Source organism: Apteryx rowi, unplaced genomic scaffold (genome assembly GCF_003343035.1).
Source record: "Apteryx rowi isolate R43461 unplaced genomic scaffold, aptRow1 scaffold_212, whole genome shotgun sequence".
NCBI lineage: Eukaryota > Metazoa > Chordata > Aves > Apterygiformes > Apterygidae > Apteryx > Apteryx rowi.
This window is the reverse complement of record NW_020448442.1, coordinates 1,131,469-1,275,647: the sequence shown is the minus strand read 5'-3', so window position 1 is coordinate 1,275,647 and position 144,179 is coordinate 1,131,469. Positions and strand designations below refer to the sequence as shown.

At 40.4% G+C, this 144,179-nt stretch overlaps 2 protein-coding genes across 3 annotated transcripts in view; one reads left to right on the top strand and one right to left on the bottom strand.

Moving 5' to 3' along the window:
- LOC112965354 (TBC1 domain family member 7) overlaps positions 1-14,509 on the top strand; it is a 17,830-nt gene extending 3,321 nt beyond the window's left edge. The window contains exons 4-9 of one of the 2 annotated variants that reach the window (XM_026064263.1): positions 1,962-2,149; positions 4,325-4,462; positions 6,147-6,292; positions 13,030-13,159; positions 13,401-13,528; positions 13,873-13,964. In XM_026064263.1, the coding sequence (XP_025920048.1) occupies positions 1,962-2,149; positions 4,325-4,462; positions 6,147-6,292; positions 13,030-13,159; positions 13,401-13,484 (686 nt within the window). In that variant the 3' untranslated portion in view covers positions 13,485-13,528; positions 13,873-13,964. Of the gene's footprint in view, positions 1-1,961; positions 2,150-4,324; positions 4,463-6,146; positions 6,293-13,029; positions 13,160-13,400; positions 13,529-13,872 lie in introns of both variants that reach the window. The other variant, XM_026064262.1, reaches the window with a different exon arrangement.
- An 11,744-nt stretch (positions 14,510-26,253) lies between these two features.
- Positions 26,254-103,488, bottom strand: PHACTR1 (phosphatase and actin regulator 1). Its single transcript, XM_026064268.1, has 11 exons — positions 103,343-103,488; positions 94,684-94,869; positions 93,439-93,645; positions 83,406-83,736; positions 74,979-75,187; positions 72,433-72,589; positions 47,293-47,348; positions 41,815-41,876; positions 31,864-32,004; positions 28,700-28,776; positions 26,254-26,385 (listed from the first exon to the last, which is right to left on the bottom strand). The coding sequence occupies exons 1-11, from the start codon at positions 103,401-103,403 to the stop codon at positions 26,370-26,372; spliced, it is 1,503 nt and encodes a 500-aa protein (XP_025920053.1). The 5' UTR covers positions 103,404-103,488; the 3' UTR covers positions 26,254-26,369.
- Between the last annotated feature and the right edge of the window lie 40,691 nt (positions 103,489-144,179).

Here is a 144,179-nt window from a genome sequence, read left to right as displayed (position 1 = left end):
TTTTCAAACTTTTTTTTTTTTTTTTTTTTTTTAGGATTTCACATTTTAAAAGCTTGCAGATGGTTTTATTTGAAGTATGCAAAACAGCATGGTGTAATGCATTAATCTGTCATTCTGTGCACTCTTTGGGTGAACATAGGTATAAGGTAGAAGGAATTTATTTATACTGCATTTTAGTGTTAACGCTCATTAGAAAAGCTGGCAGTCAGAATAGCAGTGCAGAGTATCTTTCCCTAAATAATTAGAACAACAGCCCTGCACATTTCTCCTCTAAATAATTTTTAACAAAAAATAAAGTTTAACAAAAGGGATTCTATCCTATCAGCAGTATTATCCCAGAACCATAACAGGTCTTGATGCTGTCCCAGGTTATGTGGTATGTCAGTGATGTCCCTGTTAACTTTCTGTTCAAGTATGACTCATCATGGTGTGCAGGCTGCCCTAAAATGATTTCTAGGCATTTCTCTGTTGTTTAAGCTTCTTTTTTGTCTGCCTAAGGTGGTAGTCTTTATTTAAGCAATTTAGTTGGCAATATGTACGTACATAGTTATGGTGTTGACTCTTTTTGCATCATATCAAAATGGCTTGATCTGCTCCAGCTTTTGCAGTGCGGCCAGGTTTTCAGTGGGCAAATAAAAGATAAGTTTCTGCCTGTTGTGCTTGTTACTAAAACTGAGCAATTTCATGGTTTAACACTTGGCAGCAATAATTTTTTCTTTTAATGAAAAATGAAAGCAGCAGGTAGCCTTTTACAAGGCTGATTTCTGAAGAACGCTTTGTTCTCATCTGTTTCTATGACAGAAATAGTATAGAATAGTATAGAAATAGTACGGAATGCTAGTAATATGGCAGTGGCTTTTTTTTTTTTTTTTTTTTTTTTGCTTTGGTGTCTGTAAGCTCTTCCTTTTGTTGAAGCCAGTGACAGTTTTGTTGTGAATATCAGTGCACACTGAGATTGAGTCTTGAGTGAGGGGAAGTATTGAGTGAAATGTTCAGCATCTTTTCTGGATATCATAAGCAGTTACATTTTCTCTACATCTTTACTTGGATTTAATTTTATTCTTTTTTTTTCTCATAGAAAAGTAGAAAAATGACAGGCATTTGGCATATTTGTGTTGTGCTGAGAAAGTCAAAAACCTTAATTTGCAAAGTATTTGGGCAATATTCTTAAGTTTTAATCTATAATTGATTTAACCGATGTGACTGATTTTCTTCTGAATGTTTTTTTCAGAGGATTAATCTCCGTGATACTATGCAAGGAATGTTCCAGCAGAGATGTAATAATAAATTAAATAGTAAGACTGAGATGTCCAATACCTTTGCATTAGTAAATTGCATGCATATGTTTCCTGGACATCTCATTGGAAATGTAGAATCTGAGAACAGAAACAGCTAAGGTACCTGAAAACTATTATGCATCCACTTTATTTTCAAAATAAAAGGAAGCTAGGCATAAATACACAAGTAGTACTGTGTTTAAAAACTACAGGTAAGTAAAAACCTGTAGTGACAGGTAAGATTCACAATTTAAGAATAAAGTAAATTTGTTGAAGAGGGAAAATAAACTAATTAAATTATTTTCCTTCTATCCCAACAATGACATTTCTTATCAGTGCGTTAACATAATAGATGAAAGAATTAGTGTTCAGTTGCTGAAAACCTCGTAGAAGAGCTTGAGAAACAAAAGTCCAAGGGTAGATTTTTCCTATGCTCAGTTAACATGTTATGTTTGTTTTTATGAATCTAACACTAAAGTGCTTTCTTGGTCCACTGAGTTCTAATGTTGTAGGATTTTTCCTCTTTATTCTTTGACAAAGCTTATACAAGGAATGCAGTGCCACCTGCATTTTTGTAGACTGGAATTGTACTAGGAATTGTATTTAGGCAAACTTCTCAGAAAGGAAGTTGGGTTGCTCTGTTTTTCCTCTTTACTATTTTTCTTTTTCTTTTTGTTTTTTTAGGGATTATTCCTCCTCACCATGAATCTCATACTTTGGTGATGAATTACCGGAGGGAGCAGTACTGGGATATACACCATGCTCTCCGTATAATTCGTTTTATCAATGATTCTACCCCACAGGTAGATGTTTTTCTCCGGATACATCAATTGGAATCAGGAAAGTTGCCTCGAAACTTGGCTTTTCCTTTGGTCAGTTGCCACTTTATTTGTCTTTTAAATAATTTTAAAATAATTTTAATTTTAGGTAGCTTCATACTTAAACCGTTTGAGAAGCTGAGCTGTAAGTTGCCCAACAGGTATACATAGATAAAGTGAGGTGAATGGAAAACGGAGAAGTACTAATATAAAATACGTGATTATAGTCAAAATGTTTTTGTCTTTTTGTTCCCGTGATACTTAGATAAGATTTTATGCCTTAAAATATCTTTTGTGTATTTTTCCTGCTAGGCTTCAAGCCTTTTGTACTCTAGCTTTCACCTTAATTTCTTTATGGCACTGAAATGAAAATGACATAATCTTACTGAAGCTCATAGATTCTTAAATGTCCTGGAGCAAGGATAATTCAGAGCTACTAGAAGCAGCAATTTAATGCAAATTACCTCATATTTTTGAATTATTTGTTTTTAAATCTAGACTTTAATGAACTGACCTTTTTCTGTTAGTCTGACAGATCTAGGCTTCTGTCAAGTACAGCATGTACTTTGTAGTTTACAGTACACTCACATATAGGTAAACAAGTCTATAGTGTGATGATAAGAACAATGTGCAGACCTCATGTGTAAGCATCTATGAAAGAGGAGGTGATGAAAGGAGCCGTGGGACTTCTTGACGTGGGTTTTACTCACCCCTTATTTATTGTTAATTCATCTATGTTAAATCGAACCCTGTTTGCCTTATTGTTCATCTATAATAACTAAATTTGATATAAGAACTTGCATAATATTTTTATTTTGACTAGTGATGGACCATTGCATCCTCTTTTGTGCAATTGACTGTACTAGCTCACAGGCTTGCTTGCTTTTCTAATGAGCTATTTTACTGTTGTAAAGAGTATATCCTGGATAGATAAAGCTATCATGGAAAATCCAGGCATGTTTTTTACTAGAAGACTTCATACACTGTCATTGTCACTGTGAGTTATGCTTGTTTGGCTGCAGAAAGTGCTTGTTTTCCTGTTATGCCAGCCAGTTTTCAGTGCAGTCACTGTCCCCTTAAACTTGGAGACTGCTTGATAGTTATGTAGATGTGTTTCTGTGGAGGCAGAGGGAGGATAAAAATCATGCTGGATTGTTCTAAATGTTTTAAAATGAAATGAAATTTGGTCATTTTAGCAGACTTGCATGACTTGCATGTTTTCTGTGTATGAAAGCAGAGAGCTTAATTAGGGGTATGTGTGCATTGCAGCAGTCTGTGTAACAGCTGAGGCATATCCCAGTGGTATTTAGACTCTCCAGATGTTTTGCTTGAATTGTAATCTGTTCAAAAGCCTGTGATGCTGTAGCTAGCTCCTACTGATGGTTATGTTAGATCAAACTGTAAGTACACATCTAGCTTGTTATCTTGCCTCCTAAAGTAGCCAGTACTGCCCACTTAAGGAAGACTGTAATAAACAGGGCAAATACAGAGCCTTCTCCTTATGTGTCTCCTCAGTTTAAAGACTTCCTGAGCTAGCTGTTGCCTTAAACCTAGTTGGTTTAGAGTTAGCTTGCATGCATCTACACTGTGTGCAGTCATACCAGTAACTGTTGTTTAGGCATGCTGATGCTTGTGGTAGGAAAGTATACCACCTGGTGAAAAGAAGATAGTGTGACTGTCACAAACCTGTAGTATTTTATTGCGAGAATAAGAGAGTATCACTTGGGATCATTATTCATTTGTCTCCAGGAAGATGTTTATCTCAAACCAAATCATTTTCTGTATGTTGAAGCTGGGGATACAGCTCATGGCTACATTTTTTTCCCCGAATAACTGAGGTCCATTGCAAAGGTTTTTGAGGGGCCTAGTTGGCCCTCAGCAAGGAAAAGGATGAAAATATCTGCTGGTATGTAGAATAATAAGTAGTGTGGTGCACAGAAGTAGAAATATTGCTACTTTGTTAGGAGGTAATGTTATCTCTTGTGAGAATACTTGAGAGCTTTGAATCAGAGTTTCTTCAAACTCCAGTTGGATATTTTGATTTAAAAAATAAGACATGTCTTTCTCATTTTGCTTTAACGGGTATCTGTATGAATGTTAGAATGGCTAGTATCTCTCTTTGTGTACATTGATTTAAGTTATTGTTATATTTCTTTTCCATTCTGTTTGTGAAAACAAAATGGAATCAAACAGTCCAATACTTCTGTATTCACTTTTTTGCTTTCCCAGGAACCAGAAGATGAAGTGTTTCTTGCTATTGCTAAAGCAATGGAGGAAATGGTGGAGGATCCTATAGAATGCTACTGGCTTGTTAGTTGCTTTGTGAATCAGCTAAACAGCAAGCACAAAGATTCATTACAACAACTGGTAAGAAATTTTTGTTTGTTTGTTTTTGAGAAGAGAGATAAAGACGGGAAGGAAGAAGTCATGGAAACCATGCTTGTGGAGCATTTTGGAAGTTACAGTGCATAGAGGCTAGTGGAGTGTCAGAGGTGGTACCTCCTGGATTCTGCTTTGCCGACAGTTCTGAGAAAATGGGAGTAGTGCTCTTGCATTGTAATTTGTACTGTGCTGTAAGATACTTTGTCTAGTATAACATTAGAAATTGTTTTTATTTGCTACACTGTAGATTTCAATTAGATCTTACTTTTTTAGATTTAACTGTTTTGTTTAATTTATTTAAACAATTAAAAATGTCACAAGGTTAAGAACATTTTGACTTATTTACACTGCTTTTTAGGATGCATCTCTGGCTTCCATATGCTCATTGGATTGTAATGAGACAAAGCACAATTGTGTCACTTTATAAATGGGGTAGGGTACTTTGCATCTTCAGAAAAATAGTATTTTGAAAATCAAGTTACAGAGTTCTTTCAGCACTGATCATTTAAATGTTCTTATAGACTGTTAATTTTGAATTTCTGTCTTACTGTTTTGTTTTTTTTTTTTTTTAAGAAAATGCATACTTATAAAATCTACTTCATTGTATAAAAGCTTTTGTAATTCTTCAAATACTCTTAAAGGCAAGAAATCTTTTAGTTAGCAGCATCCACTGAGATGAACATACTTGAGGATCTGTGTACTAGCAATCATTGGATGAAAATTCTTTTCAGAGTATTAAGGATATGTCCTTTGTTTGTTATTCCTTTGGAACTAAGAAATATTTTTTTAAACCTGCCTCCTATTGCTGGAGTTGTTACATTCAATTATACCAATTTCTGTAATTCCTTTTAAAGGACAGAGGAGTATTTTTAAAGAAAGAATGTACTGTCATTACAAAGGGAGTGCCAAGTGTCTCCCAAGTGTCTCCCTCTCTAGTTTTATGTTATTGTACCAAATCTCTGGATGTTAGAATATGGACAAAGGAAATGTTTTCCTTTGACAGCTAAAGTAATTAGCTAATTCTCTAATTATGACAAAAAGGATAAAGAAATTCTTAAATTTATGAAAATGTGTGTTGTGTTACATTAGACTTTAAACACACAATAAGAATTGTTCACTTTTGTTTTGAAGCCTTATCTTATGCTGCTCTGTTGGCCTTTCTAAATACTGTGGGTTTTTAAAGAAGAAATCAATGTCCAGCCTTTAATGTATTGCACAGGGATTACTCTGAGAATTGATTTCCTTGGTTTTGCTGCATTGTGTGTAGGTTTTTTTGATGAGTGCTAAGAGGATTAGATTTGTGGTGAATGAAACTCAATTTTACTTGTGATGGTAGCGGTAATTAGTGCAGGTTTAATCTCTGCATTGCCTTAAGCTCTCAAACACCTTGTTGCCAGGGAATTCTGCATATATTAGAAGTCCTGCTAGTGGTCAGCAATTTAGGGAACATAGGAAGTGTTTGTTTAATAAAGTATCTAATTAACTAGTTGCAAAAATCAGCAACACTTGTATCTTGGGTCATGTTTTTTGTTAAAATAATGCAAGATCAGTGTTTTAGCATGTGTTTGTATGTAAATTTAATTTTTTAAATACACTGTTTTACAGTGTGCATTAACTGTGGAGTGTACTCTGATATGAGTCATCTAAAATTTTCCAATTCCTTTCTCAGCCAAAAATTCTGGAGCAGTATTTGAATGTTGAAGATAACAGACTCCTGATGCATCTGAAAGCATGTTCTGCAATGAGCAAACTTCCTTACAATCTTTGGTTTAAAAAGTGTTTTGCAGGCTGTTTACCTGAGTCCAGTTTACAGAGGCAAGTTCTTTTTTTTTCATTTTGGTTTGTATTTGCTTAGTAGCAAATAGTAGTACATTAGTAGTACCAGCTTCTTGTTACCACCAGCAGATGAGCTTCCCTTACTTCATCTGTAAGATTATTGAATTGACTCAAAAGTAATGCTGATTTGGAAATGATAAAATTTGATTCAATTCCACTTGTTACTGATGCAAGATAATCTGTGTGTGATCATTTCTGGTATTGAAATTAAAAAAGGATGGAGTTAAATATAGCAGATGATTCTGTTAAACATTCTGTCCTCTTAGGATTTAAAACTCCAAATTCCCATTTAGGGATAGAGAGCTGAATGTAGTCAGTTTTCAAGCTTTTTAACTGAAATCCTTGCTTAGGGAGTCATTATATGTTGTTATCAGATTTAAAAAGATTTTGGGAATGTTTATTTTAAAAAGTATTAGCAGGCTCAGTATTACAATGTTTATGAAATAGTGCATTATAGCAGGATTCTACAGTTGAAAATAGGCTGTCTGGCTTTTCAAAAAGGAAAATTCTCAGTGCAGGGCCTTTGAAATGATGCTTGTATGATTTCTCTAATTCCACCATCTGAGAACTCCTGGATAATGGAAAATTCAAGCTAGATGAAGAGTATCCTTTCTGCATTGACAAGGGAGTCGCTAATAGCAGAGAAAAGGATGGTTTTGTTTTCAGCCACCCGTTAAAAATTTGAGAAGGAACAAGAAGATTCAGGGGAAGTTTCAGCTGCCTTTTAAAACGTTTTCTTTGCCCTTATGAAAATACAGTGTTTTTATAGAACAAGCTATAAGATTATCAGTCATGCTCTCCAGTCTTGTGGTACAGTGGTCTTTTAGGTTATACATGTTCTAATGCTGGCAAGGAATAGAAACAATAAATTTTTTTGAACCAGAACTGAAGGAGTTGATAGGAGAGCTTTTGATATTACCCTGTGGCACTTAATTGTTATATAGCAAGTTATTCTTGTCAAGCACCTATAAGGCTACAAAATAATCAAGTGTAGGTGTGTAGTGATTGTATATGATGGGCAGTTTTTATCCTTAGTTTTGTGGGTACAGTAACCATGTATAAAATGTTTGTTACATCCTTAAAAGCAATTGAATGACTTACAGTTTGCCTGCACCTCTGTTTCATATTTATATTTAAAGGTTAATTTTAGTACGTAATGATTGATTTTGCTTCATTGTGCTTTCTCTGTATGAAAGTTAATGCAGCTTGTCAGCAGAAGTGAGTGCGTTATATGGGACTTACAAGTTTATTCAAACCTCATTTTCTGTAGGCTTCTATGGTCTGAAATACTCTTTGCAAACTGCTGCACAATGAACCTGTTTGCATGCCTTCTAGGAGATGCACTTTTTTTTTTTTTTTTTTTTTTTTTTAGAGCTTGTGCGACTTAATTTTGATAGTGTGATAGTAGGGCTTATGACTGAGAACTACAGTGGGATGAGAAATTTCCAACAGAGCAGTTTTTCTGTTGGAAGATTCATTTTTGTTGAAATTTCTGTTGAAAATTCAACATTTCTAGGAGCTGTATCAATTTGATAACGTAAAAGGAAAAAAATCTGGATGTGGAATTTTGATTTTCGTATTTCATCTTGTCAGAATCTTTGTTTCTACTTGTATCATTTTGAATCAGTTTATTGAATCAATATAAAATATTTTGTCTAGTCTACTGCTTAACATTCTTGTATACTCTGTTTTACTGTATCGAAATAGAGTGTTTTGGTATATTTTTAATATTAAAAAAATTTTTTTGCATAAAAATGTCAAAATTACTGACTTTTTGTGCCACTGGAAAAAAATTTCAATGTGATGGAACATCAGATGGCACAGCAATCCCACTTCCCAACAGTTCTTACGGGGATATGATAGAAGTACACTCTTCCTTGTCCGTTTAGGTTTCTGAATTATTCAGTTGTAATCATAATGGCTCATTTGCTAAGGAAGTAACATACGTTATGGGCAGCATGTAACAGATGAACTTAATTAATGCTTGGAGATTGTTTGGATTAGTATCTGGAAGCCCGAATGCTTATCTGAAATGTAGCCAAATGGCAGTATTGGAACTGCTGAGAATTAAAAACAGGTCTCCAATTCTCCTGTGAGTTTTACTTTTTTGTTGGTCAAGTGAGAGGTGATTTGAGCTCAGTCTCTTATGATTAAATTTAACTTATGATTTAATACTGCCTTTCTTAGACAGGTTGTTGCCTTGTCTAAATTGTAGTTTTCTCTGCCAGGCAGCTAAATTTAAATCACATCTTTTTTTTTTTTTTTTTTTTCCCTCTAACACGTGCAAGATTTGTGCCAGCTGTGCGAAAGTTTTATCCAATAATGGTGAGATGAAGTATGCATAATATCAATTTTATTCCTGACGTGCATCGTCGTTCAGTACAAATACCATTTTATATCGCACTTCTCCTAGTTGTAATTTAGGTAAAATTTGTGCATCAGTTTAATCTAAATTCATTTGGAAAACTTAGGTAGACCAGTTTTATTCAGAAACATTTCTTTTGACCTTACACAGTGTCTCTGTTTTGTTGGCTCTAATACACTTGGTGTATCATGCAACAAGGTTCTTCAGCAAACTTCTTAAAGCTGTCACATTGGTAAAGTGAGGAGTGTACCAACCGCTCCATTGGCTTGGGAAAAAAATTYCTCAAGGCTCTGTATCCAACCTGGAATATAGACACAGTGCTTCCTGGCATATGGACCTGCCTGTAGCACAGGCTCGCGAGAGACACTCATCTCTGAAAAAGGGAGAGAATTGTATTGCACCTCTTGTTTGTACTCACCATTGCTCTCTCTGCTCGTRTTCTGCCACGGCATCTGTTCAGTAAGCCCCGTGCATGGAGAGCTTTCCAACGGCGCTGCATGGACCCTCGGCCAGAGAGCCCTGCTGTTCGACCACAGTTTCCCGTTTCTGGCTTCAGCTGTGCAGTCAAAATTGCACTTTTGTTGCCAGTGTATTCCAGCCCTGTCACCCCAGATGATCCAGCTACAACAGTAGTAGTGCAGCTTTGTAGTTAAAACTGWGTATAAGCTATGGATTTTTTTATGGCCCAATGTTGCCAGTCATGTATCATGTCCCTGACTAACATTATTTGTAGTTTGCAGTGGAGACTTGGCAGTAGCAGGACTGCAGTCGCTGATGGGGTGGAGCTAGGTTTTTAGCCTCTGGTAATTTGTTTGTGACAAAGTACTCAATAGTTCTCCTGAAATCTTATGACTACATCTCAAAGCTGGCACTGCCTTATGTATTAATGTATGGCTTGTGTAGTTTTATAACTGTGACCTCCACGTCCTGTATGAATTACATCCAGTTGTAAAAATGAGACAGTTGTTAGTAGAATTAACAGAAATATGAAAGATACTTTAAATGTACTGTGGAGTGCGAGGGCATGACTGTGCCTGTGGGCTGCTACTACAAAGAAACTTACACATGGGATCCTTACCCTTGAGTCGGCTGTTTGCCTATGTCTAAGTAATGCAGCTGCTTCCCAACTCTGGGGACCAGAGAGGCACAAGGTCCTAACTCTACATCAGGATGACACTTGTGTGAGTTGCATCATGTCCTCCCATGCCCAGTTACCACTGGGAGGACGCTCGGATGTGTGGCAGAAGAGCAAGCATCCTTGGCCTGGATGATTGGAAGAGCAGAACCAGGGAATAAGGTGGAGTGTGCTTTACCTTGCAGCCTAGGTGCAGCCTTTGTGTGCCAAAGGTGTGAGAGTCATGATAATATTTCAGAAAAAGAGAGAGCAGTAACCTTGTGATGCTTTTTGCTATAGTACTGCACTGTTCTGACGAGGAACCTGAAAAGCTCCCTTGAGAATGCCTTGTCTTCACACACACGCCCACACACAGGCACAAAATACGTAAGGTGTGTTGTCTGCTGAAAAGCTCATTCTCTGAAAGATCAGTGAAAAGTAAATGGCTTCATTTGTGTGATCTTTGGCATGCTGGTTACCTCTTAGCTTCCTATTTCATTATATTTTTCTTTGTATCTGTTACTACTATTTCACTGTTCAAGGAATACCTACAAGAGTGTTCCTGTGGCTAATTGAATACTGTTATATTTCACAGAGAGTAATAGTCACAAAAAAGCTAATAATTAATTTAGTGTGTGCTTTCTTTTTCAGCAGTCCTTGGTAGGGCTGCTAACACAGTTGGTTGACATTTATGTAATAATTTCCCCATCTCTAAGATTATCAAAAGCTTCTAAAAGTTATCTCTGACAGTATGCTTGATCTTAAATGTTTGCCATTATTTAAAAAGTGAAAGTACAATAGAACAGAATCATCTAAATACATGTTTTGTTGAAACTGCTGTGGGCTTTTTCCATTCTATGTAAACTTTTTTTGATGCAGTTAATGCTGCCATTTCTTACTGGGTTTGCTGGTATAGACAAGGTGCTGACTGCTAATCTGTTTATCACTGTCACAGTCATGCCCCTATTGCTGCCACTAGTGGAGTTGTATTGGCAGTAACAATAGTTGGAAATGTTAAGGGGGAAAAAAATGAGTGCAGCAAACACAGCTGGTTAGTGGTAACATAGCATCCACTTTGCTATGTGCCCTCTTCTAAAACTTGTTAGAACCTGGGGATTTAAAAATTATTGCATCCGATTTGCCATCATTAAAATACTTGTTCAGGGATCAGATGAAATAATACAGGAAAACATTAAAATGTTTTCTGAGCATGAAATTTACTGTAATGTAGTGTAATTATGGAGACTTGGAAAGCAAAATAATGAAAGAAAGCTGAGTATCTCTTATTAGGATAAGTAAGTTTGTATTCAAATTAACAAATACGAACTTTAAAAATTCTTTCCTGTTTTTGAGGCCTCTTAGTCTGTGTTGTCGTGGGTAGTTACACTTCTGATGTTCATGAAGCACATGGGGAACTATTTTGGGGGTTTAACCAGATGAGCTTCAAAGGAAAATGTATTAGAAATGAATGGAAATAACTTGTACAATATGGAACAGAAACTGGTATTTCAGTTTTCTCATACCCTTGCTTAAAACATCTAGACCTGACTTCAGCATCAGTATTACATTTACAGTGGTCACTTGTGCTGGAGTGCTTGAATAACAAAGGAAGCAGTAATATTTTCATCTTGGTTTGTTTATTGTTCCTGTCCTTGTGGGAATTATGTTCATTTTTAATTACATTGAGACAGGGAATTAAAAATTAAATTGCAAATGGAAAGAAATTAGCTGCGCCTTTTTTTTTTTTTCCTGTCTGCCCGTGTTGTTTTCTGTTTGTTTATTTTTAAGAATAGTTCTGAGGATTTTGCATATCCTTTTCCTTATTTCTTCATTATATATTTAATTCTGGTCTAAATTTTTTGATGAATGGAGAGGTTATGAAAATACTATCAAAAGAGCTAAGTGAATGAAAGGTTAAGAAACTGACAAAGGAAAGAATAGATTTTTGTCAGTTTAAAAAATGACCATTGTGTAACTGCAGCAACCAGTTCACATTAGGAGATATAAAAGCCTTGTTTAAAGGTGTGATACCTACTCCAACTAAACTGTCAAAGTTCATGTTATGCCTGCCTTGTGTTTTTCTGCCATTCCAGGCTGAAGTGCAAGTTCTTCTAAGAGTGAAGGTCATATAAAAATTAAGCTTTCTTTTGAAGAAACATCCATAGATCCAAGTTTGTAGGTGGGCTGCAGAAGTTTTTCCATTAGTATTATTGTAGTCAGAGAATATGGAAGATAGCATGTGATCTTTGTCCCCCGTGTTTTTATTTGAAAGGAGAAATGCTTTTAAGAGGTGCTCAGAAAGAGCATGAGCAATATTTTTTACAAAGTCTTTCTGACACAGCTCTTAAAATTCAAGAACTAAAAATAATGCAAAATCACAAAGCTGCCATCTGACAGATGGTTTCACCCTGGTTTTGGATAATCTTTCAGCCCAAGTCTGTTCAGTTGGGCCTGAGATGGAGCTACTGGCTGAATGATGATTTCAAATTGTTGCAGGCTGTTTTAGCAGAATGTATTATATCCCTTTTAATATTCACTGAAGTTCTGTTGCTAATCTACTAACTGAGGCCTACTCCTCAGTTTTCATTAAAACCGTCAGGTCCAGGTATGGTTTCATGCAAGTCATTAGGAGTGCTTAGGTAATTCTGAGAGAGACTGTGCACAGTGGAAGGATTAATAGTTGTTCCTTGTGTCTAAGGTAAGCACCATGGATTATATCCTGCTGATATATCATATTTATGTCTCATAGAGTAATGATCAGAAGTATTTAGCCTCTTCAGATGTAGTTATTCAATAACTCATCCATTTGAATTTTCAGCTGCTTAACTGTTTGAAGAGTGTCTTTATTAGGTGTGCAAATAAACCTTGTTTCCCTTTTTGCACTAGGAAAATTCTCACTGTTACCATAATAGAATAGTTATCACAATTCAGGCTATTAAAACAAGATTTGCTTTATGTATTTGAACTTGTAAACCATTCCATTTCTAAACAAGGCTTTTGTGTTAGACATACCAATACTATAGGTATCAATACATTTCTGCTTACCATCAGTCCACTCTGTACAGACTTAGCAATTGATAATGTCTTTTATTTACACTAACCTGAATAGTTCAATACATGGCTGTTATTCAGAAAAATAACTGGGAAAAAGTGATTGTGCGAAGACTATTTTAGCAAATAAATAAGTAGATAAGCAGTTCAGTAATGTTTAGTGATTCTTTTTAATTTTTTTTCTAGAGTTTGGGACAAAGTTATTAGTGGGTCCTGCAAGATTCTTGTTTTTGTTGCTGTGGAGATATTATTAACTTTTAAAATGAAGATAATAGCACTGAATACTGCAGAAAAGATTACACAGTTTTTGGAAAACGTAAGTACTCTTTCATGCTTTGTATTGCCTTTTATGGTTTATAAAAGTAGGTTTTGCCTACTGGAAGGTTTTAGGATTTGGGGAATGTGTTACTGTGTCTACATTTACAAATCTGACTATTTCCTCAGGATACTAAAGGGTTTTTCTAGGAAAGTAAGTTCAGGTGAAGTTGGATTAATTTTTCTTCAAAGCTCCTTACAAGGTTGGTTTCTGTCACCTTTTTTGCTCCTTTCCTGTGCAGGAATCTTCGGGCTGTACACATGGTCTCTGTGTTGATGTAGGATGGGGCTGTGAACCTGACCTTGAACTTTCCTTCTATGGATAATAATGAGCATAGCAGCAGGGTTTTAGGAGACTAATGTAACCTAGGTAAGTTAGGTTAGATATATCTATGGTCATGGATGGCCCATATAAGTTCTGTCAGATGTCAGTTTAGGTATGTGAAGTGCGATCTGCCTGGTGGTTGTCTCATGATTTTTTTAAATAAAAGTTTTGTGTGGGCGAAGGACAATGCTACACCAGCCTAAAACCTGGAGGTAGTATGGAGTGTGTAGGACTGAGTTATGGTGGGATGGTAGGGCAGAGATGGGATTTAGATTGTTTTGTTTTGCATGAAGAGATAAAACTCAAACTGGAACTTTAAAATCTTTTATTTGAAACAAACAGTCCAGGTAAAATACTCTGACAAGACAGCTTGTCCTGATCTTTTATAGATTCCTCAAGATAACACCGATGCCATTGTCAGCAAAGCTGTTGATCTGTGGCGCATGCACTGTGGGACTCCAGCACACTCAGTCTGAAAAACCTCTTYGCTCCTGACAGCTTGGGAAAAGAAGACTTTGGAAAAGTCTCCTTTGACCTTTCAGCCCCCATCCTGGTGTCATGTTCTTCATTTCCTGTTCTCTGTAAAGATGCCATTAAAGCATTTCATGGCATAGTGATCCATGTGTAAATATTCTGCAGTAAATATAGATGAAGATAATCTAGTTGTAGTGTGATCCATATTGTAGTGTGTGTAGTGTAGTGTGATGTCCATATTGTTTCTTTGCAAGCCAGTTACAGTATTATGTTTGCAGAGTGCTTTAAGGCTTTTAGGGAAATAAGTATAACTCTTGAAGCATGGTAAATGGACCTATTAATAATATAAGAATAGTTTTATGTGCCAGCTTACACTTGATATAGCTAGTTACTAACTGGAGGTGTTTTTAAAGTGAATTTACTAAGCAGCTGTTGATCTGCTGGAACTCTGTAGTGAACAAAAAGCATTCTTTTGCTAGAAATGTAAATGTACTTTATTAATACTGTAAATTTTCAGGTAAATGTTTTTGAAGATGCATCATGAGCTTGAGACAGAGAAAAGATTTTACAATGACCAGGTGACATGCTTTTCTGAAGTACTTTAAAACTATTTTCTTCTTATCTGTCCACCAGCTCTCTATAGCTGCGCATTGTTCTTTGTACTCTGTGGAAGTTGAAGATGCTCTGGAAAGATGGATGGATTCAATTCATAGTTTGGTCAAATTAAATACAGTATTTGCAAATGGCAAAAAGAGTTCTCCCTTCTCTTAAGTATGTAGTCAATGCTAAAATTGTAGGCTTTATCAAAGGATGAGTCTTTGGGATGACTGGATGTTTGGACAATGGATGCACTGAAGAATTACTATTTGAAAAAAAAATAGTTACTTCTGTTTCTGAAGTAGGCACCTCAGCCACCTGCAAAACTTGCAACCTTCTGTTATAATGGGAGAATTATTGTGGCCAAGGAGTCCACATCTCACTAGGGTTCTTGATCTGTAATGTTTGTAAGGACTATGTCCTCTTTTAAAATTACGCTTCTTTCTGAAAATGTCTGTCTTTCTGGCTTTACTGTGGTCATGCTAACTAAAAACAGGTTCGTGAGGCCTCTTCATTACTTGCTTTCTGTCAAGCTGGCATTGTGAGCTTTCACTTGCTCTCAGCCTTGCAGCCACGTTCTCAAAGTGTTAATCCAGCAGCAGGGGAGGGGAAAGGTTGGCAGAGTGAGATTTATGGTACCACATAGACTGCCAGAAAAGCCCTGTGACAAAGAGGAGTAGCTGAACTACTATGAATTTGAATTTGTCTGAAATATCAGCTTGATGATGAACTTGCATATTCACATGAATTCTATTTTAAAAAAGTTGTTCTTTGGGTTGTGGAGTAGCTGATGTTGACACATATCTATTCTGTTACCCTTGCTATGTAGAGCCCTGAAGTCTGGCACAAAAGTAGAGTTGACAGGTGGCAGCTGATGATACCATAACCTGCTGTATCTGCTACACTGTATCTGTCAGAGCCCTTTGGCTCCATCCACCAAGGCACTAGGGTTTGGGATGATGTGGTTGCCAGTAGAGTGAATTCTTTAATCCTATTGTAGCCTCAAGAGAGAGACTTCCCCCCCCCCCTAAATTTTATGATCAATCTGCTGTGACACTTGAGACATTCCAGCTGGAGTTATGAAGCAGAATGTCATTTGTGAGAATCCATGCACAAATATATTACTCCAGGCTTTGAGGTTGATTTCCTCACAGCGCTGTTTTGGTACAGAGCGAAAATAGGCAAGCAAAAAAAGAAGTGTTCTTTATCAGTGACCTGGAGGAGATGACAAAGTGGTCGCTCCTAGCATTTGCAGCTGTTGCCAAATGGGGGGGACCAGTTGATACAGGGGGCAGGGCTGCTGCCCAGAGGGACCTAGAGAGGCCTGTGGGAACCTTATGAAATTTGGTAGGTACAAGAGCAAAGCCCTGTGCCTGGGCTGGAGAAGCCCCCACAGCGGCTGTGCAGAAAAGGCCACAGGGTGGTGGCAGCAGCGAGCACAGCAGGAGCCAGCAGCCTGTCCGTGGCAAGGAAGGTCACAGCAAGCAGACCGAGGGAAGAGGTTATCTCCCCTTCTCAGCACTTGTTAGATTGCATCTAAATACTGGGTCCAGTTTTGGGCCCCCCTGTGCAGGAAAGACATCAATAACTTGGGAGTGAGGTCAGGAGAGGGCCATCAGGATGGTGGGATGCTGGAGCACTTGCCCTGTGAGGAGAGACTGCAGGAGCTGGGCTTGTTCAGCCTGGAGAAGAGACAGCCCCCCAGCACCTATGGGGAGGTTATGAAGAAGACGACAGGGCCAGGCTCTTCACGGAGGTGCATGGTGGGAGGATGAGAGGCAAAGGGCATAAGCTGAAATCAAAGGTTCAGCCTGGGTATAAGGAAACCCTTTTTCCCCATGAGGGCAGCCAAGCAGTGGAAGAGGTTGYTCACAGAGGCTGTGCAGTCTCCATCCTTGGAGGTTTTCAAGACCCAGCTGGATAAAGCCTAGAGCAATCTGGTCTGATCCCATAGCTTTCCCTGCTTTGAGTAGGAGGTTGGACTAGAGACCTGCCAATGTSTATTGCACCCTGAATTATCTTATGAACCTATCTTATGCTAAAATGTAACTTCTGTCAAGTGTGAAGACATGCAGTGAAAAGAGTAAATATAATACAGCAATAAATATAATACATTCTATTTCTACACTTTGTGTAGACCAGTGAAGTATATATAAAAATGGGCTGCCTAATTGTGATTTGATTCAAAGAGATGCTTAATGCTAAGTATGCTCATTGCATGTTGGGGGAAATTTCTGCTTGAAAGGGTGTGTTTAGCTTGCACTCAGTGTAGTGCAGACTTCAAACTCTTTAGCTTAAAGTTTTGTTTTAAACAGATTTATCTACTAAAAGGTTGTCTAGGGAAGCTTGGAGTTCAGTTCAGATTGCAAAATCCACCTAAAAACCTGAGTAGTTTATCTATACTGTATTCTGAGATGCTGCTGTTACTGTTCCTGAAATACCTAAYTTACCCAGTTCAGAGAAAGTTTGGTTGTATCTGCTTTGAAAGTCACTGCTATGTCTGCATTATAGCATAGTATCATCCATTTAATTCACTTCAGAAAGTAGCTTGTTCTTCTAGTCTAGGCATGAAAGCTAAGTAAAGAGCATATATATAGCAAAGAGCATATATATTCTGTAAAAAACAGCACTGCATTCTATAACATTCAACAAACACGTTTTTCAAATAATGTTCACCGTCACGGTTTGAGAAATTGCCCATTTGAATTACTTTTTCCATCAGCCTGCACAACTAAACACAAAAAGACAAGTTATGTATCCAGTATTCAAGCCTTTACATTGTAGATTACTTAATTATTAAAGAAAAAACAAAACCCAACAGCCATTCATGACACCGAAGCTGTGTTTGGTAGATGCATTTAGGAAAGGGATCAGTAACTCATTCTGTGAAGAGAGTTCACCAGATCAGGAATCAGAGGTGCCAGTTAGTGTCGTTGCCTCCAGGCATGCCAGCGAGTGGTCCTCCAATCGCAGTTTGACTGAAGGTGTCAAACTTTCTTCTTTTCCTTTTTTTTTAGTTTATAAAAACCTTTCTCTAGCAATAGACAAGTCCCAGAGCTATTCTGACAAGACAAAGATGCACTCTCTCTATGAGCAACAGTAATTTTACATAAACATTTTGGTGTCTGTGGGCTGGATCCTCACATGCTGTTCCATTTAAATGTCAGCTGAAGTTCATCTGCAGCTTTTTCAGTTTGATATACAAAGAAAGAGAAGGAATGTTTCTTTAACTGAACGCATTATTTTTTCTGGGCCAGGCTCATTAGCTATTTGATTTTCCTCCATGCTGAAGGAAGGGAGTTCTCCCGGAGAATAAATGGCTTAGCTCCATTCTTCTTTCACTGATCTGTTAAAAGATATTTGCATATATCTTAATGAATTCATTTCCAACCTGTCACTGTGGATTTATGAGGGATACAGTTCGTGCAGAAAAYTTACTGATATGAATTCCCCAAAGACTGAAATTATGAATCTAGCTGCCTTTATGTTCAGTTAATTTTTGGTGATGTCAGCTCAGCTGGGCATAATGCTCTAGCTCTGAGACCTGCTCCCGGAGAGAGCAGGAGAACAGCAGCTATGGGAACGTTCACTGCCCCCATCACATGCTGAGGAGCAGGATGAGGTCCAGGCAGGTTGGCTTGAAAGTCCAAACTGAGACCACTTGGGAAGCTGTGGTTGGTGCCTCCAATGATGCAATCAACCTGGAGTTTGGTATATGTGGATAAGAGCTGATCTTTGACATCTTAAACTAAAATACCATAATAATTGCAGTGGCCAGGCTACTCATTTTTAGCAGGTAGTCCAAATTTGGTCCCTTAGCTACTATGGACCAGTAGCTCCTCAAACAGATCCCTTTAAAGTTGCACATCGTTGAGCCTCCTGCTGAAATCACTGCTTCCGTAATGCAGGGACAGGGCTGGCATCATTATTTGTGTTCTGCCAGCACTGTGTCGTTGCAAAAAGGCTGTGGTGACAAGTCAGCTGATGGCCATTTTTTTTCTCTTTCTTGAGAAGCTTGAAAGTGAAATTCTTTATTTACATTATTTCTCCTTGATGGGTTGTGTATGTAACTGCTTGCTGCAGGCTTGATCGTTCATRTAGAGCTAACTGCTATTTTTTTCCTGAGACAATAGAAATAACATTGAAGCATTCACTTTGGAGAGTGAATAGCCTCCTCTGCACCCTGCAAAAAAAACTTCACAGGCTTTGGAAATGAGAGAAAATAAGCTTAATTTGGTCCAGTTGTCCCCTCAAGCAGTGCTTTTCCTCCAGAGCAGTTTAGGATGCTGCCACATCTGCCCTCTCTTGTTGCACGCACCAGCTCCTGCCCTGCTGAAGATCAAACATGTGATGGGAAGAAAAATAATGGCAGATGCTAGAGGAGGATGTCTGAAAAATGACGAGTGATCTAAACTCTAATAAGGGCCTTCAGAGTATGGAAAGAAAAGTGGCAGAGTACGGTGAGAAGAGTGGCTGAGATGCAGTAACTCAGAAGTTGATAAACTGAAGTAACAGTGATACAGAGCAGGTTTCTGGGGATTGGGGTGTGTGTGKGGGGGAGTCAGTTTGGTAAATAGTAAATGCCATAGCTTGCAACTGAGGGGGAGAGATCCCTTTACAGTGAATGGGAGCTGCGCAGACCCCTGAGTCTTGGTGGTGCGGTGCCTTGCGGGTCTCCTGTTGCCACCTGGACAGCGCTGCCCTGGAGGAGCACCCATGCTGTGCCCGCATGTGCTGCCCTGCCTCTCTGCTGCTGGGATAGGCAAGCTGGGATCAGGGGATGGGGCATCACAAAAGCCAGGTCAGTGCTTAACTCGCCAAAGTTTCCCAGCTGTGAAATGTCCTTTGTTAGGCAGCCTTTCAGTCTTTTTTTCTTTTTTTTCTCTCAAAAAAGAGTGTGGAGCAAGAGTATGGAGAGAGATGTGGCTGAGATGCAATAACTCAGAGGTTACTAAATTAAAGTGAAGCAGGGATTTCTGGGGCTGGGCGGGGGGGGGAGGCACCTTTCTTCTCGTTCTCACCATAACTGTTTGTCCAGGCCATGGGAGCCTGACAGCAGATCAAATGCGCAGCTCTGGGAGCAGTGGCTGCCAGGCAAGCGTCCTGCCCAGCCAGCTGTGGAGATGGCTGTCTCCAGCCTGGAGAGCCTGATTTAGTCGATGCATGGTGATCCAGCCTCAGCAGTCGGCTTGGCCAAGCCCCTCACCAGGGCCCAGCCCGGGTTTACGACGCCTGCACCACTCAGTCTGGGGGCCGTCAGGTTTGTGTTTCCTGGGTGCCAACTCTCACCGACCTAATCAGGGTCATGGACTGGCTCATCAGACAGAGCAAACAGCAATGAAAACTTCTGGTGAGTGCAGTAGCGCCAGGTGCCTTTTCCTTTTTGGCCAGGTTTTCAAAAGAAACAAGCCTTTTGCAGTTGCTCCATCCCTTTGCCACTCCTGCTGGAAGCTGTAGTTGCCTGAGATGTCTCTATGCCCCCCCTCTCCCCCTGCAGCTACCAGCTCACACGGCTCAGGGGCAGGATGGTCTGCAGACAAGCTGGGCTATGTGGCCTGGGCATGGCCACGCTGCAAGTGGCTATGGGAGGATGCGAGGAAGATGATGGCCATGCAGTGACTGTCTCACCCCACGCTTGCACTTAGCCAGGCATGCCCAAGAAATGCACAGGTGTGTTTGTGCATGTGTGTGCCTGCATACGTGTGTGGGTTTTTTTTTGGGGGGGGAGGGGCACCTCTAGCTTTTACATGCTATACCTGTTGCTAAAAAGGTATGTCTCATCCCTACCTGTCAAGGTTAATGTAGCCATGTATATAGAACTTGGCCACTCACCAAACACAAGCTAAAACATAGCTTATTGTAGCTTATGTCCTATGAACACAGGACATTGCAGGGGAATGACTGCAGGTGAAACTGTGGAAGCAGTCTTTTTTTTTTTTTTTTTTTCTTATTAAACCTACAGTGCTAATGGTTGATGCTGCATCCTTCATGTTTGCCTTCCCATTTCTGTGTGTCAGCAATGGGAGGAGGGTGCGCTCTCTGTCTGGCCTTCCTGTGAGCCTACAGGCACAGGTTTTCTTGAAGCGCTTTCAAGTAGTTTGTATAGGCAGCACAAACGCAATTTCTGAGTTGGTCACCAGGGGCTGCCTTTTTAATRGAGAATTGTTATTTTTCAGCCTGCCTCTCTGTTTCTTGCCTAAAGATGCTGTTAGATTGCAATTTGATTGCTAGTAATTACATGGATGTTACTGGAGACATTTCTCTTTTCTTAGCCCAGTTTTGTGAAACACTTCTGTTTAAAAAAAAAAAAAAAAGAAAGGCTGTTGTACACCCTTGTGTAAGGATTTCTGTGCAAGAGATTGGGCTGTTCTGCCATTTCTTGTACAAATGTGTCCTTTTTAAATGCTTTGCAATGTTGACAACTGTATATGTAATATATGCACATTACCTTATGTGACCAAAGCATGATATGATGCTGAGATGACCACTGTAGCTAGTTGCAGGAGGTGGGGGAATCTTTATTAAAAAAAAACAGGATTATTTATTTTTGACACACCCTCCCCTTCAGTTTGTACCAGGCCTGGCACTGTATGTTGGTCACAGTTTCTCCTGCTGACAGAGGAAGGCAACTGGACCTCCCCCACCCCCGATTGCAAAAAGGAGTCAGTGAAAATCTACCCAAATGGGAACACACAAAAAGAAAAAGCCCAGTAACAAAGTTACAACCATGTTTTGTGTCCTTCAACCATATCAGTCAGGCATGGGCACGCTGCGGCCACGTGCTGTGGCCCTGCGGTGGGGGGCTGCCGGGCAGCAGGAGGRCTGGGACCTTCAGTTACAAACATCTGCTACGGCATCATTCATGGGGACAGAGGGTAATAAAATACACAGGCACGGGAATGATTTTTCTTTTTTTAAAGGAATTTTTTTAAGAAACTGCATACATCAGAGACAAACAATAATTTAAATACCATGCAGTTTCAGTATGTACAAAARCTAGGACATAGAGATCCAGTTTAATTTCTTTCTAGTTATTTACATGGTTTTCATACAGCCATAGTCTGTTAAATTACAATACTGGAAGAGCACGATTGACAGTCACCACACTCACTCCTATATAAAGACAAACTATATACATATACTTGGATATCAAATGGAAAATGCAACTGGTGCTGGAGTACCTGGGACACATGGGAAAGCAGGTAATCTGCACGCCACCTCCTTTGTTTACAGAAGTTGTTCCAAGCTTGAGCAGACTGAACGCCTGGGAAAAAATCTTTTGTCTCCCTTTTGCTTTCCTGATTTTTACTAGCCTAGTCATCTCCCATGGCTATTTATACAAAGTGATTTTATTTGCAGGCACATTAGGGAGCCCCTGTTCACATATCGTATGACTTTGGGTCTCCATCTCACCCGGTTTTCTGCGAGTGCAAGCCTTCACTGGGCATGTTGGAAGTGCTTTCACTCTGTTGCTTTATAGTGTTTCCACTGTACAGATGGCACTGTAGAAATAATGAATGGTGAGTTTGGTGACTGGTCGTGGTGATGAAAAAGTGCTGTGGTTACATGTAAGCCTTGGGCTGAAATATATTCCTGTAATGGGCTCTCTACCTAGTTTCAATGACCATAAATTGGTTTTAAAAAAAAAAGGCTCTAGATTCTTTTTCCCTTTCCTTCTCTTCCAATAATGCCTAGAGCGTGCACTAGAAATTGCCAATATGCAAAAGCCAGCTTGAGCCCTGTCCCAGAGAACATGCAGCCTAAAACGTTTTTCAGCTTGCAAGTGCATAACCAGTGGGGCTTGGGATGGAGAAAGGCCACAGCGCTCACCATCTGCTAGTCCTAAATATGTCGCCAGGTCCCTGTTGCCCACTCCTAGCAAAGGGGTGGGTGGGAGGGAGATGCCACCATCATGTTACCCTCAGCATCACTTTTTGCAATCAAGCAAAACTTTTGCCTATAAGTTCTGCACTTGCTTTTCCAATTCCTTCTTTCTTGCCATTCAGTTTCCACCTCATCTTTCCATAAGCTGAAGAAAAGATGTCACATTATTTGTACATTTTAAGAATGAATAGCACATCAGGATTCAGTAGATATTGGTTATAATCTTTTTCTTCCTTGACTTTGGTACATTATCTCCACTATTAGCCCCGATGATCAGTTATTGGAATAGCAATTTTTGTTCTGTGTTGGTTTCCTATTCTCTAAACCTGATGCAACTTCTTTATTACTACTATTAGTCTCTTTCAAGTATGAATGAGGATGCTTGCTGGAGTCTTCAGCAGGAATGTTATCATCTTTATTTCCTTCACATAGCCCATGTGGGGGGGGGGGGAGAGAAATCTTTTTTTTTTCCCCCCAAGGGACTCACAGCTACTTTGTTATGGTGGAGATGGTTATCACAGATGAGAAATTAAGTTGTAGTGCTCAAAAAATAGATTAAAAAAAAAAGACTAGCGGTTCCCCAGTCTGCTCTCAACTTCCCATGAATGCGAAAAGGAGCTGGGCATGCAAACTGGGGACACACGGCAGTGGTCAGGCACTGAAAGGTTGTTACATCTCCAAAGAATGCCTTGCCAAAGGATAACTTTGCAAAATACCCAAACCCATTGAAGCTATAACTAAATGAAGTGCCAGTTCTGCTCTGTGATGCTTGCCACAGCATTGAACACTTTATATGGCTTCTTTCTCCTCCCCTGTCCCCCTTTTCGGTGATAAGCTTGTAGTTCAGGAGAAATATGGCAGTTCTTCCACTGTGTCCTGGTGTCTGCTTGGACAGGTAGGAGTTAACATCATTAAAAAAAAAAAACAAAAACCAAACATGGCCATGCATAGCTGCCAGGCAGGTGGCACGCGTCCTGAGGTGGCCAGCGGCCAGGAACTGGTGACTCACCAAGAGGCCTGTAGGGACCAGCCTTGGGCCCATCCAGCCGAAGGCCAGGTGGCTGGGGACGTCCTCCTGGCTCACACACAGGACTGGGCTGTCATGTGCCTCAACCACCACACAAGGGGCTTATTTAGGCTACCAGACTGGCAGGCATGGGCACCTCCAGGGTCCATGTCCATGAGGGACAAGTGACGCTGCCCACAGGACCCCAGCGGCGTCAGTACTGACGATGGACTGACAACAGCAGCTTGCTCCTTCTACCTCCTGCTTCATTTTAATCACAAAACCCAAATCTCCCTTGTTCCTCCCACCAGCCTACTGAGTCCTGTGATTTCTGTCTCTCTGGCTCCTGCAGCGGCCTCGCTCCCTGTCACACCGAACCGCAAAGGCTAGTGATGCCATGGCCGGTGTGGCAGCCACACCGGGGACGCGAGGGCTGGCTGCTGCTCAGYGCAGCTATGGCGCGGAGCCTTTTCCTAGCGCAGTGCATGCGGTCAAAAGTCAAGAGCTTCGTTTTCCCTTTTTAAAGCTGTAATGCAGTCTTGTCATGTGTGCATGTGTACTTGAATGAATTTAAAAACACAAACCCCAGCCTTTCAGGAAAATAACCCCCAAAGCAGTGTATTCCTGGCTAATAAGTGCTCTGTCCTTGCTGCACTGAGCTAATAATGTTTCACATTAAAGGCTTCCACTGCTGATGAACTTATATCTAAAGCAGTTGTGAGCTGGTGATACAGGGATCGCTTTGTATGTTTATCTGGAAATCATTACCTGGTCTTGGAAGAATAGCATATCAGAGGCATACTGTCTCAAAATGAGGCACCAGAAACCAGCTGTTTTTTACTTTCTTTTGTAGCACCTTCCATTCTACAACAGCCAAGTGTTGTTTAATAGCTAATACTCCATCGAGTTGTGTGGATGGCCCCAGACGAGAATGAACTGCTTTTGCTCGTCTCCAATGGAGTGCAAATCTGTGAGGTATTGAGTACTGCTAAGCCTAAATGGAGTCAGTAAGCCTCACTTCCAAAGCTGTTTGGGCAAGCCGAATGCAAGAGCAACTCCRTGGGCTATCCACAGGTCCTTTTGCTTTACTCCCACAACTAGAGGAATGAGACCGAGGCCTGAGAAGAGGCAGGAGCGCTTGGCACTATGCAGAATTGGCCACAAAATTCTGACTTGTGAGAGGCCTCTTGGCCCGCAATTTGTAAAGGACAACTTTAGCATGGCATCGGGGGAGGCAGAGAGGGAGCACAGAAGAGTGGACAGATACATGGAAGACAGTGAGAAAGGAAAAAAAAATAATAAAATAATAACAGAAATAACAATACCGTAGTAAAAAACTTTGGCCTCTCTGTTCAAACTTTCAAAGCAAAATAGCTATTATGGAAGAAAAAAGATATCCTGAAGTCATAATCTGGAATTTCTTACAGTAATGTTGCTACAGTGCTTTGGACCATTGATCCAAAACATGGCATAATAGTTTCTTATAAGAGCTGGAAAGGAATCCTAGACAACATTTGCCGGAGTTTGCTGGCATTATACTAGTTAAGGACTTGATTCTGGAAGGTGCTGGCCTAAGTTCAGAAAAGCACTTATATGTGTTCAGCTTCAATTAAGCTTGTGAGACATGTTGTTGAGTTCAGTGAGACTATTTACATGCTTACTTAGTGTTAAGCACACCCTTAAGTTGGCAGGTAAATCAGGCCCAGAGTGACCAGCTCTCTGAGCCCTACTTGGTCAGTTTGTGTGTTAAACCACTGTAATAAAAATAAATTAAAACCGAAACAGAACACCCCTGGATTTCTGTCCTTATGCCTCAGCTGTAGATACCAATGTCAAGTCTCACCATCCGTAACAATGCAACAGACTCCTTTTGTCAGACCAGAAAACACAATCTGTCATGCTGGAATTGAGAAAAAGCATTTTTTTCTCAGTGTGAGTTTAGGATCAGTTCTTTACACACCTGATACAGAGAGGATGAATATCCCTAACTGAGCCCCCAGTTCCTCATGTCATGTACCCCTCTGCAAAGCGGGTGGGAATCCAAGCTTGTTTAACTGCAGGATGTGTGTTGGCCCTCATACAGTCACGAGGCTTGGGCGTAAAACAAACTACGAGCTGAGTGAATGCCATGCAGTGACCATGAAGAGATGGTTTTGCTTGTTGTCAACAGTCCTGCCACTTACTGCTGATGGATTCATAACTGGTGTTAGGAAATTACATTTGAAAGAGATGAAGAATAAACAGTTGCTAGAACTGAACCAGCCTTCAGTAAGGAGTCCTGTTCTTTTAAGGTGATACCTTCTACTTCTTGGAAGCCAAACAGTGCCTAAGAACTAGCCGTAACCTTCTCCAGGGAAAGCAAATGCCTTTCTAGTCAGATGATGTTCACAGATGGGCTGGTCCGTAGGGTAGTTCTGCTCCTCCACCGTCCTCATAAGGTGCTCGCAGACTGAAAGGAGTGTTTGGTGTAAGTGCTTAGCACCATAGCTGCAGGTCCGTCCGAGACTTCACCCAGGCCAGTGATTCCCTGAACACCATCTCAGGGCTCTCTAGAGTTGATGACAGAGGCTCGTCAGGATGAGGGGTGCCTGAAGATGAAATGAATGCACCACCAGCTGGGCTTGAACATGTATGGCAAATCCACATGCCAGGAAATTCTTATACATAGATGCCAAGTCTTGGCATGATTCCCACCAGGGGTATTTTCTGTTATTGAAGCTTGAACCAGCAGGTCTGATGATGCTGCAGTACCCATCACATGTAAATACAATTTTCTTTTTTTTTATATTTATTTGTTACTCTTTTTTAAAAAGGCAGTTCAGAAGATTTACACTGTATGTAACAGGGAAGTGAATAATACCAGCACTTATGGTTCCTTTTAGTTATGTTTTGAAGACGGCATAGTAGCCAGGTAGAGTTGAACTGCTACGGTCTATGAAACCTAAAAGCCAAAAAAAAAGAGAGAAATTGCGTGAAAGAGAGAACATCCTCATGTGCATATTGTATATAAAAAGACCAGATCTAATTGCTACAGTGACAAAATAAGGCAGCTAGATTCCTGCAGTATTGACAGCAGCCATGCAGGCATTGTGGACCCAGAACAGACATTCAAACTTCCTTGGTCCTTGCCAGACTCACAGTTCAGTCATGAGCTGTTTGCACCCAAATCTACCAAAGACACTAAGAAGCTGTGGATCCACCCTATCAGACCCCTGCGTGAGTTATTTCAGGTTAGCTATTCCTTGTTCAGACCACACTATGCCAGATTCCAGGATAATTGTCTGGTTTAGACAAATCTTTTTGCTGCTCAGCTAGAAAATTTTACAAGCAGTTCAAATATGATTATTCCTGAACGTGTGAGTATAAAGAGACAAGTAGGGCTTCCCCTACTGCCACCCTTCTGCATGTACACCATGTGTCAGGAGGCCTCTGCCTGTGTCAGTGGTGCATAGGTGTTTTTTAAGTTTTTCACTTCATCATGAATTAATTAATCCATCCCACTAGAAAAGCAACACTCGCTTTCTTTGCTCAGCTCATGTCACTGCCTAATGACATGAATAGCTCATTACCTTCCTAATGATTTTATAATGGTGATTTATCTAAGTTTGTTTAAGGGAATTGCTCAATTTTGTTTAAGCGTGATTTGTTCAAGTGGCTGTTTCCTGAGGACACTCGTCTAACCAATAAGCCCTGTTGAACTTCAGACAAACCCTTATTCCAATTTCTGTTATACTGGCCATAGCTCTGAGAATGCCTGGCCAAGACCTGAGTGAGTCAAAGCCACTTGATGGCTTTCAAACAGAAAGTGAGTGTACCTCAAAGGGTGACTGCTCACCCCAACACTGGAAGAGAAGCAAAATACTGCCCATAAACCTGCACAAGCCAAACAGCTGGACAGACTTCCTTGAAAACTAAAGCAGTCTTTATTTTTGTGGGATGCTAAGTGTCTCATGGAAGCCAAAGGACCTCAACTCTTTTTAGCAAGACTGCTTTAAAACAGCCTAACACTCTTCCTAAGTTAGTCAGCGATACTCCCCTACTGGAGGATGGACTTCATGAGTCAAATATCCTTCAAAGTGTCAGTCACTGGGGTCAACAGATCAAGGCTCACTGCAACTGTAAAGCTATGTAGCCCACCGAACACCCTAAAGCTTCGTCCAGACCTCACAGCTCAAAGGCAGCTGGCTTGTCTCTAGCAACACTCCAATATTACAAACCCCAATGAAACCATCTTAGCACATGAGAGGAAGTAGAAGGGGGATCATTTCTGCAGGGGAATATATACATAATACATGCAGTTAATGCAATTATTAATTTATATATGTAAAAATCCCCAATACAAATTTAATTTTGCCTTAAGCTTTTCTGTATTTTTCTTAAAAGTATTAACTGCATTTTTTATGAGTACATATCTGATGAATGTAAAAATGCAAGGGCAACTCTAGTTTTGTACAAGATCTCACTCTCTTTTGTCTTGAATACCTAAAATTTGTTTTTAATGTATAACAATGACCATGAGCTAATGTTGCTTTGCAAAGGTCTGACTTCAGCTGAAATTCCAGGAGTTTAGCTCATCTCAGACTTAAAGCCAGAGCAAACTCAGCACAGACTGCGCTTGGGAAAGTGTCCTGACCTCCCAGTGAGCTCAGACCCCATGCCGTCAGAGAGAACAGTTGTTAGTTTGGGGTCTGGGATAATTCAGACCTTACCTTTTTAACCAAAAATGCCTAACAGCATAAAAGATAGTGTCTCTCTTTAGATTGCTGATCTTGCTATTTCACCACTGCATTGCCTATGGCAAGACTTCTTAGAGTACAGTGCTGAGTAATCCATGCATAGCAAGTGCACAGCATGAAATAGCTGTACATTCAGCATGATTTCATTTGCACTCACTCTGCAGTACAGTCACACCTTGCTATGTACTTGTTCTAGAAGGGGAGTTTTTTGTGTCCTTCCTGTCTTTGGACACCAACACTATTTATTGTTGATATGAGAAGAACTGAAACGCAACTAGAACATGATGTTTAAAAAAAAACTAAGAGGAGGTTGCACCTTACTAAAGAGATGGCACATGCCTGCCTGCAGCCATGTAATGGCAGCATGAGTTTGTCTGTGTGAGCTTTTTTTACAGCCTGTGATTCTAAATGTTGTCTAGATCTGGCAGTGTGTTCAGTGGGTGTTTGAGAAATGCTTCTGAGATATTTTGGAAAACAACAGTATTCATTGCTAGTCTTAAAAAATTAATCTCAACTTACCTTGTTAGATGCCTACTTAATTCATGAACTTCCATTTCAGTGCTTTTAAATTCATTAAGCTCTTTTCGAATGGCTGCCTGCAAAGGACAAATAAACTCATAAATGTATAAATGAGCAAGATCAAAGTAAGTTCACTTTGTTCTCCAAACAGTATATTAAAAGTGAAGAAATCTTACATAACATTATCAGAGAGAAAGAAAAGCATATAAAAGGCTTTAAAATGTGAAAAGGAAAAGAGATAAACATGTTCTAAATCACATAAAGGGAAGAGATAAATGCTTCACTGGAATACATCAATTTGAAAATGTATTGTAGACAATACAGATAGAAAACTCAATTCTGGCTTATTATGTAAACACTTTCATGTACAAAATTCAAATTAGCATATGTATGAGGAAAAAAATATGCAGTTGAGGTTCTCGAATGGTGCCTTCTGTTTCAGAGCTGGACTATGAGTAAACTTGGTCTGGATCTCACCAAAGTCTCATATTTGTGATGTCTCCTGCCTTTATGTGAATTTCCTGGGGTGAGATTGTCTAAAATAAGCTGAGCTGCCTTGCCAGCTCACTGGCCGTGGAAGAGGGAGATCTGGCTCCCCTGCCCTTCCCTTTGCCTCTGGCTGTGCCCCTCTGCTCCCCTTCCTTCTGGCTCATTTGTGCCATTTGCTGTACTGTTTCAACTCACTAATCCAGCAGAAAACTAGCCACAAGTGGTTATATTTAGCATCAGCAGGACAGCCAGGTATTTACAGCCTTTGCAGAGGGTGACTTAGAGGGACTCAGCTGCTTGCTGGAGAGGGTGCTGAGCAGAATTGGCCCAAGCCCACGTCAGCCTGACTTTTTTGAGTACTGTGATATTTGTAGCTCACAAGTTGGCCTTGCGGGCAGCGTATGGCAAGCCCAAACRAGGCGGCTGCTATGGCCGAATGCTCCCACAGGTCCAAGGTGTGTGCCAGTGTCTTTCCATGGGATACTGAAAACCTTTACTCCTGGAAGTGGCTGCTCCAGTCAGYGTCACTTGTGTCTGTCAGGAATTTGTCTCCATTAAGGAAATCTAAACTAGTATAAAGAGCACCAGCCCAAAACAGGACTTTTGTAACAGCCACTTATCCAGTCACCAACTACCCTGACAAGCCCTACGTGATAGATTTTGAATGCGAGCTGCAGAAAAGGCCCTTTGTACTCTTTCTATACAACTTGGTTTTTTATTTACTTTAGAAACATCCATCAGGCTCTGCTTCCATCTATCACTGTAGAGAGATGGTTATGCAGCAACTCAAGGGCCTACCTTATGCAGACCAATTTGCTGCTTAAGTGGCTGTGAAGGAGGCCACATGGGCTGCTGACTCCTGCAGCGCCTGCAGTCTATTGCCCCCATGCATCTCTGATCTGTTGGTGAGGTTTAATGCACCCTTTTTATTCCTCTAACAGGCAAACTTGGTAAAGATGAAGTCAGATTGAACCCAATTCCCTACATCCAGCACACAGAGCAAGATTTTAACTGACAAACAGGAAAGCCCATTACTAAAGTCAATTTTTGCAATAAATCTGGTCTGTGCTGACCAATGAAGACAGTTATTGAATCAGGGCTTTGGAAGAAAATAATCTTTTATAGGGAGTTGCAGCTTTGTCAGGCATATCAGGGTTGGTTCCAATTTGTTTGGCTATGTTTCCTAACAGTGGACGCAGTGATGGGGAAAAGCAGGTGATCTGAAGAGCAGAAATCAGAATATTGCCACATGACCCCAGCCTGAAAAAGGATATATCTGCTTCCTTATGCATGTAAGGAGCATTAATATTAGAATGTCAAACCACATTTCCTTCTGCTTTTCTGAGAAAAGGTTCATTTGGAGAACTTTAAGCCTTTTGCTCTGTGTATTGACCTTGCATACATATTATAAAAAAGTAAAGGCAACATCAAAGTACTTTTCCTAAATATTGAATTCTTTACCAAGCTACTTTTAATAGTGGCACTTAATACTTGTCCTTTTCAAGACTCAGGATGAGAAAGAACCTCTTTGGACAAGAAATATTCTGCTTTCCCAGCTAAAGTCTCTCCATACCTTTCATCTCAGACAGGGATCTCTCAAAGATTGCAGAACTGCTTGGACATTTATTCCCTCCCTCATCTACCAAATGGGAGAATATAACTGATAGATTGGTTAGGTCACTTGACTAACATCTTGTCCAACACGGTGAGGTAAAATAGGAATTTAACCCAATATATTATGCTCTGGGGACACTCCAGAAGAAGTTTTGATTTTTTTCAGATCACTTTACATCACTTTGACTTATTCAAAAGCTAAGCTGAAAAAGGCTTCTGTCAAGGAGAAAACCAGTGATTTCAAAACTATAAAAGTCCATTGGTTAAATTATACAAGTAAAACTGGCCACCCTTTCCTCTGTAGATAAAACCAAGAACACCATGAATGAGTGGCATGGTCAGGACTCCTGCTCCTTTCTCTCTCCATCAGATGTGATCACCTTCACTGTATGTGGTGCACAGCAAAGAAATATTCAGGTCTTGAATTCAGGTACCTGAAAGTCTTTAAAATCTCATGAGCAGTGAAAAGTGACTGTAAAGCACAGGAGGCACTTATCAGGCTCATAGTTCTGTTGTCATATGAGATGCTGTAAAAAGTTTAAAGATTTCCATCTCTTTCTGTGGTGACTGTCACCTTGTCTCTGCTGGAAGTATGACATGTTACACATACAAAAAGCGATACCCAGCCTGGCAAAAAAGCAAAGCAGAACCTGCCTGAACCATCATTAAAGCTCACCTTCTTCCTGAGGCACCATTAAGCCCCTTAGGATGTGACTGATATTATTATTGAGCAGGGATTTAACCTCTTTGCCACCAATGCCCATACCACAGACACTACATGATGAGAGAACAGAAGGTCCCACTGATGCTCAAAAGACAGTGCACTTAATACCAAGGATGCAGCTTGTCTCCATCTACAGGGCTCATGAGATTTAATTTTAATGGTTAAAATACTCTGTGGAATGAGAGAAATCCTGAGTGAGGGATGACTCTCTGAGTCATCATGCCCTTCTCTGAATGAGGGTTGAACCCTCTTGTCTCAACACTATACAGAAGTTAGCTGGCTTCAGGGGGATGGAGGTGCTTTTGCCAATTTGAGAGCTACTTTGAAATCTACTTACTTTGTCGGCGGCTGTGAGTCGTGTCCAGGGTTTGTCCGCCCTCCTGTCGTAGTCCTGTGCATCTGCGACTTCCACGTAGTCACTGAAGCGAATGAGGATCTTCCTCTCACGTAGCTCTTCTACTGTGGGCCTTTGACTCAGCTGTGAGTTTGAGAAAGGAGTGGAAAAGGATATCAGAACTTCATTTTTAACTCACAGGATTTATTTTATCACAACCTTCAATATAATAATAAGAGGGCTCAGACATTACCAGTACCACTGAGTTTTATGACCTTTCACAGCCTTGCTACCTGGGTGATAACCTGCTGTTTGCTATAGCACCTTGTATATCATCCCACCTTGCTGCCAGAGCAGCAGACTACTGCTTGGGAAGAGGCTGTGGCTGGAGACCCCAGGCTGTGGTTGATAATCCCTAGCAGAAATTAGATGCAATGCAAGTAAGTCTCCTAGTGCACAGATGTCCCAGGAAGAGACATGACCACAACACAACTTAAAACTACCTGCACAGGGCATATTCCCCCCATCTTGAGCTGTTGTGCATGTTTTAGAGATGCCTGGGAAGAGTAAGGCAAAGGAACTGAGCAGACCCTATTCTGAATTATGTGCAAAGGGTGACAAACAACATTTCTTACCATCCTGATAATCTGCAGACTTGTCCTTACCTCCAGAAAAGGCAGGCARGCTGATGACTATTGCTCATTGAACTTTTCACTGTACACTGCAGCTCAATTTTATGTCATAGCATATTTGCTTTTTAATAGTTTACATTGCATATTACAAGCCAAAAAAAAAATTGCAAGGTGGATTGTATCATGTCAAGGAAAATATGTTCATTGTTCAAAAGCATTTCTTCCAAATTCCATAACAGAATAGGCAGCCACAGTTAAAATTCTCCTCTCAAATTAGAAACAGTAGTGTGTTAGTAGTCCACGTATTGTACAGCCAGTTACATAGCTAAGGACAGACATTGGCTTTCGAGGATTTCTTCTCCTTAGATGCACAGAATGCTGGTTCTTGTCAAGAGGAATTACATGACTTCTTCTGAAGAAGGTACTATACATGTGTGTCCATGTGTATATATGTTAGTGGCAAAAGTTTGTGCTAATCCTGCATTAGAGTGAAATATTTACAGTCCTGATACATCTGGAAAAAATACTCCTGTCCCACTAACAATTAACCAGGCAGCATATCATGCTATTCCTACTCATTACAAAAAGCAGAATGTGTGTTAAGTGTCAACATGTGAAATGTGTCAGTGTTATAGGTGTGTTTTGCAATACTTCACTCTTGTGAATAGTGAAAGGTCTCAACATTTCATAAAATGCTTGAGACTGTTTTCTGCAAAAGTATTCAGACTCTGGGATCCTGAAGGGCAATTCTACCTTCCTCTCAAATCAAGTATCTTGGTTGCCTGCATTTCCTCTCCCAGGGGAAAATTAAGATTCAAAATAGCCATGATGCTAAGCACAGGATGACAAATTAGCTAGGCCACAGGAAAGAGACATGCATCCTTGAAATCCCACCTTTCTCCAGCATTTGGGTGCTGGTTCAAGAAAGCTCCACCTCCCTATCCTGCATCTGGATTTAAATCCCTATGTGATTGCTCTTGGCATGGATGGTTGCCTCTCTCTTCTCTTTTAAAAACCATGGTTGTACCAGAGGCAGCAGTGGGGCTGCTTTCCTTCTACTGAAAGCCCTGAGCACTCACTCACAAAGTGATTCAAGCACCTCATGTGAAAAGAGAGTCTGCAAGAATGCACTAATCCCAGTCTATGAGCTGTTCAGGAGGACAGGGATCACTCTCCACCCCTCCGGGCTGCAGCTGTGCCATTGTGCACATACAGAAGAGAGAAATCACGGAGAGAAAGTCTAACCAGGAGCACAACTCTACAGCCTGCTGACTAATGCCCTTGCCTAGGACAGCAGTCGAGCCCCAGCTCTGCAGTTCTTGTTTCGTCTCCAACGCCAATTTAAGGTAAATTACAACATTTAACAGGGGGAAATCTCCTGGTTGGTTTGAAAAAGAACAACTTAGAAACTTTTGAATATTGAAAAGTCTTAAAACTAGACAGTTTTCTCACTCCCACCTTCTTCTGTGGGAGACATGAAGTTTCATGGGATGAGCTGCTGTGCGTGGGTTGGTCATGTAACAGTTACAAACTTCCTCTTACTACTTCTTCCATAAGCTTCCCAAGAAAAGCACCATTTTATATAGCCAGGGCCATGTTCAAGTCAGCCAAAGAGTACGTATTCAGGGAGGTCAGCAAGAAGCACATCCTTCCTGACTTTGACTACCCATTCTGGTGACCATTTTTTTTTGAAAACAAAATGCATACATTGATGCAGGGTTTTTTTGTTGTTTTTTCTTTTTTTTTTTACACCAGGACAAAGCTATCTTTGAGCTAGAATACTGTATCAGAAAGTCAAAGAGTACAATAAAGTAGATCGAAATGTGTAGATTTAAAAACATGATTTTTTACTCTTTATCAGGACAGAATTGCCTTTTCCACCTGCATCCCTGACACCTAAGAAGTTATCTGCAAGCCAAACACACACTACAATTAATAGATGGGCTTTTAACAAAAGCATGAAAAACAAACTTATCACGTTTTGAGTGTTACCACAGTTATGCTATGCAGGAGGCTTCTTTGTGCTGCACAACTCATTTCAAATGTGATTTTGAATTGCTAGGTTTTTCTACTATCTCTAGTAATAGGAGAACCAAACATCAGAAGGCTTGTTAGTTTTCATTCGTTATTATTCAGATTGTATAGCTGAAATTTTCTTCTGATTTTTACTTTAAAACTAAGCCCTGATTATGGGAATAGAGAGAATCTTTGTACTGAAATAATAATCATTAGGACTACAGCCAAGATTTTCAAAGATAAAGTTGAGACTCTATCCTTATTTGCATCAGCTGCTTTTTTTTTGCACACCAGCATGAATTAAGGATGAATCACCAAAATTATCTGTACATTTCTCAGCTTTTACTAGTTTAGGCCAAAGCCTCGATGCTATTTCACATTAAGATGGGAATTATTTTTTAATAAAATACTCTATTACATGGGATATGATGACATGAACAAAATATGAAATCCTGTTAATTAAACTCTGTGCTTCTAAATGGCTACAAGGGAAACAGGAAGAGAACTTTTAAAAAATGATTGACTCAGTTTCACAGCTTCTTTCAGCTCTTGACCTTAGCTGGCTTTCATGTTTGTGCAATGTCGCCAGTTTAAGTGATGAGCAAGCTTTTCCAAAGGAGACGGCAGGTGACTTTTGATACTCTAAAACCTGCTGTGCCAGGCTGATCTCTAGATGGTGTCAAGAATGCAAGAGCACCAAGAGCCATCAATGCTGTGGTACTTATGACAGAAGTGGGACTTCACTGATGGTATTTACCTCAATACTGCAACAAAGTCTTAAATAGCTAATTTGCCTTCCCTGCTGTTGTGGATCCAGGTTAACAATCAGAGAAAAGACTGYAAATGTACAGGGCTATATGATGAAATGAGAAATCTGAGATAAGTTCTCACATTCACAAATGCACAAGCGAAATTAGTTGTATTGCCAGCACATTTTACAACACTGAAAGTCACTGCACCCCTTTCTGTGCACGTTGATTCCTTCAGTGGGTGTAACACATGGAGTTACACATGAAAAAAACATCAAGGGCATAAGCATACTGTGAAACTTCGGCATTAATGTGCATTTTTTTATTCTTAGGTGATACCTGAATGTGACAGACTAAAAGCTGTTTCTTTTCTTCCTCTGAAATCACATAACTATTACTGCTTATTATTTTTAGAGGTCCTGACTTCGCTTAACAAACGTGCAACCAGTGCGATTCAAGTGCTTATATACCCCATTGCTGCACTGCTCAGCGTCTCCCTCCCCACAGAACAGCTGGGGCAAGCGAAGCACAGACAGGCACTCGCTCAAGGTGACCCAGGAGGCCTGGGGCAGAAATATGAGCAAAAGATGCATCGGGTCTCATGCCAGTGCTCTGTCTATGAAAGTCCTCAAATCCACAGCTTATACCATATAATTGATGCATAGCCATAAATCTACATATATTTACATACATACATACACAAAATATTCACTACATTAAACCGAAGTGATGATCTGATTATAATAAATGAAAAGAAAAGGACAATCACACTGAGCGAGTATTTTTTAAAGTAATTAATAAAAGCAACACTATTTGTCCTGTTAACAAACTGACCTGCCTCTCTTTCATACTATTGCATAGACTTCTCATGAGCTGCTAAGTACTGGGATCTCTCAGTAGGTCTGGACTATGCAGGGTACCCTTACATCTTAATGATAGGGACAGCTGGGGAGAGGGCTTTGCAGAGCAAACTGCATAAGCGGCTCCACGGCAGGCATCAGTTCAGTGATTGTTTGTGGTAAGGGCACAGCTCACCTGAGATCTCACCTTGGAATTTATTTTTGTAACATGTGAGCTGCAGTGTCTTGGTTCAGACTTATTCAATGCTACACAATGCTTCATGGACAACAACTGAAACTGGGCTCTGCTTCTCTTACCAGACAGAATGAATGAGGAATGAGGAACCCTTGAAACACACAGTGAAAGGAAACATTCAATGGCATGATGCAGTTGCCTGCATAAGGCGATGGTGCTGCAAGCAGGAAGGAAGGGATCTTACATATTGAGCTGCCCCCCTGGCTCCCTGCACATTTTGTCAGGCTTTATTGACACAAGTGAGTTTGGAAAATTTTCAGTGGTACTTTAGGGAGGAACTTTAAGGAGAAGTTTCCTCAAAGAACGGGTAGCCTATGATAAGGATTTCACTATAAAAATCTGGCACGAGTACAGACAGTTTTTTAAGCATGACAAAGGGATTTTTTTTTTTTTTTTTACTTACTTCTGTTAAGGCCAGAGGGATGTACCTGGGTCTGTCTCCACTTTTTCTGGGTGTACTACCTTGGCATATGCATTTCTATTTAGCTGTTTATGAAGATTTGTGAGCTGAGGGAGAAGGCCAGCTTTTAGAGGGGGGGTTCCCCGCTATTTTAGTGGAAATCAGGGCATTACCCATTTTGAAATAAATGGATTTGTATTAGTAAAAAGGCAGTGTAAATGAGGACAGAAACAGTTGTCTGCTCATGGGAAGTCAAGTTGTCCTCTGTATATTCTGTATCACTGAATATAAAAAGGGCACATTTCAAGCCTTGATACTAAGCATGCAAGAGAAGGTTTAAAACAAAACCCTGTTTTCTCAGCATGGGAAATGAAGCAAACCAAAGCATTGTCACCAGGTAAAGTGGAGAGAAATGTGCTCTTGCCAATCTGTTTTTGGGATTTAGCCAAATCTGAGATGCTGACTTTGCCCCTCTTCAACCATAATGAGCTCGTTGTCTTGTCACTTCACTGTCGCCTGCTTTGTTACCTCATTAAAATGTTACAGTTGTCATTTAATGATGAAATCAAGGTGAAAAATTACAGCTCCTAACTGGCAGCGTACACGACTCCCACCCTCCTTTGCTCCCCACCTTTTGTGGAAAGATGGGGGTCTGTGTAGCTCTAACAAAGGAGCAGGATGTGATGAAAATGGCCCCAAGCCTCTCCCTCTTTGAGGAGAAATGCAATTTATCCAAATTAGCAGCTAACCTTTTTTATATTCTAACCTTTTTTTCTCTTCTTCTCACCTCCCTCTAACTAGTCACACCTTTCTCAAGAGTTCATTATTTCAAACACCCTGCAGGGATCCAAGCCAAGGGAGGTCAATTAAAGAAATGATTGAACAGCAAGACATTTCCCAGTGAGGCATCAGCTTGCTCGCCTGTGAACAGAGAGTTTAAGTTCTACTGGGGCAAGAATTTAACGGGAGCAAAGATTTCAAAGACTTTAATGCATGGCCTTTAAGCAAGAGCCACATATCACCATTTAAGTTGTCATTATTTACTGCTATGAGATTTTTAGTTTTGGAGGTAGGCCTTTGTGACCTGGATAAAGGGACAGAGTGCACCCTCAGGAAGTGTGCTGATGATACAAAACTGAGAGGAGAGGGCTGTGCCGCCCTTTAGAGGGACCTCAACAGCCTGGAGAGATGGACAGAGGGGAACCTTATTAATTTCAATAAAGGCAAGTGCAGAGTCCTGCACCTAGGGAGGAATAACCCCATGCCCCAGTACAGGTTGGGGGTTGACCTGCTGGAAAGCAGCTCTGTGGAGAAGGACCTGGGAGTACTGGTGGACACCAAGTTGACCATGAGCCAGCAATGTGCCCTTGTGGCCAAGAAGGCCAATGATCTCTTGGGTTGCATTAGGAAGAGTGTTGCCAGCAGGTGGAGGGAGGTGATCCTCCCCCTCTCCTCAGCCCTGGTGAGGCCACATCTGGAGTGCTTGGTCCAGTTCCACTGAAGCGAGTCCAGCGAAGGGCTACTAAGATGATGAAGGGACTGGAGCATCTCTCATATAAGGAAAGGCTGAGAGACCTGGGACTGTTCAGTCTGGAGAAGGGATGACTGAGGGGGGATCTTATCAATGTGTATAAGTATCTGAAGGGAGGGTATAAAGAGGATGGGGGCCAGACTCTTGTCAGTGGTGCCCAGCAATAGGATGAGAGGCAACAGGCAGAAACTGAAGCACAGGAAGCTTCATCTGAACATAAGGAAAAGCTTCTTTAGTGTGAGGGTAACAGAGTATTGGAACAGGTTGCCCAGAGAGGTTGTGGAATCTCCATCCTTGGAGATCTTCATAAGCCATCTGGACACAATCCTTGGAAATGTGCTGTGGGTGATGCTGCTTGAGCAGAGGTGTTGGACTAGATGATCTCCAGAGGTCTCTTCCTACCTCAGCCATTCTGTGATTCTGTGAAAAATTAACTATTGACAGTGGGGGACAGGAAGCAGTTAACAGCTCTGGAAACAGGGAACATGATGCCATTTGAGAGAAGATAGGAAGAGTTTTATTCTTCTTTGCAAGTGATTTTTAACATGTTCTGTTAATCTGAGGTACAGTTCCCCAAGAGGGCCTTCGCACATTCATATTCTGGGAATGGGCTTGTGGGGTGGCCTAGACCAGTGCTCAGAGAAGTCCCCTCATATTCACATGTCCCTCCTATCAAACTATAAAAGTCCACATGTCTGAAGTAGCTAGCTGGACCTCAAGGAGAAGGGAGTAACCAGGTGACTGGATATGCAGAACCCATCTTTAGAAATTCTGGTTACGGGTGAATATGCTTTATCTTTCCTTCCTATGGGAGAAGGGAAATGAATTTAAGAGAGACTGTACCAAACTGAATTTGCCTCCTTTTAGTTCTTTGAATGGCAGCTATTCCCTATCCCTGGTTAATCTAGAATTAGATGAGGCTGAGAGGATGAAAAGTACTTAAGGGGGCAACTTGTTATATGTCACCTGATTTAAAAAAAAATTTTTTTAGACATTGCCTGTCCAGATGATGAATTCAAGTAGATATTTATTGCTGACTTTAGTAAGGCATCTAGACCCAGCAAGGTAATCTTACTTATCACAATATGTCATGCAACAGCTCATCATCATAATACTGCAACAAAATGTCAGTCCTGAAGGAATTTTTAAGAACAGCTTTTTAATGGATGAAGTCTGTTGTTCCCCTAGAGTTGGAATGATGCTACCAAAAATCAGGGACAGAAGCAATTTTTACAGTGTAAGATCAAAAATCTTTTCAGTGGCTTCTCCAGGACTTCTTCCTTCCTTCTTATTACCAATCATACATGGTTACAAGAAGGCAACCTGGCATACTTTCCTTATGCTGAATTTACCCTGTGGGCATTTGTGTACGTTAAAACCTGCTGCAAAGAGAGGGATCTGTTGGGGAAAACATTTGACATGCTCAATTAAACTTCTCCTTGATCTGAGGTTTAAAATCTGTTGGTAATAAGACTTCAGTATAGATGGACAGAAGGAGCCTGCCACTCTTCTGTAAACACAGAGACACATCTGGGCTACATTCATGAAAGGCAGAACTGGGCAATAACAACACCTTTTGCAGGATTCACTAGGTGCTTAGCATTTCTAGGTGTTACATATCCACTTGCACACTTTATTTGTTTCTTTCCTCTAGTGATATCTGAGCTTTTCTGACAGAATGTTTGGTAGGCGAGATTAAATTTGTTGTTCTTTCATTAAAAACACAAGGTGTCACTGCAACAATTAACAACAGTTTAAAAAATAATCAAAATCAAACAATGCTGAGTTATGTTGTTACCAATCTCACAAACATGCCAGGGGGTGGGGGTGCGGGGGAGAGGAGGGAATCCTTATCTGGGAAGAAGCCAAAAAAGGCTAAAAGGAATGTGACCTGGAATGTGGATATGAACATTAAAGAGCAGATTTGCCAGGGGAATCGGACTGACATTCTTCTGGCCATTGTTCCTACTTAAAAGCCGGAACAAGACAAATAAAAAAAAATCATAGAAGACAACTGCTGAAATTTCAAGGAGTAGATACTGCTGCAATGCTACAGCAATCTGGGTGTTTTAGATTACCATATAGCTGAGGCCTCCATCTGCAATGGACAACTCATGTACTATGCACCTTTCCTACAAAATAGCAGAGGATGGGATGTGTATGGTGATCATGTGGGCTGGGTTAGCAACCCCCCACTTAGGCAGCAGACTGTGTCTGGGTAACTTTGCTTTTTATCTATTACAGCTGTTCCTCAGATGTCACTAATGTTTGGATTGGATTCCTGTACATGTTTATTCTTCTATGCACAGTGAAACTGAAAGACTGGTAAAACAGTATTTCTAGTTTCTATGCAGAGCTTAAGGCCCATGAAACATCTGCAATGCAGTTAGGTTCTTTTCTTTCAGACAATGCTATCACAGGATGTGAGAATATCCTTGCTGTTGCTGTCAGGAATATAAGTGTTTTAAAAATAATATTATAGCTCTTTGGGCCACATTTTTAGTTCCTGCAGACAAAAGCAGAATCACCCAGTTGATAGCAGAGAGCTCTGCTGACTCACATGAGCTCAGAAGAAAGTTTGAGATTTCTAATCATGAAAGAAACCAATCCAGAACTCTGAATGTAACCTTTGCATATATATATATACTGTTTACAGCCCTTTGTCTTTGTGATTCTTTATACCATGAAAGTTTGCAATCACATAGGTCAAAAAGATTAAAAAAGTACAGGAATGGGTTGGTGCAAGCATGAGTTTATAGGGAACTTCTCCATCTCGGTAGATGGGAACTAAGTGAGTGCCAAAATAAAGTTTATCTACAATTTTATCTACAATAATAGGCTAGCTTGCTGGCTACATATATTGGGACATCTGTAGACATTTACACCAGCGGAGAAACTGAGCATGTGTATCTGAAATTACTGTTCTTGGTTTTAAGAGTAAATGATTTTCAAATGGGAGAAAAACCAAAACCAAAATACTATGCTGTTTAGTCCATCCTTCCCTGCTGATACAAGATTGTTTTCTGCACTATACACCATTTTCTAAGTGTTTATTTCTATTTAGTTTAAATGCCTCCAGTGACAATCTCTCCTTTCAGAGAAAGTCTATTTCCCAGTTTAATGCTTTCTAGTGGAATTTTCAAATGCAATCAGCATTGCTTGGACTTTGCTCTCCCTGCAGTCCTTAGAAGCCATTACACTTACAGGGAGCAGAGTTAGCCAATGCTAAGTCTGTGTATCCTTCACTGTTCAAAGTCCTTTCTGTTACAGAAATTAGATCTTTTGCCCAGCTTCAAAATGTTACTGGCAATAGCCCCCAAAGCTCTTCCCTTCACTGTCACAGTGACTGTCACTTACAGGGACTGTCACTTACAGGGACTTACACTCTACAACAGAGCTGATTTCTTTTAAAGATTTAAGAATTGTTTCAAGCTGCCTTTTTAAAAATTGTGCTGTGGAAAGGAAAAAGGCAAACAACTGTGCAGTAGGGAGTTATGGTAGTGCCGTAATAGGATAAAAGTTGCTTCTCACCTTACGTGTTAATCTTCTCTTTATCTCCCGTTTTTCCTCCTGCTCCTCTTGCTCATTCCGAGCTGTAAAAGATTTACAAAGCTCTCAGACTGCGGAGTAATCAAACATGCACAGTATGCAACAAATAAGCCTCGCCATCAGTATATTAATGTTTCAGGACTTCTCTGATGCACAGCATGTCCCTCTGGGACTAGTGAACTTCCTCGATCTCTAGCTACTGCACTTCCTCATACACTTCATGAAATATCTACAGCCTACTCCTTTTCTCTGTGTTGGCACCTCTTCATGYGTCTTGCTTTCTAGAGGGGCCAGGCAATGAGCCAGCTTTCCAGAAACCATTATCGCTATGCCTGCTAGCCTCGTGGCCTCAGGAGGTGCAGATATGATATGGTTGGGTTTCAAGGAAAGCAGGCTGCAAGTTTAACAGTTGGAAAAGAAAAAGATGCATTTTTCTCCAGATACAGAGTAACTTCTCTACAGCTACTCTTTGGAGAGAATGGAAAGAAAACTCAGAGTAGGGATGCCAGGTAAAATTGCCAACTTCCCATGGTCTAAGCAGAGTAAAGAGAGACTATCCTTCCATCATGAGCCTTCACAACATCTCACTGGAGTGTAAAAGCACGTCCTAGGGCAATCTGCTTCCAAAATTAAAACAAATTAAAAAAATTAAAACAGATGATCATGTGTGACAAGTTCTTACCAAGGCAAGCATCAACCATTATCACTCAGGAGGATAATATCTAACATGCAACTACTGTACCTCTTCTTCAGCTTAGGAACTCAAGCAACTCTCTGCACTGATGTTTACTAAAAGTCACTAAAAACTGGGTTCCCAGGTACTCAGCTCCTAAATCAGTTAGGACCTGTTGCTTTCCTGATGTCTGAATTGCTCCTTAATCAAATCATGCCCACACATAAAAACTGCCTTTACATCAGCCTAGCTGATGGGTTCAGGCAAACACAACTCATCAGCTTTTCATACAACTACACTGTGCCCCTTTTATGATCCTGCTCTTACTCTGGTAGGAGTAGCTCAGGTAGGGATAACTGTCTGCAGGGGAGATACACACCTCCTAGGCCACTCCAAAAATGTTAGTCCCTGTCTAGGCATAACTGTCCCATCCAYGCTGCTTAGCTAGCGGGCCAAAGCAAAGCAGCTGATGATGTGAGCTCTGGCTGCAGTCACACTACGGCTGCTGGAGTGAACTCTGAGGCCAAGTCATTTCCATCATTAGGTCATTTTACACATGCAGAACATATTGTACATAATGCCTTTCACTGAAGGGTCTCAAAGCACCTGAAAAGCTTCCCTTGTTTTGTAGGGAAGCTAAGGAATGCTGTCTACACAATTTTAACACAAGTTTAGCACACTTGTGGATGAATAAAGGGACACCGACTTATATTCACTTAGCAGATACCTGAGACAATTTAAGATGTTAGTGCCCCCCTGCTAGACACAACGAAACAGAACATGAAAATGTTCCTCAATTCCTTCAGCACAGGTAGTTTGAGCAAAATTGCCCAACTTTGCACTGAATTAAAACCAAGGGGGAATCCCACTTTCCACTCTGCTGATCCTGCTGGAGAGGCAGGGACCTCCGGCAGAGTGGCAGTAAAAAACCACTAGAGGTGCTAACTTCAACGACCCAGCCATTCGCTAAGCGAGCACAGGACAGCACTCACATGTCCGCTAACCAACTGAGACAATTACAATATAAGGAGGTCCTAACTCAGTGGAAGTCTGTCCACAGTGGAGGCAATGCAATGATTCCAACCAACATATTTAAACTGGTGCTTTCACTGCCAGAAATAAGACCTAACGTACAGAGAACGTAGGCAGTCACAGAGCAGGTGAGAAGGAGTGTGAGGTGGGAAGCCAGATTTCTTGCTGCACAGGATGATAGAGGTGACATCCTCTCTGAGGTCTATAGCAATTGCTCACTGACTTCAGCAGGATGAGAAATTCTCCACCAAAGTGGACAAAGAGTCAGTCAACGTTACGAAATTTTATAATACACCTCTGATTTTAAATGTCTTATTTCCAAAAATACTGCTTACCTTTTCCGGAGGAAAAAAATCTAATACTATAGCAAAAAAAGATCAGGAGACAGCCAAGAAAGTTACTAATGGCTTTTAAAATGTAATTGGAACACCTACACTGATAAATATATTTTTCGTGTTTCCTTTTCTCTTTCAGTCATTCCTGTCCCCACTGGGCTATATTTTCTTTTAGCAGTTCTGTACTTCCTTTGTTTCTCAAAATCAGAGGAGCTGGTATTGTAAATGCTTGCTTGCAGTAACAGGGACACTGAATAAATCTTTGTAGGATTAAGCTGAGAATTGAGAGGGGTAAAGAGAGTCTGCACAGAGTTGGTGCAGAACTGAAAGCAGCTGAGGAGTTATGTAAAAACCTTAGTTATGGTGGTTCATTTTTGTGCTCGGAAACCTCTGCCAAATCAAAGTTGGGAATTAGGAATTCATTCTCCTCTGAAAACAGAAAATGACTTTGTTCTAGCCATTTTTTTAAGACTAATTAAATCATGTGAATCTTGTGAAGCTACAAAACTGTTGCTTTATTTTATCTTAAGTGTTCAGGAAATGATACCTTGTTCCTCTAGACCCACATGTGTGCACGCACGGGGGTGTGTTTTTGGGGCCTGATTTCTGTGCCAGTGTGAAATGTTGACCAGAATGGCATGAGACTCTGAGAGCTCAGCTAACTATTGCTTCATGAGGAATTTATACAAGTTGAATGTGTCAAGCTGACAACTGAAGTAGCTGAAGACTTCTGTCCGTCCTAGAAATGGCACTGGTGGTGGTGGGTGAGAGGGATTCAGATATCCTTCCTCTCAAACTAGCATGGCCTGGATGTATTAACTACAAAAAGAGCTGTTTAGTCTTCACATTAACCCTGCAGGTCTGGACTTACTCGCGCTATGTGCCTTTGACTTAAATAAGAATCAGTGGAAGACTTGGGTATACTTCAGGGAAGGATCCTTCAAGCATCATTTCCCCAGTTCTTAGTTTCTTTGCTCTGGCTGCTATAATTTTACTGTTGCTACTAGCAAGCAGTTGGATTTGTGCAATGGACTTTTTGCCATTATAATTCAGTGAAGAAGGCTATCTCCTAATTAGCCCAGCACCCTGGAGCTAGGAAGTGATCACTTCATGAATAAAGACTGGACGTAGAAATGCATTTTGTCCCATTTCTTGCCATCAGATCTCACAATAATGCAGTTAATGTCACAGGAACATCAGGGTACCAAACAAGACATTTGCATCAATGAAATTTCAGCTTTAACTGTGGAGGAAATCCTATTTACTCAACTGGGAGTTGCTGTGTTTTCTCTTTTTTTGGTATGCTATGAACTGGGCTTTTGAAAATAGCTTGACCTGGTTAGGCAAAGACTTTAATACTCCTCTTTTCATTATTGCTTCCTATGTATCTTTTTAATCAGGCTCTACTATACTTATCATAATTCTATTTCTCAGCTGTCTAGAAAAAAGAACAAAAAACAATGCTGTACAGAGCAGATACTTTACTTTTTTAACACTATGGCATTTTATGCTTTTTTTTAATTACGTTCTATTTTAATTGTTTGTTCCTTGTCCTGCTGTGTTTCACCAAAAGTTGGGATGCCTTGGAAATACCACATTATTTTTTCCTGTAATTATGCAGTTGTTTGTCTACAAAGACACACATGTTTTGGGGCAGATCTGTGCTTAGGAACCAAGCTACAAAATTTTCATTTAGGGAATAAAATGTTGTTCCAGATTCAGGACAATATTCAAAAATGCCTCTGTCACTTAGGAGTCTATATTCAACTCAGAAAGAAACTGATGTGACTCAGGGGATAATCCCACTGAAATATAAGACAAGTCAGGTTGCTATGTGACCATGACACTTGACAAGGTGACCTTTAAGAATATCTGTGTAAGGCACCCAGGTTTGAAAATGTTGTTTCTCTGTTCATGCCAGTTCMAATACTACTGCCAGAGCAGCTGCCTGAGATCCCCACCTCCCCCAGCCCCCGGCTGCCACCCTCACCAGTGCCAGGCTGGTGTTAACTGGTCACGTAGCAGTGCTAGGTGGTGCATGACACTTGGTGGCTCATGCTGGCTGCAAGTCCGGGGATGATAACATGAGCTGCCTAAAGAATCGGCGTCTGTCCCCCTTCACCCGAGCCTTGCTTTGGTCACGCTGCAGGTCCCCTCTCCTCCAGCTGTTCTGCTCCCTGCCAAGGACAATGGCACAGCTGGATACACCACCTATCTCCCCAGTTTTTGACCCCTTGATGGCTGACTTCCTGGCAGCTGTCAGGCATGGGAGTATGGAGTAGCCAATAGGCACACGGTTATCAAAAGGAGACTGACCCCAATCAAATGGCTTTCCTGGTGGCCTTGGCATCACTCAGACAGGCTCTGGTGTCCAATCTTTTCTCATCTTTACCTTGGCAGTGGTGTCTCTATCTTTCTCTTTGTCTGGCATGCATAGTAACATGAACAAATGGGAAAAAATTGCTGTTTTATTCCCTAACACTATCACAGATGTCTTAGGAATTCGATTTTGCAGTATTTAATCAATCAATTTTACTAACTCCCAGAAATTAATCTCTTGCTACCACACTTCTATGATTCTGTGCAACGCAGTTATTTGAACAACAATGAAAGGCACATTATGATCCTAACTAAGCAGACCATATGGTATCTTAAGACACTCTTTAGGAATACTTTTTCCTGTATTCTTTTTTTAAATTTCCCTGGAATGATGGATTACTAACTTAAAAAGGGAAGAACTTGTTTCTTCTGTTCTCTGTTTTCAAACTACAGAACATTTAGACAAACATCTTTGACTTTTTTAATATTCAAACCACCTCAATGTGATTAAAGAAACAGTCGTTTTTTTTCTATGTATGATTCATTCGTGAGATGAGATTTAGTCTGAACTCAGTCCTGCTTCTGTTGAACTTGATGGCAATGCATCTACTAACTTGACTCAGACTAGGCTCTGTAAATGGTGTCTTGCCCCTTTAAAGTATCATTTAATGTTTTGAAGATCTACCAAAAATTTTTGGTTTATTTAAAGGAACAGTGAAGATTAAAGGTTAGAAAATTCAAGCCACATCCTAAAGTCTTTACTGAATTATAATGGGATGCTCATCTGTGTGAGAGCAGCATAAAAGCTTTTCAAAATGCACCTCTGTTTGGAACAGGACTTGCAAAAGAGATTCAATGTCTGGATTTTTTTTCCAGAGATGTTCATACTTGTGAACTTACTGGCTCTAATGTTAATGAATGTTTCTACAGTTCTAAAGGTCAGTATAGACTTGCACGCTTATTTGCATTTATGATGCAGTTTATTATTATTTATGATGCACATAACAGAATAGTCATGTTTTATAAAAAACGCACAACATATACCTACACTAACCCAAACTAGCTGGCTCCAGATTAAGTCTCATTAGGATCAGGACTTACGTTTCAGAATGTTCCTCTGCTCCAATTCCTCAGCAGTCGGCCTCTGGCTCAGTCGTCTGCGAAAAAAGTCCAAGATCAGTTTTTGGACCATATCACATCCCTTTCAGTTCAGAGTCTTTAAGAGTTGCTTTGTGGTGTGAAAGGCAGAGAGGCAAGCACAGACACTGCTCCATTATGTACTTGCTATGCCTGTGCCATGCATGACACAGACCATGCTCTGCTTTTGCCGTTTCCTCYGTTTTCAACCCATGAAAGACCAAATATGTTATGTCATCATAAGCATGACACTCCCAGCTCTATCCCAGGCACAGCTGCCRAAAGCTAGGCTACACAGATGTCTTCACTTAGTTTCCTTCCTCCCATGCCTGCTTCCTGACTTTCAGAAGGATTTCAAGCTAAGACACGGCCACCCCTCTCCCTGCCCTCCCGCGAGCCTCCTGACTGCACCCAGTTTGTTCAAACTCTGCCTGAACACACAGATGGGCYACAGAAAAAACAAGGGACGGTTTGGCGGCACCAACTGCAGCACAATAGCAGCCCTCCTCCTCCACAGCCTCACTTCCCTCCTCCCCATGCTACTTTTATTAAATTGTATCATGATAAATTAGCATGATTTGCTAGTCAACCTGTACATAATAGAGTCACAACAAATGCAATCGAATTACCAACGGGGGCCCTGAGCATGGAAACAATCAGAATAGTCAGAATACAAAGCGAGGGAGAGAAGCACAAAGGGGTATTAGGAAAACAAAGAAAACCAGTGAGATGACATCAGAAGTCAACGCTGTTGGGCCTGCTCGTACTCTCCTCTAAGTCAATGGGAGTTTTGTTGATGACTTCAGTGACAGAATAGAGCCTTCCTCATCGTTTGGACGTGGTTGTTCAGAGATGATCCTCACTCGGGGGCCTCACTCTTTGCTCTCTAGTTACCAGCTGCTCTGTGAGTTGGCTCATCAGCTCCTCTGCGTGTGCTGGAGCACATGGGACAGACAGGAGCCTCGTTCCCTACTCCAGCTGTATGAAGGCTGGGGGCATTGGACATCATACCTGATTTTACACAACCTGAAGATTTCCACTAGCTGAGGTGATACCAACCACACTGYCTCTGTGGCTGCTTTGCACCACTAAGACAAAACAACAAAAGATGGCCCTACTCCAGCAGAGCATTAGGACTCATTAGCTTTGTCTCTTACCCATGGCAGATTGAACATTTACCTCACTGAAAAAGTGCTGAAAGGGACAAAACTCATCCTTAATTCAGAGGCAATGAATGTCTGCAAATTACTTTGAAGACAGAAAGTGCTATTCAAGTGTTGCCATTATTATTATCATCTTTAACATACAGTAGCTGTTGCTATTGGGATACTTCACCTTAGTACTATGAAGCAATTAAACTTACTTTATTTCTAGCAGTGCTTGAGAATTAAAGGAAAAAAGTTGTCAAGTTTAGCCCCACCATGTGTGTCTGCAGCAATTGAGTTATATAATGTTTTTAATCCATCWCATTGTGATGCTTTTCAAGAGGATGCATCAGAGGAATGTTAAGGACAGATTCCAGCCATTCAATGGCCGACTATTTTTATAGGAACAAACATCAAACATTAAGTAAAAGGAGAAATCAGTTTAAAAGACTGTTCCCACAAAAGTTCTCCCCTTTCCCAGTAAAACAAGGATTAAAAGACTCAGCTAACAGTTCTGTCAAAAACAGTTCACACTGGAGAATTTCAAATAAAAGGCTGAAGTTCTGTTTATCTACATGAATGATTTACCTAAAAGAAAAAAAAATTGCTTCTCAGTAACTGCCATGAAGTAGATGCATTTAAACAAAGCTTTTACTTCAGATGCATTTAAATAAAGCTTTTACTTGATGGTGTGCCATTGCTTCCACACATGAGAAGGATCTCCTCCAAGTATGCCCTCAACATAATATGTATTGTGTACTGCTGAGCTGCTCAGAGACTTATGGATTGTAGGCTTCCTCCCCAAGCTGCGTGGCAGAGCCCTTAGCGAAAGCGAGCCAGAGATCCCTGTGTTCCCCACCTAGATTCAAATTATTTTATGGAGCTGATAATCTGCCTTTTTCAGGCTGCAGTGTGCTCCTGCCCAAATGATGACCACCACTTCAAGGGATGCACTTAAATGGCAGAAAAAAGCCACAATACTTTTGATAGATACAGCCTGGAGATCTAAAGCTATTTGCCTTCATGGGGCTCTGGATCCCTTCTGGACTTTTAGAAATCCCAGAACTTTTAAAATAGCAATACTTGGGCAGTAGTAAAAGATAATGCACCCTTGCAGTTTAACAAAAGCATGACTAGTCCTTACAGTGCAAATGTGAAGCACAGCTGGAGGATGAGGGAGGTAATGAATAGAAGCTCTGGAGGGGCCCAGTCTCCACTACCAATATCTGCTTTTCTCCTCCATGAACTGCTGCTGTGTCTTCATTTCCGTCATCCTTTTGGCTTGAGCCTGCTCCTGCTTCCTCATTGTGAGTCCCTCCTTGCCCAGCTCCTCAATCACACCCAGCCTCTTCCCCATTGCCTTCCAAGTACTCATAATTATTTCTTTTCTTGGTCTCTTGGTCTTTTCCTTTCCTTTCCTCTCTTGCTTCCACAGTGACCTCCAGTCTATCTTTGTCCTTTACAAACAACTCCACCAACACCTCAAAACAGCTTCCTTTTAGTTCTTTTTTCTTGCCTCTTAACTTTCAGGTTTGCCAGATGTTGAGTAGTTGTTAACATTACCATCTTTAAAAAACTTGGTACTAGGTAGTGATCCTGTAAATCAAGAAACATGAGTAGTTATTGCTTTGTTACCATGGCCGCAAAGATACAGGGCTTTTCACACCAAATTTTAGTATACCGTCTGTGACAGTGTGCTCCTTTCCCCCCCCTACTGATGTGCTCTCTCTCCCTCAACCTGACCGCCCTGCAAACAGCATGTATGTGGGGGCTAGTTGAGCATGCGCCTACTAAGGCCCATCTAGTATGCAAATATGAGTCAATCATCTCCCCCCCCCCCCAAATAGGGGGCAGCCCAGGGCCCCTTGAGCTTTCCTGCAAGGCAGCGGGCTGCACTGCAGAGCCTCCTCTTGAGCAGGGATGCCTCTCAAGGTTACTCCTCGAGGCTGAGAGATTCCTTACCCGCGACAGATCCTCGGTAAGTGATTAACAGCATGCTGAACTTTTGTGAACTTCATGAAACTTTGCTGAGTTATATCTCTGACTAATTGCGCACATAATCCCTTAGACATAAACCATTGACCAAGTCTGGGACTAGGACTGGATCCAGCTGCACCTAGGCTCCTCTCCGAAGGAGTTTAGAAAGCAAGGGGGTCCAGTCTGAACCTCGTGACTCAACAGGAGGGTCTCCATTGCACATGCATCTGACCCTGTCCTTCATGCAGTAAATAACTGAGTGAACCTTGCCAATTGAGCCTTGTTAAATCGTTCTTATTTACGATTGAACTTTGTTAAGTCGCTGTCTTACTGCAATAAACGTAGTGCTGCTTCCCTCTTATGAGTGAAGTGCATCACTCCTTTCATGACACTGTCTTCAGTGCACTGCTCTGATTTTGGCATACACTGGTGATACAGCCTGCTCTACCTTCCCTCCTGTGCTGCTCAGAAAAAAAATATTAATGGAGCCCACCTAGCTTACAGAGGTTGATTTCAGTGATTTGATTGCTGGATTGCTGCTGTGCTTTACTTCATTTAACATCACAGGGGCTGCGTGAAGCTGTCAAGAGGCCAGAGGTCATGAGACAAGTGTCTAATTAGCAGCATAATCAGAATAAACAGGAGAAAAAGGAGGTGAGGACAGATGTGCTGGCAGAGCCTGGCTGGTGATGCAACAGCAAAGGAAAGATTTGCTTATGAAAACCGTAAGAATCAAGTGTAATGTACATTGCTGTTGCTGATCAGAACGGTACCTCTGGCTGCTTCATGGAGCTCCAAGAGTATAGGTACCTAAGCAAGGAAAAGGCAGGCAGGTCTTAGAAAGTGACAATTTTTAGAGCACTTTCTGTATCTAAAATCCCCCCTGTGAATATGCTTAATCGTGGCTGTGCCATCAATGCAGTTTCGTAGTAAGTTTGAGGCATTCAAGGGCATAAGAATATTTGTTTCTTGCAGCTTGTGCTTTGCAATGTATTGTTTGCCTTATACTTCACATGTTTTTGCAATATTGTTAATAGTGGTTTTACAAATACACTGATAAAGGTTTTACCGAAAAGAAAACCTGGCCTTCCTAACATTTATGATGATATAAAGAAAGCATTGCTAGGATTTCACTGAAAAAAAAAAAAACCCAAATGAGACTGTTACTGGAAAATAAAACAGTTTGCTCAGATTTGTAAAGATAAACTTGACAGCAAGACAGTTTTCTGAATTAAACCCTGTATGATCAAATGCATCATGTTCCTTGTGCTATACAGTGCTCAGTTTTCAGTAAGCACATTGCGCAGTAAGGGTTTTTTTTGGTAATTCGCCCTGGTCTGGGCAGAGCATGGCATGGTGGATGAACGGGAACCTAGGGGCAGGAGGTGCAAACACATGCAAAGTCAACTGGTCCTGATTTAAAGTACTGGCTGGTGGGAGCACGATCTCCTCAGGGAGCCAGAGGAAAGGCAGGCAGCATTTTCACTGGTGGATGTTGCTGTTTTGAGCATGGAGAGCAAACTCAGAAAGGGAAGTTCCTGCTCAATCGGCAGTGTCTAGCACGAGCAGTAAAAGGAAAAACTAGCTGTACATCTCCCCAGGCAACACAAAACACTGAAATTAAGAGCCCCCACAGTGATGCTCACCCTGTTCTGCAGAGCAGCTGTATCCAAAAGGCTCTCGGGATCATGGCTGACTAGCCAGGGGGATGAGGGTTTTTTCCAGCCCATTTGCCTGGTAATGCCTCTGAAGAAAGGGGCTCCTGGATGCCTGGGCCATCCCTCTAGAAGGAGTCAGTCTCCCTCTCTCTTTAGTCTCTTGGGTTGCTGTGGATGAACTCTGAGAAAGAGCAGGYTAATGCTGTCCTGCTTGTTGGACAGGGAACAAGATGATGCTGGATGTGTGTTTTCTGGATATCAGGAATTCATCTTTGCCTCTTCCCAGAGGGCAATAATATTTAACAGCTTAATATAGGTTCACCTGAAAATATAATGACTGGAGATAGGAGGGGGCTTGCTAGAAAATGAAGCCCCATATACTTGCTAGGCTTGTTAACTCTGAGAGTTTGTATATAGAAGAGGCAGAACCCAGCAACTTTCTGGCTCTTACATACACGGAGACGTCTGGTGTGTGTGACCCAAGAGCAGTACTGAAAGGCAAACAGGTCACGGACGAGCACAACGGGGCAGGCAGCAGTACAGAGAGGCATCCAAAACATCATCAGAATATTCTGGAGTCCAGCCATGCTCACACAAGAGTTACTATGATATAAGTTACCSTGATGTAAAATAACTTCTGAGCGCAGTGGGGCATAACCTCTGGAGCAACTTTTAAATTAATTTTGTAGATGCAAATCTTTTTACTTCATTGCAAGGGGGTTCATACTGCCCTAGAGACAGAGACTCTAAATGAGGAGTAGAACTGAGTTAGGCACTTGAGAAGCTGTCTGCTACAAAGAACATACTTGTCAGATAGATTSTTAGTTGACATAAATGAGCATGACTGAAGCCAATAAAATTACTCTGATTTACATCAGCTCTATAATTTGACATGAGGAAAATTCAGTAGGAGTAAAGGGTCTTACTGTTGCTTAATTTAGTTTGCCTTCCCAATAGTAATGCTGATGATAGCAAAACAATATTGATGAAGTATGGGTTACCAGGGCTCTTTGCAGTCCCATGCCAAGTATAGAAAATTAGAAAAGAAAACTGGGGGAGTAGAAAATCTTGTATTTGCTTGTGCAAGTTAACTGTTAGCAGAGGGCAGGAAAGGACTACCTCCTTTCCTTGTGCCATTGCATAATGAGCAAAAAATACATGTAAGCTGGGTGGTTCACTGTCTCCTGAAGCATCAGCCCAGATATTGCCAGCCAGACTTTAGAGTCTACAGAAAACTAGTTTTCTSCTAACATGAATTATTAAATGGGATCAAATACAGTTTTATCTATGAGTGCGTAAACAGAAGGCATATCAAATAGAGAATCACTATCCAAAGAGGCAAATGTAAGAATTTTATACCATTAAAATTCCTGTACGAAACTGCACTAAGATGTTGGTTAATTTGTAAGATACATTATCTCTTCTTTTAAGCTCTCTTCCCCTGTGTGACAAGTCTCCTGGCATCTGTCATGATAATACTGCTTTTCCTGAGAAATTAAGGCAATTAAACCATGAGGAGAGTTTGCCATGATTTAGTTACCACATAATGACTACTGTTTGCTTCCCTGCTGATTTAAAACATTCAGTCTCTGGGAGACCATGGCACTTGTGCAGCTAAAAAAAAGCCTATAGTAATGACTAGAGAAAAACAAAGCAGCCAGACACCCCAGCCCCAGGGAAATGAGTGAAGCACCACTCAAACAGAGTTTAGATCAGAACTAGTCAGAGAATTTTGGTAGGAAGTGCTGGCTTTTGGCAAAAAATTAAAAATTGATATGTGTCAGTTGAAGTTCTAAGGACTTTTTGTCGGTGGCTCCCTGGCAGGGTACTTCCGCAGCCTCAGCATCCCAGTTTCTTCCCTGGGCTGGACCTCCTGGTCCATCTGTAGCTCCCCACGACAACAGTCCCATGTCCTGAAGAGCAGAGGCAGTGCTTTTGCTCAGCACTTCTTCCTAGTGCACCACAAGAAACACAGAGCAGCCTGCCATATGAACCACCCAAACAGCAGCTCCCCTAACACATTTGCAGTCATGTATCTAGCTGGGCTCTGTGTGGAAATCAGATTTTCAACTAAAATTGTTCAGATTTTAATTCAGGCTCTAAGCAGTCCCTTACTAAACCCAAAACTTCCGCCTATCACAAACTCCCATTTTGTGTAAAACCCAGCTTTGACAGAAACTTTAAAGCTCCACCTAGTTTAAATAACTGCAAAGATTTTTAGGAAGACTAATCAACAAGTTTTCTGTTTGTTCAAACATCTGTGGATGGTGAAAAATATAACCAACCTGGTCTGTTCTTTAAAACTCAAAACCTGACCTATTTGTTCTTCTTGACTCATAGCTCAAAAAATGCAGTCTTTTCTATCTCCACTCACTCAGGGATTGATTCATTATGATTCTGGTTTACTCTTGGGAAAGTTACAAGTTCCCCAAGAAAGAACAGGCTGCCCAGAGTAGATCAGATTAGGTCTCCTGAGGAAAAAGAATTATATTCAAAACATAGATTTCATCAATCCACTATGTCTGCATAAAATTAAATCTTGCCTATCGTACACAGAATATATTTCTTTAAAATACCTAAATAAAACAGAAATATCTTGGTCCATAAACTCTGAATTTTGTTTAAAAAAAATAAAGGACTGACTAGACAGCCCTATAACTCTGGGTAGTAATGGAGTTTTATAGCTGTCTGAATGACATATCCAAGTCAACAATCTTTCATAAAACCATGGCAAGATAGCCCAGAGAATCTCCTTTTAAAAATTATCTCGTTTGTGATAGCAGGATCAGAACACAGGCACCTGTATTTTCCTGACAGATTACCTAACTTCTTATTGTTTTCAAAAGATAAAGCCACATATTTCCAGTGCTAGACTCACAAATTAAGATTTTTTACCCTTTTCAATAATATTAACTGCAAAACTCCTACTGATGTGTGGAGCACTGTACCAGATCATGCAAGCTCGTATCTCACACCTCAAGCTCTGCAATGGAGCCCCCTCTGTTTCATTACTTTACTGTTTCATTAAAATCAAATATTTTAGCCAAATACTGGCTTTTCACATAAAATACAATCATACAAGGTTAAATAATTAAAAAAAAAGAGCATGACAGAACTAAAATAGTTACACCATATGAACTCTGCAGCATTATTTCTGAAATCTCTTATCCCTAATCCCAGCAACCAAACACCCACACTTTCTTTTTTAGAGCAGAGAACTTATTATGTATCTAATTCAAGAATATATTTTAGGAACAATAAAAATTGGATAGTTTTGAGTACTAGGAATCCAGATGGATAAATGTACTAAATGATGGCTGGAAAACTAAAGCATGTGAGAAAAATACAGATGGATGTTAGGACCAATTGTAATAAAGCAAAAATGTTCTAAAATGTTAGTGATTACCCTTCTGTTGTCTGTACGGTATTGTGATAGGACACTTGCTTCTCCAAAAGGAATAATACTGATCCAAAAAAAGATTTTACAAAGCTAAAGGGATCGTAACTAACAGTTTGAGGTCAATCCATGAATGACTTAAGGAATAAAATGGTACCATGAAAATCAGTCTGAGCTGCATAGATATGCTTGCTATCTATAGGCATTCTTGTGACTGGCTTGGTTTAGAATACCCTCTCTATAACTAGCTATGTGGTTTTATGTCTGTGAACAAACATACTTATAGCAATGAGTCTTTAAAGATGTGTTTTTGAAGAAAAGATTTGGAGACTAAACATCAGAAACATCCAGTGATTTGTCTTGCTCCTCAGAGTAAGTTAATTTTTTTATTAAATACAATAATCTTTCTTTTTCCCCAAGACCAGTGTTTGGAAGCTTCTCCTACCATCTTCTGCACATTCAGTTGTGAGGTGTAACCTTGTATTTGGAGGGTCTGTAAGAGACTAGATCACCACTAATGTATCTGCAATGGTGTCCCCCAGCTTATGCTGCTGAAGAGGCTCTTGGACTGTCTAAAGGACCTTTCTGCTAAAAGACAGGACTGCGACAGGAGCTCAACCCCCCTCCAGCTCTTTGTCATCTAACCAAGCCTGCTGAGGGCAGCTGTGACTGGAGTCCTGACCACCCGTTGGAGTTTTCAGCAACTTGGATTAAATGAATTTGTGATCTTGCTCTAGTCCCCAGTACAGGGCTGCTTCTTATCATAAAAATTACCCTTTTAAAAGCAGAGCCATCTCCAAGCCAGAGCCTGAACAGCAGAGACCCATCCCCTCTTTGCATGTTCCCCCTGCCCCTAATGCTCATGGAGGGATCAGGGTGTGGAAGGGATAATGGGATAGCTCTTCCCTTTTTCCGCCTCRGTCTTCCTTTAAAATCCCACTGACCTTTCCCAGCACTCCTCTCCCCCTGGGATTACTCTTTAAGAAATCTGTAGCTGCCACAAACTCAAATTTTGCTTGCAACGAGAAGCAGTTGCCAGCTCCAAGGAAGGGTTAAAGGCTGAAGTGCATCAACAGAAGAATTGTCTCCCCTGCTTACCTGATTTAGCTAGTGTGCAGACAAGACCTCATGACAGGCCTTTGTGGACCAGAGTGACTATACTGGACATGGTCTGTGCATAAATGGATATCTTACACTTCTAGTGCTGTCAGGGTACAATTTGCCTAATTAAAAAAGCAACAACACCGTATCCTCTTATTCACATATGCACTAGCACAACTGTAATCCTAAAATATCAAGCCAGAGACATTTTAAATGACAAAACAAACCAACCTGAGTAATTTGAGTTTGCAGTCCAAATAATTTGTGTCTGTCATGGGTGTTATTGTGACAAATCTCAATTCAAAATGCAAAAAAGATGTTGACTCTAGCAAAGGAAGCTGGGGTGGGGAATCCTACCAGTTTGCTGACCACTGGCTCAGCGCTGGTATGGCTAACGTGAGTCTCCACTGTTACTACTGCAACTACAGACCATAAGGAATGGAGACAAACAGAGGTCTTGTGTATATCCTCTGATCGTGTTAGTTTGCTATAGACCATCTTACCAGCGCTAGCATGAGGAAAAACAAACAAACAATACTTTAAAAATACTGCACAAATCAAATTCATCTCCAAAAAGGCACTTTACATATGGTAATGTCAAAACCCCAAAACTTATCCACTTTCTCAGAAATGAGCCAAAAGTGAAAATATTCACTGGCTCATAACATCCACAATACAGGAATTTCCAAATAAATACTTTTAAAATAGAAGTTGGCAGTGTTAGCAATTCAAAAACATGATAATTCAGTTTCTGGGAGAAAGGATGTATAGGAAACAGCACAAGGTTCACACTTTGTGCTTTTATTGAAGTGGAAAATTCCTGAAAGTGAGCAATTTTGAGAGCTTAAAGAGTGATTAACCATTTCATGCTAGAGGTATTTCAGACTCCCAGTCTGTATGAAAGGCAGGTTATAAAGAGCAATGAATGACTGCAAAGGATTGTGGCCTAAAATGTTCACATGCAAGTTAAGAATTAGGGCTGGGTGAACTGTTTGTGGCAAACAGTAAAATTGCTGAAAAACTGAGTTCTAGCAGGTCAGAAACTATTTGTGAGATGAGGTCAAACTTGGTGAATAGTTTCAGTTGAGAAAACAATTCACTTTTCATTTAAAAATAGACACACTTTTTTTTTTAAAGAAGGGTTTAAAAAAGCATTCAAAAATGCATCGGACAAAATATTTGGGACAGATCAGAAATGTAATTTTTCATTTTTGTTATAAGAAAAACCCTCCTCAATTTGCTACTTTTATTCAGTCTTCCCTCCCTCACTTATTAATTATTTTGCTCCACTCCATGGGTAACAAACAGGAAAGACCCTTTATTCAGCCAATTCCAGTAGACACAACTCCTATTGCTGTAACTGCTTCAGCACTTATAAGCACAGGTTTACCGAAGCAGGTTACAAAGACGGCTCTCCTCAATATTAGTTTTAGCAGCTGCCTTGCAGATGCCTGGGTCATTCCTGCCCACTTAGTGGTCACATCTAGACCTGAGATACCTGCTAATCAGACCGGATCTTTGCATATTTTTTATAATGTTGATTTTTTTGTATATGTATGACTGCTTGTGAATTCAACCATTACTTTTCTAGGGAATTTCATGTTTCACCACCTTACCCAGAAATCTGCCCACTGCCCAAATTCCCAGCTTGTTCAAGGACACAACCTGTCCCCTTCCAGCTGGTGTGTATTTAACATCTTCACTGCCAGGGCCTACTTCTGCCTCTAGGCATTAGCAAAGCCCAGAAATAATTTTTTAAATTGTAGCGTCTCCTGGAACATCAGCGAAAACATGCTGCACCAGAAATAGACAACACCAAGAATGGTTAGTTTAAAAAAGAAAAGGAAGTTGTTCACCTGGCTGCAATTAAAGAAAACATCTAATAGGAAACTGTGTGGTGGTTATTTTGAGAAAATATTAGATACAATTTGCTCACAGCTATATCACCTGTAGTTTTCAGTCCAGTGCCCCTAATGCATGACAACAAGATATTTTTTCCTCAGGAGAAGTCTTGTCCCATCTACATTTTTTTCTCTTTAGGCTATGGAGATGCACATAATTACCTGGAGGCTAAACTTGGACCACAAAGTAATAATCCTTTTTTTTGTTGCTTCATAAGTATTTCCACAGCAAAACAAATGGCATGTTGCAAAGAGGCTTATTACATTGAATAAGGAATTAGCAGCAGGAATCAATAATCTCCAAATAACAAAGATCCCATTTCCAGGCAAATACTCTTAACTTCAGAACAAAACAAAATCAAATCCATGAAGCAAACACTTGCAGAGGGACGTACAAAACCTATGTGATATGCTGAAAAGGCTGAACTCTTTCTCCTCTGTAGGCMCACTTTGACATCAGCTTTTTACGTTTTCCCTGAAATGTTGAGGGCTCGGTTCAGTGTTTACTGAAGTTTCTCCAACATTAGTTTTCTGACTAATATCAGGTGCATCTATTCTTGCGTGCACATTCCCCTGCCCCTCCTATATTTTAGAAGTTGAAGACACTTTATAAAAGCAAAAAATCTGCTTCATTATCACAATCTAACTGTGGGGAGGGGGGAGACCGGTAGCCTTCTCATTATTTTTTCCCTTAATTAGAGCTGATGTCGACCAAAGAGGAGGGGGGGAAATGACCCAACAACCTTTTCCTTGTGCAAAATGGGAAAGAAGCCTGCTCCTGGCCCAGCTCAGCTGAAGAGTCATTTCCCCTTGACCCTTCAGGTACTTCACTTCTTAAACCCCGCTGCAACTGGGTCATAAATGTCTTCCCTGGAACATTTCAAATGAGGCTGCTATGAAAAATAACATTTTTATGATTGTTTGTCCTCCAAAGAAACCATACCTTAAAACAGTGATTGTTTTTTGAGTTCCTCACTGGAATGAATAGCTTATTTAGCTGATATTCAGGCACAGAGGCTGAAGAGAGTTATTATTACAAATGTTTTGTATGCAAGGCAAGCAAACTACGTCTGTTCATGGCTGCTGACATGCCATAGGAGAGGCCTGGATTTCCCTGCGGGGCACATACATATGTCTAGAGATGCCAGGATTAAAATACTTCTTTCCTGGGCTTCCATTGCTCTGTTTTTGTGACATTTTGCTGCTTCCTGTGTATCCAACTATGGTGCAGGCAAGGCAAGTGGGCTTGGAGAGAGGTATTAAAGGAAAGCAGCACAGTCCAGCACAAAATCCTTTCTGAACATATATCGATGACACACCAAGTATTTGTTAAAACTGGAAATTGCAGCCTACTGCTATGAGATGTTGTAGACTGGTTTAAAATATGCAGGCTAGGATGGCCTGGGGAAACACATACAGTGTCTGTTTCCTAGTTTCGCTTGACTACATCATTACTTTAAAACCTCCAATATCTCATGCATAAGCACTGAGCTGAAGTAAAAGAATACACTGCTCCAGTCTCCAGTGGCCACAGCCATGTGGACTTGCTTTTTGCTTTACAAGCATGCTAAATTTGCACCTGCGCCATACGGTTTATTGGGTGTTAAGCCCACTCTTATGACTGGAGATTTTCTAGTGCAAACAACTCTGTTCCTGCTCAACAGCACTGTGCTCTACTAAGCACAGCTAATCAACACCAGCTGCTAAGGAAGAGGGGAAAAAAAGTCCCCACAACTACTGCGCTCTGTCAGCTTTTCAAACTGCTTTGAGCAGTATTTTTGAGAAAATGTGCAAAAAATACATGCTTCCATCCTATTTATTTCTATACACATTAGAACATTGCTTTATTTTTGCCACTGCAGATCACTGCTGCTGTACATACACCAGACAGCACCCTTGCAGGCTGTCTGGGATGTTTCTGAGAGCAGCAAGGTCCGAATTTCCCAAATTGAGAAAGAACAATAAATCACTGCTTGTTGCCTCTGGGTCCACCCAGAGACAGAAGGTTTTGCAAGCAGATTACTTTTTTGCTTTAAGGTTCTGCTTTGGATAGAAAAGAAGAAAAGAGTTGTRAAAGGATGCAAAGAACCTGAAAAACCTTTGGAAATGAAGCTGGGACTGGATCTTTTTTGCATTGGCAGAGGTAGACTGAGGGAATGGGGAGGTGAGAGGGGCTGAGAGAAATGTTTGTTAATAGAAGCTGGGCGTCTGGAGTTGATTTCCATGTGAATACAATTTGCCTGGGAGATGGTCTTGTTTAGAACTTGAATCGTGGTAATTTTTTCCACGGAGCAGAGTGCCAGGACTTTGGTCTCAAGGGCAAACGTGATCCTCTGTTGGAACTGAAGTGAGCTAGAGACTTTTACATGGGACCACATGTCATAGTAAGGCATTTTTCGGAGCTTGTGACCTGTCTGTGTTGGCACAGCCATTGTGCAATAACCCAAAACAGAAATTTGCCAGGAATTGTATTGGAATAGCTTTATGAGACACATTCATGGTAACCTTAGATTGAAGGGAAGGAAGGGAGTCAGGATTTGGGAAGTTCTTGGGCAGACCCTGGTCCCTTTGCACAGCCAAAGGCACAAAAAGCTCAGCCAACAACCTGAGGCACTCCAAAAGGTCCTGAGATGTTGTAATACTCATGGATTTTGTCAATTATTCCTGATGTCTTCATCTACAATTGTATGATCAGCATTAAAAAGAAACATTAAAGAAAATAAAGATGGTACTAGATCATTAATTCTGATGGGTAAAATTCATCTTTTAAGATATACATTTACACTGAATGGTGAGGCAGCATTGTTCCATCTCGATGATTTTAACACTGGCCCTATCTATTAAAATGTGACATGTCAGATTGCGATCYATCTAGTGACAAATGCACAAAGCTCAGAGAAAGGCAAGTGTCCCGTAATGAAGGGCAGGTGGGAGAATCCAATCTGAGGTGGCCAAGTGCACAGCGATCAGGGAGTATGCTGAGGAAAGTGAGCTGTCATGTCTACTCTTCCCTCACTGATGCATTTCCCCATCGCTCTCTTTATACCTGCTCCAAAGCCCTTCAGGCAGTGGCTGAATGTTGTACAGTACCTTGAACCAGGGAGCTGGGCTACCAGCACTACTAAAATACAAGGTGAAACAAGAGGCAATAAAGACTCTGGAGAAAAGAATTAGAGTCAGGAGAAAGAGGAAAAAAAGTACCTTCCCAAAAATGCCTCACAGCCACTGTGGTGGGTTTTGAAGGCAAAACCAGATCTCACTGCTGCAGAGTCTCTTTTCAGCTGTTGTGTTACACTACAAAATGCGATGGAGCCCCTAACTCACTGGAATTAAACAATTCAGTGTAAAATGTTGGCAGTACTTCTAACTGTAGTAGAGTATAAGGATCAGACTTTCTTTGCTAGTCTGATGGTGAAGACAAGATGGATGGCTAGAGTAACATATAGCTTTATGAACACTGCAACTGCCCAAGTCTCTCTACCTCAGAGTATACGGCTGCCTAAAAGAGGAAAGGGTTAATGGCTCTGGCCCAACCCAAGCGTGAAGGACAGCTGACATTTGTATTCAGTTGTTAACCAGGAACAGAGAAGGGAGGGAGTTGCTGGGGCTGCTCTAGCTCTGCGACATCAGCCACTTCTTCATCCAAAAGGAGCACAGAGAGAGATTTGGGAGCAGCTGGAGGATGCCCTGACCAGGAGATCCAAGAAGGCACCAAGCTCCTGTCAGGGAAGGTGCTCCCCACTTYGAGACCAGGGTGCAGGTGCAGTGCATTGAGCCTAGCCATCAGCCTGACCCCAAACAAACTGATACCTGTCAGGGTGGCTGCCTGGCTGCCTGCAGGACACTGATGCTGCCACCACACCAGTGACAGAGGTCCTCAAATGTGGACCTCAGTGCCATGCATAAACAGGGGAAGGTGCCCCGGCCTGGGCAGCATCCTTGGACCCCACTGAGGGAGCAGGCTGGCACCCTCTGGAGTCCCCGGCACCCTCAGGAGCCTCTGCTCTTTGAGAGCAGGGGCTCCTACCTTCAAGGCTAGCTTTTAAATCAAGACAGTTGATTGCAGAAGGGCAGAAAGGCAGTTTCTGTCTTGATTACTGCAACACAAGAAAACCGTGAAGACTTTTCTAGCATGCTGAAAAACTCAGATATTCCATAGGATTAACAGTCCAGCCTGACATTACAGATGCTTGCTTGCTTAGCAAATGCAATATATTGAATGCTTATTTTATTAATTACTCAATAATCATCAGTGTCACTGCCTCCTGAATTCAGTGATGTCAGTGGAGAGCTGGGTTACTGAATTTACTGTATTGTTAACATGTACTCTTCCTGTAGTTTGCTGTTTTGAAGATTATCATCATCATCATCATCATCATCATCAGAGAGGCCAGCAATGAATATTAGAGGCTGCACACTTAAAGGGACACATTGATGTGATCTACTGCATATGAGAACACTTCCTCTTCATTAATGTTATTAACATAAATTGTAATTTTACACGGTCAGGTCTGAGGCTAAAGAAGTTAGTTTAATCCCCACATATGGTCTGAGCAGTGCTCATGAATCTCAGTGCACTGAAATGTGAGCATAATTCTCAGCCATGCTTTCCTCTAAAAGTCATAGTTGTAACTCTTCTGCACGTGTGCAAATGAAACATGTCTCTCTCTCTATCTCCAAGTGAGCCTGGTGTTCATACTATGTCTTAGGGAAAACATGCAAAATTACAGCCTTATATAATTGTATAAGGTATAATGGTAAACACAATTGCATTCTTGGTGCATCTGTTCAAAACACATTTAATCCCATATAAAACAAGGTCATGAAGCCGTATTTACTACAGGGCCAACTGTTCAAAAAGTCACCTCTATTTATTCACATATTCAGTGCCTACATATGAAATTCCTGTGTTCCTGGACATAAATAGAGGACCGTGTGCACAAGTTAGATCATTCCTTCTCTAACAGTCCTGCTCATGCTCCCAGAAGTAGTCATGGTACACATATATGGGCACAGTATGTTTAAAAGATCGTTTGAGACAAAATGAAAAATAAGTCTTATGTGTCTGACACTATGCTAATCTCCTGCACATGTGTTGTCAAATATGCCATAATACACTGAGGGGGAAAAAAAATGGAAACTGTTACTTTGAGATGTTAAATCCTTTGCTCAAAAAACAATTTTTCCATTTTACAGTCATTAACCTATAAAGTGAAATTTACTCCCGCCAGTCTGCTTTCTYAATCTACTTGCACTGCCATCTGACTTGTTTCCTTTACAGAAATTACAAGGTCATCCAATCTGAACAACTGTTGTTCTTGTGATTAACTCCCCACAATCAGCAGACACAAAATGTGAAGATTTATGGTCAGATTTTTCAAGGAGGAAATTTATGAGCTGGTTCTTAGTGAAGCTGCCCTACATTTGTCAGCATTAAGCAGCAAAAGAAAAAAAACACCCTTAATTTTCTTTTAAAGCCAGAATATGTATTATTTTGAAACAGCTTCTTCCCTCCTTATTATTGCTTCACCTGTTTTTTTAATACTTGCCATTCTTCTAGTCAAAAGACAAATCGGTGTGGACTCCATGTGGCCTCTTGTTTACTGGAGAAATATAAGACTATTTCTATTACTGACATATGCTATTTCATTGTTACTGGCACAAGCTTGTATTATATTATGCATACTATATATCACCAAGAATTACTTTGCCCAGCACAGAAATGTGGCTTCCTCTGGGGTAAAAGCCGACAGTGGTTTGACAACTAAAAGCAACACTGCAATCAGTTCATGGCAGGAAATGAAGGATACCACACCCCATTGAAATGTCAGAGGAAAATAAGGTAGAAAAAATATATTTGTCTCTGCTGTGTTGATAAAATAAGCTAGACTTCAAATGCAGATTAGAGAATGAGGGGGCTGAAGTAGAGGGGAGGGATGAAGGGGAAATTGTAACCCCGTAATATATTCTGGCTTGTCTTCTACAGAGAAAGGATGGGAGAAACAGATGCTATAACGAAAAAGTGGAGCGGCTTGCACTGCTTCCATGAGAGCAGGCAGCAGGAGCAATGAGAGATCCCAGGGGTAACAAATACCTTCACTGACTGGCAACATCTTTGACCAAAATGAGAACTTTTAACATGGTGCAAACACTTTCTGCCTAAGGGATGGCCACACCATTGCCTTTGGGGAGACCCTGCCCTCAAATCCCACTTCCTGCTGCCTGTTGCCTGCCATTAAGAGCACTCCCTTCCTGAGCATGGTGTGTCTCCTCCTTTATAGTAACACAAATAAATAGTCTCAGCACATCTGGAGCCCCACCTTCTACTGTGGAGAGACACATCTGCCCAGGAACAGATTGCAAGCCAACCAGATTATATCTACTCTGTGAGGCTTTGCTTTCACACACAGCAAAGCAGCTGCTGGCCATGGTTGAGGGACACTGGTGGCAGGAAGGATTTGTTTCACCCTGAGGTGGGGACCTGCTACAGAGGGGAGCTTGCACTGCCAGGGGCCATCCAGATAGCAGGTCAAGGATACTGTTCCTCCTGCAAGCGAGGAAGCATATAGAGGTGATGTGTTTTGTGGTGGTGATGTTATCCAAGGTCACCTCTCCCTCCCTGGATTTCTCCATTGACCTTCTCTTGCAAATCCTAACCATAACAAATTAGTCAGATGAAGTGAATTCATACTGGTAGTGGTTGAAACTCATATATCAAAATAATAGCAGTAGCATCATTTCTGATGTTAGACTTGCCTTTGTCTGTGAGGAACAATGCTACTACTAAAATTCCTGATATAAAGAGACATGTCCAAACCATGTTCAGAAATGAGCATCCTTGTTCTACTGAAACACAGAGTTAGATGTCTAAAGAGATTTTGATATCTGGTGGTTTTCCAAAAGCATGAAAACTTTGCTGTCAGAGTTTGTCAGCTAGTGGAATTTTCAAACGTTCACAGGTACATATGTAATTCTGGAGACCCCCAAATATCATGAATATATATATGAAAGTGTGCATGTGTGTGTGTGTTTGTTTCAGTGGTTTGCCTAAGGTCAGACAGCCTGTGGAAGATGCAGCCTTCCCAGAGAGTTTTAAACACAAGACCACCTTTCCTTTCAGTGCAGCAGAGCTCATCAGGACACCCATCACATAAAACAGGCCCTTGCCTTGAGAGTCCATCTCATCCATATACCTGCACAGAAGCGACAGCAGCTCTGCCCAGACTATTCTTGGCAGTTGTGCCCAGATGTGCAATGAGGACTTGGTTTCAATTTGTCACCCGCAGAAAATCACCTGCTTCCTTGCTTCCTTCCTCCTGATGGAAAGGGGAATTTATATAACTTCCTTGAGGTTTCTCAAAAAAGTATGGCTTCCTCATCAAGCTTAACTAAAGGAGAAAAAATGCCATTCTTCCTAGCTACCATCATTGCTAAAAGCCAGGCTCAGCTCTTTGCAGCTTTTTTCAATAGCCCACCATTCAGGCATCTAGCACTATCAGAACCACCCCTCTAATCCAGGATTTAGATGAGCTCGTTTACCACAATCCCATTTTCCATGTGATTTATCCCCAACACCCAACATGCGAAGAGGCAGGCTCCACACACATGCTGCTGTTATGGATGAGCTCTTGCTTCAGGCACTCGCTTTTCGCTCATTAGCGAAAGCTAACAATAAATGTTAGAATTGCAGACGTCAGAGGTAATTAGGAAGAAATTATTTCACGTTACCCAGCAAAACTAAGGCCTGTGAATAAAGCCTAATCCTACTGTCTGTCCACTCTTTTTATCCCTAAATGACTCTGAGATGGGGAGGGAATAAAATATTCTCCACAGACCTGGATAAAGAATAGTCATTAAGAGACTCAGTCATGTTCAACAGGGGCCATCTTGTTGCCATTCTCTGACTGAATAAAGCCTCCCCTCTCAGTGGGATTGTAATGTTGTTTAAATAATTAATAATTTCAAAGAGCTTCACAGCAGAATTTTTTAGTATGTAAAAATGATCTCTTTTGACTGTTCAGTCCCTTGAGGCCTCTGAAGGAACCTTTGTGCATTTTAAAACGCTGGGTAATTCATGGTGCAGTTGGAGAAGACATGCACCCAGTGCGGCCACAGCCGCACTGAGCAGCATCTGCGTGGCCCTGGCAGTGAGTCACTGTGATGTGTAGCGTTTCCCCCACATGACAAGACAGGACTTTCTCTCAAAGTTCAGATTTTTTTTTTTTTTTTTTGCCTGGAACAAAAAGCCTGTGGATGGGAGAATCGGCAGCCAGGAGGCAAACTCACAGCAGCTGGGTGTTGGTGGGTTCGCACTGCTAGTGCGACCTTGGGAAGAGAGGTCCCAGAGGAAGGTCCTGCTTTGTCTGCCAACACCCTGCCACTGACTATGGATGGGGCCGTGCCACCTACAGTGCCAGCAAGCTATCAAGTGACTGGCGTGTTCAACAATGGAAGGACTATTTTACAGGAATAAGAGAACACTTAGCATACCAGACTGGAACAGCTGTCAAATGCTATCTTTAAAAGCAATTTCTTTTGCACAACTTTCAACAACCCAACTGTAGGAGACCTCCTGTCAACACAATGATAAAGTCTCCTCTTGTCACGCTGCTCTTTATTTGGGTTGGTCAACCTGAAAAGCTAAGCTGACTGAAACTACTGCATCGTTTTCTGCTGGCATTATGTTTAAGACGGAAGCAAACTTCAGAGACAAGTCAAGGAAGTGATTCAACTGTCCAAACAACTACTTCACAAACCTTGAAGACTCCTTCTCAGGAATTGTGATATTTCTGCCAACTTCATGGTCAGTCTGAAAATGTTATCCTTTTCTTCTACTCTTTTTCTGCCTCATCTCTCATCTTCTACTGATTACAAACAAACTCTAATGCTCTTCTCATGAATACTCTCTCATAAACACAGATAACTAGCACCTGATGTGAGCAAGTCCAAATATCCCACAGCAGATGCATGATATTTTAAAATCACTGGCAATTTTTTATTTTTGTGGGAACTCATCAAGTTCATTTCATCTTAGGATTTCTATTTCCAGGCAGTATTTCCCAGTGCAGCTGAGGAAGACATAGTATTGATTGGGGGAATGTGTAAAGCAGATTACCTTTCAGATCAAGATAGTAGGTGACCACCATCTGTCAAATTTCCCGTTCCATTACAAAGATTTGACGTTACTTTTTATGCTACATTTCTAAATCACAGACACCTCAATGCACTCCCAAAGCATCAATGGGATTATAAACATATCTAGCAAGTGTGTTTGTCCATATCTTATGTGTACATATTTACAGCCATATGCATACATGCACAGTGTCTCAGCGATCTATTTTCATGCTTCCTATCCTCTGCCTTGCGATACTTGCAATGCATTATATATATTGCTTTAGATCAAGATTTTCTGCTTGCTGTTGTAGGGATAGCACCCTATAATGTATTGTACAGTGAATAAATCTAGGACTATACAATAAAACAATGCAGAGCACTGCTGTATATTTGACAAAGGAGCTTGCCAATGATTCACTGATTTAAAGTCAGCAGAGCATATACAGTGACACACTCACAGGACTCAGTAGAATAACTGGATGTCTATCGCTCAGACTCACAGGAAGTAAAGCTCTCAGCTTCAAGACTCCTGTACCTAATTGCCAATGAGCATCTTCAGCAGAGATAGGAGATAAGAGACTCCAGGAGGACTTGAATGCTTTAGAAAGCCTCTCTCACAGGATGTGTAGCAGGTCTGTCACTGTCTAAAGACACGCAAATGTCTCAAGGAATGTCAGAGATTTTGTGAAAGACATGCAGAGAAATCAGGCCTATCCAGTTCAAGGGAGTGGCAAGTCCTCAGAAAGGTCCGGTGTAGTGTATAGCTATACAGAAATACATACCTTCTCTAAAGTGCTTTTGTGCTTACTAAACAACACTTTGATTGAGGACGTCCATGTGGTCTCTTATGACCTGCATTATGATTCCCTGAGAGAAAAGAAGTGCAAGGGACTGACATTGAAGTGCCCATCTCAGTACTGGGGGACAGTCACACTGTGTCTGGGAGATATGCAATTCTGCCTCGAATCGATGATGGCTCCTGGCCCCACTCCTCGCCAGGGGTTCCTGACAGGTCGTGCCTTTACCATTGCTCCTGGGAGCACCCCCCAGTTCTCAGATCCAGATTCTGTCTGTGTCCTCACTTCACTGTAAGAACCCAGATAAGCTCTAGTCCTCTCACCCCGGTACCCATCGAAAGCAAAATCTGAGCATCTCCACAGAAGGTACCTGCTCCAGTGGGACTGATCTGAAGGACTGAGGCACCAATGCTTCCCAGCAGATCAGACATAGCCATAGAGAAAGGCAGAGGGCAGACTTCTGTCTTTTCCCTCTGCCCATTTCAGAATCCTGTCTTTCCTTCTGTTGTCCTCTTTCTACCTTAATATGACCTAAATGCATGTGTGCAGCTGTGAAGCTGAGCAGGCACCAAAGGGATAAAACAGAGGAGGAGTTTGTAAGAAGCTGAGCACGCAGACAAAAAAGAAAAACATATGCCCTTACAAAGAAAGACTTAATTAGTGTTGAAACCTACAGATGCAGAATGGAAATTAATGGATTTATAAGGATTTTTATTAGCCAAGAACCTGRCCTGTAGCATCCACTTCCTATTCTCAAGTCACATGTGGTTATAAGCTAAGTACCGCATCTTAATTCACTATTTTTGTTCCTTGGTTCATAGTAGGCACCACATTTTGGCGTAGTCTATTCTGGTTTGGTTAGAGGAAGAGGTCTGCTAATTAGTTGCTGCAATTGCTGCACAAAGACTGCCAGTAAATAGTCTATGGTGCAGTGGCCAGTTCATGTGGCTGGAATTCATGTGACTTGGGCTGTCCTTCTGCCTTCACCAGGACATATTTTGTGGTCTTGGGCAAATAGCTCCATTTCTGCTTGGGTCTGCATTTGTTGAGCCTTGACATAGGACACACATGAGTGAAGCATTACATTCATGTAAAGTATTACTTACGATAAGCCACATAGGTCTTACTTTACTTCATGGCCAAGCTAATATTCAGAAGGTGCTTAGTGGGCCAGATTCCGCTGTAAGATATACTCTCTGCAGCCTTACCTCTACAATTGGTGTGGTGTAAGTCAGAGTACTATTGTCCCAGCATGGTAAGCTGGGAAACAAGCTAATTGGTTAAGTCTGCTCTGGAGTCTGTCCATCAGTTGGCGGATGCAATAGTAAAATCCTAACAATCTTCCGCAACTAACTGCATAGTCAGAGGTTCCAAGCTACATTTAAATAGGATATGAACAAACAGTTCTGAGCCAAACTAATTCCTGGTGCAACTCTAATAAGGCTGGTGGAACTACACCCGGGATAGACTTGGTCCCAAACAAGATGTCAATGGTCAATCTCTCAATATGCTTGTCCATAAGCTTCTTTAAAAATAACATTCTCCTTACAGGCCTAAATTCTGATCTGCCAAATGCTACAGCTAATGAGCTCTCTCAAGCTAAATACTGTCAGCAGTGTGCATAAATACTGAAGCATCCTAATCAGTCTCTTGGTGAAAATTAATTGATCCATTACAGACAACAATAACTATTTGCTAAAGTTTTTATTCTGCATTTTTTATTTCTGTAAGTAAGTAGTGTATGTGATTTCATTGGCTGGCTATTTTAAACCTTAGGAGACCATTGATGGAACAGTACAAATCCCTCTGAAATCAAAAATTGCCAGTTGCAATTATAGTCTGCATCTCACATCTTCTCTATGGACTATAAATGTTTCACTACTTTAATTTTGCTTGGCATTTGCATCACTATGTGACAATTACTGAGCAATGGCAACGGATGGATTCAGTAACGAAGTCTGGATAGTAAAGAAATACTGTCCAAATTGAAATATTCTCACTATTTCAATATAATATTAATCAGTTTGTATCCACTGATACATCATATTTAGATAAGGCACTGGTAAGACATGTAACCTCCTGTCTGGTGCTGAAATGTCTGTGGCTTATTGCATATTAGAGACGAGGAAATTAGTTTTCTCCTCATATTTCTTGATTGCTTTTAACTACTTTAAAGGATGAGATACTAAACTGTAAATATTGGCCACTAATTGGCCAGACTGGCCGCTATCTTATGCCAGATGAGGCTTGTAAAACTACCAATTTCAGTTATGTTACACTAATATGAAAGGGGAATGAAGCAGTAAGTGGCTCAGCTATTTTTTTGAGTTAGTATATACTCTTTTTTAATTATTTGAACCATTCATGATTGTCCCAATCTAAGTCACAGCTATATTAGAAGACAAGATCAAGCAGTATTAGTCAGACTGCGAATGAACATAGATAACAGGACAAGTGAATTTGGGAAAACAAACAATGCCAATATGAGAATATGGGGCTTAGACAGGAAGGGTTCTAGGTATCGCAAAAATTAGTTTTCCATGTTAAAAAGAGACATATCAAAGAAAAATTCTTTGATGGGGAAAAAGCATTACTTGTGAGAGATGAGATGTAAAATATTTATAATAAAAATCACCTGGGGCACAGTTAGCTGTGCAGAGTCAATGTTTGCAAATGACACTATTATTTACCTTCATCAGACAGAGCTATAAAACTTCTGAAAGACTGAGTTAATTTGGGCAAATGGGCAGCACAGTGGAAACATGGTTCAATGTCATTGCAAGGTCAAGCACTGAAGAGTGAGATACACCAAGGGACAAAAAATTGCCTCCTCACACACTTCAAAGGGCTCAGAATTAATCATACAAGGTCAGGCGTGGGACCCTACTGTCATGCACTACTCTTTGGGACCCTGAGCTCCATGTGCAGCTGCAGTCTAACAAGGTCTTAGGCTGAATGGAGAGTGGGTTGAAGAATAACAACTATGGTACCATCAACAGTGCAGCACCATCTAGCATCCTGCAGGCATAACTGCTCAGGCCCTCTCAACAAGAACACTGCAGAATTAGTCAGGTTTTGGAGAAGAGTAAACATAGTTAGGCACCAGGAAAGACCTTCAAAGACAGTTTGGAAAGATGTGGCTAGTTTATCCCAAAAAGGAGGTAACTGAGACAGGCCATGACAGAAGTAGACAAAATAACGAATGAGGTATTTATCATGAGCTCCTATTCTTCCTGTCTTCACAGCATGGTAGCATCATTGCCCCCCCACCCCCCACCCCAGAAAAAAAACAAACCCCCAATGACTGACTGGACTTCTCCTTGTGTTCGTCTCACAGTCACACTGGAGGGCAACTAGAAGCATTTGTCAGCTCTGCCAACCCCACCGAGTTGATAACATAACAGTATTAAATTGACTATAGAAATTACAGATAGACACTCACACAGGGCTTCAGTTTACCCCATGCAATACAGAAAAACAGAACAGTTGGCGAGTTACATTGTTATGAGGAGGAAAGAGTCTAGGCAGGGGGAATCGGCCCAAGCTCGACCCACCAAAAACAGGTCCTGAAGGACATGAGTATTCTGGAACAGAAAAAGGCTCAGCCACTCAATGGAGACACAGCCAGGAGGGAAAGTTACTCCTCTGTCCTTTGGCCAAGCCAACGGCCTGTCAAATAGCACACCTGCATCTACAATCCAAAATGTTATCAAAGCTGAACTTTTCCCAAGTTTGCACTGGAAATGATTAAATCCACATAATTCATTCTGGTATTCACATAACCAAAGCTCTCATAAGGTACTCCAGGAAAATGAAAAGGGGCCTCTGTATAGAAAATCATACTGGAACAGAAGTAATGTCTAGAGTTTTATTTTCTTTTTTTCCATGGCTTTTCTTAAACTGAACATTGTGAATGAACTCATCTTAAATCTTCACAGACCAAGGATAAAAGCTATAGCTGTGCCCCACTGCATATTTTTAACAGCAAGAGTTAGGAAAATGTTTCTCTCTTACCTTGTTAACTTTGTCCCAATCTGCTGCCTGAGTTCGAGTCTCTCTTCGTCAGTCTGCATGGGGAGGATGTTCTTTTCCTCCAGCTCTCGTTTGGACGGCCTGTTGCTCAGTTTGATTGCTAAAGAGTCCTTCCTGCAGACTTTCCTTGCCAGGGAACCTGCAGGAGAGAGGAGAGGCTCTGCCAAAGGAGGTGTCATCCTTTCACTACAGCATGTGGCCAGCAAAGCAGTGCTGGCCAGGGGAGAATACCGGGCTCTCACTTACACTGGTATGAACTGTGGGACAGTTAACTGTAGTTGTTCAATAAGCCTCAATTCCTATCATAATAAGGAAAGGCTGAATTTCGTATACAGGATAAAGAAATAAAAAAATTGCTTCATAGGAAGGACTGGAGAAGAAGGGCTTTTTTCATAACTGCTACTATTATCTGTAGTTTTCTCTAGTGTGGTGTTTCTGTACCACATAGTGGGATGAATAATTCAGCTGTAGAATCTGAGTGGGTAGCAGAGCCTACCACACATGGAAAGAGAGGGGTCTCTCTCTCTTGCAATGTAACATCAAGATACCCAAGCTAGCATTAAAAGCAACCAAAAGTCTGTACGAGGAAGCAGCATAGATCTCTATGTACAGTAATTGACACTGCTTCTTAGGCAGTGACAGTGGCAAAGACGGTGTCTGCATTCACAACAGTTTGGGCAGGGTAGAGAGGAACAAGCAGAGAGAGACACAAATCCATGAGAGGTTTTGGGCTTCAGTAGGAGAATGCAAGATATTGCTATTCTGCTCTGCTCCTTAGTTTAAGAGCAAAGACTGCCTAATTTCACTTGCAGGGAAAGGGAAGGTTCTGAGGCAATGAAATATGCCTGTTTGTTTTAGAAACCTGTCTGTGTGCATTTCAGAAAGGTTGTTGGTTGACTGTACTGCTCCCAGGTTTCAGAAGATAATAAATCCAAGGGCTTGAAACTTCTGCTAGACCTGCAGGATGACGAGCAGTTGTTCTACACAGAGTAGGGTATCTTGTCTTCATGAGAGAGTCCTAAAATGCCACAACGAGGCAGGAGATGGGTTTTCTCAGAGAGGTCAGAAGGGGCCAGAGMCCCTGCAGACTCTAATTGCAAAAGGGCTATCAATTAACCTCTTCTCTTCATATCTGAGCCCAATTTGCCACTACAATGGACCACATCAAGCTGGAATAAAATGACATATGATCCAGCAGTAGAGTTTTACATACATTTTGTGCTGATGAAAGCATCTCTATAAAGTGTAAGCCAGTACAGAGCTGGGTTCAAACTGCACGTAGTAATTGTTCTTCAGATAGTCAGCACAGGGTCTATAAATTTGATTCTCATTTTGAGTGACAATGGTGTAAATCAGAAGTGATTTCAGAAAAATAAATGGAGTTACACTCATGTAAAAACACTATATTGAAAAATCAAATTCATACCCTTAGTTGAATAAGATCAAGTCAGGAGTTCCAGGATTATGGATAAAAAAATATGTAGAACAATATCAGAACAGAACAAAACCCTAGTATCTAAGTACAGACCAACTTACTCTCACCTGTATGCTCAGGGCATTTATAAAGTAAGAAGTAGCAGAGTGGACAGCAGTCCTGAGCAGAATCGTGTACCTGTATATTGATCTCATTTGATTTCATCTGCATAGTTCTCTCTATCATTGTAATCTAAATTGTACACTACAGCTATTTTAAACACATGGTGTCTTCCCACTAGGTGTGCTATTAAGAATAAAAATGAAATTCTCTTCCTCTTTTTATTCATTTTTTATTGCATAGAAATTTCAAGGCTATTTTCTCTATTCTTCACTCTGGCAAATCTTTATCAGTATAAACTGGGGTAATATTTAAGGAATGTTGGAGTAAAAAGCTGAGGAAGTCCTTGAAGTTTGACCACAGCATTTAAGGTTGTCATTTCAAAGTTGCTGAGTGCTGGTTTAGTTTTGATCCCACTGAAATCATTGGTAAGATCTCCCTGTCCTCAGTGGCAACACAAGCCAGGGCTGAGTGCTTTTGAAAATCCAGCTTAGAAAAAAAGAGAGAGAAAAAAAAGACGACATTTAAGGGTTTCTTTCACCGACCATGACCCATTTCAAAGCATGTGCAAGCTTATGCTTCTGCCATGATTCAATACTTACTATGTATAAAAGGCCTGCTTCTCTATTGTCAGCACCTATTTCAACTCTACTGAGTTGATCCCGATTTAAGCCAAAAGAAGGACTTGTCTACACCAGAGACACTTAGGTAAGTGAATCCAAAAATCAACTGTGTTTTGAAGTCAAATAAATGGCATTTGTTGTCTCTGTGAGAGCTACCCACATAGGGACTGATGTGGATTAGGAAAATCACTTTAAATTCATACTGCCGGTTATTTTTGATTAATTTACCAAGTGTGCCCAGGTAGTCAAGCCTTGAGAGATGTAAAAGCATGGTCAAGAAAGAAAATCCACAGACTTTGTGTTTTCCTTTTGCATTGAGATTTCAGAGGAAAAATTAAATAAATGAAAGGGAAAAATGGAATGAGTCTTACTTGTAAATAACGAGTTATCCTCATCTTCATCTTCCTCCTCTTCTGCTTCCTGTCTTGTGTAAAGGCAGGAAGAATCTTCATAGTTGGGTTCATGAGGCACATTTTCTTTATTGTCATCGCATTCGATTACAACAGTTGGCACTTGTCTCATGTCTGGAAGGCCTCCAGGTCCTGTTTTTGTAACACTGTCACCAGCATGTAAACCAGAGCTGTTGGGAAAGAAAAACGAATAAATAAACTACAAGAAACACCACAACGGAAGTTAGGGTTGCTTCTCTTGCTGTATTTAGGAAAGTAGCAGTCTTTCATCCCTTTTTGAAAAGAAATGAGGACAGAAAAATCTTCATGACCAGCAAGACATCTAATGGGTTCATTCAGTACGCATTAGAATTAAGCTACAACACTTGTCAGGGAGAGGTAAGACAGCACACAGGCAAAAATACAGGCAGCCAGGACTGAGAACCAAAGATCTGTGGCAAATACAGCTTCAAGGCTTAATGGAAATCTCCACCATCCACTTACGGTGACAAACATGTCTTCAATCTGATATCTGTGCGACCTCTCTACAGGCTTGCAGGCTATAAGGAGAAAATATTTGACTTGAATGGAGAAAGTGGAGTACAAGAGTGGAAGGAAGGAAAACAATGGATTTAGCGAAAGAGCATAGAAAGGCAGCAGGAACCTACGACTTGGACTGTTTGGGCAAGGAGATGTTGATTGACTTGGGGAGAAGGCAAGGGTGGGTCTGTGTGAAGGGGCAAAAACAAGCATGTGAAAGTGGATTTGGAGAAAACAGACTTTGAGAGCTGCTGAGAGTAATGAGGGAGGGACCTAACAGTTATATGTTATGGGGGCTGCAGTGACCATATCCCTTCTCCTGCCCCCAGCTGCCCATTCCCACCACCTCTGCCCCCAGCACACTTTGGTGTGTCTGCAATACCGCTTGCGGAGCTGTGTGGATACCTGATCAGCTTTTTTTAACCTGGGTTCACAACACAGCTATAGAAACAGGTGAAGCAGCACAGCTGAACTGGCAGCACAAAAGGCAAGAAGAAATAGGACCAGCCTCCACTTAGCATTGCCATGGAGGATCATGAAACTGTGTCCTGAGGCTGGGCAGGATGCAGAGGAAGGGGGAGGCAGAGATCAGCTGAAAAGGAGACTGGGACTAAGTCGCTGCAGTGAGGGAACCCAAAGTGTATTTTCTAAACAGTGCTTCGCAACTTCAGTGGCACCCCTGTATCATAACTTTTGCGTGAGTACCTTAAAACCTTGGGAAATCTACATATGTGCACTGGAATACCCATTGAGTCAGGAGACTTTAATAAAATATTTTCAAGCCTGCCAGAAAACATGAACTGACAGATGGTTTTAAATTTCTCCTTCCTATATTTGCATCAGTATCATCCCCCCTGGGAACACATCAACTGAAACTGATTATTTCCCTTTTACCTGCCCTCTGCTAGAACATTACAAAAAAATCACAGAGGGGATAGAAGATCTACACATGCTGTGACTCCAATAAGAAGTGCAACCAAGGTCATGTTCACTTTGCTGGACTTGGCATGTGGTCTTACAGTACTCAGAAGGAAATGCAGATGCACCCTGGTATCATCTATCTACATGCAAATTTGGGAAGCATAGTGGTCATACCTATTTTTTATTCTCCATTACCCTAAGACATGTATGACATGCCAAAAAAGCCAGGCCCTGGTCCTCAATCTGAATTGGTCTCTAAAGTCATATTTCTTTTGTCACATAAACCACGGTCTGATAATTTCCAACAGCTTACTGGGTTCAGACCAGCATTAGTACTGCTACTGTTTAGCTCTGTTTATGTGTTGATCTCAAACTACTTTACCAAGGAAGATATCAATACAAGTAAGGAAACCGGAACATGAAAAGTTGAAGACCAAAGCCAAGCAGCAGGTGAAAGGCAAAGCCAAGAATACAACCAGAATTCACAGCCAAGTTTTATCTAACGGCTCATGTTGCTTTCCCTGTATGAAATGAAAATAAGAGACTTCTAGGCAAAAGTGATGGCTCCTGAAGATTATTTGTGAGTCAGCAGAAACTGTTCTCCCTCCTAAATCCCAACTGAGACAACAGCTGTATGAAAGCCAGGGAATATCTGCCTGGCAGCCATCCTCTATGTCAAACTCCCATTTTACTTTCCACAAGAACACAGCTGTGAAAACAGATGCCCTGGCCAAGTTGCACTTGAAGCACTTGTCAAATTTGGGTCTGACCTGACCCTCAGCTCCCTTAAATATTTTAGCCTACTCAGAACCCCGGAGGCATTCCACATTTTGAAAGAATGTTTTATTTTGCCTCTTAGATCATTTTCTGCTGAGTCAACATTTTCTGCTGAGTCAACTTGAAACATTTCTCTTCCTTCTAACTCTAAAGTTGATGTGGACTCTTAAATGGCTGCTGCATGACATCTCAGAAAGACTCTTTTAAATGTACTTGTGGGTATATAATGCCTGTCCATATGGTGCTTAGGGATTAAGAAGAATAAAAGGCTTCAGTTCCTGTGAGCAAACAATACCATGTTGTTATCGTTATATTCCGCTTCAAAGAAATCATTTTGTTAATTGCAACATTTACTATTGCAGATGAACAAACAATGAGATGCACATCTTTACTGGGTCTCCGTGAAGAGACAAACTCAATTTGCTCAGTCATGGTCCACATTTTGTATCACAAAGTATGAAAGATTCATGAAAAACTGACTTGCGAATTTCTATATTAGATCTCAATGAATTTGACCTAAAAGTATTTTTACCCCCAAAATAGTTGAGCAAAAAGTAGTTCAGCATCCAGGATCATTTGGTGCTTCACTATTCTGTCAAGGATGTATGTAGGTTACAGACACATCCATATGCAACTGCACATAGGGTAGCAGAAATTAAAGTGGTTCACTAATTTAGCTTACCAAGCAGGTATCAGATGGCAACAAAATTTACAAATGACCATACTAGATCTTCATTTGAACTAGTGATCCAGAAGTAGAAGGCTTCTCATCTCATCATAACTTTTCTGAATCATCCACTCTCTTGATAATACTACTTTCTATTTTAAGTCCCTCATTTTTCCTGATGTTTTGTGTTTTTCTTGATTGAAATCAGCCTTCTCTGCATCATTTCTGACTAAGTCAGCTGTCTAAGCGTAACACTTGTGAAATACTTGCAGTATTGCAGTGTACTTAAGAAAGACAAATCAAGGTCACTGGCTATTTCCATTGTGTATAAATTCCTCTGTGCCATTAGTAAAAGAAACACTTTGTAGGGTGGTCTACACCATAGATTTTTTTTTTTAGTATTATTCACCAAAACCACATTATTGTTTTAAGCAATCCATTTTAAATCAGCTTTATGTTTTGCAACAAAATTAGAGATTAAAGCCACACCTAAGCAAGTACTTGTTTTAAGAAAATCTTAACACATACATTTGAATAATTCATAGCTGACTAGTACAAGCACTTGCACTTACTGCAATATCATCTTTATGTGATCAGAAGAGCAAAAAAGTTACACCACTATGGCTTAAAACATTTCTAGTGAGAAAAGATTTTAATGAGAATCAGAATTTAAATATATTGATACTCATGTTACTGATGGAATCTAAAAAGAAAAAAGTGAAATCCCTCCCGTAAAATTTAGTGAGAAAAAACACATACTTCTCATCCGTCATCCTAGCCTCTCTGATTTTTGAATAAAGAGTTTAATTTTTATCAGCAAGCTTTCAGATCCACAGTACACTGTTTTGTGCTTACCAGTTAAAACAAAAATCGGAAACACTTCAAACCATTGTATATACATATATACAATGCATGTGTGTGTGTGCGTGCGCATGCAAGAGAGAGAAAGAGAAGGCATAGCTATAAATATTAAATGCTTCTCTCCTTAGGCAATGCTAAAGTTTAGACAAAAAGCAATTCTCCTGACAAGTTTTATGGAAGATAAATGTTTTCTGACTCAAATATGTTTTATAAGATTTACAAGACAATGGTAGGAATGTCTAATGCATTTCATTTCATAAATCTACAGCTTGAAGCGACTGGATCTCCCAGAGGAACTGGTCTCACAGACTGTCTTTTGGACACAGATTTTTCACTGCTCTGTCACAGATTTAATTCTAGCCCAGAGTGAGATATTGCCACTTAACAGCTCTTTAGTATTACACACTGAATAAACTGTGGCCTTGATTCAGCTGCTAGTGTACAAGCGCCCACAGAATAATTGAAATTAATTGTCATCTTACCAGACAGACCAAGAGCTGTACGGGCAAGGCATAAAATAAGACTATCTCAGATCAAGAAGCTGCCTCTCTAAGTCAAAATTAAAGATATATTACAGTGGCACAAGGATGTTTTCCAAAGCTTCTTTTTCTGCAGCTTGTGACACACTGCTTTTGCGCATGGTCTTGCAGGCTTCAATTCTCTCAAGTTCAATTAAATCAGGAGAATCAAGACCTCTGTGGATTTTGGCGGCAGGGATTATCAGATTTTCACTAGCCTTTAAAATGCATTCTAAAATGGTAAAAAAAATGATTCCAGAATCTAGAATTTTATTTTATTTATGTTTCACCCATATCTTTTAGGTAAAAGTTGAAAATTGTTTGCAGTTTGGACCCAAATTAGCAACAGAAGTTTCAGAAGAAAGGTAACGTGGAAATTACACTCCTTTCTGTTGCAACTTAATCTATCATAAAACTGGCGATTTTTCAGGGAAAATGAAGGCTAACTAGAAGGACAAATGACAAGTCATAATAGTCAAATTATGATAAGAGATAATGACACCCTTCTGAGAACAGGTAACAAAGAGATGTTGTGACTGCCAGAAATTATTTGCAAATAAGTATTAAGTGTGTAAATTAACTTAATGTTCTATAGTGTCTATAATAGAACTGGGGAAAAGATCCAGGAATTAACTCAATTTTAGTGATAAGAACGATTGGGACTTGAAGAGCAATTATATGCTTTGAATATAACTCAAAACATTAACTTATTAATATTCATTAGATCTATGTGAGGCAGTAATTTGTAACCACTCCTACAGAGGGGAAAACAAAGGTAGAGAAGTTCAGTAGTTTTCCCAAGGTCACACACAGCAAAATAACTTCTGGCTTCCGTTCCGGTACAGAGGGACGGCTCATTTTTCTTTGAAAAGCTTCTGGCTCATTGGTAAAGCACTGATTTCATGTATCAGTCTTCAGATGTTGTTAGACTATCAGAGACCAGATCTGCTAAAGCAAAAAATCCAGGCTGCTGTAAGAAGGGGTTATTTTCTTCTTTTATTCCTTGCTCCTTTCCACCCTCATGGACCTGGTGGAAGGATGAGTTTTGAGGTCTAAGAAAGGTTTACTGGGATAAATGTGGAATTGATACAGAGTGGTTATGGATTCAATGCACACCAGTGGAGTTTAACAGACTAGGGGAGATTCCACTGCATCAGGAGCAAAGAGACTAGACACTGGAAAGAAAAAAATAATTTTCATCTGGAAAAAAAAAAAAAGAAAGAAATTGAGAGCAGAAAATTGATTTGCACTTGTCTACACCTTATTAAAAACAAAATCTTATTCTAAATAACACTCTATTATTCTAAATAATGCTTGGCAGCATTGCCACTGCAATATTGAGGCAATTATTTTAGAATATTATATGATTTCTTTGAGATAAGGACTGAGATCAGCAGAAATGAATGACACCAATGAATTTAGTGTTCCCCAGAAGAAGCCTCAAAGACATGTCAGGATCTCTCATCTTCTCAAGATTACTGACCCAACAGCAGTGACCGAGTAGCATGTCATCTGGGAAGAAACTGTAAAGCTCAGGATGTCACTGCATATCCTATGCATGTGAGGGATGTGAGCACATTACCAAATTCCAAGTAGAGGAAAACAGGTCTAGTAGATCAAGTAGAGGAAATCAGTGCCGCTTTAAAGGCCTTCAAGACTTCTAAGCTGAAATGTCCAACGACATATACTGCAGTCTGATTTCCTCTGGGTTTAAGCCAGATTTTAAGATTAAGTAAAAAGATTAAGTAAAAAGAACCACTATCAAAAATACTAGAAAATAGTAGTATTTGGCACAATTAAACCCCTCCCAAGTTAAATAACATATTTTAAAAATCTGCACAAATCTTCAAGAGAAGAAAATTTACTAAGATCACAATGTGGCTTGGAAAATCAATTAAAAAATTTAACAGAAAGTATCAGCTCCACAGACCCTTTTGTCTGTACCTACTATGAAAATAACAATTGCTTTTGCAGAGCAAATAGTCATCAACTATTTTCTCTCTTGTGACTGCAAATGTTATTGATTTATTTTGACAAGGAAAACAACTGAAGTACTCAATACTTTATTTCATGATTGAAATAATAGTTAATCAACCCAAAAAAGGTAATGAAAAATCAACTGTGCAATACTGTGCACTAGGATTCATTTTCATTTTAAATGTGAAATATCAGTGCCACAGCCTTTTCTTATTCTCTTTTGCAAAGGGAGGTAATTGCTTCATATTGGAAAATGAACTCTTGCTTATTCAGCTTTTAAAATCAGCACAGCTTCAGCTTCAAATTAATAGTTAAAACCAAACAGCATCACCTTCTTTAGATCAGTTAAACATATTTGTAGGCATAAACTTGACGGAAGCCTAGAAAATGGAGCATTCATTGCTGTGGGGCAGCAGATGCCACAATGAAGTCATACTCTGAGAAATATCACTGGGCTCAGATTAACAAAGTGCCTTTTGCACGCAGCGGGAGCAGACTGTATGGCTAATGCCCCCACCTACGTTGGGGGTGGCATGAGCGGTGCTGCCCCCAAGGAGCCTTTCGGAGGCATGGGTTATCCTCTGCACTCAGGGCATCAAGCCTCAGGGCGATGTAGATGGATCTGACCAGCCCTGCTGGCAATGCGAGTGGTAATTGGGTAGTCCTCGGGCACAGGGCACGCTGGAGGGATTGCGGATGCTCTTTCCGATCCTACTGCTACAGCCCTTTTATTGATGGCAATAGGAACCTCCCTCACAGTTTGGCCAGTTTCCCCCAGCAGAGGATTCCCTGATGCTGCAGAAAGGTAAGGCCACCTGACATAACCCCAGAGTTTTTTCTTGATACCCTGCTACTAAAATGTGCTAGCAGGGTGGGACAGCCTCTGGTCACTTAACTATTTTATTGGCAGTACAGAGAACCTGCCATTCCCATGTGATTTTTTTTTTTTTTAAACTGTGCAATATAATGAAGGTAACATTCTCACAAAGAAATATTGGGGCAAATCATTAGGCATTTTTTCTGTTAGAACAAATATTTTAGCCTCCTGTCTAAAAGAAGGATGATCTGATGCTCCTGGTTATAAGCTGATTACAAAACTGCCTTTGGTCCTAAATAGTACATGTCATTTTTGACTACGTTCTCTACTCTTGGACTTGCTCAATTGTCATCTGCAAGTCAAAATAAATTTTCCAAAGCTTGCTGATCTTGCAGTTCATGAGGACAGCTTGCATTTATACAACATGCTTCACTTATTCACATTATCTGAAACATCAGCCAGAAATATTCACAAGAGACAGTTATAAAAAACAGCCCCAAGGTAAGTTCTGATTAAATGTATAACCTTCCTCCAGATGTGATTGGATAAGAAGGTAGCTGCTGTGGAATGGGTCTAACATTCAGTGTAATCTTCGTGGAAAGTAAAGTAAAATTATTACTAAGCAGCAAAGGCAGTCTGACTATACTGGAGTGTGTCTATTTGCATATATTTATAAGCATACCCAGACTCTTATAGAGTCATTTCAATTTACAGATTCAGTGTGGTTATTTATCTGTTCTAAATACTTATTTTAAAATAATCAAACATATCATTTAATTTACATTAATAAATTAATAATTAATAAAAATAATTAAAGAGTACATTAAAACCTCTCTAAGTAACTTGTAGCAGTTCTCAAAAGCTGTTATGAGCTAATCAGTAATGCTAATCATATGCCCTGGTAGTGCGGCACATTTGGCTTTTATTGTTCTTTTTTCTAAATCTCCCACTTTCTCTCCTTTTTTGGGGGATCCTCCATGTAACCAGAGCTCTGCGGCTATACACTCTGCACTATATACTGCAAGCTGGGCATGTCCTACTATCATCTTCACCAGTGGTATTACCTAGCTCCTTGAACAGGACAACAGGATTCAGGAAATTTGATCTCTTCTCTGTTCTGCCACAAACTTGCCAAACAAGCCTGGAAAGGCTCTTTCCCTGGCTCTGTTTCTCCAGCAGTGACTCTACTTTACATAAGTTTTTAGACCTCCAGAGGAGAGGCCCAGTTTAAATGCCAAGTATCATCAACATAACTCAAGTGGTGCTATTGATACKGAGGCCAGTAAGAAACAGTGCACATCGATATGTAATTTTAAAAGTTTATCCGTTACCTTTCTAGCCTTTGCATGGTCATGGCTAGCGTTTTGTTCAATTCCTCTATCATCCGGCACCCCGAAGGGTGAATGGGTAACGTGCTGGACCCAGAAGGCAGGTGCTGGCTGTGGCTGCCGTACTGGAGCTGGTGCTGGTGAGCTGCTAACTGGGATGGCAGGACAGTGTGATGGTGTTGAGTCAAAGGCTGCTGGGAGCTCTTCTGTGTGGAATAGGATGAGAGAGAGAGGTCTGGCCCCCCTAAAGGCATGCAAATCATGACTTTCTTTGGAGGTAGTGGAGGTGACAGTTTAACTGGCATACAAGGCAGTTTCACAGGAGCGCCAGGATCTGCAACAGAAGAAAGAGAGGTCCTGGTGTTAATTTTCATGGCAGTAAGATGAAGATTATAGCATCTGCCTGGGTGAGCAGGTACTGAGGTTGCTAGTCAACACAAGAGAGGAGCGTGCACGGGATTTACCCTTTTCCTGATGTGATGAACACTTCTACATAGCTTGCATCAGCACTGTCTTCAGAAAAAGAACTGTTGTTTTGCAACACTTCTGAGCCTCACAAAAATATCCCAGGGCTGTGCATGCTCCTTAATAAACACATTAAGCAATGCTTAACGAGGCTTGTGTCACACTTCAAAGCTTTAAAGCCCTAATTCTCCAAAACTACCCTGTGAGGTAAGCACAATGTCTCCTGTTCAACAGGCGTGTAAGCAAGAGGGAGAGCAGTTCAGTGTCTGAAGCTACAGAATGACTCACCACCATCACTGCTGGAATGAAGACTCAGAGATTCCTGATCTTTCTCAGCTACTGCAGTGCAATTACTGTGTGCCATACTTCTTACAGCTTTGGAATGTGCAAAACATTTGGTGCTAAAAATTACATTACAGGGAAAGCAAGAAAAGATATAGGATTTGAATAATAAACAGGAGCAGTCTGAAAAAACAAAGGGTACAGGAGGAAAAAATGATAAAGGGCAGAAGATCATTAGGATTAATGTATTCTTTTAGAGAAGACTTAGCAGGCACTTTTTTCTGGACTCAGGCACTGAATTTTAACCTTTTTCACTCTAGGCTTGTTCCTTGAAACACATAGTTTACCTGTCAGGTAAAGACTCCCCTGACTACCACAGGAAGTTAATGAGAGGTCCGCAAGCAAATGGCACCTCAGTGTACTGCCAGGACTCAACGGCTGGCGATTTTTGGAGTTACACTATGAAATGTTTTCAGAAAGGAGCAGAAGTAGAGGGAAGACTTGAAGCTCCCAAGATGGGGGGTGGTGATGGGGAACGGCCACTGTGTATGTTAAGAACAAAGAAAATGAGAGGAAACATATATCGTCCTACTAGAACAAGCCCTTTCCAGGCTAGAATACCCCTGACGTTCAGCTCTGTAACACAGCTCTGTGGACAGAGCTTGCGCACTGTTTGGCCTCTTGTTACTTCAGTTCATGCTTCTTGCTGCAATATGGTAAATGAACTGAGGGCCAGAAGCTTCTTTTGACCTGAGGAAAGCTTACCAGATAAAATGTTGCTCTTTAAGTTTCAAAGGTCATTGCTCTCCTGAGCTGCATTAGATTTTTAAAGCCCTTTTCCACCTGGTTCTTGTTAGCATTTAACTATCTCTCTCCTTGCCCCCATTATTCCTTCCTCCCTCCTGGTCTCTTCTGGCTATCACCTGAACTAGTATCTGTACCTACTAGCCATGGTGCAGAAGGTTAATACTAGGACTTCCAAGTGCTAACACTTCTTGAAAATGATTAAGGACAGTGAGGTGGAAAAAGGCCAGAAATGGGGCCAAGCTCAGGTTTGACATTAATCTTTTTTTAGTACTAGTCACAGCTTCATTACATCCACAGCATCCACTTGATACCAGTGCTTCTGGCACACTAGAAACACAGTACACAGCACGTGCCAGTACAAAGACAGTCAGTTTTCCCTTGCTCCAGATGGGTGAGGCAAAAGTGAAAAAGAAGCACAGAAGAAAGTGGTCTGTCCATGTTGTAGAGCAAGAGTTACAGAGAGCAGAACCAAAGCCTTCTGGCTTTCAGTATTATACCACATCCACCAGACACCTTGCCTCTCCAGAAAGCAGAAATTCTTATGATGGCTCTACCAAGGCTGAAATCTAACTCATGGGATTGCCAAGCTACAGGTACTGCTCTCTCTTCTAAATCAGGCTGTCTTCTGGAAAAGATCTTCAGGATTTCCTCTTCAAGCACAGAAAGATCTCCAAGTTACTGCTTTATTTTCTTTCATACACTTTAGCCGTGTATATTTTCTCTTTGTATCCTGCACAAAAGAACACACCATTTTCAGTAAAAGGTAAATGAAACAAACAGTAAATTGTACAGAACCCAGAGAATAAGGCTCCTATGGGATTTGTAGTAACAAAATGTTTTCATAYGCTTGTGCTACAGGCAATCTTACTTCTAGGGCTGGSTCTGATCTACAAAGACTAGGTTGAGATGATCTGCGCTTCTCCTCCATTTTGAAATGTGCAGATTTGCCTGTGTTGGTTTTGAATCCTTTACTGATGTATTTCAATTAACACTGTCATCTCACAGTGCTGGTGTCTGGACATTCCTCCATTCTGTGTATGATGTAGGGGAAGTCATCCTTCAAACAGGCCCCGACTGCAGGTACCTCTTGCTTCTGACTAACTGGAATTATGAACTGGGTTTGCCATTTTCCGTGATCCTGAAGATTAGAGTGTATTTTGTGTTCGGAGTGAGTATAACAAGTCAATTGATTCAAGCACGGAGCAAACAGGAATCATTCCATCTTTCTTCTAACTAGAATGAAAAATTTCTTTTCCTTTCCGGTGCAAGCATTCACGAGGTAGGGTTGTGACACAGGCACTGCAGCTTCGGAATAGCACAGAATAGGTCTAGCTTAATTATCCTTACTGAAATGCATGTCGAGTAACAACATACTCTATTATGAATTAGATGAGTACAGTCTGGTTTCCACTGCTCACAATAAGGGTATGAGGCTGTAGTTTCTGCTTAAATTTGAAGAARTCTTTCACATCCACTTGTTTGCACTGGTATCGGTGCTGGGGTGACTCTACTGGACACCTGTTAAAAATCCTGTCCATTATTTGTAATGTAAGGTTTTATTCAGACAGACTCTCTTTCACCCAAGTTCTTGAACCTATCTGAATACGGCCCCTCACGTCTGATAGAGCCTTGAAAATGAACCAGAGGCATTAAATCTACTTGTCTGCCCTTCACCTTCATGAGAATTCTACTTGTCTGATTAAAAAAAAAGACTAAAAGGAGAACGACTGCAATAACAGGAGAGTTCGATCCATTCACTTGAAAGCATATCAGTATATCTTCAATGACATCAGTAATGGAGACAACAAGCCTTGTACTGCAAGTTTTACTGAGCTGTCAGATCAGTGGGTATTCTGAGCAAGTCTTGCTCAAATCCATGGGCTCCAGTCACGCTGTTGGAAACTGCATTATTGTCATCTACAGTAAATGAGAGAACAAACTGATCCCTGCGTGTAAGAGTGTCAGATGATTGCATTTTACAGTTTTGTGTGTTTATTTTTATTTCACAATGTATGTATGTGATATATGAACTGTGGGTCAAAACACTTATTGTCTCCAGCATGGACTATCCATCAGACATAGACATCTGTAGATGAATAGAAGCTGGACAGGGGAAAGATAAAAAAGGAATCAGTGATAGATGTCGTCTCAGCAGAATATTAGTGCAGTCTTAAATCATTGCACAAAGCACTGATATGAGAGAAGAGAAGCAAGCTGTGTGAAGCGAGGTGTGCAAGTCTGATTAATCTCTTTTGGATGAGGTTCCTCATATTCAAGAGAATAACATGCAATCTTGCAAGATGTTGGTTCCCAACGGGGTTGTGACCACTCAGCACTGTGCATGGTTACGTCTAACTATGCCAGAATCAATGAAAGAGATGTTAGACAGAGAAAACTTCCCACTGTTGATGACAATAAATTACTTAAAAGATAGTCGTGGATGCTACATTTGCTGCACATCAGACACATGACCAGCAGGTTAGCCCTTATGTCTTCCATATAAATCATTTTGCTATGTGTAGAGTTGCCATATTTCCTTTTTGATTTTGGGGAGACAAATACACTTTCAGTCACTGCACAGAAAGCCTGACCACATGTGGTATTTCTGAAGTGGTTGTGTTACAGAGGAGCTACAGCATGTACACCAAATCCGACACTTTCCAGCCACTGAGAGTTGGTCAGCACATGTTGAAGATGAGGAAGTTCTGGGTGTACAGCAGCAAATACTGCTCCAGAAGGGCTCCTAGAAATGCTCATTAAAATCCTCAAATCCTGCCCCAGTACAATTACTGCATGGAGGAGAGGGCATGCCTGGGAATCCTGGGCTGATGGCAGAGCTGACTAAGTTTACTATGCTGCCACCAGGAGAAGAGTTGTTTCTTGACTCCTTATGATGCCAAACTTGAGCCAGCAGTGCGCCCTGTCAGCAAGGAATTATCCCCCTTACTTTGATTACTGTGTCCAGTTTTGGTCCTCCCAGTACAGGAAAGACATTGATAACCTGGAGCAAGTTCAGGAGAGGGCCCCCAAGATGGTTGGGGCTGGAACACTTGCCCTGTGAGAAGAGGCTGAGGGAGCTGGGCTTGTTCAGTCTGGAGAAGAGACTGCTTTGGGGGGACTTGACAGCAGCCCCCCAGCACCTATGGGGAGGTTATGAAGAAGACGACAGGGTCAGGCTCTTCACAGAGGTGAATGGTGGGAGGATGAGAGGCAAAGGGCATAAGCTGAAATTAAAGGTTCAGCCTGGGTATAAGGAAACCCTTTTTCCCCACGAGGACAGCCAAGCAGTGGAAGAGGTTGTTCACAGAGGCTGTGCAGTCTCCACCTTGGAGGTTTTCAAGGCCTGACTGGATAAAGCTCTGAGCAACCTGTTGTGGCCCATAGCTGGTCCTGCTTTGAGCAGGAGGTTGAATTAGGGACCTCCTGAGATCCCTTCCCACCTGAACTGTCTTATGATCCTATGACCTTTGATGTAGTATATGCAATGACAGGCGTTACAACCTGTCATAAATGTATTCAGTTCCTCTTTAAATCCCATCCCAGGAATTCTGCAGAGTTCTGCATAAGGGAATACTACAGTCTACATGTGAAACAAACAGCATGGCCTGTTGCAGGGGGCATAGGGGAAATGAGGTGATGTGACTGATGTTCACTGTGAAATTTTGGACAAGAAGCTTTTACCTTTTCAGTTCTTATTTCTGGGAATCACTTGTGACTGAACAGTGGGAGTCTCTTCTCCTATTTTAATGGAGTTTTGAGCAGATTCATGAAGACAGATTAAAACTGTGTTCTCAGAGACTTGCAAAGCATCTCCCGTTGACTGCAGGAAGATCTGCAGGCATGTCTTCAGCGAAGATTTCAGTGAAGACTCTGAAATCCTTTGTTGTTCTTTTGCACCATGTGTGCATCCAAGGTTGAGGTTGAGTTTGGAGAATGCACGTAAAGCATGCTTAGCTTTGAAAAGTATGGCTCTGCATGAACTCCCTGCATAGCCTTGAAGTGGGCTTTAAGATGAAAAGATTTCCTGCTACCTCTGTGTACCAGGTACTCTTCTCCTGTGCTGGGGAAGAGGAGATGCTTTTGCCCTGCTGCCCCTCCTGCAAGTACACAGTGTAAAGAAAATTTGTCCCCATCTGAATGTAACACGTCTTCATGAGTGTACCGAGTCAGAGCAGAAAGCAGGAGGTAATGTGATGCAGTAGGAAACTCATAGATAATGTCATGGGCTCATCTACAAAAGAGCCTTCTGAGACACATATGACTGCTGGGTTTTAAAATACTGCAGAGAATATTTATTGGATAAACTGTAGTTGTAAATACTTTTATAATGTTGCAACTAAGAATCAGCTGTGCTGTGATAATGCAGCAGGATGATAGGCACCCCTGTTCTCAAACCTTGTCCTTGGCATGTCCAAATTATCAGAAATTACTTTTAGGGACTTGCAACATTTCCTACCCCATTAAATGTTCGCTTTTAATTATGAATTAGTTCTCACTGTACAGAAACATAACTAGAAGGCATAATCTCAGATCCAAAAATGTGCCTTCTTCTTAGAATGTTGAATGAAGAAAGCAAGCAAATGGAAAGTTTTTCAAAGATTAAATACAATAGCTGAGTGGCCAGATATGACCAAGACTACACCCTAGCGAAAAATTAGATTAACTTCAGGCTAAAATTCACTAAGGTGTTGCTGAGATCCCAGTTTGGTCACATACATTTTGTTCTCAGATGTTTTAGAGAACTTCATGGATGACTGAAGGTTCAGTTCGTTGATTGGCAAATTTCTAATTAATTCCAGAAATCATCATCTGCACTGGTGAGAAGTAACAGCTTGTTGAATCAGGACCAAAAGGAGCTTAATATTACTGGGGACCATTGTCTATTAAGTCAGATTTGACTAGTCTTCTTGTCACTTTTGGCCATCAAAGATCTTATGATAATTTGGGGACGTAAGCCCAGTGGTCCAGCTAAATTTGGTTCCAGATGATTACTCAGTTTGTTCTTCAGTTTCTATCAAATAAGGGGGCTGCAACTGTTGTCCTTAAATGCCTGCGTGTGGATCCTGGCAAATTCAAAAGATAAAAGAAATTCTGTCCATGAAGGTTGTCTAATAATAACCGTATTTGAAAACCAGCAGAAGGATGACCAGGAGATAACTGGCCAAGAAGAAACGCAGAGCAGTGAAACAACTTTATCGAAACTGCTAAGAATCATATTTTTCATCTAGATTTGCCTGTTTTGTGCTATGAAGAAATCACTTAATCATTAAGAGAGACATATTGCTTTACTCCAACAAGGGAATAGCTGGAGAGCCTGCATGGGCATTTCTGTATGCTGTACCTATGATAGGGAAGTTCCTCATGGTGGCAGCTTCAAGAGCAGGGAAGATGGTGCAGGGCAAACGTATCAAGCACACTTCTGCAGCGGCAGTGGCATCACTCCCAGTGGCTGCTTTGCAGTCTGCTCTTGGCTGTGTGCGTGTGCCTGTACTGTCCTATCCCCATAGTACCGGAGCCTTGAAAATAAGCATGCCAGGGTTGTGTGATTTATACTTGCTAGAAGCAATTCTCTCTTCCTGTAATCTTTAAAACTCATTTTTTTCTTTCTCATTCTCCCCAAAATTAAATTTCCTCTTACTTGTTTATTTTGGGCCTACTCTTTTATGTGTATTTCTTACTGAGGAGAAGGCCAATCTTTGCCTTGGCACAGGCAGATAAATGTTTGAGATGGTTCTCAAATGCTTTCAGAGGTGAAGATTTTTTCTTTTCCATTGCTATAACTTGCATTAAGTCCTTTGGCAAACTCCTCAGGTCAGTCTTTATGCCTATATTGAAGAACTTTTGGATAAGTTCTCACCAAGGTGGTCAGACTCAAAGGAAGCTTTTCTTTCCACAATTTTTTTCATTTAAAATATTTCTCCTTTTTTTTTTTCTGCTGACTAAGCCTACAGTGATTTTATAATATTATGTTTTCAGTTGTATTTGTATAAAATAAATCTGCTTCTATTAAATATAAATCTATATGTATACACACATATACATACAAATATATATACATATATATCTTTCTCTCTCAAATAAGACTGAAGTTCAGAGGCACTTCTGCATCTTCACATTCAGATGTGTACCTGAACCCATCACAAGATGACATTTCCTCTCACAGTCTTCTTGCAAAGATCTACCAGACCATTTACCACTGTCACTCTCCATTAGTCATGCTTGGTATGCTTTAATTTGTCCTTCAACCTTCTCATAAAATCTTCAGTGGAAACGCAAGGAGAACACAAAAGTCTTCATTTCAAACACCAGAATTCTGATTTTACTTGTTTTCTCACACACAACCTGAGGATGTCTCTGGAATAATTAGTAAAAGAATAGCATTAATTCTGCTTCTCGCTGATGAGGGTGCTTCATTAGGATTGATTGCTCATTTCTAAAGATTGTACAAGGCTAATATAATTACCAGTGGAGAACACAAGGCACTGAGCAATAAATATATTCCTGGACCACCGAAGTAAAGGGGCCCTTAAGAATAAGCTGAATGCTTTTATTTATAAAGGTACGTATAAATGAGGCTTTCAGAGCTACCAGAGACAACCATCAATTAGGTTAGGGTCCTATGGCTAAATCTGAATATCCGATCCTTTTTCCTGAGGATTGTGTGTATGCATGTACAAGAGTTTGTGTGTATGCACATACAGGAGTTTCTTTAGGACCGGATGAGAGACCATTAAAGGCCATCCCAAAGTAAGGCAAGTCACACTTCTGTTTCGCTCTCACTGGACAGTCATCACTGTCAAACAATTGATTCATGCTGGTAGTTTGAGACCAATTCCACTTCACACAAATATTTGGGCTGCAAAAAAACCACCAGAAGCACCCACCCTTTGATTTTTTTTGCTATCTCATACAATAGGAAGGCTTGTGAATGATGGCCACTAAGTACTAGAGGGTTATTTTCCTATTCCATTCCGATTTGTTGTATTTTCTATGCTGTGACTTCATCTCGGAACAGCTTCTTGCAACTTGGACAGAGAGTTATGGGAGCTCATAGGAAGCTGGCATTGTCCCCACCTGAAGTCAGTAATACTGTTGCCTGCTTTTCCAGGCTGCAGAACTGCCCATTTGCTTTGTAGTATAAGGCAGAAAAAATTAACTGGTATGTGTAGATTTTGGCAGGCAAGAAAGTAAAGAGATTCCACATAAAATGAACAAAACTACACAGAACAAAAATCTGCAGCCATCCAAACAGAAACATGAAAACACTATGTAGAGATATGAAAGAAAACCAGAACATACGCTTTCTTAATGAGCACTCTCCTGATTTTATATCTTAAGTAAAACAGGTATTAACTGACAGGAAAAGAGTAATATCTAGCATGTATTAATGTGGACTGAACATTTCTCACATCAACGCTGAAGAGACCAGGGCAGCGTTAACACCAGAAGAGCAACCCAGTGAGAAGATGGTGAGCTGCTCCAGTACAGACAGAGCTGCACCACATCTAGTCTTGAACCTGGGAGCCTGARGGGCTGCCTCCTGGGCAGCAGCTGCAATTATGAGTAGATCACTCTAAAGGTACAGACAAAGTATACAGGAACCCTTTTTGGTCAAAAAATGCAATCATCCTTTGCTTCAGTGGCCTTGGTGACAGACTGGAGAGAGGAGACTCACTAGTCCTCCTTCCATGGGTATCTAGAGCTTTGAACGCCAAAGAAGGGACTGGACACTTGTAAAAAAATTGCAGGACAAGAACAAGGAGTCTGTATTATCTACTATTGCTAGCTGCCGTAGAGCGAGAGATAAACTGCAACATTCCTCAGGGATGCCAAAATCCCTGTCATGAGGGGAAGTGGAGCTGCCCGTCATCAGCAGGGTGATGGGGCACCCAGTGGGTGGGGAACACCCAAAGAAGGGGTGGAAAGGGGGAGCAGGTTGGCAGGCAGTATAAGCAGGGAAGCAGAAAGGCAGAAGCCATGAGACAGAACAGCCTGTATAAGGATCAGTAAAAGAGAAACATGTGGAAAGATATGGGGTGTGTGCAGAGGGACCTGTGGAGAAGCAACGAAGAGCAAAATAAATGAGCCAAATTCTTTCCCTCGACAACTCCCTTCCCTCTTCTTATTAAATGAAGTTAAAGATACCCTAGTATTTTCCTGATGTTTCCTTTCCCATCAAAGCACATCCTGCAATTTTTGCAGCGATGGTACATCTTGATGAAAAAGAGTGAGGAGGGTTAGAAAATGCAGTGGCAGTATCAAGCAATTACCACTGAGAGGGGAAGTGCCTTGAAGCAACCATGCTGAAGGTACAGGCTGAAAATGCTTTGTAATCCCTGGATTATAAACACATACACATTACCAGTACACACAATGACAACTGCAAACAGCTTTACAGAAGGACGCCGAGAACCTTGCTATAAGGGCAGATTTTTCCTATAAGGGAAACGGTGGTGCCGAGGGTCCAGGAACACCTACTTACCAGTTAAGTGGCTGGCAATCCTGGCAATAGGTTTAGGAGGCAGGGCAGGGGGCTGTTTGAGGAGGGACAACTGTTTCACTGGGGTGTCCTCATGGTCTCCAGGGAAAGCAGCAGATTTTTTGGGGGGAAGTAGCAGGACTGGTTTAGCTGTAGGATCTTGGGTCAGGAGGACTCCAGGTTCATTGGATGTGGGGCTGTCTTCAGACACTGGAGGACACAACCACATCATAGACGCAACAATGTTACAAGCAAAGCAGCAGCGGATACAGCCATAGTAAGACACGAAAAGCAGCCCAGCAATGCAGATTAAAAACGACTAATAGATTTCACTCAAACTTCATAAAACATAGAAAGAAGGAGAAAAAGAAAGAGAGAAAAAGAGAGAGAGAAAGTAACACACATCTACACAACAGGCCAGATTTCCCATCACCTCTGACAGAACTCAGCTCCCTTATGCCAGGCTGGGATGTATTCCCACATCTTGAACACAAATCAAGAGCCTTAAAATGTCACATCTCAGACTGTCTGTCACCACAGCTTGCTCAGGATCAGCTATATTAGCAGGTGATCTCTAAATTTATCCTTCCATAACTGTGACAGCACCTCGTGGGGTCTATTCCATTTTCTAGAGGCTGCATAGCTGTGCAGGATCGTGGATGAGCAGACCTACCCGTCAATTCTCTTCATTTTTCCTCACTGGACCCTCCTCCACAGCTCTCAGCTTTAAGTGATGCAGAACGGAAGCTAACCTAGATGATCAGCATTACTGCCAAGAGCAGTGCCCTTCCCTCTCTGCACTGGCTGGAGAGAACGCATAGGGAGCCTTGCCTAGGGTAGTGCAGCTAGCTGGCTGTGTTAGCTATGAAAGTTGTGTAGGGTGAATGTCACCTGTGCAGTAGGTAAAAGGCTTTATTTTGTACCCTAGGCTTTAAAAATATTGTCAGCACCCTGCTCTAGAACTCATTGGCACAGCTGAGAAGTAACAGGATAGAAATCTGTTCTGAAATGTTCACAGAGTGCAGGGACTTTGCTTTATCCCCTGGCCTGGAGGTTATTCCTATGCCGAGGYAGTCAAAATTTCTTGTGGAGCATCCAATGATAATTCGTATGCTGTCATCTCCTTCTCCATCAGAAGACCCTGGTCTTCAACATGGATTTCTCAGGGATAGACACCAAATGTTAGAGGTCAAAAACTTGTTTCAAACAGCATAAAGTATCTACATCATCATGAAAACAAGATGTTACCTGTCCCATCCATGATCTCTGTGGTTGGGAGCACCTCATATGAGCAGGGTTCCCCGGATGCTGAACCTGACTCCAGTTCTGCTAGGGCTGGCAGGGATACCTGGCTGGAGCTCAGCACTTGCCCGGGGCCCAGAGGCTGTCCATTCTCCAAAGCTCCTTCTTCATTTGGTATGGAAAGTTCCCCATCTGCTCATATTTGGAGGAAAGCACAATGACAGCAGAAGACACATAAATAAAATGTAGCAAGATTTTAATATGAAATATGCTCTCTTTCTTAGGTTGCTTGTGAACCAGGAACCTGATCTGAGACTACGTGCCTATGTACAGAAGATGCAGTGATGAAGATCAAAACTATGTGGTTTATATCTCACCAACAGAACTTATGCAGAGCAACTTCTAGAGACGCTGGATTCTGATGTTCTGTCCACAACAGTATCACAGAAGTCTGACAGCATTTCACTTCCTTTAAAAGGGTTATCAAGACTTTGGAAAAGTTCTGCCAAAAGTCGGTATTAACCTTTGGCCTACCCTAGGATAGACATTATGATTCATGATCTAATTGAAAGATTCCTGACCCTCCTCCACCTCATAGGGCCACAAAACTTATTTGCCCCCTGCCTTTGCTAAAGTTGGGAGGTCAGGAATGAGAACAGGCTGGAACTGAAGCCATGGAACATCTGATTTATTCTCTTCCCTGACACCAATTTTTATGCTATGAGACATAAGTGAAGTCACAGAAGAATATCCCTATTTTATACACCAGTAAAATCATTACAGGTCCCAGCACGATCTAGAGTTTAAGTAAAGGGAGAGAATAACTTTTATAATCAACCAGTATAAGGTCTTGTAGTATATAGCAGATTCCATTTAGAAAGTCTGTCTGTAAAATCTTAAAAATCTCTCTTCTATCTGAGCAAAAATTTCTGCAACAGCAACTGTTAGCTTCTTTCCTATCAAACACTACTTCACATTAGAAATAATCAAGAACAGAAGGGAGAGCTCATATCATTCTCCATGGTGTCAAACCTCATGATTTTTATCTCAAAACTTGTCATGCACAGCACTCTGCTACCTGGAGGCAATGACTACACAGATATCTCAATTACAGTTTTATAAAACAAAGTGTTCAGCCCTTATGGTTGTGGATGGAAGCATGAAAATACAACTGGAATGTAACCTGTAAGGTTAAAAACCAGCAGGCAAATAAAGAGAGCCTTATTATGCATTTAAATTATTTATTTAAGCCAAATTCAGGATTTCAGGATCTGATTCTTGATTTTTGGGCATCTGTAATTAGCCATGTTACTGCTCAATGTATCAAGCAGAGATATACATCATTCAAGTGAGTAAATATTTTCCTCTCACAGGGCTAAGGCATGCATAACACTTTGGAAAACAATACTGAAAAGAAAAAAAGAGTATGTCTCACATAGGCCTCAGGACAAGGCAATTAGCAAGTCTGAAGTTATGTTAGCTGATAAGTATTATATTTCTGCCTTTTAAAGCTCCTTTACAATGAGTAAAGATGGTCTTCTGTTTAATTTGGAATTATCAGAAATAYCAAGGTCTTGACTTTCTTTTTTTTGTTAGAGGGTTTTTGGAGAACTAGAGAGCTGTTATGGTACACAGTTGTATCATAATAGACTGAAATGAGAACTGCAGCTTTCACAGTAATCAACTGAGCTGGCAAAAGGTGGCAACATTAATCAAAGTTGAAGGTTTCAGGCAATTGTTAACAGCACAGTCTCATTCTAACTGCCGTGGTCATTTGATGCAAACCAGTGTATTTCCCTAGACAGCAAAAATCAAACACCAGTTCAGCCAGTATTTAAGCTGAATGTTCTTTGGGTTAACTCTTTTGGTGGAAAAGCTATGCATCCCTGTGCTTGCTCTATCTCCCTTTTATAAACACACACCTTTACCTGGGTTTGGGATAGAGGCTGCTGTTGTCTCAATTACCTGGTTTCAGAAAAGAGCATAACTGTTTCTTACAGTTGCCTTGAATGAAAGCYGCATTATCCAGTAATTCAATGCAGGACTAAATTTGACCATAACTGAGAGCAGACAAGAAGTATGCATGATAAAACTAGTAACATTGATTTGTTTGAGAGATATCTACACATTTTTAATGAAGTGGGATGCCAGTCTCCCACTGAGCACCTTGAAATCTTGCTTCTTAAATGGCTTTGCACTTCTCAAGGTATGTTCAGCACGTCTTAAGAAGATAGCATTCACATACTCTGTTGAAAGTGTGTTACTGCAAAAAAGTAAAATGTGAGATAAAAATTTGGCTTTTACTGTTTGTTATAATAACAAGCACGATAGCTCTCTGTACTGACAGCATAGCCTCTTTTAATCTTCCCTCTGAATAGTTCTAATCTTCATTTAGACTCTAAAACTCATCCTTGGATTTGACTGAAATCATCAGACATGACACACAACCATGACCAAAATATATACCCTAAATCTGATATTATTTAAAGAAGAGCAATTTAAGGAGCTGCTAGAGCACAGCAAACAAATCAAAGATGTGGATACAGTGATCATTTGTAGAGTGAAGAATCTCTTAGTGTGAATTAATCCTGGCTCAGAGACATGCTTGACAATCAGACATAAAAGACAAATTAATTATTATTTTTAAACTACAAAAAGCTATTCTGGTTAGCTGAAATACAAATGAAAAGATCCTAGTAATGCAGTTATGACTTATATATGGATTAATTGATTAGACTTCAGGAACTGAGTATGACTTTAAAGTTAATTTTGGCATAGTGATAATATATATAATCTTCTGTTCTCACATTTGCTAAATCCTTTGCTGTGTTTTCATAGAGCCTGCTGTTACTTCGTAGGGAATGACTTTCCCTAATTGTATGAGCTTTGATAATGCAGGCTGAGTGTGAATCATCTTGATCTGGATGGGACTAAAGAGAGTAACTTGAACTCTGCAACAAGAGGAGCATGTGAAGGCTGTTGTTCTGCTAATCAGGAGGCATAGCACATAAAGAAATAGAACTTTAGAGGAAATTCTTTAATGCAGAGGGCACTGCCCAGACACTCTGACTCACCTTAGCATGTGAAAATAACAGCACGGTGTGAAAGCCCAGAAATGAGTAGATGATGATATGTTCAAAAGATGTGGCCCCTAAGCATGGTTTGTACTCCCAAACACATCTGCTAAGTACTTGCCATTTCCACTTTCAGGTATTTTTTGAAAATTCACTCCTGTGGAGTGGCCTGAAAGTGCATCGGGTTGACTGGCACAGACCAGCCCTTTTGTTGTTCCTTTACYTTAGAGCTCTGCCTACCCCCTAATGGTGTTCTTTGAACACCTTGGAGTAAGGAACTTCTTGTATGTTTGAAGACTTTCAAGCTCATGTGCTCCCCCCATAGACAAATGGCTAAGAAAATCAAAATTATAAGGAGAATTCTCAGTCCTGGGTTATTTATCAGTTTGGGTTKTCTCCCTCTGTATTCACCTGTTCTCATGTAATATCCAAGCAAGTAATCTCAGTGGCAAAGGACAGGAATGGCAGGGTACATGCATGTGCTTCTCTGCCCTCATGGGCTGAGGGATGGAAAACAGAGTGTTCTTGAATGTGGTGAAGACCTGTGCCCAGGGCTGTTTCCTAGCCCTGGTGGCCACATTAGCACAGTGGCTAGATTTCTCAACTATTTCAGTCCCTGATTTTGTGGTGTCCCGTGGATTTTCAGATAGGCTGGCCTATGGATGTCTTCCCTGCTTCTGGAGGATTTCAAAACAGTACAGCATATCATTGTGCTGCAGCACAACCGGTTCCCTAGTGGCTACCATGCCTTCCTCCTCACTGTGTTACTAAGGCCACTTCTCACCAGATTCACACGTACCTGCCCTAAGTACCACAACCTGTCCTAACACAGAAGCGTAGCACTTCTACTCACTCACATCACTCACCAAATATTTCCAAATCCTGATAGGATTTAGGGATGTAACCTGAAACTTAGGCCTAAACCCTCATTTTGATTAGATAGACAGTAGAAAAATACTGAGTTCATAATGGTAAACACTGCCCATGCTTCCTTGAACAACCATCGCCTCATCATCTCCGAAGCAAGCAATCAGTATACTCATATTCAGAAATTTCTTACTATCTCATCTATGTTCAGATAGAAGAAGAAGCATCAAAATATTATGATTAGGTTTAGTTCTATGACTGGTACCACAGAACAGTGAACGATTCTCAAGACAGATGCTTTTGGGATGGTTGCAGCTTACTTTTCATGTGAAAAACAAAGCAGTTCATCTAAGTGCTGATATTTTGGATGCTTACTCAAACAGAAACTTTTGAAATGTGCCTAACCAATAAGTTAGAGTCATATTTGCTGACTTTAACACTGTTCCTGGGGGAATTCACCCAGCGAAATGCAAATGTGGTTGCTCAAGGAAGCATCTTTAATTTCAGCTAAAAACTACATAGAAAGCCAAGGGATAGTAACAGTGTGAGTATACAGGCATACCTCAGAGATATTGTGGGTTTGGTTCCAGACCACTGCAATAAAGCAAATATTGCAATAAAGCAAGTCACATGAATTTTTTGGTTTCTCAGTGCATATAAAAGTTATGTTTACACTATACCGTAGTCTATTAAGTGTGCAATAGCATTATGTCTAAAAAAACAATGTGCCAAATGTGACACCAAGAMACAAAGTGAGCACAGGCTGTTGGAAAAATGGCACCAACAGACGTGCTCGATGCAGGGTTGCCACAAACCTTTGATTTGTAAAAAACCGTAATATCTGCAAAGAGCAATAAAGCGAAGCACAATAAAACAGGTATGCCTGTATAGTGACTGTGACTTAATGAGGACCACTCTGCAGAAGAATCAACAACACTGTAGAAGCGTCTGGCTCTTGGATATTTAGGAACGGATCTCTAGTTACCTGTCAAGCTACTCTCTACCCAAGCAGTGTGAGAGGAAGGCGGGTGTAAAACTATATCATTGGAAGAATTTGATAGTATTTTGCAGCTTCACAGAGAGGTTGCAAGACAGTGGAGAACCACATTTGTGCATGTAGCTGGAGAAATAATTTAAAGATTTACRGTCAGTGATTAGGAGAAGTGTGAGTTCTTCAAAGTGCTGTGGATTCTGCAATGTTCTGCATTGTGGATGGAAGTTGAGTTTTTAACCTCTTGGCATTGCCTGCTCACAAATTATTAGAGCAGCAGGCATCTTATCAGATACTTTTTCAACATACTATTTTTCCAAAAGTACTCAGTATTTGGAAAAAATATAACCATTGCTTATATTTTCATAAGACTCAAGACAGAACCCTTGTAAAGGAAAATGATAGAAACTTATTAGGCCACGAGTCTGGTCCTTGCCAAGAAGTGAGCTCTCTGAAGCTCAGTCTGGAGTGATTGCTCTTGAACAGTTACAGCAAATGGGAGGTGATAAAAGTGTTCCTTGTTTCCCAAATATAGCAGCTGGACTTCAGTGACTCTCCCATGTGTGAACACTGTGACTTACAGTGCTTTGCTAACTTTCACCTGAAGGACAACACAAAGTCATCTAAGAAGTCAGCAAATACTGAAGCAAACATGCTAGAGTGCCATTTTAAACATGGGGCAGGAACTAGCTCTCTAACCTTATGGTAAAAAGAATACTATGCACACTGCAGCTCCAGAACTTTTGTTTCTGGGTCTATCTGTCCATATTAATTTTACTTTGATTTAGATGGATTTTTCAAGAAAGAAAAAGGCAAAATTACTCACTCATAGACTGATTCCGTCTGCTTTGTCCTCCTCTTATGAAAGAGGGACACAAATTTAATGTATTTTCTCCACATATTTTCTGTGCAAGATGCCTCTTGGCATAGAAGGTGCTACCCTCTTTAAATAAAGCCTTCTTCCATGAAGTGTTAATGTCTACTATGTTTCCTTGTAGGACTAGAGAAAAGTTATTTAACAAGGAAAAGTACATGGAAAATGTTACTTCCATTTAAGGTTTGCTGTGAGATGTAATATCCTTTATTAGAACTACTCTGGATTATTATAGCAGCTGGACCAATGAAGGAAATACTGCTTTTGTTCTAGAAATCTTGCCTTACTTATTATATCCTTAGTTATCAAAGGTACATCATCACTACCCATGTCCTATCACTTTCTCTTCTGCCCTACTTCCTTCTTTCGAGGAGGGGTTCCAATTCATACCTTCCTGTTTTTGCAACCAGCAGGAAGTAATGTGGGGATACTGGATAAGAAGTCCAGCTGGTTTGGGTCACAGTTTTCTTTTTAGTGGCACTTGACAATAATAAAGCCCAATGTCTTTGCTTTTTGCACTGGAAATAGGGAGAAGAAGGAAGTATTCCATGTTAGTTCTTTCTGATATGAAAAGGTGAAAAATAACTACAAAGAAGGAATAGATTTTTAAAAGTTTTTTTTTTTAGATGAGGCTCTCCAGACAACTTAGCATCTATTTCACAAGGTGACACAGAAGATTACAAACTATAGCATTATTTGACAGATGGAGGATGCAAGCAGCCAAGAAAACAAGCATCTAGCTGAAAGTCTTGAGATGCTTGAATACCACAGATTTTTATTTCTTGGTCTTATGCTTAAAAATTTCCAAAAGTGATGGAAATAAGAGTGGGCAGGATRGAATGGATCAGCAGCAACCTCCTGGCAGGGTCCCTGACCTGAAAGATCTTATGACTAAGAACACCCAAACCCTGTCACATTGTTTAGATGTAAACTATGCTTGTTTTTCTTCCTCAGTGTTTCTTCATCAAATGAAAAAAAAATTGAAAATGGAGAATGAGTTCATCAGCCGAGATATTAGAAAGCTCCATTCAGGCAACTGTTCAATCTTTTTAGTCGAATCCCACACTGCACTCTCAAAAGACTTTCTGTAAGATGAAAGGATAGTGCTTTTATTTGAGACCTACTCCTTAATTCTGGAGCAAAAGAAAAGATCGACTAGGAATCCATACAAAGATTAACTTTTTAAAAAGTCAATTGCTCAGAATTGCTGGGAAAGAGGATCATAACCAAAAGAAAAAGGTCAGGAAGCAGACTGTGCAAACCTTGGATATTCCCAAACTCTGCCGTGCTCACTGTTCCACACGTGCACGCAGTGCAGTCGCCGGCAGTTCATTCTCTGGGACAAGTCTGCATCACTTTGGTATCAGAGAATTTCCCCAATTTTCAGGACAAATGGCAGGGGCAGGCTGCCTGCGAGGGATTTTGCCCCATGCTTCCTTTATGTGTGTGTAGGGACAGGTTTGAAGCAGATCCCTTTGGGATGCAATGCCAGGATGTCGGAGGTTGCACCCCAGACAGAGGTCGTGCTCCTGTTGGATGAGGCTGGCTTCAGAGCACCACAGGGAACCTTGACACCTAAGGAGGTGGCCGAGCTGCCAGCTACCCCCGGGGCTCCCCTGGGCAGTGACGCTCATGGGTGTGATAGACTGTGTTGTCTGTCACCTGCCACAGGGGTGCCTATTTCATGGCTGCATGTTTGATACAAGTCACAGTCGAGAACATGTAATATCTGAAGTAGTGAGAGTAAGAACAGCAAACCTTTTGTCAATAGTTGTTTCTACTGTGAAGCTGCACCTTTGCATGCCTCCAAAGGTAGAAGGTCATAGTGAGAGAACAAGTAGTGTTAGATATAAAGAAGCATCTAAAATATGTGAGGAGTAAAAACCATACATTATAATGACAAGCAGCAATTTCTTTGGTTTTGTAATGTTTCTTATTTTTTTTGCAATTAAAAAATAAACAGTTTGGGTGAGTAAGTTTTTTAATCAACTCTCCTTTCTCAGTGAATGAGACTAAAAAAATATGCAGCAGATTTAAAGGGTCCAGACTTTATGAGGCAGACTCTACTTCTACAGTCTCTGCAAGTTCATAACTTCTTTTGACTTCTAACAGGTTTTGTACGTAACATTGTTAAACACTTTTAGACTTTGAATTAATGAGGCACTTAAGCACATGCCTAAGTTCTACCGAAATTAAAAGACAAATTCGGTATATCTTTATATAATTTGTTGAGTTCATTGCCTTTGTTATTGACAAAGGAAGCAGCAAAGCAAATAAAAGCTGCAGTAAAGATTGACACATACATAACAGATGTCAAATATTTATTGCTTTACAGATGCAAAACAATGATGTTTTGCATAAATAATACATTAGTGACTCAACAAATTATTTATCCTGAACAAGGATCTTTATCATGGGTTTTGAGCTGTTTCAAGGGAATGTGTTCTGTGCTCACCACAGTATCTAATCCTTTAGAACATTTCCCTTTTTCACAATAGTTATTCCCACAGTGACTCAACCAGAAGAACGATAGCAAAGGCAGGTAGAGGCCCATTCCGTTTTCCCGCAGTCTGGAAGATTTGCTGTTTTGCAGCGACTCCTGCACACTGCTTTGATTTATATTTCTACTGCTTCACACTTCTGTTTAGCTCTCAGTTTTGTTTACTACGTAACTATCACATTTACCCAAATGCAAGGGTCAACTCAAGGTAAAATCAAAATAGATGTTTGGAGACCTTATTCTGTATGGTCCTGCAATTCAGGAACGTACTCCAAGTTCCTAACATTACACTAGTGCAAGATCTGGCCATAAAACTATATGGGATGCCAATTTAATGTTGTGAAAAGAAGAATGCTTACCTTTGTCAAAGATTTCCTTCAGCACTCCTCGTTTTATAAGCTCCTCTCTGCTTTGCCTCATTGATATTTTTCTTTCCAAAGCTGTAAGCAAAGGAGAAGGGTCAATTTAAATGCAAAATAAGAGAAATGATAATTTTTAAAAGGCTGCATGCCTTTTAAAGCATTAAAAAAAAACTTTTTAAAGCATTTAAAAAATTTTTTCTCTTTTAATTTAAATTTTTTTTTACTCTCAGTGGCAAATTAGTGTCTGAAAATAAAGGCTATTGGCGCTCCATACAATTCTGCTTGCTGTTGCAGCATGGCTGTTATCGATGCAAAAGGATATAGGCTGGCCTATTTGAGCGCATGTCTGTATTCCCATTGCTTAATTTGCGCACATGACCCAAGAATTTCTGTGGAGAACTAGAGACAGCGAAGGGAGAACAAGTAGTTAATGTACAAGCTGGAGAGGAAAAGGTAAGAAAGAAGGCAATGTGAAAGATCATTGCCCTTGAAAGATGCGGTCACGAACTGTTCCCATGCTACAGAAGAAGACTGGCACCTCCTTTGGGCCTGAAGACAACAGCTGTTTGCCACTCAATTCAGCGAGAGCAGAGAAAGATGTCTGGGACAGTGCAAAAAATRTCTGTTTAACAGAGTCTTCTCCTGCCTGTGGGATGTTTCCCCCAGGACAGGTGATGAGGCAAGCGAGGGAAAGCCCACAAGGGCCACTGTAATTTACACCAGGTCCCAACTGCCTGAGCCCTGTATTGGCTGCCTGGAGACCGCGGGGCGGCAAAAGGACAGGCAGAAATTTCATGTTTGTTTCATTCAGCAGTAACTAAAACAACGTCCAATTAACCAAAACACCGCGAAGAACAGGCATTCCAGGCAAATCTCTGACAGGCAGCAAGCAAGGGGCACAAAAAGTGATGTGCCGGCGTGGCTGTGACGGCACGCGCTCTGTGAGAAACGCGCCAGCACTTGCCAGAAGAGAGGCGCAGTGCAGGGCAAGTCGCTCCTGCCCCGTGCTCCCCTATGAGACCCAGCACACGCAGATGGACGGGGACTTAACAACTCCAGCCCGCCCGAGGCACGTTTAAAGCAAAAGAGGCTCCAAAACTCTTTCTCCTTCCCTGAAAACATGAGAATGCAACCGTTGCTGGCATGGCTGCGTGTCCACACTTCCCTCTGGGACACAAGATACTCAGTGAATCAGCTATGTTTATACAGACAAACTGCATTCATCACAACTTATTTGCTGTCAGATACATCCTGCTTAGCGTGAACATGACCAGCGTAACTCTGTTACAAGCAGTGCTCTTCCTCATGGGCTAAATTTGTGTCTGTCCGTTTTTAAAGCCAGTTTGGAACAGGCATTCCTGAGGACAAAGCCAACTGATACAGTCAGCTGCTAATAAAAACCGCGCTTTCTCCTGAACACCATCTCTGAACTTCAGGTTCAATTAGGATCTTAATAGCCGGTCTCTTTGCTGAGGTAAAAGGCCTGAAACCTGTTAGGCAGTCACATTGTACAGTTTTATTTCCGTGGCCCTTACTAGAACAGCCTTTGCTGTTAACAGGCACAGCATTTTTCAAAGGTGCCGTAGCTGCATTTTAAGAAGCGTGCTAGGCACCTCGCCGACTTTTAATGACGCTTAGATTTCTGAGTTTCTAATATGCTTTTGAAAGGCAACCCAGTCCGAATCCAGAGTTACTTTGTAGACTGTTCCCCAAACTACGTTCTACCCGGGTCTAGGTGGCCTTGCTCTGGTATGCCATTTAAAGCTTTTTCCCTTCTTTAAAAATAGCTCCCATCACCCCCTCCAAAAAACCTAAACAATCTACCGGTAACTCTTGAGCTTTCTCCCACCAAAGAAATTGCTAAAACCCTGCCTGACTTTAAAAGAGTAATTTGGCCTTGCTGAACACCTTTCTCAATAGATCTGAGAAACCGTAATTTCCATTAGTGTAAACAGCGAACAGCATTCAGTTTGTCCGAATGTGTTGTTAGGTGGGAAATCAAGTTGGATGAAACAGCAGCAAAGTAACAGTTTCTTCTTGTAGGCAGCAGCACTGTTCACAAAAAAGGTCACAAGCAAGTATTGCTATTTCTGTACTTTACCTGAAGTAGCTAAGTAATGGTTCCACATTTTTTGCACAAATCCAACCACAGGGACACAGGAATAAACTTTAAGCTGTGCATGGATAGTTAGATTTCCATATAACACGCTGGCCTTTCATATACTATACGCAGGTTAACTGAGAGACTAAAAAATGTACGGCCCCCATTAGGTGTGCAGCTTGCGTCATGCAAGGCAACCACAGAATATGACCGTGTCTGCCCATTTTACACAGTTACTGACACCCACACAGGTTCACTATCTCACCCTCTTATCTAGTCAACAGCATAAGGATGGCTACCTACTTCATGGCTGGCAATTCCCACCACATTATTAAAGTAGTGGCAAGAAATACTGCAGTCCTGTGGATTGACGTTAATGCTCCTGGGGGCTGAGCACTAAACAAAGATAGCAGGATATTCTGAAGAAGGATAGGAGGATCTTCCCCAAAACAACACTGAGAAAGACACTCAAGTACAGAGCAAAAGTTCTCCAATTCACCAACTATTTTTGCAGTCTAACAGAATTTTGAAGATAGAATGTATATTTTTGGAACAATGTATATACATAGGTTTCTTCATATACTCCCTTTGGGTTTAATTGGCTTCTGCTCAAGAATGACAAAAAAATGCTTCTATTTGAAGCTTGGGCTGAAACAATTTTTTCAGTTTCCAAATCCTTTCTAAGTACAGGACTTGAAGTATTAATTATTTTCCTTACTAAGCCAGTTTAATTAATAAGATATTTAGAGGAAGGGCTTGCTGGGCTAAGAGGAGCACTGAATGATAATAACAGATGTTGTTCTAAAACTAGGGAACATGCTGCTTTCCTTTAATACAAATCTTCTTCCCAAACAAGTCCTGTACATTTAAATGCATAAACTGCAATGCTACTGCTGGATAAGGTAAAAAAAACCCACAAGTATCTAGATGCAGAACTCATTATCATCTAACAGCTTGAACAATGAAATGTTTCAGTCTGTCTGGATTTCTCTGACAAAGACTGCTACTTCTTTTACAAAGGGCTTTCTTTTCAAGCAGAAAGCTGATACGGAATGAATTCATTCACTCTCCACTGACAAGAGATCCATTCACAGCAGAGGATAAATAAAAACCTCTGAATTAATCTTTGATTCATGAGAACCTTGTGAATTCTGTGATGGGGAAAAATTAAATATAATTAACATCTAACAAAAGATTAATTGCTCTCTTGGTGATTTTCCTTGGTGATTAACCTAATTTTGTTCATCTGTACAGTATTCCAGGAGATTAGAAATAAGCATTAAGCCCTCTTTACGGGGACTACTCATACCAGGAACAGGTTATCTTAACAAATTCACCCATTCTAAAATAACTTTTCAGTTATTAGTTTCTAGAAGTGAACATATGTGTATTTTATGATCTCAACATACAGATTTTGCTACTGTGCTCTGCAATATGCTGTTACTTTTAAGCTCTGATGAAGAAATAGTGGGAAATATTTTTATAATGTTTCTGAGCTAGTGTTTTTGAACTCTTCCCTCAGGAGCAGCACCCCTCTGCTTTTCAAGCAGAGCTTTTCTCTGTGGCAGGCCCATTAAGATCAGTAGAGCCTTGACAAGGTCACGAGGATTTCCTGCCCCTTCATTCTGGAAATCATGTACAGTTTTGCCTTTATTTCTTTAATAAGCTGTTGTGCTCTGTGATGACAGTGACTGTGGGCTGTTCCTCCAGCTGAGAAGGTGAAGTACACAGTTGCCCYTGTGCCAAGCACTTCTGCTGCTCCATTAAACAGCCAAAGAGGCATTTATGTAGTCAGGACATGTAACCTTTCTGTCCCTCCTACCCTTCCCTCCAAGACCAAAATGTCACAGATGAGCTCTTCCAAGATGCATCTAAATGAGAATGAACTGTTCCCCTTTGCAGAACTTGTCATATTGCTGCTTAAACCAAGGGATGGACTAAMTAAAGGAGTCTTGCCTTTTCTTCTCATCTGACAATCAAAACTAAAACCCGATCTGCGCTAGCCAGTTCAATCTTAACCTTGCTTTTTTCTTAGGCTGCCCTTGGCCTTTGTCTTAAAGAACACTGTGGGATGCTTTGCATGAATTCTTCCTTTTAAAGGCCACTATAATTTTCATGATGATTTTAGGAAGCAAAGGTCATTATAATAATGGAGCTTAGAGCAGGAGCTCTCTGGTGGGTCGATTATATTCAAACTCAATAGTTAGAAATTTGCTTTGCTAATATTTCTAATCTGAATAATTAGAAAAAAATGAACAACATTGCACAATATGCAGATAAACAACTGTCAACATTTCCTTTAAATTTTAATGGAAGGAGAGATCTTCAGATGTGATGGACTGTGTATCACACAATATCTCGAAACTTTTTCTTCAACTAGGTGGAGTATCTTGATAACCAAGTCGAATGGGATCCAACTGATATAAATCTTTACAGTGTGGGCCTTAGCCTCTGAGTTGGCTTCCCTTTATAGTAAAAGCTGTTCTGGGGCATGACTGACCTCAGCCTAATGTAGGCATCCAAAACTGGTGGGAAGAATTGCACCAGGAAGTGCCTGATAGTTTTTACCAACCTTAAGGGAAACTGTGGGTGAGGAGTTGAGATAAAAGATGTCTGAAATCAGAGCTGAATCTACTCCTGAAATCAAACTGACTAAGAGGATAGTTTTAAGGAAAGAAATACTGCTGTAGATGAAAGACTCGGACAGAGTTGAGGAAAACGTAGGTGCGTCAGCTCACACACAGCTCCATTCATTTTGGGTTTGTTTCAATTCCTGAGGCATGACACCCAGCATCTCTGCTGTGAGCTTGGGGTTTGACTAACACCAAAATGTAGTTCAGCTGAAATAACTGTGGTGCTTCACTTAGTGCTAAATATGAATTTTGCTTGGCTTCATATGTTCATAAATCTCTTATAGCCTGAGGGAAGGAAGAGTATTTCAAAAGGCTTCTGAATCTTTGAGATTTAAAGTTCTTTACAAAAGTTTGGGGTCTCTGTAATCTCTCCCTGGGTTTACCTGTAACAGTAATATCTACAAAATATGACTCAGACAGATTACTACCTACAAAGGATTATCAGCATTTTTTTTTTGTGGTGCCTACATACAACATTTCTTGTTCTGATTGTAGCCTTGCATTCCCATTCTATAAGACTGCAAAGTAAGTGAACAGCAGTGGGGAAAAGATATGAGGGTATTAAAAGTTAAGCATGATTTTTTAAAAATACTTGGGCACATACAAATGACAAAATTGGGCACTGCATCTCCAAGTCAGGTGCTGCTTCAGTGGTTGCCAATATCAATACTTTTCAGTACAGGAATTATTGGGAAAACTTCTGTGTCATGTGCTACAAGACAAACTATATATGACAAAAGGAACAAAAATACATAGTGCTGATGCAACAATGGATGAGTAACTCAAAACACTTTAGAAGCAAATCGATATCATTATCATCATTATAGAGGTGGCAAAGTGAGGCACAAAGAAGTCAAAACATCTTGGCTTTTGTTACCTAGCAAATCAATAGCAAAGAGGTGACAGCAACCATTCTGTGGCCAGTGGCCAATGCACTAGGCTACAAAATGATCATTCTAGACTTAAAATTAGTTAATCTATAATTACGATAAATAAAATAACAGGAGAAAGAAGCCAGAAAAAACTTTATTCTTTCTCTTTTAAGTAGAACAAGATTTATTTTAGATTATGACAACTTAAAACACGGAGAAGATCTCATCAGGCCATCTTGCTTCCATTCAAATTCATATCAGCTCAAGCAACTGGTTTATCTCCAATAAGAAATATTGGACTAGCAGCATGACAATTCTAGCTAGCTAGTATAAATATCCATACTCCTTCAAGAATGCAGGCTCAAACCACAAAACCCCTAGTTACTAACTAGAAGATAGCTAACTGTTAACTATAGGTGAAAATTGAATTCTTTCTTCCCTATTCATGCAATTTGGCAAGAAAAAAAAAAAAAAGTAAAACTGGGGAAGAAGCTGAAATCAGCCTTAAGAAAACTGTAGATTTATACTGATCATTACTAAATGTGAAGTAAACTGCCAGATGGAAGAATCGGAGGAAAATGGATGCAAAGTTAAATCCATAAGCATAGAATTGCATAAGCTAATCAAAATACTACAAAACCACATTAAGGAGATACGATTGTGATAAAGTAATAGAATTCAGAAACACCGCTTACAACCAAGAATTCAGCAAACACAAAGAAACCCAGAGAAATAAAATTTGAGCAACTCTCTCTAATATAATTAACAGAAGGAACCGAACTGAAAAAATGAGAAATCTAAACCAAGTCCAGATGGACTGTAAATTTTTCAGATAGAAGGTTTGAAAAAAACAATCAAAGAAGCTGCTTTCCTAGGAAAATGACTAAATTTCAAGCTAGCTCTAAAGAAACTCAGCATAATGGATTTCATGGGCCAAACAGAGCAAGCCTGGCAGAAGATGGATATACGAAGATGGAAATAAAATATGAAATCTTGACAAATATAACAAAAGGTGTGTTTGAAAAAAAAAGACAAAAAGAATGTAAGTGAAAAGAGAACAAGTCTCTGGACACTCTCAAGAAAAATGGTGCCATCCTCAACCACCCAGCTAATAAACAGCAGGGCAGAACTCCAGCATGTCAATGAAATGTGATAGTCACAGTATAGTCAAACAATATTTTGGAAAGACTTGTACTCTCATCCACTTTCTACATAATTGCTTTTTTTGTCATGCTTGAGAAGTACTGTACAGCAGATTAGGAAGCCACTCAGAAAGCTGACAAGAATATGGAAAAAGAAGTGAATAAAAGACAGTCCTCCTATCCTTCCCTCTGAACTGCAGCACAGCATTTATATGAATTCATAGGTATACTAGCTCAAGGACTGGAAAGTTGAGCCACTGGTATGCATTGCTTTCCACACAACTTAATGAAAAATGAGGATCTGTGGTTTAATTAAAGAACATTTCAACACGATAACAAAGCATATCTTAGAGTACACCTGCTCTACAATTACAGTGTGATTGCAGCACAGAAAGCCATACCCTGAGCATTCTGCTTATATATAAGGCATCAAAAACAGTAGAGAGAAGGAAGTACTGACCTGGCAGGCTTGAACAGCATATGTGGAAGTCCATACTGCTACAACCATCCTAATTAGCTAGATTAAAGCTAACTTGAATATGAATATTACCAATGCACTTCTTACTGCAATGAAGCAATGTCCTAAGTGCCAGCAGAAGGCAGTTGACATAATCCTCGTGACAGAAGATCCATCCATCTTTTCAGATTGGTCACTAGTGTGTAGGTAAAGCGTTGACTTCATCTACAATTTGGCCTTACAACATGCAGAAGTTCTGTGGCATCAAAGAAACACTGAGAATATGGCTTCTATTCATCAAGCCTTTGCAACCAGACAAGACTAGTGACATCATCTGATATTACTATAAAGAAGCAGATTTGTAGGAACATCATCATCAGCTTTACAGCCCAAAGAACTATTGCTTTTTGTAACTGACTCAAATTGCTTTAAGCATCTTGAAGTCTCAGATTTCTGTACGTACAAGAAACAACTACGCTAAAAGCAAATTAGTAAACAGCTTGGTAAAATATCTGCAGTGTGCTTCCTTTATTCTGAGAAGATGGCACCCAAACAAATGATACTGCAGTAGGGACCTGCAGTGTCATCTGTAACGGTAGAAATGTATATTTGCAATGTTCTGGTACAAAATAGTGCAAGGGACCGTCTTTGAAGCAAAAACCAAACAGCGACATGGTCGGCAGCCCTAGAATGAGATAACACCTCTTGCGACTCCCTGCAGCTGAACAGAATTCTCTCCAGAATAGCATTTATACATAAGATATAAATAACCAGGCAAACTGCCACTTTTGGATGTGCTCCTCATCAGACAACACACCCAGATGGCAAAATATAGAGCACAGTTTACAGAAACAAGTCTAACAGATGTCAGGAAACTGGATTCTTCAGGATAACTTTTAGAAGGAGAAGGAGTCAGTTTTCTTGGTACAGAAAAAGGAGGAAAAATACCAAGATAAAAGCAAAACAACAGCAGGCAGATGATGTACAGGGGGGAAGAATGCTTGGCCAGACAACCAGGAGATGACAACCAAATTACTGGCCAGTATTTGRTCTCCTTGTTTGCCCGGGATGATCACTGTCTGATGATAGAAAATACTGCTTTACTCAGTAAGATGAGCAACACTGCAGCCTTTGGTATAGTAATAGTGAATTGCTATAGCATTTGCTTTACAACTTGAATTTGCTTTACAGCTATAACTTTACAAGCATATATAATCTGGTGCCCACAAGCAGACTGATGGGTAAAAACAGTGCATTACTGCCTAATGAAATCCTACTTTGGCTACAATGAAGAAACATTAATGTGCTGGATGCTTCTATTTCACCAAATAGGGATTTGGTTTTACTGAAAAAATCTCTGCACAGTAAGACAAAACGATGCCCAGAAGTGTGCATTTAAACATAAAATACTGCTGCGGTTCACTTTAGGAAAAAGTTATTTCACTTATTACCTGCAATAATTAGTATGTAGCAGCCTCCCAAATAGAGAGACAAAGCAGAAGAGTAGGCGTGCATCTACGTCCACATACACACCTATTTAAAATAAAAGCTACAAAGCATAGCTTGCAACTAAGAAATACTGACATAATTCCAAAATTGGCTTAGCACCTTTTTGAGAGAGAAGCTGTTAGGATTTCAAATACTTCTGGGAAATGTCACTACTTATACACATCTAGAAAATCTCAACTAAGCACACACAAATTAAAAATGTTTTTTTTATGAGAATGAACTGGCATTATCCCTTTAGTACAGACCTCTGTAAGGAGCCAAACGGGAAATCATTCATTTAATACTTGATAATGGGAATGATTGAATTACAGAGCAAAAGATGCTTACTCCAAAATAAGAAGATTCCCGAATTGCAGCTGTCACATCAACCAGCAAGTAGCTTTGGATGATATTTCCATCTTGTGCAATGGCACTGGCTGATTTGTACAGAATAGACTAACACTGAAATAAAACAAAAGTGTCTTTAACACCATTGTCTTATCACCCAAAATAGTGCAGACTGCTTTCTGTTTTGGAAGCTGATGACAGTTCAAACTACAGTAATGCTGTGCATGTGCGGTTTCAGTATGTTTTATGGATTTAGAGTCTTGGTCTGATTTTTTTGCTTTTCTTAGCTGAAAAGATAACTTTCCCAGTGAAACCTTCCCTGATGCATGATGGTCTTCTGGAATCAACAGACCAATAGAGGACGAGACTGGGATCTCAGTTACAGTAACATAAAACCAGAATAGCTTCATGAGAATTTCACCTAACAGCCCAGCATGCACTATCCTGCCCAGTAGTATGAATTGTCCCATTACTTCCATAGGAAGTTAATTTTTTAAAACCCAAAGATGACAGAATACATTTATTCTTCTCTTCTGCAAATATGATGCTAAAGTTATCTGAGAAAATACAGCCTTTTTATTATATGTTATTTTAGTGTTTATTAAGAGTGCAAAACAGTTACAATTCTTGTCTGGGATGGTGAGACAGAGTTGAAGATACCAAAGACAGTTTAGACAATAACTTATTTGAACAGAAGTTGGTAGTACTGATCCAGGAAGAAAGTTTGGAAAAGGACAGGCAAGAAGGAAATGAAGCGAAAGAGACATGATAATAGCCTAGACTTTTCTTATAATATAATCATATTATAAATGCAGATAATATTGTATAAAGTAAAGGTATAATTGCAGTGTGATATCACAGCATTCCAGTGCAAGTGCCCTACTGTCCAGAACTTCATAAAGTTTATCTGTTAAAAATGCAGAAAACCAACTTGAGAATTGGTAGACTCGTAGATGATCTAAGGTTAAAAGAAACACTCCAGTAAAAGTGGAGTTTACTCCATGGTAAAGAAGCAAATATTTTTTTGTGCTAATGTCAGCCCTGAAGAGCTTCAGCAGACTTCCAGCATGGAACTCTTCTTTACAAGGAACTGTGGAAATCTCTCCAAGTGAAGTGTCCCTTGGAGAACTTTTAAAAGAAATCAATAAAACGAACAGCAACAAACTGCCAAAACCAGGCAGTGTTTTTCACAGAGTTCCTCAGAACTCAAAAAATGAACTAGTAAGCGTGGCATAGACCCTATCACTTAAAGATAGAAAAGCAGGAGGTGGCAAATACAAGGATGGTAATTTTAAGAGTCCAAGAGTCACCAGGGAACTACAGACCAGTAAACCTGGCTTCCATACCACCAGTCTAGGAAAAGCTATATAGAATAGAGTTAGAAATAGGAGACCTAGAACAGAATAGAGATTGGAGAAGAATTATCTTGGCTTTTGAAGTGGGAAGTTCATAAAAGAAGTCAATGAATGAACATGTTCTGTTCAGTGTAGCGCCCTTGGAGTTCAAAAAAACCTTTTGACATGGTTGTTAAAACAAAGTTGCATGGGATAAGAGTAAGTGTTCTCTAGTGCATTAATAACATATAAAAAGCTAGGAGCCCAACACAGAAAACAGAGAGATGTGGTAGGACCTGCTGTCTTCATCATAAAGATATGTTCTGAAAAATGGTGTCAATAGAGAGAAGACAGAATTTGCTGACTGCAGTCAAAACTAAGGCTGCAAAGAGATACAGAAGGATCTTATGATACTAAATGACGGGTGACAAAATTCAGCATAGATGAAGGCAAAAAGACATTTGGGAAACAGTAGCACAACACACACAATAAGAGACTAAATTAGTCACTCCTACTCAGGAGACAGTGTTTGGAAACTCTGCAGAGAGTTCTCTAAAAATATCAGCTTAATGCTGGGGGCAATAAAAAAAGGAAATAGGAATTATTAGGAAATAAACACGGCATCTTTATGCCAGTGTATAAATCTATAGCTAATGCAAGTCTGGTTATCCACCTCAAAAAGGATACAACAGAACTGTAAAAGCTATGGAGAAAGGCAAGAAGAATAATTAAATGGATTAGATATGTTGTACAGGAGTAAATACTAAAGGTGAAGCTATGCTTTCAAGGTGCTCTCTCTTTTATACAAAGGTCCTGGTCTCCTGATATTCACAAAACTTACATGGTAACTGTCACCTAGGCTCTGCTCTGAGTGAACCAGATAGTTCCCTTGGTGCAGAAATCAAGGCACAAAAGAGAGGAGAGCCAACACCAGCACACACCACCTGGTGTGAGCTGCACCAGACAGGGCTTCCTTGGCCTGTTCTCACCCTCCAAAACATCCTTGCAGGCCTTTGGCTCTTCCAGATCCAGTTATGAGGGAGGACGCATGCCAGAAGGGCTTCTGTCCTTTTTTGCACGGGGTAACCTTTGGCAGCACTGTGAGCTCCTGCTCTCCTGCAGCATGGTTGTGACCTATTGCTCCAGCCTGGAGCCATAACAACACGGAGAGACCTGGCCACAGCCCACGCTGCAGCAACTGCAAAACAGAAGTCACTTGTTCATAAAAGAGTACCCAACAAAATGATGAGGGTGCATCTAAAAAAAAAAAAAGAAGTGCTTTAATGCATAATGTCTTTTTTCATTGTGAAATAAACTGTGAGAGAAATCCATGAAGGCCAGAAGTATAAATGGGTTCAAATGACAAAAAGTGATGGAAGATAAATCCACAGGTGGCTCTTAAATGCGGTGGTCTGGATGCAACTTTTGGCTTAGGAATTTCTGAGTGCTGAAATCTGATGTGGTATGTGAGTGGACAGATAACTCCATGCTTACCCTATTTCTTGCATATTCTTTTACTAAATGTAGCTGTTGACTGTGGGAGAAAAAATCCTGGGATCCATATGGAGTTTGGTTTGCTCTACTACAGCTGGCCTTTAGTATATTTTTATTTAAAGGTCATTTTTAATAAACTAGGAAAAAAACCCACCCTCAGTCCCAACACATAAAACTGTATAGTGTATTCAGTTATCTAACTGTTGGGAAATGTGCAAAGGTATTTAATTTGCCTTTGAAAGGAACTTGAATTTTATCTCCTTACCATGCATGTCATGGGACTTTTCTTACATGATTAAATCAGACCTGGTAAGCAATACAGACTTCAGTATATTTGCAGCTAAAATTATAAAAATGGGTGCAGGTTTGGCTGTGTAGCATTAGTTACAAAAGTAGCTTATCACTTCATTAGCTATTGTGTCATCCAGGTTTAGAAAGCTTTTTCATCATGGACCTTGCAGGCTCTGGGATTTTTCATTCATTAATTCTGGAGAAAGCTAAGCCATTTTTTCCTTTTAGATCTAGGAAATACAAGTGCATGCAGTATTTCACTTTGGACAAATTCTAATTATTATTGATTGTTTTCCGATAGTGCCATACTTGAAACGCCAATGGAATAAGAACCTGAAATCTGAAATTCTGCCAGTGTGGGGTAATGTCCTGCCTGCAGCTGGTTTTCTTAGCTAAGAGAATAAAGTCCAACTGTTGTGCAGATTTTGACTAATGCTTCATAGTAGAACTACTGAGAGACTGGAAATCACTGCTGCATGTACAATTATAAGTTCAATGAAAGCAGACACCTACTTGAAATATTTCTCTGAACATTATCAAAATGCCATTAATTGTTATAAATACATTAACATATTCATGAAGTAGCTTCAAAATCCAGATAAGTGAAGAATAATAACGGTTACATCTACCTAAATATTCTTCTATCCCTACTTTCTCCTGTTTTCTTTATATTAGAAAGATTTGGATGATTTATTTTAGTAAAAGTTCGCTTATTTCGGTTGCATAATAGCAAAAGATGTCAGTCTATTTCTGCTATCATAATTAGTTGCTGTGGAGATGGTTGACATATCACAGATCATTATAACTGCAAATGAGAAATAAGCAGCAGGAAAAGATGACACTGATAATCTGTGACTATCGCAAGGTTACTTGAAAATAGTTAACTAAGAGATTTTTGAATTTGCCCTAGTAAAGAGCAGGTTCACAGAATATGGGGGCGTTGTACATTTCAGACTGTGGAGAAACGTGACAGTTAGATGTTATGGCATCATACATTTAGTTCAATGTTCAAGTAAAATTATCATCCAACCAGCGTATCTTACAAAATTTTGTTATAGATAATTTTGCTTAAGGCCTTTAGAAAAACCATGTATGGTATTTGCCTTTATCACTACGAATTAAAAAAATAGCAGTAGTATATAACGTCAGTAGATGCTATCCTGAACTAATATTCTTTGGCAGAGAAATGAAGGAGAAACAGGTGTTCAAATGGCTGCGTGAAAAGTGGCTACAATTATCCCCTTGACATAGTTCTTTCTTTAAAAGGCAAGCATCAAACTGCATCTTTCACTAGAGACTAATGAACCTCTGAGGGAGAAAGGACAAAGCAGACAAAAATAAATTTCCTAATGCACTGTTTCACAACAGAGCTCCTTTGCAGTACGTAGTATTTTGGTGTAGGGCTGGCTAATGCTTCAATGTGCCTCTCCAGTGAGGAACGAGAACCTCAAATCTGATTGAGTGCAATGATGCTGCTTTCATACAGCCACTGCGGGCATTTTCAAAAGGACAGCCTTTCGACAGCATCTTTGCYCTTTTCTTCTGCCTCAGTAGTAGGAAGCAATTGGCCTTCATTAAAAAAAAAAAATCCCCCAAATTAGGCTTTTATGAAGAAACACTTTTTAAAGCTTGACTGAGCTAAATACTAACTTCTCTCTCTCAGGTATTGTTGTTTAGACCTAAGATGCTGAATTTTGAAATCCAAAGGGAAAGCGAGAAGCATCTGTTTGTAAAACAAGATTTCTTCCCCTCATTGAGCACTGCTGAGTGAGTGATATCAGTATTATATTCCTACAATATCCATTCCATTATTTGGATAGCTTTTTTGAACACCAAACAAGTGAAGTGTTAAATGATTAAAAACATGATAAAAAAAATGATTAAAACGATGATTAAAACAGTTCAGGTGAACTGACCAATGGATGGTAGAGTCTCAAAACATTAGTCAGCTTATACTGATTGATTGACCAAACATTGACTGTTTTTAGTATCAACAAATCTTTTGAGTTCAAAGGTACTGTAATGGAGACATCTTTTGTTTGTGCAATGTTTGAGCTAGTGCACCCCACTCCGACCCACCACAACCTTTTGAGACGAGCTCAAATCAGCCTCCAAGCAAGACAAAGAAAGGAAAAATGCTCTCCTGCTCTCTTACCCACTCACTGCATCTTTTTAAGTCACTGTTGCTGACATGGTAACCTGATAATAAGGCCAATTTGACATCAGCCCTCTTGTTTTTAAACTCATTTGTTTACACATGTTACACACACATATTTGCTAGATAAAAAAATATAAAATTGGAAATGTATCTAGTTTGGCAATTTTCTTCGCTACATTGCTCAGACTAGAGACTGCACATCTCCCATCCTCTCAGAAAGGCAGGGCAGGAAGAACTGTTCTGCAGCATACACCTTTTGCAGCTGCATACTAAATAAAACCATGAGGTACAGCTGCATACTACAGCATGACACATCAGCACAGGTCTGAGAGATGCTTAAATAATGCAGAGAAAAGATCAAGTTTTTCTGAGGTTTTTTTTTATACCTCCTATTTCATTAAAAATTAAAGGCCTTCTACCATTACAGATCAGTAGAGAAAATACTAGTATAGTACTGTGTCCAGTTTTGGGCTTCCTGGTAGAAGAAAGACAGTGACAAACTGGAGTGAGTCCAGTCCAGGTAGTTGCATGTGATGTACGAGGAGGTCTGAAAGAGCTGGGTTTGCTCAGCCTTAAGAAGAGAAGGCTAAGGAGGGACCTAATTGCTGCCTGTGACTGTCCAATGCGTGGTTACAGCTGAGATGCATCCCATCTCTTCCCAGAGGTGCTYGGTGAAAGGACAAGAGGCAGCAGACAAGTTGCAGCAAGGGAAATTCTGATCAGCTACAAAGAAAAAAAATCTTTACTGTGAGTGCAGTCAAACAGTGGAACTGGTTTCCCAGAGGGGCTGTGGAGTCTCCAGCCTTTGTCCTATTTAAAACTTGACTGGGAAACCTAATGTAGCTCCAGAGGCGGCCTTGCTTTGAGCAAAGGCTGGACCAGGTAACCTCCAGATGTCCCTTCCAGCTTAAATTAGTCAGTGATTTTTATGTGACAAAGCATCAAAAATGCTTGAGCGTGCAGGACACATCACACTGATGGATTGCGCTGATGTCATAGATTTTTGTTGTATACTTTATGAAATCCAACAGGTTCCACAGCTTTTGCACTAATATGGTAAAAGGTTATAAAAGCCATGACACTAACCTTAGGTTTCTGTGTTTACATGCAAAAGGACACCACTTAATCCCAACTGAAATCAATTGAAGTTACAATTTGTTTCAGGTTTGGGCCTTTCCTTGCACTGTAGCTATACTGCAGGATACCCTTTGCATCCTGAAGGTGCTGTACCACACATGACCTTTGTCCCTTCGCCATCCCTCTGGAACAAGGCAATGACAACCCTGGGGCACTCCATTTTAGAAAAAGCCCAAGTTAATAAATTTTAGAGCAAAATACACATAATGATTAGAAATGAAAATATCTTTAATTTCAGTCACTGCAAAATTTAATTAAGCCAGGTTTAAGCCTGGTTCATGAGTATGAGACTCCAGCTACTGTTTTAACAATAAGGGAAGTCATGCAGCAGAGAGTTATAAACTCATCAGTGAAAGYTTTCAGAACCAACACTGAAAATCATATACTGTGAGCAACACAATGCTTAGTCACAGCAAATTTGAAGAACAATTGCTTAAGAATCAATAGTTTAGATACTTCTAGGTCAATGGAAGTAACCATGTATTTTGCAGATCATAAATTCAAAAGTTTAGATAATTCTTATCACACCAGATAGAAAAAGTACTTAACAGAATTGAGAAATGACCAAGGCTAGAACTAAAAAAGGAGAAGAAAAAAATTTCAGCCTGTCTTAGGATTTGAGGAACCCTTATGTGACAGAACAAGGAAATGGGACCAGGAAGCATAGAGACTTTCCAAATGAAAAACAACCAAAGACATAGATTATTAGATCTCATTTACACAAAATGCCAAGGTTTGTTGGGCTTTAAGTTTACAGAAAGGTTCAGGAAAACTTTGTTTTATTGGAAACAGTATATTCCTTCATAGTATAAGTGATGTTGACGAGTGGGAACTTATTATGAACTTGTGTCTCAGTCCTGGAACACTTTTTAAGAGGGCTCTACAACTGACATCAATTGAAGATTTGAGGCTCAGAGATCTGTAAGTATAGTTCCCTAGACTAAGTATGTAAACTAACTATTGTTTTTTTGTTCTCAAAACCCCTCAGATGTAATTGCAGTCTTTAAGAAATTCTTTCATTATTTGATCTTTCAAGCTACAGACTGTCCATCARCTCTGAGGTCAACAAGTAACAATTCCTCCCAAATCCTGTTAAAGTTGCTCAACAGGATCAGACTGTCAGGGACTCTCTCTTGCTTTTGGGGTGGAATTTATTTGCTGAATGGTGGTGGGAGGGTAGCTGAAATGAGACACAATTGTCAAATTTTCTCCTGTTTTGTTGTTTATTTAACAGAAGATAGTGGTTGAACACAAATGAGAAGATGCCAGTGCCATAGTATTTCTAAGCTTCAAATACACTAGTGTGGCCAAACAGTACAGACATGCCCATTAACATGGGCAGCATTTCCGGAATGTTTTGTGGTATCTGCCATAATTTATAAAATTATGGAAAGTGACATTGACCACAAAAATACATGATTATCCAGGAAGCCAAGAAATAAAATGACACAATGAAAACCTATCCAAAAAAAAAAAAAAAAGCAAATCGAAAAAATATTTTTTTGCCTGGAATTTGGATGACATGTTAGGAATTTTGAAGGCTGTATCTGAGAAAAAGCCAAGGGCTAAACATGGTGGAGATGAATGCATGAAAATCAGTGAGCAATTACTGGGTGGGTACTTWTTGCGAGCATCTCTTGTGTAATGCTTAAGCAGTGCAACCCTGAAGGACTTAAAATCTGCTTAGCATTATCTTGAATATTCTGGAGATCAAATAGCCTTTTGTCTTGTCCTTTACACATCAAGGAGGAGTTAGGCAGGTGTGACTGTTATGTATCACCAGAGGAAAATATTCAGGCAGTATTCTGTACAGACTGGAATGAGGCATATTCACAACAGGCTTACTGCCTTGGCAAAGTGCAGGAGATAATTACGATTTTATATTTGCAGAGAATCATTTAATGACGCTGCGTATTTATTTAGTCAATGGATAGATATGGACATGCCAGCTGGCTTCCCTCCATCTCAACATATTATAGAGAGTTCTGACTTTTTCAAGAGTAAAAATAAAAGCACAATTTAGGTAACTAATTACTACAATCACAGAACCAAATCCTGCTCTCACTAACACGTTTTTAAATGTTAGATAAAATTTCACTAGAGTTTATGTGCTTATTATGGACATTTTGATTTCTTCTTGGCACATAAAAAGGCCTGAGAAACTGAGAGAGGTGAACATTCTTTCCATACAGTTTTTATTTTTCCAGAAATATCAGAGATGTGTGTGGTTATCTCCAGTTGATGAACCTTGAAGGGATTGAAATGACATTTATTGTGTAATGCTACCAAGTTTGTAAAACTGTTATCTTTCACCAAAGAGTTATTTAGTCTTACATATTTTAATTCATGCCATTAAGAACAAACTTTTGAACAGATTTGGAAGACTTTTTTTTTTTTTTGCCACTCTATTCTTGATTGATAGGATATAATTTGAATTACTCAGGAAAAGCTTCTTCCAGGGCAGATAAGATCTGCATTCTTAATACAGGAGAAAATGCAAATATACATGCATAATGATCTCCATCTTCCCTGTAAATGGAAGCAAAGGAAACAGAAGTCCTCCTCCCAGTGCAGGTCACTTTTACCACAGATCAGGTGCAAGAGCTGAAAGGAAATTCTATGATGCCTTTGATTTTCAACATTCTTTACAAAGAAGAGGCAATTTTTTTCAAGTGACTTTTTGATTGTGTTCTGTTCTATCTCTTTATTTTGGGCTGGCATGTTGTAAGAAGAGCAATCACAGTAACAAGAACAGTAGGCAGAGGCTCTGACAACCAAATCAAGGTTAAAAAAAAAGTATCAATTGTCACATTAAAATTACTTTTGGTATTACATCTTTCATCAGAAAGAGGGTAATACATTCTTAGACTACATAAACAGATTACTCAGCCATCCCTGAAGTGCAGCCAATACTGGGGTGGGAAGTAATAATTGTGATGTGCTAGCAACACAACCCTGCAGCTCTTGAGGGAGTGCAAAAAAATCATGATCATTTGAAATTGCACAGGGAAGGTATGAAATGGGAAGGCTAAAATAATTGCCCAAGGTGGAATTTGATCCAAAGGCTAAAGTTAGTGTCACTGCTCTTGTGAAAATTTCTAAAGTATCCTCAGCTACCGCAAGTAATTGTTAATACCTGCCCTCTTCTGAAACGTATAATCTTTAGCAGCATGACTTCCCTTATTGATGCAGTGAAGCAATAGTTCAAATTCAGAGAATACAGTGGATCCTGTAACAAATTAGTGATGCTTTGCACAGCTCTGCTGGTTTCCCTAGAAAGAATATAAAGCACACGGGAAAAACAAAAACAAAGAACCTAGCCTTCACTATGCAATAAGTGCAAAAGCCAGATGTTCCTTTAGAAAAGCACCAATCCCGCAGCWTAACAGAACTCTGTGCAAGCAGGTGCCATGCTATTTCCCCAGGCTAAACTCTTCCCTACGGCTTCCTGGTGACAGCAAGACCTCGACTGACACAGTCCAAGACACAGGAACCCCAGTGATGGGGGTTGAATCACTGGGAATGAGTGAATATACTTTGCTAATATATTTTTTGTAATATATTCTGCTGGGAATTTCCATGTGCCAACAGAAGCGTGCAGCAAGCCCTCTGCCAGGTCCCCAAGTGCAAGAGCGTCCCTGCCGCCTTGGCAGTAGACAGTGAATAACCCTGCTCCGAAGCTCACGAGGAGGAAATCTGCATGCCCTGCCACCAGACCTAACCTGCTACACCTGCCAATTCGCCCCAGCAACGGGCCAGGAGCTTGGCCACGAACAAAACTGTTGTAGGACTCAGCATGCATATTCAGAGCAGTCGCAAGGGAAGTTTTCTGCAGGACTTTCATGACATAGAAATGTAAGTGCACAGAACAGACCTCAGAAGTTGGGAAAAAAGACCAGTGCTGGCTTACATATGTCTAGAAGCTTTCTAAAATAAAAGCTGAATATGAATTTTCATGGAGAAAAAGGAGGAATTAAGCCTGATAGGTGAAATCTTGAATATTTATGAATTTGCCCTTGATGGGAATTCATTGGCTTACCACATTTGCAATGCAAATAGCTCGACAATGCAAGAAAGTTTTCCTAGCCTTTCCACAAAGCATATGAGGGAAAATAAGATATAATTTAGCTTTCTAGAAACTATGAATAAGTAAATATATAAATATGACAACTTRCTTTCTGGCCAATTTTGCTAATATTAGCATTTTCCCTTTCCAACTTTGCCTTCCCATTCCATACTCACATGGAGTTGTGTGCTGTAGGATCATGCACAGGAATAAACAAAAAGTACTGCTATGAGTGAGTGTTCATCCACTGTCGATTATTGATAACTCAAGTTTTTTATAGAGAGAGGAGAAACAGGAACCTGCTTATTTCACAGAAGTGGAAAGTGGTGCAAAAAGAATATGAAAGACTTTTTCACATCACACTAACTTAACCGCAAAGCTGTGGTATAGGGCTAGCCTTCCYTATACCATCCACACTGACAGCCTTTCAACCATGCTTCCTAGGATGGAGATGTGATGCGTTCTATAACACCACCAAAGTTTTGCGTGTTCTTGTTCTTTAGGCATCTTGCTGAAATACACTTCCTCAAGCCAGTCTTTATGAATGTAATAAAATATTTCCTTTAAACCACTAAATCCTGCAGCTCTGGAACTTGGCAGGGGGATGAGTCTGGCTCAAAGGTTAATTGCATCCACACAAAATTATCAAATCCCAAGTGAGCTAATACCTTTTTTACCAGGATAGACAACCATAGCCAAGCAGATCACTGTTCTCTCTTTGCTGAATTTGTACTTTTTTAGGAAGATTTTCTTTTCTCATTTTTTGACTCTCATCCTCTCCCTCAGCCCCTGGAAACATGCAATGAGGAAGACTGGAGGACAGGGTGGGACAATTGCTTTGCCTGGTTGATGAAGTAGGTGCCTAATTGCTTTACTAATTCTGGCCTTTTTTCCAGGCTCCATTTTTTGTAGCATTACATAAGGTTGCTTTGCTGGACTCGTAAACTACAACCCAACCCAATTCCCCTACCTCATGAGGTGATGCACCATAATTAATAAGCCATTTGTATTTCTACAGCAGCTTCTGTTGAAGAAGATCAGAGCTCCACTATTAGAGCAGTCTCTCAACACACCACCTCCCACATACCATTCCTATTGGAAATCCGTGGCAAACCCCATCTGCCCTCCGCAGTGTGATGCTACCGCTCTGCGGCAGGCGAGAAGGGGAACCGCACCTCTGTGTGGGATGATCGACCTGTGGACAAGGTCCCTCACCACCCTGGGGCTGCTAATGTCACAAGATGGAGCAATGCTGCCTTTCAGCCCCACAGATGTGGAGACCACATCCAAAATTCAATCACTGCGCAACACTCCCCCACCTGAAGGCACTCCATTGCTTGGAAAGTGGGAATACAACTCCTGTTTTTACTACTACTCCTACATCTCCAACAAAACGAGTTCCATACAAATCCCAGAAACTTTGGGATTGCAAGATTTGATCTTCTAAGGGGAAAACATCTTTGTTGTCTTCAAAATTAATCCAATTTCAGTAAGTAAAAGTAACAAGATCACTTTGAAAACATTATAAATGCCATCTTTAAATGTACAAATAGGACACACAAAGTTTGCTGAGAAAACTAAAGCACTGTGCTTTTCTTATGAACAGACAACTAAGGGAAAAAAAAAGCCTGTTATTTCATGACAAGCTTTGTTTGCAAGTTTTCAGCTAGCTGAAAACTATCATCTTTCTTACACACTTTAACATTTGTGATACCTTGGCAGGCCGCTCTGCTTCCTCCAGTAGAATTTAAATGAGGAACAAATCATTTCGCTAAAAATAAAAAAAAGTTTAAAATGTCTAAGAAGCCTCTATGATCAAAGACATTTGATTTAAAAATACCTTAGCAAGTCTCTCTCTTTAATTAGAAATACTAACTTTTCTGTCTGGAAATAAGCACACACATAGTCATTACCTCAGAAAGGTTTGTAACTGAACCTCAGAAAGGCTCACTTAAGAGGAACCCAGTTTAAATGAGACAAGGAATAAAGTAGAGCATTGTCCTAACATTGATTGTTTTTCCTTAAGATTGGACCGTCTTTACATAACATTTCTATTTTAAAAGACCATGCCATGTATATCTGCCTGAGTATGACTGTTCAGGGTAAATGCCTCCACAATGTAATTCACTGCTGAATTTAAGGAACTAAATAATGACAGATTTCATTAGTCCAGTAGAGCAACCTTTAAATAAGCGTAGTCATGTGAACTCTGTTCACCAAGGACATCTTTTAAACTGGTAGAAGCTCAAATTCCTTAAAGAAAACTTCTTTTCACTGGGAAGACAGCACCAATTATTTTGTTGACTGTGGGGTATTATCAGCCACGGTTAACTGAAATACTTCAGTAGCATTAGACATGAGTTCAAGAGGATCAAAATCTGAGTGCACTGAAACAAGAGTAAGGGAATCCAGCTTCCAGCTGACCTCACCTACAATTTTGTTTGCTTAGGAGGAACAGCTGAACTTGCTGATTATTAGTCGTAGTCCCTCAACTTATTTTAGTATCTATTAGTAATATTGCCTTAAATTTATTATCAACTTTAAATCCATTCTGTCTTGAATTACTTATTATTTTACTTTCTGATGGAGTGGAGTCATATATTTCACATCAACATAATTGATGCAATCACTCTGTTCTGTTGAAACAAAGGAATTCAGGTAAATAGAATTTGTTTGTTAAAATTCAGAAAAGAACATTTCCCAAAACCTTACCAAAAATCTTACAAAAAGTTAGGAGCTCAGGAGCTTGGTTTCACATTTTAGTAATAAACTACATCTTTTAGTTGAAGGCCATAGCATTTATCTTCTGGGTCGAGCCATGCAAGTCAGAACTAAATTTTGGAAAACTCGGAGAGGGCAATGAAGAAAGCAAGAATAACTTGAAACTTCAGCAGCCAGGTTGGACCTGTYGTAAGCAGCAAAGCTTGAAGCCTACTTTTATACAAAGATGTTCCTTTTGCCCAAGATGCTTCCCTGYTGGCAAGGGATTGCTAGAGCACATCTGTCCAGCTGTATCCTCTTCTCTAGACATTTATGCTTTATTGGTGAGGAGAAAAGAAACAACATGTGAGCTACTTGCAAGAGGGAGGCCACAGACCTGATTTCACTCTAGGGCTTTGGTGCAGTACAAACTCAGAGTGAAAGAAGACATCTCTACATCTTGCACTGTTACGCTGGTGAAGCAAATAAATTCAAATAATCTTTACTGCACTCCATGTCAAGAATCTGTTATTAAGAAAGTGGAGTTGAGCTGGCGCTCATGTGTTTGAGGGGTCTCAGAGAAATAATTGAAAAGTGAATCATATCAACTACAACAAAGCTCAATAAAATACTCTTTTCTCTGCTATTGTATCATGATGGCTGGTACCCAATGCATACAGGACAGCAGTAATATTGAGCCTCCAAAGCTTGCACTCAGAATTTGCAGTCTCTGCAGCCCTGAAAAGGCTGATAAATTTGCTTATTAGTGACCTAACATCATATATTGAGTAGGAATGCATTTCAACATAAAACACACTGCACATGTGATCCCACCCATTGGAATGACTGATCATAGGTTTGACGACAGACTAGAAAAACTACTAGGCTTACTGTTTTCCAAGTGTTTTACAGTGGTCTTGAAAAGAGCAGAATTAAACAGGGCTGAAAGGAAGGTATCTACTGACAAAGCTACCTTAGAGGTGATTTGGACTTTCACAAGACTGTGTCTACATGTGAGACCCTCTGATACACCTTCCTGAAGCAATCTGTCTTTAAAACATGACAAACAGTTATACAGGCATTACATAAAAAGATGTTGGCAGACTGCTTTTTTTTTTTTTTAAACTTTTGCCTCACAGTATTAAATACAATTATAAAGCATTCTCCAGATTAAATGTTAAAGAGGCCTAACGCTCCATCTCTTACTTCTGGCAAAGAAAGGCTTAATCTAATTAAAGCCGTGAGCTGAATGTGTCTGCTGGTTTTAATCATCAGCAGTTTTATTGTTAGGTTATGCAATCCTAATTAAAGATAATTTTAGACAACAGAAAAGGTTTCATTTTAATGAGAGAAAAATACATATAGTGTCCTTGTGGGTCTATTTAGGAATTATTTTTAAAGCTTTATTTTTAGCTAAGAGTTTTCTATGTATAAGCTATATCTAAGCATTCCCTCAGAAAGAATATCTCATTTTAATATTTGCTATTGTAGTACTGCCACTGTGTGCTTGTACTTTGAATGCTGCCACCTAAAAATCAAGGATCATTTCCTTGCTTTCAGTACATTCAAATATAAGTTGTTTTTTAAAGATGTAACATGTATTCTGTGCCTCTTGGTTCCAATGCTCAAAAGAAACCATCTTAAAAGCACTCAAGTTTCAGAAAAATACTAAATATCTACACAGAGTCTTATACAGGTTACTCTGATTAGCAACCTCCCAAAATACCAGCGTTCAAAATCACCAGCTATTTTTAAATATCTAAACCACAACACTCCAGAGAAAACACAGTTCAGTTTAATTTCTAGGGAGTGAAGAAAAACGCCATGGTATTACATTCAGAGCCAACTCTTGACACCACTTTCACACTCTGTGGTGCTGCAGAAACTGTAATTTTGGAAACTGTAATTTTGGTAACAGTGACATAATTATTACAACTGTTAGGGAGACAACTTAAGACACCTACACGTGTCTCAGGTTGCTCAGGAAGACCTAGCTCTTCTGCAATGGTGTGGTCTAAAGCCATGGCCAGAACAGAACTGGTAAGAATGAATTAGGAGATATATTATTTCTCTTTCAGTATATCATTTTTTTACTGCAGATCAAACGTGTTAAAACCAAAAGGTATAGAAGAAACTGAAGTAGATATTATTATTCTATGTATAATAGTCACAATCACAGCTATGGATTTACCAGGAGACGTTCAGAAGGAATAAGAAGAGTGGACTTGACCCATCCTTACTGCCAGTGCAGTGAGTGCATTGCTGCCTAGAAAAGTAGTTGTGGGGGCTGCACACAGCTCTTTGAACTTAAAGTATAAGAGTTACTGGCAGATGAGGGGAAAGTACTGTGGGAGCACCATATTGTCATCCTGAATTCCCTTTGCCCTTCTATGGACGCAGGCAAAAAATGGTCTTGTTAAGAACACATCTAAAGCATGCAAGTTTCCGGCTCTCTAAGCTTAACTCCTCCAGAGGTTATCGTATTCTTATACACTCCCGGGTATATTCAGGGCTGAGCTGTGAGAGGCACCGGGCTGGCACGTGCCCCGGAGGCGGGTGGGGGTGACCCAGCCTCATGCTGGGATCCCGCTGGCACTGGGCTGCTGCCACCACTTTCGTGCTTTCTGCAGCACCAGAGATGGGAGACTTACAGGCAGTTTTGTGGACTCAAAGGAGACTTCAGGAGGGAAAAGAGGCCTCATCTTGCAGAGCAGCTGAAGAAAGATGATCAGAAAGGGGAAGTAGCGGAAGGTCTGAGGACTAATGAGGAAAGAGAAATTGTAGGAGGAAGTGTGTACAGGAGGATGTAAAGAGGAGAAGAAAGCAAGAGCCAAAGGGAACATCATGGCCCAATTTGAAATGGTAAGGTAATATGCAGTTAACTCATTTGCTGGCACAAGGCCATATTGAACACACTATTCTGCTGAAAGGTTAGGAAAAACACCCCACAGGAGACCTCTAAGCTTTCATAAGCTTTTAATGTAATTTTTTTAAACCTAGCTAGGTTAAGTATGAAATGAAGAAAAAGTTTTCCCAGGTTAGTTTCAGTAACTTGGAGCAGTTTTTCTGTTTATAAATTTGTAATCCTAATACGCCTGCATTTTACATTAAAGGAAGAACACGGAGCTGCCATGCAGTGGATTTCCCAAAGAAGTGATGAATAAAGCGGTGGACAATGGTGAGGTGCCTGCAGAAAACCAGTCATGAGCTTTACCTAGTTCTCCAGTCAGGCAGCTAAGGAATCTGAATTATTGCAGTGAATAAAGTAAGGCATTTCAAAATGTTATTTTTTAACCATACATTTCTAAAGGTCATTTTCCTGTAGGTATTTCAATCCCTGCCGTCACAGCCAATGCCTATGATATTAATGTTATTTGCAAAGAAAGGAAAGCCTCAAGTAAATACAACTTCCTTGCTTAAGATCAACACTAAGGAAAAAAAAAAAGGTCCAATTTCTTTTTGTGCTTTTACTCTTTCACCTGGTCATTTTCTGCATGACTCTCTCTTGTTGCCAGCCACAAAAGAGGGGAGGCAATTGCCTGGCTCAAACTCATAGGTTCATAGCAAATATAGGCCTCCTGTTTGTAAGACTTCGCAGGCTTATGAAAAGGTGGAAGTGGGTGGTAGGTAATTGTCTTAACATGGCATTAAAACTACTTTAAAGGTAGCAAACAGACCCCTTGGAATAAATAGCATAACTAGGCTGTTACAAGAAATCTGCTCAACTTTTCATATACCTTATTAGTAATATTGGGAGAGAGGAAGTTAACTGAGATTTTGCTGAGAAGCTTCCCACGGCCTGCATGCTTCTCTCCTTCTGTTGTAGATGAAGCACTGAATATGGTCATGCCAAACATCTTAGTCTTAATTCATTTTATACTAACTCATATTATGAGATAATTTTTCAGTTCAAAAAGAATGGAGGCTGCAGCCAAAAACCAGCAGAAGTTGCCGGGTCAGGCCAGACTTATCCAGAGCCAGAGCAGGTTTTTGCAGGTGTGTCAGGAGAGGTTAGCTGGCTGTTTTTAGTAGTAGGGCACATTGAAATCACCGAGTGAAGGCTTACCTTAATGTTCAGGGCAACAAGGCTGAGGGGTGGGAACCTGCTTTGTAGACGGACACACTGATCTGCAACCAGGAATAGATAGAGGATAATGGCAGCATGAGGCGTGCAGCCCCAGCGCGATACCTCACTGATAAACAATACGGTGAAGCTGCTGCCTGAGCCAGGCACTTCACACACGCACAGGTCTGCAGAAACCGAGAGGTGCTCTGCATTACATACCACATTAGCAACCCTGCTCAGAGCATAACTGGGTTTTCCAATTTCTAGTCCAGCTGCTCAGTCACTACAGCTTTAATCGACTTTGAGGTACAACGGTGCAGAAAATTTTGAAAGACGTCCTTGCTTGCTGCAATTTTGGTCAGAATCAGACTTCAGCTATAAACCTAAGTAGTTGAATACCTGTAAGAAAAACCTTTGGGGTGCACAATGAAAGCCTTCCAGAGGTGAAAGAGGGGTGTGTGTGTGTGTGTGTGTGTGTGTGTGTACTCTGTGTGTGTGTGTGTGTGTGTGTGTACTGTCTGCTGAACAAAGCCCCAGTTTGGGAGCTTACTTACACTTCAGAATAACTGACTGTAGCATAAGAGGAAGCACGAATTTCAGACAGTGTAAAAAGAGGGGTGTTGTGACTACCCTGGATTTGCCACTAGCCGGGTCCCAAGTCTGGCCCTGACCACTCCTCTGGTCCACTGTTCTTCTGGGCTCTTTTATGAACTAGTGACATTAGTGACTGGCACAGTCACTAGAGGGAGATTTCCTTGCTGAATTTCAGCTACATTAAATAAAACTGGTTAAGATGAACATGCTCTCCAGAACTGTATTCTTTGCTTAGCCACTTCTTAAATACAGAAAGCTGTATACTCATCATACTACTTATTGCCAAGCCAAAACCTACAGAAACCATATCTGAAAAATGGCAATAAAAATATCTCCAGTGATTTACAGTCTTGCTTGTCACCTTTACAGTTATTTCTAAAGCTCACATAAAAGCATACTTCCTACTTATTCAAATATAGCAAAAAAAAAAATGCATAGCTATTTTTTTAAAACAAATTTACATGTTTTTCTGCTCATGTAACATACAGAAGCAGTCTAACATCCTTGAATTTGTTATTTGAACTCAGTCAACATTCCCCCTTCCACCACTGTCTTCATACTCTATTCTTCAGATAAATCACAGAGTAGTTCGCTCTGAGCAGTACGTATTTGTGTTTGATAGCCTATGCTGGAGTAGTTAGCTGTGATTGGTCCCACAAGCCAAATGCTATTGAGACCCACAGTCATTAGCAAAAGGGCTGTTGCAAAAATCAGGGCAAGTTACAAATTATATGGGTAATACTCTTAAGACTTAATTTTCTTTCAAATGGCCAGAATTATGACAGGTGATGATCAGATTTTTGACTATGATAAGGCTCTGGTGACAAGATTTGGTAAGCCCTGACCCTTTAAGTAACATCAAACATTTCTTCCCATATAAAAGTATGGGCACAGCCTGCGGCCAGCAAACTTGCATTGTGCTTTATATGGGTAACCATGTGAGTGAAACTTGAATGTGGAAGTATTTATGAAAAGAAAATGCCAACAGGTAGGCATGCATGACTGAAATAAGTTGAAAATTAAATTTAGTGGTGCTTTTCAAGACTAATATTTATGAAAGTTAGAAACGTTAAATTTTAATGGTAAAGTAACATATCTGTGGTTCTGCACTGGGAAAATATGCCAGTAGGAAAATATGCTAAAGGATGGGCACTCTATGACACAAGGTGTTTTTATTCTTTGCTGACTATAAATTACTTAATGATACAGGTGAGTTGAACAAGGCAGACTTAGATGGTAATTGCAATAAGCAGTTTGATGCTCTAGCTTCCTAAGAGGAATCAGAATGGAGGAATCTGAACATTGCAGATTTTTCAGTTCTTTTACACAGCAGACTATAATGACAGAAGGGCAGATGCAGGGTGCATCTCACAGGTCTTAGATGGCTAATGCCCAATATGAGTTTATGGATATTTTTCTGGTTTGTTCAATACTACTTTTGCACTGTCATGAGTTACACACTTAAGAAAACTATAGTCCTATCATTTTCTTTTGCAGTATCAGCATCATCCTGACTATACATCAATGGAAATGAACAATGGCCATAGTTGTAACACAAGCATCATAAATTCCAGTAATATTCAGCCAGGTATGATAACTTCATGGTAGCTGAATATCCAGCATTTTTTTATATTCTCATCCCAAGACCTAGCTAAAAAATTATACGTAATTCATTATTCTAAATTTAGATCTCTGAACTTCACCAGAGTTCAAGGAATATTTGCATTCAAACATGTGACCTAGGCCTATTTGTAGCTAACTGCATTATTAAAACTTAATCTTTATAAATACATAATAATCTTTCTGTGGTATGGAAACATAGGTGGTTTGTGATCTCATGCTGTTTATCATAAAATGCTGCATATTATACCTTTTTCCTCAAACAACCCAACTGCTGCTGCACTGTGGAATACTATGGACTAATATTAACTCAACATAGTTAACAGGCAAGAGTTATGAGTTGTGTGCATACACAGATAGGAATAGAGAGATAGGTAGAGAGAGAGAAGTATAGACAGAATGATGTGTGCCAGGTGAGAAAAATATAACCTTTTTCTTTTAAAGAACTGTGAGTTTTGTCTTTCTGATACCTGAGCCTAAGTCCTGTTTTGTTAAGCTGTTGTTTGTTCAGTGCCATAAGCACACATGCAGTCTGCCTGTACTGATGCAAGCCTTCTGCATATCCCAAAAGCAGAAGAAGACTCCCCGATTCTACTAAGTGGAATCTTCTAATTTAAGTAGAGAATTGTAACTATTTTACCATCTGCTAATTAGAGGATTTGGCATTACAGCCACTGTGGGTCAGATACTGCTCTCAGTATGCCAAAGCAATTTCTTCATTCTTAAGTGGAAACAGAGATGTAAATGAAGTCAGTATTTCCACTTTTTTCTCCCATAATTAAGTGGAACAGAGTAGGGGAAGGTCATGAGAAATGTAGATCCCTGTTAAAATATTTGAAACTCTGAAGGCTGTTTTGCTACTATTGTGATAAACTCAACTGTTAACTGTTTTGTTAACACTGAATTGATCTAATTATACCTACATTACATACCTCTAAAAACTAATGCCACAAAGACACACACAGAGGTATATTTTAGGGACCTGCCAGTTTCAGGTAGGAAGGCTGTCCAAATACTAAAACTTGCAAATGGATGGCAGCTCCTGAAATCCTGACTACCTTTGTGCTCATTGAAGCAATGACAACTTGTTAATTTATTCCCCTCCTTGGAATCATCAGGAGCAGTTTTGGATAGTCAGAATTTCACTACAAAGAGAATCATGTCTGGCCCACTTCTGTAAAAATCACATACCAGCTGAAGCGGGACATGTAAACATGTGCATATCATCAAAACATGAGATGCACTAAAATTTGAGAATTCACTAAAATTTGAGAATTCACATTCCCCAGGAAGCCACCATTCAGTGTGAGAGTTTCCTTTCCGTAAGTGATTGGTGCTGGCAGCACTGAAAACAGCATCTGCCTGTTCTTTCCACTGAATCTTTTCCATGGATTTCTTCCATTTCCACTACGCTGCCCCATGTTAGAAAGCTTCCTTTAAGCATAAAGCTGTGTGAAAGTCTGACAAGCTATTCTGCCAGATCCAGTTTGTGTGGTTTCACATGCCCAAATGTTCCTGTGAAGATTTGAACTTATTCAAAATTGAATTCAACTATGGAGCATTATTCTGCATTGCTCTTGCACTTCATCCTGTATTGCTTAGAAATGCCTGAGAGTGTCCTGGCTGCCTATGAACTTGCAGTGTCAGGCAATAAGTAACTTTTGCATCCAGCTATACAGAGAGAGAGAATACCAGGAATTATGGTTAAGAATTTCAAATCTCCTAGCCTCCTGGCCACTAAGCATTTCAATTGCAATTAATTTCAATAGGAATTGTCCATCTAAAACTCTTGAACGAGCTTTGCAATCTTGGAGAGTAAGAAAGAGCAGCTTATTTCAGTATGTGATTCCCCATCCCTGTGGAATCACATACTGAAATAAGAGGAGATAAGAATTTGGCACCTTCTTAAAAAGGCCAAGCTACTATACACTCACTTTGCATCTAGTCATTATTATTATAGCTATTTCTGTATCACTAGGAGCCCTGTAAATCCAGCAAAACCTTTTACTTGTTAGAGACTTCTCATGTTCTATTTGAGGAGCAGTAATTAAATAAGAAAGAAAAGAGAGTCTCTAATTTCTCATGTCTCATTCCAAGGCTAGAAGAAGCTGATAACAGAAACCTACCATTATTGATGTGCTTCATTGCCTTTACTCCTGCTCAGTGGCATCCAATCCATAAATTCAATTTAAAAGTAATATATAATATATATGTTCACATAATCAAAGCAAAAATTGTTGTACAATGACCAAGAACTGAGATGACTTCTAAATTATATAGCAAAATTAGCAAATTAAAATAAAACATGGATGCTAATAACTAGGACATGCACTGTTTTATGCCTGTCCAACTTGTTCCAGCTCACTGAGCCATGCAATATCTATCTTTACTTATGTATCTATATATCTCTATGTACTGCCCTTGAGCAAGCTGCTCTGGATGGCTCACTCCCTAAGCTGAGTGATTAAATGTTTATCAAGTGCATTTAACCTCACAGAGTAATTGCTCACATCAATTCACCCTAGCATGTGCCACTAAAATATAAGTTATGAGCTAAGAGTCTTCAATATATGGATTTTGACTAGGTTTTTAAAACTGGAAAGAAGAAAGCAAGTGTAAGTGCACGTGAGCATGCATAAGTATGTGATAATCACACAAATATACATTAGATACCTATTCATGCCTTGTTTGGCTTCCTGCTCTCTTCAGCCTCTACCTATTAACTCATTTACAAGCAGCAAAAGTTTACAGTAAAACCCAGGTGCAGTGATAAGGTATTGCAGTACAAGCCTCTGTAGTCTGCCCCATTGTTCTTTAAACACTGAGCACAGGAGGTTCAGCTTCAGTTTAGGAGTTAGCTCCTAAATTAGTTAAATGTAACCGAATAGATTAAATCAGACTGAAAGAACAGTGCAGTGTGGAGCCAATTTGTGCTTTCTGCTTACAATGCCCATGTTACCCAACCTGATGGAAGCAACAGGAAATACCCGGGCACAACTGCAAGCGTAATTTGGCCTGAAGCATTTGGAAGGAAGGTGTAAAGCAAAACAGAATTTTATCTTATGTATGCAAAAAAATCAATATTTATTTTATTTATTTGCTTCTTTGTCTCATCCAAATGGGATCAGTGTTAACTATATTTAAAAAAAATAAATAAATCACACATAGCTCTTCTAAAAGACACAGTAATGAAATCCTAGCCTAGCATGATTTTAAGCCAAGTCTGTGCCTTCTTTCCTAGCCTGCCCACTTGACTACAGAACAGAAGAAAACCTGATAAAATGCTAGAAGCCCTGGCTTAGTTGCATGCTTGAAATACCCAAAGGCAAGTGATTGTAAGCACAGCTTTAGCAGAGGACCTGCTGGTTGTTTCTTACGGTTTCTTTACCATGGGAGTTATTCTGCAGGCAGATCCAGTCAGATATTGGCATTTTACCAGATGTAAAAGTGCTGAAAAATGAGTAATAAACTACCCCAAGTCTCTTGCACACACTCTTTTCCTGACATGGATAAGGTCTTCTCCTCTGTCTCTTCCTGCAGTGAACATGATATCATCGATAGCTGTCCATGACATCTCTAGCAGGAAGAACTGGAGACCCAACATGTGTTGTGCTGAGGAAGCTGCTATGTACATTAAGAAATTTCCCATGATATGGAGTACAGAAAAATGAAAAAAATCTTCCAGAGGTACATTGCCAGCAATGACAAGGCAGACAGTATTGAAAGAATAGAAAACAGCAGATTTTAATAAAATACAGTGCACCCATGACTGGAAAGGATATCTCATGGCATTAAAGTGATCTCAAGCAGATGGCAAGACAACACAAGTCAGTGTGCTCACATTGGCTCAGGATTCGTTCTAATTTTAAAAATCTTAGCTACTGCTTAAATTATATTCCCTAGACCTAATACTTAGTGAAATTTAATTAGAGTGATGTTTCGATTTAAGCATTCCACCATAGTATTAGCCACCCACTCAGTAAAAGCTGCTCTCATACAGAGACTTACTGATTGTGGTTTACACAGCACTTGCTGCTTCTCTACAGAGGGCTGATTGGTCCCATGATGCTCATGCTCTTCCTAGTTTCCAGCTGTTGCATTTCATTAAGAGACAGCTAAAATTGCCTCAACAGTTTCTGCGTATTACTTTTCCACGTAAGCAGTCGGTTTGATTACCATGGAGATGTCACAGAGACAGGAACGGGACAAGAGATGGCTCTTGAGACTCTTTCTTCTACACAGAGGTACTCTCGCTTCAAAAGACTTTGGGAAACTCTCACATGAGCAGCTACAAATGGGATTGACTAAAGATTGTCTGGAGACTAACGGGATCAATGCATTTTCATTATCCAAGCAAAGTGAAAGAGAAAAAAATTAAACAAATGATGACCCAGAAATTAGCATTCTGTAAACAATTTCCACTTTGTTATTCTAAGATGTTATCTGTATCACAGTAATCTTCTTCTTCTTCTTCTTTACTTGACAGCATTGTTTAAAATGGTCTTTTCACTAACAGGAACATCCTATGTAATTAAAAGAAAGATACCTGCCTCTACTGTGATTTTTGCACAGGATCAGCCCTGCTGTCACTGAGATTTTACCATCAAGTTTAACAGACTAAAGTGCCCTTCACCTGCTGCAGGGAGGAAATGTAGTGCTCAAACACACATATAGGTTCTAGGGAAAACAGCAGGACATAAGCGTAAATACATAGAGGTTTAACAGAACTAGGCGTTAAGTCAATAGAGAGACTCTTTACCACACTAGCTACAAACCAACTATAACATGGATCTAGAGCTCCTGACTATTAGCCCTCTTTTTGTCCAGCTTCTCTGCAGCAGAATAGACACCCTCAGAGAAGTTCAACTATCTTTGCTGAAGCCTACCTGAAGTTCCAGCCAGCAGAAAGACTGCTCAACTTTGCTCATAGATTAGCACACATGCTTGCAGTAGCCATCCCCYGTTCATCTTAATCTTCAGGGAGTTTCAGACCAAGTATGCACACCAACTTATTCATAATATGCATATCAGTACTGTGTTTGCTTTAATACTAGCTAGGGGAGAGCACTGCTCTTCTGGAGATACTGCTGGGTTTTATCAGATAGCACAATCCTCAGAGCCCCTCTTCTATTTTTCCAGTTAGCTTATCTGTGAACTGATCTGGCACATTTTCAACCAGTGCAGAAGGAGAAAGTCTCAGATATCTTCCTCTGCAGCTTTGTAAACTGAGTACTCTCAGTGCTCACTTTAATGGTCCCCCTTTATAAGAATGCAAGGAAAGAAAACAGACCAATATAACTCCTATTTCAGTACAAGGTACAAGGGTGTCCAAATACCCACTGTATTTCCTGGATGAAGCCATGTTACCAAGATAACAGATATCACACAAAAAAGCCAAAAAGCCATTCTCTCCCTCAAGGCATGTAATCCAAAGAGATAAATCCAGCAGATCCTGGTCAGATGAAATTTCTTTTCCTCAGTGGTCATTTGGATGATGAGGACCCCAAGAGAAAGATGACACGACTACCCTGAAGAGCTCAGAGCCAGCTCAGTTCAGTAAATGACCCAGTGCTAGAAGACAAAGAAGAGACTGCAAAATTGCTACCTGCTTCACTGGCAGCAGGAGCTCAGGTCTTCTGAAAACCTAGGTTCAGATCCCAGTGTGCAGAATAGCCCACAGGATGTCGTCAGCAATTCCCAACTGGCAGGAGGTAGCGGGGTGCTCACGACCTTTTGCAAGAGGAGTTCAGCTAACTCCCTCTCAACAGATGCAAGAATCCTAACCAAAATATCTTGACCAAAAGTGTGAACTAGCATTAAATTTGTTAATTCAATGGTACCGTCTCAGYCGTGCGAGTTCAGAACGTTGGCCACCCTCACACAGCTGAGACAAATTGGTCTAAATCCAGTCACTCTAACGAGGACAGTTAAGGTTAGCCAGTCTCACAACCCTTGCAGCGAAATCAGAAAATGAACTAATCTGCTAATCTGCTAGACTAACAAGTAGGGGGATTTTTATTGGTTTTGTCAGCTACTTGCAGCGCATTTTAGCCTACAGGAATGTTGTCTGCACATTAATGCCAGAAACACCACAGTGTCACTGGCCTCTCATTTCAGCATGTCTTTACGGTTTCAGATGCAAAAAGTCAGCATCAATATTTAGAAATAGCCATTCCAAACTAGAGGCTTTCTGGGGCATAAACATTGCATCTACGGGCATGAGTTTACTACAAGTGATGAGTACATGTGCTTGAGCTCCTGCGTTAGTGCTTGCCAACATGATACGCTCCTATGTTATGAAGCTGTATATACACATAGGCATATGATGGATGCCTGACTGTAGGGAGAGTTTAGATTCATCACTAATTAAGAGAATCTGTCACTAATTGCATTCTTTTCATTTACAAACCAATATACAAGAATTTTCTGTAATCATCTTCACTTCTGCTCTGAGCAGAAAACCTCAGTGGTTCTGTTGTGTGAACCTATCAGGACATCCATCAGGACTATATGCTGTATATTGGTGCATACATACACCCAGAAATATTGTACCCACATGTAGTAGGGGCTCAGATCTCACCTCTTCCTATGCATCTGCTGAGAGTCTGACACAACTGGGACCAGATCCTGACAAAGGCCAGTGAATATTGCACTGAATTATCCTACCATGGCAGGAGAAAACTATTCTCCTCACCCATTGAGCTCCCTTTCTAGGAGGGACTGAGACCATTACAGTACACCCATTCCCAGCTATGCTGATGGTCTAAGAGCCTCTTCAGACATGAATTACTCTCAGCCAGAGGAAACAAGTAGCTGTAGCAAAAGCTCAATGACATTACAGAGACACAGCTTTAGAATCATACTCTGGTTAAAAAGTAAATAAAAGCCAGGAAAGATTTATAGAATCTTTCAATTATCAGATCATCATCAGAGAACACAACATCTGTACAGCAGGAGGAGATTTACAAGTGGCAGGGGTTATGGTGGGCATTCATCTGCCTTGTAAAAAACAAGTAGACCAGTTATTTATTCTATAATCAATATACTTTTTTTTTGCCTCTGATGTTGTTTATTCCAAGCTAGTTAAGGGACCCAGGTGAAATTTTCAATACTATTAATTCAAAGGGTGAATGAGACATGGTCCAAAGAGCAATTAGTGAGCTCCATGCTTTACTAGGATCAAATACTGCAAAATTACATCTACTTGTAGAATTCAGAATCTTAGATCTTGACTGACTTTGTGCTCTTCATAGCTAATGGCACAGGTGTAAGCTCTTAAAAATACATCATAAAACCATAAAAATATGATCATTTTCCTGGAGTTTCAGGGATATTGTCCTATGTAACAAGGATGAGGACAGCCAAAGGCTGACCCCTTATCAAAGCTAATGAGAAGGCAAAGGAAACACATTTTCACTTATCAGTGAGGGGTATCATATAAACAGTTCTGGATGCGGTTGCCCATCCTCCGTAAAAATCTCAAGATCAGCTGGAAAATCGGAAGAAACAGGTACGCTGTTGTGCCTCTGCTCCACCTTATCTGCTCTCTCACCATGCTTCATGAGGAATGCACGAAACTCCCACAACAGTCCCATACTGATTTGTCTGCAAAGAAATTTCATTCCTTCTCTCAGGCTGAGAGAGGTCTGATCCAAAACCTACACATGCCTGTGGACTGCCATTCATGTCCCATCAAACACCTGGAAGCTTGGGAAGTGATGTCCCAACTCATTTATAGCCAGCGTCAGGCAAAGGGGAAGCGCAGAGCTCCATCACACTGCAAGGAGCACTGATGAGCTCCACAGAAAAGTGCAAGTGCACTTGGAATCGTCACTGCACCTCCAGAAACTGCTGCTATAACTCTGCCTTTCCTTTTCTTTTCCCTTCTTGTTTTGACATATTGCCCTCCTTTATATCCCATGAAGGCTGGGGTACTGGTTCTCTTTGCAGTACAGCTAACTAAGGCTTACCAGGGCTGGAAAGCCCTTTTCCAATTTCAAAATGGGGAGAGAAAGTTTCTTGCATTCACAGCCATTCTCATAGAAAGACTGTAACTGTTATATAGCTAGTTACAGGCAAGTATAATCTTTTTTAAGTTTTACTAATCTCTAGTTTCTTTCCTCCAAATAATGCCACGTCAAAGAACTCCATGGATTAATTTGGGATTTTCTTCTACGTGAGAGTAGCTTCATGTCCCTTGGCTCTTGCCTTTTGAGAACCTCTCTGAAGTGAGTTCCTCCAACTAGCAAAGTTATGTTTCATCCCAGGAGACTGATTACCTCAGAAATCCTTGGGTTCTTCTGCTCCTTCCTGTTTCGCTTCAGGAGCACTTCTCTCTTACAGTGACACAGCTTCCCCAGGAACTGTTAGTATCTTTTCCTCCCAGCCTGCTTCTTTTCAAGGCAAATGGAGGGGTGGTTCTCCAATGGAGAAATGGAGGGGATTCTCCAATCATAAAATCCCAAATTATTTCCATAAACAAATTTCCCAGAAGTTTCTTGTTCTGATCCTTGCCTTCCTTACATAAATAAATTTGAAGTCAGGTGTTCCAGATATTTTTGGGGTAAAGACTGAAGTTGTAAAAGGATGCCAGGTACTTTGCCACTCTCCCAAACTCATCTCCCAGACTCAAACTAGAACAGTCAAGGTAGCCTTTTCTGTACCAGACAAACAATGCCTATTTTCTCCCAACTATTCCTGCATACTTCTAGTAGCAGCAGTGGCTCTCTTGTCTCTCTCTCCCCCAGCTGACAGCTTCACCACCTGTTTCCAACTTCAGCCAAACTGGCAGGAGGGGGAGAAGACCTTTTACATTCCTGAAGTTTAATGAAAGTAGGAAACTGGGTAGAGGAGAGAGATCCAAATTGCCATTCCTAGCATCATGATTAAACACCAAAGGATCCAGAGGGAGCAAGCCATGTGAAATCAGGTTTCATAAGTTTGGTTGCTGATGGAACTTTAGGTCTTTTTCCTCCACAACTATAAAACTGAAATCCTCCAGAAGAGATGATGTGCCCAAAAGCCACTAGCTGGTGAGGGGAAAAAAACAAACAAACAAAAACCCCCCAACACTCAGGCATGTCTAAACTTTAGACCAAATGCCATCCGAGTATTTCACTCACAGCCAACTACATCTTTTAACTGATGTTTAATCTGCCTGTAGCATATTTTTCTCATTAGATAATGAAGTTGCAAGGAGTGCTAGTATGGCTACTTAATATAGGCTTGATTCTAGGCCCATGAAAACCAGAGGGAATCCAACGATCATTTTTACCGGGCTTTTGATCAGGTTCATGAAGCACACAGGATATTAGGGATATTTTTGAAAATGTAAGTGCCAGCATGCAAGTGTAAATGTAGCATTGATTCCTGATAATGGTGATAGAAAGTTCATGGGCTTCAAAGTGTTTTCAGGCAGAACTTTAATATAAAGGGTGGCAAGGCTGCATTTTGAGCACACATTCACATCCTGGACACAAAGCTTACTACTGCAAAGAGCTGAGCACCCACTGAGTCCCAGCATCTTCATTTAGCTACAAAGCACCTGAAAAGGGAGACTGTACAGCTGGCAGAAGCCTTCGTGGGCAGTCTATATGAGTAAAGGCTTTTGGCATTCAGCAATTGCCTACCAAGCACCCCCTGCACCCAGTGAAGAAGACGGGGAGAATTCATCAGCTTCAGCAGGAAGGAAATCAAACGTATTGTGAACTATTTTCAGCACAAATACATGTCATCTTCAGGCAGCAGCATTTCTGGGCACTGTTTGGACCTTACACGGAGTACTGCTTATCTATGCACTTTCAGCTGTCAGTCCCATGCTACTTTTAACTAAGGAATTAATGAAGAGCACATACAGACCAAGAGCCTTCTGCAAGACATAGGGAGGTGATGGATTTGTGTTTTCAGGCTCAAGCGGTAGCTAGTGGCAAATGTAAATTTCTTAGTAATTTCTCTTTTACATAGACAAATAATGCTGTTGGTTAAGTTGAAAAAGTATGATTCACCACAGCAAAAGGCTGATTTTTACTGCCTCTTTTGGTAAGCAGAATTGTTTGAGATTGCCTGATTAATTTTGAGAGATATACATAGAGCTCTGGAAGATTTAAAGGATCAAGGATGTTAATTACCAAACTAAAACCTTAAATGAAAGGGAAACTAAGGTCTGCTCCTTAAAATATCTGCATGTATATATCCAGTTGCAAAATAGGAGACTTTCTAAGAAAACCCGTTTTTCAGCCTCTCAACGTATACCTGCCACTCCAGCAAGAACGAAAGGAATAGTGAGTGATGTTCAGATGTCCTAGATCTACTCTACCTTTACTGTTTTCTAAAAGTGTGTGAGGGGGACAGAAAGACAAATTGAACTTGCCCTCATGAAAGGAACATCCTGTAGATAATAAACAACTCAAATGCAGTTAACAATAGGTAGCGTTATACCTAAACAAATCAATGGAAACCAAAATAAGTCTTATTTTTAACTATCTCCAGTCTTCTTTAAACAGACTCTGTATTATAGAACTGAAATATTTCTTTGAAAATATAACTGGTTTCAGTAAAACCAACTATAAACATTCAAAAAATCCATCAGGTTCTTCAAAATAGTGAGATTAAATACTGATTAGAATTTGAGACTTTTTTCCCTGTGCTTTTGGTTTCGAAGACTGTCTCCTGCAGTCACATGAACCAGAAATCTTTTCTACTAATGGGATCCAAGGTGCTCTCTGACTTACTTGCCTTCATGAGTTGGAGTTCTAAAGAAAACACCACACACTGACAGACTGGCCAAAAAAAAGAGATGAGACCTGGTGAAACTGCAGTTAAGTCTGGCAATATCTGCAGTGTAATTATCTGTAGACTTTTAAGGAGACAAGACTGGGACTCAGGTTAGCAGTTTTATCTCTTCATCAAATGCTCTTATCACCATCTCATGCTTCTTTGGCCTAGTCCATAAATTCAGTCCAGGAGTAGCTAGGTATAACTCTCACCAAATATAGCCTCTAGATCTCATCTCTTGTTGCAGGTAAGGTAGTTATCTGTTCTATTCTTTCCTGCACACTAGCTTGTCTGGCTGCTTACAAGATTCAGGAAAAGTAATCTGAATTAAATAATGCAAGGAGGATCAGTAATACTACATTAAACACTTGTGCAGACATTTTAATTCAGAACTGAATTGGCCTTAACAAATTAAAATAGAATGAATGAGTTTATAAACTAAATAAACATCCACCCAAGGGTTTATGGTGATATAACTAATCTGTTTTATATTTATAGTTTAAATAATTCAGAGTAACTTTCCCAAGCTACGATGTATAAACAAGCCCTAATATTAGCCAGACTTAGACCAATATTTCTAAGAAAATAATGTTATCAAGCTACATTTCTATCCCAATTCATAACCTTTTTTTCTCTTGTTAAACCTTTGCATGAAGGGCAATTCACATTCTCTTTCTAGCAACAATTTACTATTCCTCAACATATTCGCCCCAGTAGCCCTGGAAAGAGCTCATGAAGGCCATGGCTTTGTCTAGGTGACTGCCATCCCTTCCGATCCCCAACTCTGGGATTCTTATCCCTACTGCAAATTTCTTCTCATTTATCTGCACGTGCCTTTTTACTGCAGTTCATAAACAACCAAACACTGGGCAGCTACTGTGTCATTAAAAAAATTCAATCAGATTACAGCCATGGGCCTGTATGTTCAAATTACTGTAAGAACCCATTTCCCAATCAAAATTTGGGTCAGATGTCAGTCAAGTCACTGATACAGTAGCAGTCAATCGATGTACTACCACTCTGGCCTCAGGGGTTCTTGCTTCATTTACTCTGCTGCAGGAAACACTGAGCGAGAGTAAAATGGTATTCTAGGAATAAAACTTCCTCAACAGCAGCCTGTGGTGAAGGCATCTAACAAATTTCCCTTTTGGAAATTACCCGACAGCACTATGTGAAAAGCACAGTAGGTTTTCCACTTCATTCCTGTGGAAGCAGAAGGGCCAGGTTCACCTCTAACGAAACCACAGTGGAACCAGCGAAGTTACAAAGAAGATGTTGGGTGCAGAAACACCTGAAACCTGCCATGCCAAGGACAGGCTCCTCAGAATCTCAGGGCATGTTCCTGAGTAATACAGACCATTTATTGATGACAACTTTGCATTGTAATATTCAATGACTGTTTCTTTGATGGAAGAATGAAAATGACTGAGGGTATGAGTTTTTTAAAAGTAGAATCACAGAATCACAGGATGGTTGAGGTGGAAGAGACCTCTGGAGATTATCTAGTCCAATCCCCCTGCTCAAGCAGGGTCACCTAGAGCACCTTGCCCAGGACCATGT

Coding starts and splice junctions, on each gene's coding strand:
- PHACTR1 (XM_026064268.1), bottom strand. CDS start 103,403: ATGAGGCAAAGCAGAGAGGAGCTTATAAAACGAGGAGTGCTGAAGGAA. Junction 72,590..74,978: donor GGATAACTCGTTATTTACAA/GTAAGACTCATT, acceptor TCTCTCCTGCAG/GTTCCCTGGCAAGGAAAGTC. Junction 32,005..41,814: donor AGAGAAGATTAACACGTAAG/GTGAGAAGCAAC, acceptor TCAAACTCACAG/CTGAGTCAAAGGCCCACAGT.